We start from the raw sequence: 106,111 nt of genomic DNA on the forward strand, positions 1-106,111 counted from the left end.
ATGGGTAATGAAATGCCCATAATTAGTCATGTAAAGTCAGGTTTATTTATATGACCACATACTGATGGACATGAGTCTGTCAGTGGGTTTTACAGACTTGCAGCAGGACTAGGAGAGGTCAAGATTATTAACAGTCAAGAAATAAGAAAATTTTGACTTTGTAGATGACAGCTTGGACTTACTCATTTTGGGTTAAAATCAAACATAAAGACAAAAATCCCCTTTAACTGCAAGTTAAAAATGTACAACTTATTCCTGTGCATCCCACTACTTTTACTGGATTTTTATCAGTTACATTTCCTGTAAAAGCCCTGCTGTGTTTTTTCATGCCTTGTTCTCTGAGAAGACAGCTTGTCCTTCACACAACTTCAAATGTTTACTACTGCTTGTTGTTGTGGTGTTATACTGATTAATGCTGCCAATCTCAATGATTCAGTCATGCCTGGTGATTTACAGACATGAGCCATGATGGATTTGGGAGGCTGAAACATTGTACCTCTTCTCATTACTGGTTGCATATACATAAACTTGGTAGAAAAATGAATAAAGTTTGTGTTTGGTCACTATGTCTGTGTAAGTTCTCAGTCATCCAGATCATGCTTATATAAGCAGCTTGGAAAGAAAAGCAACCTGACTTTTTAAGTTTCTTGGAGACGTTTAACCTCTCATCTCAGAAGCTTCTTCAATTCTAGGACCAAATGGTGGAAAGTCCCAGATTTTAACCCTAGTGGAAGTTGTCCCTTAATAGGGTCGTTGACCCCATCACGTGCCTCATCACATGAGCCAAGGTGTGGAAAAGGGTGTGGGTCATTATCAGCAGAGGTTTTGGGTGAAACCATTGTGAGACCTTGCCTCACCCTATCATGTGATCCATTGAGATCAACGGATGCAAGATATGAGTGGGCATTAAGGCGCCTGGGAAGGGATCTCAAACCTGGATTGTAAGTGGCAGAGAGTTGGTGTCGTAAGCCACTTACGTCTATTCAAAGATGGTCGTTCACAGTGAACATAGATGGCTTCTTTTACTCTTCTTTCTGTGTTTGTGTTGGTTAATCTGGTAGAAACAGCACGCCCAAGCTGATCCAATCACTGTTCAGCATGGTTAAGGTCATTAACATCCTCCCCACTCCCAAATTCTGGAAGTAGTCTCTGATAAACCCCAGTCTGTGGGGGTGAGCATTTTCATTTTGAAGGATAGAGTTCAGACACAGACTGTGGAGATGTGGGATTACCGCTAGTTGCAGAATCTCATTTTCGATAATTCTCTGGATTTAGATTGCCTCCAATGATTACAAGCCTTGTTTGAGACAAGTCTGCACTCTATCATTGTATCCATCAGAAAAGCATTCTCCACGTCTTCTCCACACTTTGACCCTACGGTTCTAACACCATAGGCAGAATCTGGATTCATCACTGACCCTAATGTCCTTCGAGATCTTCAGGTTCCAGTGCTCATGTTGCTGACACCTGATGGGCCTATGAGACCGGAGATTGTCTGGATAGAGAGCCATATCATCCTGCAAACCTTGGATGCAAATCTATAGACAGCTGCCTAAAATTCCCAAGGGCTGACAGGGTGAGGAAACTTCTTGTGGTGACTTTTTCTTGGGATGCCCACTTTGCAGCCTGTTTCTGTCACCCCCTGTTGGCCTTCAGTTTGAAGATGGCTCTAGGCCAGGTCTCCAATTTCGGTCCTCGAGAGCTACTGTCTGGCAGCTTTCAGATGCATCCTTGTTCCAACAAACCTGAATCAAATGAATGGCTTCTTACCAGGCCTTTACCAAACTTGATGGCACACTGAAGAGGTTATTCAGCCATTTGATTCAGCTGTGTTCGAGTTGGGCTGTAGCTAAAAGCTGCAGGGCAGTAGCTCTCAAGGAGTAGATTTGGAGACCCCTGCTCTAGACCCTATCCTGTGCCACAGGGTACTATCCAGATCAGTTAAACGTGGCACCCACTGACCACTATAGCAGGGTCCATTTTCACAGATGCTGCTAATCAGGCACTAATCAGGCACCTGAAGGTCAGCACCTGGGGTACCAGAACCAGAACTGAGACAGTAGAATAAGCTGTTTGGCATTAGCACAGAAAATATGTTTTATATGGCACAAACCATATATTCAACTCTGCTGCTCAACTCAAATGCATTTTCCTTACAAATCTGCAACCATTTAAGAGGAAATAAACAAGCTTTGCAATGGTATAAGATTTATTGCCAAGAAGCGTTGTTACAACAAAGAAAGAATCAACCAAACAAACACAAGTTTCCTTACTGTTGTGCTAAGTTTATTAACTGTCTATTCTGTGTTCTGGGTGGGAAAGGTCACTCTTGTTCTCTCTTGGTCATGTTCTTTTCTAACCTGTCAATGATCTCAGATTCATCTTGTGTTTCCTGGAGAGGGCCAGGTCACCGGTCTGCAGCAGATAAGCCTCAGACTATGCTTCATTCCCACTGATCAGGTGGGGCCAATCCACTAATGAATTGTCAGCCAAAGAGCCAGCTTCCTTTTTCTCCGCTTTTACATAATGCTAATTACAACACTATATACTCTTTTGGTAAACAACATTTGTCTCTGAATACACGCCTGTTTTAAATGCGCACTCATATTTTCTCATGCCATTTGTTTCTTGTGTTCCTGCATTGTGTCCAGGTTAATGAAAAGAGAACTGAAAATGTGTCTCCTCGAGACAGAAGTATTTTCTCTGCATTCAGTTTCACACACATAGAAAGAGGGAGAGAGCAGTGCAGAGACAGCAAGGAGAGGCGAGAGATGACATAGAGCGGAAGAATGTCTTCATTTAAAGCTTCTTTTGTGTCTTTATTTGTGTACTTAATACTCATCCTGATTCAGGTATTGCTTCCTCTTCAGTATTTCTGTCCTTGACTGTCCACTGAAAGCAGAAAAATGGCATTCATCTCACAGTAGTGATGTCAATTTTCACATTGTTGGAACACCAATCAAACAGATGTAGTGGCACCGCCAAAACCCCAGGGCAACAACCCACTCTCATGGCAGCAGTGGGCACAGATAACTGATCAAGTTACACAGCTGGATGAAAACTGTGAACCTGAACTGCTTTGGCTCTGTGGGAACGAAGAGGCTTAAAAAAAGGAATGGTGCAATCCGGTCAAAATAAAAAGTCAGACATAATCTCGTCTTTGGCTAATGATTAGTTGCAATTCTTATTTAAAGAGCAGAAAGTGTTCCAGAATTCTGCTATCTTACTTTCATATCACTAAATCCTCTAATGTTTGTTTTAAAGTTGCACACACCCTTTGGCTTTTCCTTTCAGTGGAAAGTGAGAACTGGTAGAAGACACACTGTTTCATGGCAGCCGGTGTGGTTGTTTATTTCCTGCTGTTACTATTTATAATATTTCTGTTTAAAATAACCAGAAATTAACATGTGATATTAGTTTTGTAGTGATAAAAATTCCCAGTCATGCAAGAGCTCTGCAAAGCTGTTGTATGTCTTGGTGATGCTTTGAGCTGCATGCTGATGTCAGTATTGCTCACAATGCCCTTGTCAGGCCTTCAGCTGGATTTTTGATGGACGTAGCTTTGGAACTTTCAGAATTCATTAGTCAAAACAAGATTATTCCAGACTTAATTTTGTACTGATTTATTTTTCAATTTATTATTTAGGCGAGTATTTTCACACACAGATCAGTTCAGGCACACAGTTGTTCTCCAGCCAAACAGCATTACAATAAATGAGCAGTTGTCTGATTACCCGAAACAGCCTCCTGGTGCCTCCCTCCCAAAACTCTCTCTGTCTTTGAATTTAAGGCTGTAGTAAAGGGGAACAGAACACTCCATGGAGAGATGGCTTCCTTAATTGTAAATAAAGCTACTGTATAAGACATTAAATAGAAAATGTGAACAAAAAGCTTTGTGTTAATTATTTACAATTGAGATTGTGTGTCTCAAAGTGCCCTTGCCCACATGACTTTGTCATGACTTTTTTATTCCCACCTGTGCCATCCTGTTTAACAAATCCCAGATCAAATCATCAAATCACACATCATACTTCTGGGGCCATGCATATCTTTATGCAATTGAGTGCAAATCCAGCTGGTATGTAGATGTAGTCATGGTAAAAAGAGAATGAATCCTCCATGATTTCAAAGCTTTTACATACAGTGTATCCAGAAAGTATTCACAGCGCTTCACTTGTTCCAAATTCTGTCGTGTTACAGCCTTAATCCAAATTCATTTTCATCTCAAAATTGTACACACAAGTTTAATAAAGAACAAAAATATAACATGCACACAAGTATTCATAGCTTGTGCCATGACAGTCAAACTTGAACTCAGGTGCACTGATCTGAGAGCAGTTTCCACTGAGATCTGGTGAAGAGTACAGAAAAATGTCTGATGCAATGAAGTTCTCAATGAGCCCAGTGGCCTCTATCATCTGTTAATGGAGGAAGTTAGGAGCCACCAGGTCTCTTCCTAGAGCTGGCCGTCGGGCTAATCTGAGTGATTGGGGAGAAGAACCTTCACCAGGGAAGTGACCAAGAACTTGATGGTTTCTCTGACAGAGCTCCATCATTGTTCTGTGGACAGAGGAACACCTTCCAGAAGGACGACCATTTCTGCAGGACTCCACCAACCCGTATCGTACAGTACATAACAGTCCACCTGAGGTTGTCAAAAGGCACCTGAAGGACTCTCAGACCATGAGAAACAAAATTCTCTGATGTAATGAAACTAAGATCAAACTCTTTGACCTTAATGCCAATCCTCGTGTGTGTCGAGGGAACCAAGCACCACTCATCAAATGGCCAATAACATCCCTACAGTGAAGCATGGTGGTGGCAACATCATGCTGTGGGGATGTTATTCATCAGTGGGAATAGTCAGGCTTGAAGGAAAGATCAATGCAGCAATGTACAGAGACATCCTTGATGATAACCTGCTCAAGAGGACTCTGGCAAAGTTTCATCTTCCAATAGGACAACGACCCTAAACACACAGCCAAGATAACCACAGAGTGGCTTCAGGACCAATCTGATTGTCCTTGAATGACCCATCCAGAGCCAGACTTGAACCCTGATTGTACATCTCTGGAGAGATTTAAAAGAAAGGCTGTGCACTTACGCTCCCCGTCTAACCTGATGGAGCTTGAGAGGGTCTGCAAAGAAGAATGAGAGAAACTGCCCGGAGATCGGTGTATTTTGTTTGAGATCTTTGTCATGTTCAATGATCCAATTTCAGCCAAGCTTTAGCTCTTGTGCAGATGTCCTCACATTTGACTCTAGAATACTTTGCTATAGAGATGAGTTGATGGTCAGCTCAAGAACTGCAAGGTTCCCAAAAGGTCAATCATCAACTTTCCACCACTGTGCTATCTTTTTAGAGAGATGAGACTTGTCCTGGCAACCATCCCAAACAAGCCACACTCTTTCAGTCTTTTTGTAATTGTGCTGTCATGAACTTTAACATTTAAGCTACTAACTGAGGCGTAGAGAGTCTGAGATGGAGCTCTTGGGTTTTTTGACATTTCTCTGACCTTGGTGTGAATTTGCTTTGAGGTTCTTGGGTAGATTAACAGCTGTCTGTTTTCACATGTGAATATTCTGTTCACTGTAGAATTAGGGACTTTAGATTGTTTGGAAGTGGCTTTATAATCCTTCCAAGGTTGATAAGCAGCAACAATTGCTTCTCTGGGATCATTGCTAATGTCTTTCTTCCTTGTCACTGCGTTAACATACACCTGAATGCTCCCGATCCACTAACTGCCAAAACTTCTTTCATAGACGTGCTCACACTTTCTGATGATTCATTAATAAAGTTCATTTGATTCATAGCGCACTCATAAACAGATTTACATTGCTTTTAGTTTCCCTGCTGCCAATCATAATTTCAACCTAATGACTCTGGTGTATCTTTATAATTACCATCACTGACTGGGTTAAATATTCAAGGTGTTAACTGACAGCTTAAGTCTGTATCAGTATTAAATGAACCTCACAGGCTGCTTGTGAGGAGTTATGTTTCAGCTTGTGTGTTAAAGCCAGCAGTTTACATAGCAATGATCTGCAATAAGCAATTCCCACTTTAATTTTGAGCAGTTGTTGCTTTCATGGCAGCAAATGAGGATTCTGATTGTCATCATATTTCACCCTGACATCACGTTTAGGTTTTACACAAGATGCTGTTGGACTGCTTGATAGCACAAACCTGTACGATGTCTCTTATTTTACATTGAGCCAACAAAAAGAAACAGATAGCTTATGACAAAAGGTGCTTTTAATTTGCAAGACAATAGCAACAAAAGACTGCTGTCAGCATGTTTAGGAAAGTGGCAAAATGACTGCTCTAATGAAACCACTTGTCACTGCGATGAGAGAGGTATTAATAATTTATCACATTTCTGACAAATGAGCTATCTGAAAAGGTTTCTGTTTAGCAACATGACTGCACACAGCTTCTGACGTAACCCAAACCTGATAAACACCAAAGGCTCAAAATCGAAAAAGCTTTCTATCGTCCCTAAAATTCCACAGGCTTTACCTATCAGAACTCAAAAGCCCCAAAATGTTGCTTTTCTTCCAGAGGAAGGTTATTCTGGCATCAATCAAAGCTTTCATAAGCCTATGTGAGTCACCTCCTGATAGTAAAACCGGACAAGTAAAGGACACACTAAAAAACACAGTGAAGCATGTGGTGGCACTGGAAGAGTCTGCACATTTAAAGTAAGGCCTTGGTCTTGGTTTTGATATCAGCAGTGAGTATTCTTCATGTTTTCACTCTGCACCGTTCATCTGCAATCCTTTGAGGACATTCAGTACAGCATACTGTAATCACATTCACATACATATGAGCTCTATTCTTTGACTGTTTACTGAAGCTGGATCTTATCTAGGAACAGTGTGCCGGTTATGACAGGCTTCATTTCCAGGAACTAACAAAATCATTTTTATGTGTGTAAATAAAGAGGTCATCTGAATGTCTTTATGCTCTTCTGTTTTTTTTTTAAAGAAAACATGGTTCTAGTATGACCTATGATAGACCGGTGATAGTGCAGGATTGCCCCTTCCACTCATCCCACAGGACAAGCTTCAGGCCCCTGAATTGGATAAACAGGAGAAGATGGATGGATGGATGGATGGATGGATGGATGGATGACTCTAGCATGTCCTTAGTTGGGCTACGTCACAATGCAGTGAAACTAGTGACCCATTCTATGACTGTGTCACAGTGTTGTTAGTCACCTTAATGAGAATAATTTTACTATTCATTTTTGATGGACTATCGGTTATTATCCTTTACTTTCTCAAGACTTCCACAACCAAACTCCATCAAGTTAAAAACAAGTTAATGAAAGATGCTGGTTGTGGTTGGAAACCCGCTTTCAAACATGACAACAAAGTATGGAGGCACTGGTTCTGATATGTTAATTTTTGTATTCATGGGAATAATTAATGGTCATTAAAAATTAATGAAGTTACTGTAACCATGCAACATGGGTAATTGCATGCAGCTCTCTTACTTTACTAAAGTCAGAGGAAAGACTTCATGCAACACAATTTTAACTGCTGTTAAGTTTGGTCAGAGTTAGATTACAGGCTGGTGAGTCTTGTTTATTGGTCCTTACAGATCCTTTTGTGCAGCTCTGTCACTGTGACTTGTGCAGTGTGGAAAATATATACGAGTTTCAAAATGCCTGGATTCACCTGCTACAGTAGTTCTACCAGTTCCTTATCTTTGCCATCCCTCTAGCTGGCGATGTCGTAAAGGTCAGGTTAGTTAGTTTATGCTAAAAAAAAAAAAAAAAAAAAAAAATCACAAGAGCAGAAGAAAAACATTCAGTACTATGCAAGCTGCTGTATTTTAAATTATCCATTGATGCAGTTCCTATAGGATCCCCACCTCTGACAAAATCTTCCTGCTAAATAATGACAGCCCCCGACTGCCCCCAATCTGTATGACGTAGTCTAAAATACAAAACAAAAATATAAATAAAACTAAACTACAAGTCTCTCAAAAGTCTACAGTTCTTACGTGGGATAAAGCTCTTTCTGTAAAATCCCGTTTTTACGGCAGCACTGAGAGTTCAGCCACAGTTTAAAAGTACATTTATTGTTTTCTTCATTTGAATCGACAACTACAGTAAGTTTAATCTTTTTTCTTTGTGGGCGCTAGATGTCAACGCCCTCGTGTACTGACGTTCACAGGTGATCTTTCATTGGTTACACTCGTTGGCTGTTCAAGGTAAATCCTGTGTGGGAGGGGGTGGGGGAGCAGGAGGAGGAGGAGGGAGACTTCAGGAGCGGAGCAGTTCACGCCGCTCAGAGCGCAAGACCGCACAAAGTCAGCCGGTGCACTCTCAGTCCTGGGACGGATTATCATTGTACTGTCACCAATTTTTTTTTTCTTCCTAAAACTATTTTTTAATGGTTTATATATTTCATTGGATATGTTGGTGGGATTTTCAAATGGCATTTTCCTCCTGTTCTCCTGCGTGTTGCTGGAACCCGTGAGTACACTCCGCTTAAAAACTTGACTTTTCTCATGACCTGAGCTTGGGCTCGCTGTCAAGAGTACCACAGCTGCTTGCCTGATTTAGCAGCGTAAGCTTGACCACGTAGATCACTGCGATAAGCCAGCAAACGGGCTTAGGGCTGATACGCATGCGGTCCTCCAGAGGTGTGGATGCAGGGCGCACCGCTGTGCCCCCGTGGGCATCTTAATTCCGTTTAGTATGTGTGGATGACGGGACCAATTCGGGTGTTTTTTTTTTTCAAGGGTTTATTTTTTCTTTCTTTTTAAACCTGAATTTATGGAACAAATAATAGTTCAAGTTCAGATAGTTCTTCGCTCCAGTTTTCGCTTTTCAGCAGCAAACAAAACGGTGGTCCTTGACTGGGATCGTTATTCAGTGACATTCATGCGTTTTTATGCGCCCTTCATTGTCCTTTTATGACCAAGGTTAAGATGCATTACCAGGCGAAACAATGAACTTCCCTTCAGGACACCATGGTAACGGCCTCCTTTGTCTGCCTCTGCAGCCTCTCTGGTCCTCACCATGCTTCTCTTCAAACTGTCTAATGTAGAGAAGCATGTATGAATCATACTGGAATTTAGATAAAAACCCGTTAGAATAGAACGCCTGCACATCTTCATCTGTGCAAACTCACAGACTGTTGGGCTCTTTAGCAAATGAGCCTGACAATAAGAACGATGATTAGGCTGGTGAAAGTTTCCCTCCTCTCCAACTTGCTTAAGACTGCACTGATTGGTTAATGACAACCTGTTGTCTGGCCATCACCATGGGTGAAGTGATGCTGCAGAGCCTGCAGGTGCAAGATAAATCATAAACTAAATGAGGAAGTCATCTGCTGTATGGAGAGAAACTGGAGTCCTATGGGTTCATTTCATGGCTAACAATAGCCACAGAATACCGACTGATTAATGCGCATAGAGAGGAGACTCATATATCCAAGTAAGAGCAGTAAATCTTCTGCTCCTGCAGATGGTCTGTATACATCCTAATGGTAAATCCTCATATTTCACACCGAATCACTTCATAATTCCCAGTACATCATGAGGAATGAGAAATATAATGCAAATCTCACGCGTCACAGTTACAGACTCACTTTTTGAAGTTCATGAAAAAAATCTTTGCAAAAACATTTGCTTTAAACATTAGCGATTTGTCAAATGGTGCCCAAGTTTTTTTGCATGCACCTGCACCCTTTCAGTGCTGCTAACACTTTTTAAAAGGCGACCACTGGCCAAAGAGAAGTACGTAAAATACATGCAAATACTCTCTTCACAGGTGTTTGCAGTGGCCACACAGATGTGCGACATGATGAATGAAATCGATAAGGAGAGGATCATATGCGAGGCTAAGATTAAAAACAGAACAACAGGTATGTCAGATGCTTCGTATGTGTTTACCACGAGCTACTTATTCTGTCTCATCTTAATTCCCTAATGATATAAGTGAGCTCTGATTGAAGTGACACAATGAACTCCAAAGACAACAAAAGCTGTCCAAGCCTCCCGTCTGGCTTTAGATTACACCTTGCATGATTGAACACTGTTTTCCACCTAATGTCAGCCCCTTGTCACATATGCAGATTCAGTTACAGAGAAAACTGATCCTGTTTTGCATTTATAAGAAATGCTACTAACAAATGCTTTTACAGTGCAACAGTGAAGCTCACCTGATCTGTAGTTTTTTATGCTTTTGTTTTTTTGCAGCACATTATACACTGTGTACATGAAGATAATTGTGTTTCACAGAGCCTCTGTGAGTGACTGAAACACTGTTGGAGGCATTATGGGACTCTGTTTGTTTCCATGCAATGCAAAAGTAATTAAACTGTCATTATGTTTTTAATTTAAATTTGCATTAGGTTTAAATGTTGTCAGATCCTCAGGGTAATGGTGCAAATGCACCCTAGTTAGGAGATTTTTCATTGTGACAAACTGTTGAGCAGGTGCGCTGTGAAAGTGGCGTGAGCCGATTGTGCATCCCGGGAGGATACACACTGTGGAAAGACACGAAGATCTGTTGAATTCAAATAACAGCGTGTAACGAAGGACACAGAGCTTTTTTATTAGTCATCGTGGCAGCATGTTAACTCGGGTCATCTGCTGTTATGGGCCCAGCATGGCTGTAATGCCAGCTGACCTAAACTCACACGTTTTGGCTGCCATGGGAACGCCAGTGCTCCGCCTTCACCTTAAACAGGCTGCTGTTTCCCACTTGAGGGGATTCATGTGTGAAACACTGTGCAAAATGTGAGCAAAATTAAGTTTCTCTCTATCTTTGGGCATGCGAGTTTAGGTAACATACTTGTTTTTGGTCCCTCTCCTTCTTTGTCTCTCTCTAGGTTGCAGTGGGATTTGGGACAAAATCACCTGCTGGCCCAGTGCTGATGTGGGAGAGGTGGTAACCATCGCTTGCCCCAGATTTCTCTTCTTTCACTCCGAGGATGTTCCTGAACGTAAGAATCAAGCTTGCAATATACGTTACATATAGGTGTGTGTTTTAAAGAGAGTTAGAAGAGAAAAAGCGTTAGTTAGTTAATTTTACTCTCAGAAGGTTACAGTAATAAGTTAGTATTTAGTTATTTGACTAGAAAAAGTGGAAGCACATGGTAGAATCCATACATTTGTGGTGGAAAGTCACTGACACCTATTGGTAAATACATAGAGAAACTATAGAAGGTCTCAAAATACCCATTTTTGCAAAGGTATCAGCATCAGCACTAAATTAAAGGGCAGTTTTGTTATACTTGCTTCACCTCTCCATCAAGCTTCATGGATGAGTAATCTTGCAGACAGACAGACGGACAACACTGAACATGCACCTCAGTGATTTCTTAAATATATGTGTGACTTAAAAAATATTTACAAGTGGAGTTAAAGCTGCTCTAAGTCATCCTTTGATATAAACAACAAATCTAATATCAATTCATAAAAGTAAAAACGTTACCTGTAGCAAATGAAGGCACAGATTTATCATCCATTCAGTCCCCAGTAGCAGAATGTAGAAATAGTCTGAGGAAACTTCCCCCAGAATTGCAGGAGACCAAAATCAAGCTCAGAGGACAGATAATATTGGTTTTACTTTCGTCATGCAAACGGAAACAAAACTCAGTATCTGCAGAATGCAGTGGTTTGCTAACATTCACTAACTTTGTGTATAACGTAGTAATATGTCAATGATCTGTACTGCAGTGGTTGATGTTACAGGGCCACAAACCAGTTGACCAATTTTGAATTTCAAAGCCTGATGTTTTGTATTTCTGGATGTTGTCAGGGTAGCCTCAGGCTAAAGAATAATTTGCCTTCATCTCATCTAGTTTACTCTAAATGTTCTCGATTGTAAACTAGTAATTTAGAATCTCCAACTAAACTACCATGTTTTGGGCTGTGGGAGGAAGCCAGAAAGTGTCCTTGCAGGTACACACAGAAAGGCCCCAAGATGCTAATGGCTTTGAACTTTTGACCTCCTTTCTGTGAGAGAACAGTGCTTTCCACCCCACCACCATGGCACTATTGTTGTAACCAAGGTGTGCATATGAGAATCTCAGTACGCACAAATTACAGCTCTGGAAAGCTGATGGGCTAAAGCCCGGTGCCACTTCTGTCAGCTAAGAACAGGAAACTGAGACTACACTTTGCACAGGCTTGAAAAAATTGGACAACAGAAGATTGGAAAAATGTTGCCTGGTCTGATGAAGCTTTGATTTTTGCTGCAGCATTCAGACGGCAGGGTCAGAATTTGATGTAGACAACATGCAAGTAAACAGTTCAGGCTGGTGATGGTACAGTGGAATGGAGGACTTTTTTTGGCCTGTCACAAACCTCAGATCATCTCAAACTGGTTTCTTGAACACGACAGTGAGTTCACTGTATTAAAATGGCCTCCACAGTTACTACATGTCAATCCAATACAGCTCCTTTGTAATGTAATGAACAGAAGATTCATGTCATGCATGAGCAGCTATGGTGTCAATATGGACCAAAATCTCTGAGGAATGTTTCCAGCATCTTGTTCAGCTTGTGCCACTGACAATTAAGGCAGTTCTGAAGGGAAAAGGGGGTCAGGCCTGGTACTAGCAAGGTGTATCTAATAAAGTGGCCTGTGAATAGTCACTTAGTTGCTAAGATGCCTTAAAGTCTCTAAAAAATAATGAATCAATCTGAGAATTTCAATGTAGTTTGGCAAACATGCCATAGTCAGGATAATAAAAACAATTTCAGTCTTAAACAGCCTATAAATGGTACATCACATGATTACTAAGCCTCGTAATGCCATTTTTCTTTTTTATGTCTGTATCCCCGAGTCTGAGATTAACCTGAAATTAAATGCCTATTCATGGAAACATGAGTTAGGCATGGGATATTAAAATGAATCAGAGAGATGCTGGCGTGCTGCTCATCTCGATCCTTTCTTAACTTCCATTTTGTTGTTATTGTTCCAAATATCCCTGCTATTGAGCCTGTGCCAGTATCATCACACTCCATATCTGAGACCACAAATAGAAATTATGGACTGTCCTAGTGGCTCATACTCATGATGCTATTTTGGCCCTACAATCTGTTATCTTTTCTACCGCCACATCTTGAATATCATAAATAATACAATAAAATTCAAAACAGTAGCAGGAAACAAGATAACCAACTTCCCATGCAGACACCATACACTCATTAAAGAGCCACACTGGTTATTTGTTCTTTACACGGTGAAAGCCTAACAGGGAAGTAGTGCTAATTATCTGCAAGGGAAAACACTATCCTGGGAATTTTCTGGCTGAATTGCAGCATGTCTGTACAGTAGTTCCTGGGAATATAACCCTTCGAGTTTCCTCAACATCTCCATTTGTCAATAATTACCACGTAGCGTCTCCTCAGTTAATTATGAAGTAAGAGTTGATGGAGATGTTTATTTGTAGTCGACTGGCAAAGGGGCTTTAATTTAAAATTGGAGCCTTGAGAAATGTAACAGGAACAAACAGCTATAGCTGTAAAATCCCAGGTGTGGCTCTTTATAAAGCTATGCTAATCATAAAAAAGAAGAAGTTTGCAGTGGCTAAATTGACCACGCTTTGTGTAATATTTTTTGGCGGTGACAACAAAGCTGCATGTTTGAGCTGTTTGTTTTCAAAAATAATATTTTCTTGATTTATTCATGTTTGTAAAGTTGCTATTGGTCCGTTAGCTCAGCTCCTGCTGCTGATGAGACAGTGAAAATATATGAATAAACCTCTCTCTTCTATATTTTGAACATAGTGGTCAAGTTGTAGCACTAAAAGAGTCGCTATACACCGATCAGACATAACATTATGACCACCTGCCTAGTATTGTGTTGGTCCCCCTTCTGCTGCCAAAACAACCCTGAACCATCGACCTTAGCAACAGATCCTTTAAGTCCTGTAAGTTGTGAGGTGGAGCCTCCATGGATCAGACTTGTTTGTCCAGCGCATCCCAAAGATGTTAGTTTGGATTGAGATCTGGCCAAGTCAACACCTCAAACTTGTTGTGCTCCTCAGACCATTGCTGAACCATTTTGATACCGTTTCCATGAAAGGGTGCACATGGTCTCCAACAATGCTTAGGTAGGTAGTACGTGTCAAAGTAACATCCACATGGATGGCAGGACCCAAAGTTTGCCCAAAGCATCATACTGCGTCTGCTGGCTTGCCTTCTTCCCATAGTGCATCCTGGTGCCAGGTGTTCTCCAGGTAAGCGACACACACGTACCAGTCATCCACGTGATGTAAAAGAAAGTTATTCAGTTAAGGTCACCTTGTTCCATCGCTCCATGGTCCAGCTGTGGTGCTCGCGTGGCCATTGTTGGCAGTTTACAGCAGTCAGCTATGCAGACCTACACACAACGAACTGTGATGTCTGTGTATTCTGACACCTTTCTATCATAACCAACATAAACTTTTTTGGCAGTTTGAGCTTCAGTAGGTCATCTGTTGTACCGGGCCCCACGTGCATCACTAACCCTTGGTCATCCATGACCCTGTCGCAGGTTCACCACTGTTTCTTCCTTGGACCACTTGTGAAAGAGACTAACCACTGCAGACCAGGAACACCTCAAAAGAGCTGCACTTTTGCTGCACTTTAGCTGCACCTTTGTCAAACTCACTCAAATCCTTACGATTTGAGGACAAAATGTTCTCTTGCTGCCTAATATAACCCACCTACTAACAGGAGCCATGAAGAATATATGACCAGTGTTATTCACTTTATTTGTCAGTGCTCATAATGTTATGCATGGTCAGTCTACACCAGTATTGGCCATAAACATAATATTTGAAAATCAAAATTTGATATCATGTAAGTAATACCCATAATATCCTGACTCCCCTGCTCTGATTGCACTTCAGTCGTTAATTAAAGATGAATTTGACTAATAGCACTTTTGAATATTTTGTATAGATAGATGAATAGATGTAATAATAATATCATAAAAGTGAATTGTTTTGGTCAACAGGATCAAATAATGAAAATCAAGAGTGAACAACACATATGAATCCACCCATGTATTACCCACTTTCATAGTGGTACATAGAGTTCTGTTCTGTGTGTACTGCTTGTCTTTGGGAATGTACAGGACACTTTTCAGTACAGCGTATTTTCTACGCCCACACTTAACCCCAGGGCTCGGTTCTATAACCGGATAACGTGCGATGTCTTGCTACCATCTCCGGGTTGAACTGCAGGTTTCCTCAAGTGTTGTCCAACAGTCTGGAACAGACGTTGAGGTATGTTTGCTAATATTTGATGGGTGTGCCAAAAGTCTTACCCTGTCAGCAGCTGCATATACTGTAAATATATATATAACCCCTGACATTTAAAAAAGGTGGAGCAAAATAAACGAGCTGCCACAGGTGTAGCGCACCTGCACTCGTACTTGTTAATGAAAACGCTGCTTGTATCATATAGTCAACCTGGAAAGGAGGTCCTATAGCTGTAATAGCCAGTACTTCCGGACTATGCAGGGTACATTAGAACATTTTGTGCCATCGAGTCATTATCAGCTACATGAACAGTGAGGGGAAGAAAGGTTGTGTGGGAAGCTGTGATGTGGCCCAGATGGGAGATAGTATGATATGAGAGAGGATAGCACTCCAGGGAAAAGACAGGGGGCAGATGAAGAATCAGCGGATCTGTGGGGTTGAAGTCAGAGGAGGCATATTTCACTGACATGTCAGGAGGTTTACAGGATCAACAGCCCCCTCTGTGCAGTGTTGTGCTGCATTCATGTAGACCATATCAATTATGCAGTAAATCACCTTATCAGCACAGGTCTCTGATAGTTAAACCTGGTCTACATTCAGGTCATGAAAGAAGGACTAAATGAAGTGGTGATGAGCGGTCCAGGTATCTGTGCAAGAAAGCAGGAAAAAAAATGTTTAAGTCATTGAACCACTGTGTATTTTTCCTGTTATTTAGTTGTCGAAAGCTCTTTAAGGCCTTGGCAGGTTACAGACACACGATGCATACATTCTTCTTTGTGAGCGTGTTTAACAGAATGTCATAAAGTCTAATTTAACCTCACTCCTGGGAATCGTTGCAAAAGACTGAAGGTATTGACACATCCTGGGTTATTCATTTTATAAGCCTCACACACAAAAACAAGCATTACGAAACATGGCGCCATAGAGATTCGGGGTCATAAATTTAGTTGAGACAGAGTTGCCATTCTCATGAACTCTTTACCTAGCAGATCTAACACAAACATGCAGCCATTCATCTCTTTTAATAGCGCTCACCCTCTCTACAGGCTGAGAATGACAGAGTGCCCAGCTGTCAACAGGTTCACCTACATGCTGCAATGTGAATTTGACATGAAGTTGATTTATAATAATACTATGGATCAAACATTTGGATATACTTAGATAGGATAAGGCTTTGACTACACAATACTGGCGGGAAAAGCCAAGAAGTAAAAAGAAAATAAAAATGATTATGGGGTGATGAACTTGAACACTGAAAATCCTTGCAGTCATGTTTTGGGGAATGATGAAAGCATTCTTCTGGCAATCCCTCAAACAGGCTAAATCCAGTGGTGGCATGGGCTGAAACAGCAGGGGCTTAGCTTCGCCTTTGTGTCTTGTCATGTTGTTTGAGGAAGCTAAGCCTCCATCTTCTCTGCGTTACGCTGCTCAGGTATTTGTGAGCGGACCAAATTTTGGTGCCAAATACATTCTAAGACTTGTTGTTGATTGTTGGTCATTTCCCAACTCAGTGCTGATTTGATAGCAGCTGCCGAGTGATACGATTACGCAATGTGCGGAATGTCCTACATTTGGATTTCCACAGCGGCATTCAGGACGTGGATTCATTTGTCACCAGATCACGGAGCTTCCATTCTTTACTGGTAGGAAGGGAGATGAGGAAAGAAGTATGACACAATAAGAGACTGAACAAAAAGCACAGAGCAGTCAATCCATGCTTCAGGATTAGACGCTCATGAAGGGAGGGACATGGGTTTTCAGGTCTAATTAGTACATGGATCCATTTCTAGCTTTCGTCATGCTGTAAAAATCTAAATCCTCTCTGTATCATATGCCATATATTCTGCCCTTCCATTACATATGCAACAAGTGCAGAGGATGTAAATAGGACCTAAAAAGAGGCCTTTTCAATTGTTTTAGCTTTTGTTTTTTTTTTCACAAAACTTTGGAATAGAAACTTTCTGCTGTAATCTGCCTAGCACTGAGGTCTGACCTGTACTGTACAGAGCTCCACTTATCTGTGCAGGGTCCTGCACTCAGCTAAGCAGATCTGGCAAAAGTATAGACATTGTGTACTTACGTCGAAGTACAGATACTAGTGTTAAAAATACTCCAGAAATAATATTAGTAGATGTGAATATAAACTTTATTCCAGTCTAAATTTGAATTCTAATAAAGGTACTCAGCTTGAATCAGGTAAGTAGAACATGAGCAGAGAAAAATAAAAAATAAAACAGCTCTATTTTCTGTTGCTAATTGTAGAGGGTGGCTTTGCCTCTAAACCTTCAGCATGTGGGGAACCCTAAAATCAGTCGGCTCAGTGTGGGGAAACAAATCATAAATCACAATAATTTCTACTGGGAGCTCCAGCAGATTTTCTTAGTGTACAGGCTGTGACCAGCTGACCTGCTGCTCTTTGTGGATGTACACAACTTAATTCAACCAGATGTCAGCAGATGTTTTATGAGTTGTCTTGGCTGATTTCCATCCTCTACACTGACAGTAGCTGCTGTCTTTTTTCTAGAAGGTATAAAGCTGGTATGAAGGTGAAATTCGATGAATGAGTCTCAGCATCATCAGCTTAACTTCAGATTCATCTCTGCTTTACTTTATGTAACCTAACTCTGACCATGAAACCACAGCCACTGTGCACCAGTCACACACTGTTCTTTACTTTAAACCCCTCACAGCAAACTAACCTGTTTATTCTGCAGAGGATTTTCATGCCACCTTTAAATAACACAGCGAGTCTACCTCAGTTTGTTTTGCAGCAGGTTTCACAATATGAAAAAACATAATGTCATGTGTACAGACCAGATATCTGATTTATAATCATGAGAACTTACATGTAAGCTTTAAATTTCCAGTTTATCAAACACCACCGATCAGTCCTTATCTTTAACCCCTCTTCTTCCTTTCCTGTTGTGTCTTTCTTATCTTTCTCCATCTCTGGGTGAAGTTAGCTCTTTCTTTTCTCTCCCTGTAAAATACAGGACCTTTAGCTAGCAACATACCGTGAGACAAACTGCACACAAACAGTTTATGTGTTTGCTGATGTTTGTTGAGCTGATAGAAGCGTCGGATTTGAAATTACCTGAGAATTAAAAAACATCACTTCTGTAGGGCTAACTAGATGCTGAAGTACCGCAAACATAACTTATGGACACCTGCAGTTGTTCCAGTGTTGTGCCAAAAAAGAAAAATAATAATAATAATAATAATGATAAAAAAATCAAAACACAGGCCCACTTTAACCCCTGACTATGGCCCACACGTTTGCCTCTTCATCTGTTTTATACCACATCTCCTGGTGATTAATACACAAGCAGGACTGCCTTTCATGTGTTTCTGTTTAGGCTCAAATCAGTTTGATGTTTGGAGGCTCGCAGTGACGAAATAGTTCCCTTCAAATACTTCAAACCAAAAGTAATGACCTTGTTTTGAAAATGTCAAGAGTAAAAAGTACAGATATTTGTTTAAAAATGTAGGGAGCAAAAGTAAAAAGTCAGAAAACAAGATTACTCAAGTAAACTACAGATGAAAATTCTACTTAAGTACAGTAATGAAGTATTTGCACTTCATTAGCTCCCACCGCTGTAGCTAAGCTCCATTCTCCTGTAGAGCAGGACTCTGCTGAACAGCACTTTACTCAAGATTAAAGACCTACAGATATATCTCATCTTCAGCACTTTCAATAAGAGAAACTCTCTGGCCTGCTGTACGCTACTCCGGACAACTACTGGACTCAGCTTTAACCCAAAAACTTTATCTTGCTGTAATTTCATTTACTTCATTGTTCTCCCAAGTTTGACTCTACACTTAATTTTAAAGAGTTCTATCTTTTGTTACTGCAAATCTGCGACACTGTATTTTGGTCATGCAGTCATGCAATTTCTTAATTGTCAGTCTAAATGCACCTTTCACCTCTGCCCTCTGTGGGCAGAACAGACCAAAATATCTCTGCTTGACTGATGGCCACCTGGTGTTTGTGTGTACAGCCTTCACATAATTAAGAAACAGATGGAAGCAAGTGCACATGGGAATTGCCTCAGCATCTCTGAGCCAGTTGGGCGACTGAGCCCCTTCAGTCATTCATTCTGTTTCCTTTGATTATTTGGGTGTATTCCAGGGAGACATGAGTCTCAGCATGTTTTAATTAAATGCAGTGGTATGTCTGCCCTGCAGCTCTTACAGCTCCCATCTCAACAAGCACTTTATTCTACTGTTAAAGGATAACAGGAAGAGCGGCGTAAAGTAATACGAATAATTTCCAGTGTTGTTCCTCTGTCCCTTTGCTCATTAGGTAACCTGTCAAAGACCTGCACCGCGGATGGTTGGACCTCAGTCAGCATGGACTCCTACATAGCAGACTGTGGATATAATCCCAACACCACCTTGGATAGCCATGAAGTGAGTGTGGCAACTGGAACTTTAAGTTAAATGTCCCATACCCAATGGACTGTATACTGAAACGTATTGTTACAGGAGGTATTCTTCCACGCCATCAAAGTGGGATACACCATCGGTCACAGCATGTCGCTCATCTCTCTGACAGTCGCTATCATCATACTGTGTCTTTTCCGGTAAGGTGATTCATCATAACACTGCTTAATGTTCCCACATAAAGACAATCAAGCACCTATTAAAGCAAGAAAACCCCGTCGATCTCTCATTTTCCACCATGCTTCCTGCATTTTATTGAGGTCTTACAGTCTTTTCACAAAGCAATGTAACTGGATTAAGTGAGAGAAGTCGTCCAAATGTGGGTGGGTGCAAGCAGTCACCAAGTCAAACTGTTAGGTCGGATCACTTAGATGAGCATCTGTTATTGATTTTATGCTCTGTCCTGACCTTAAGGTCTCAAGGTCGTGGAGAAAAACGCATGTAAGTGATTGTTGGCATAGATAGTTGGCGTGGATCTTTAGAACAAGTTTAAGTGGCAAGTGTGTGTAGCGTCTAATAAACATCAGCTGGCTGTGCTTGCATTTCAGGCTGTTTGTGTGTCGCGGGCTAAACAACAAGCGCTGTGTTTACTCATTGGGTTTTTTGACATGCGATCGGGTTTGCATTCTGGAGCGGAGATGCAGGATGTGAGCAGCGCCTGCTGTTTATGTCGGGGTGCAGATGTGGCGTTCATGCAGCTGAGCGATACTTCATCTCAGCTCAACTGTCCTGCTGCGTTTACGCAACTCACCCCAGGTCATCGTGTCTCGGGGAAGGTATTTGTTTGAAAGCAGGCAAAAGAGAGAATTTACATTAGTGACATTTTCTCAGCACCCCCTGCTTCTCTCCCCCTACACACCGATTTGTTCTTGTTTATTTCCTTGCTCGGTGTCCCTGATAAATACAGGGAGTGCAGAATTATTAGGCAAGTTGTATTTTTGAGGAATAATTTTATTATTGAACAACAACCATGTTCTCAATGAACCCAAAAAACTCATTAATATCAAAGCTGAATGTTTTTGGAAGTAGTTTTTAGTTTGTTTTTAGTTTTAGCTATTTTAGGGGGATATCTGTGTGTGCAGGTGACTATTACTGTGCATAATTATTAGACAACTTAACAAAAACAAATATATACCCATTTCAATTATTTATTTTTACCAGTGAAACCAATATAACATCTCCACATTCACAAATATACATTTCTGACATTCAAAAACAAAACAAAAACAAATCAGCGACCAATATAGCCACCTTTCTTTGCAAGGACACTCAAAAGCCTGCCATCCATGGATCCTGTCAGTGTTTTGATCTGTTCACCATCAACATTGCGTGCAGCAGCAACCACAGCCTCCCAGACACTGTTCAGAGAGGTGTACTGTTTTCCCTCCTTGTAAATCTCACATTTGATGATGGACCACAGGTTCTCAATGGGGTTCAGATCAGGTGAACAAGGAGGCCATGTCATTAGTTTTTCTTCTTTTATACCCTTTCTTGCCAGCCACGCTGTGGAGTACTTGGACGCGTGTGATGGAGCATTGTCCTGCATGAAAATCATGTTTTTCTTGAAGGATGCAGACTTCTTCCTGTACCACTGCTTGAAGAAGGTGTCTTCCAGAAACTGGCAGTAGGACTGGGAGTTGAGCTTGACTCCATCCTCAACCCGAAAAGGCCCCACAAGCTCATCTTTGATGATACCAGCCCAAACCAGTACTCCACCTCCACCTTGCTGGCGTCTGAGTCGGACTGGAGCTCTCTGCCCTTTACCAATCCAGCCACGGGCCCATCCATCTGGCCCATCAAGACTCACTCTCATTTCATCAGTCCATAAAACCTTAGAAAAATCAGTCTTGAGATATTTCTTGGCCCAGTCTTGACGTTTCAGCTTGTGTGTCTTGTTCAGTGGTGGTCGTCTTTCAGCCTTTCTTACCTTGGCCATGTCTCTGAGTATTGCACACCTTGTGCTTTTGGGCACTCCAGTGATGTTGCAGCTCTGAAATATGGCCAAACTGGTGGCAAGTGGCATCTTGGCAGCTGCACGCTTGACTTTTCTCAGTTCATGGGCAGTTATTTTGCGCCTTGGTTTTTCCACACGCTTCTTGCGACCCTGTTGACTATTTTGAATGAAACGCTTGATTGTTCGATGATCACGCTTCAGAAGCTTTGCAGTTTTAAGACTGCTGCATCCCTCTGCAAGATATCTCACTATTTTTGACTTTTCTGAGCCTGTCAAGTCCTTCTTTTGACCCAAAGGAAAGGAGGTTGCCTAATAATTATGCACACCTGATATAGGGTGTTGATGTCATTAGACCACACCCCTTCTCATTACAGAGATGCACATCACCTAATATGCTTAATTGGTAGTAGGCTTTCGAGCCTATACAGCTTGGAGTAAGACAACATGCATGAAGAGGATGATGTGGACAAAATACTCAATGGCCTAATAATTCTGCACTCCCTGTATTATGTCACTGAAAAAACTACATCCAAAGTGGGAGACATGCAGAAAGCCTTTCATGACAATTGCAGGGTTTAAATGAATTGTGACATTTAGATAGCAGCACAGCAGAGCACGGTGGTAGGAAATTACAAGGCGATAATCATGTATACTAAGAGCTTAGAATGGCTGCTGTCCTGAGCTGAAAAGCACATCTGTTCTGTGCTCCTCTGAACTAAGTCAGTGAAGTTTCTAGTGCATATTCTCTTGATACACGCTTTTTTTTCTGATGATTTCCGAGACACATGACGAGCTCATTCATTGTAACCAGTCGGGATGCATTAGGAGTACTTTGCCTGTTCATTTTCTGTGTATTTGTATTCTTCTTCAGGAAGCTGCAGTGCACAAGAAACTACATCCACATGCATCTGTTTGTGTCTTTCATACTGAAAGCTGTGACTGTTTTCATCAAGGATGTGGTTCTGTACGAAGTCGGCGAGACAGATTGCCAAGCATCTGTGAGTACGCCGTTCACCGTCCTTTCACTTCGCTGCTGAAAGCTCTGCAGGATGATTTTTCTATTATTCAACTGGTTGCGCGAATTGATTTCCCTCTCTGCCTAACTGAAGTTCGGCATCGTTGCTCAGCAGCCGCTTTCCCACTCTGACTTTAATGCTTTGTCTCAAAGTTTACTCAGCGTTCTGGGTGTAGCAGTGTTTGCCGAGGCACTTCTGCTCTGAAAGTGATGTTTCTTTTTTCATATGTGGACCAGGATGTTGTGAGAGTTCCTGTTTGCCGAACATTAAGCCTGAACTTGAACATTAAGCCTGAACTACAGAGAGCTTTGTCAATAAATCACATTCAGAGTGCTGTATTGACTTTATTACCACAAAATGCCGCAATGTCATAACCGATAAGTTAAGTATTTAGATAAGCTCCTAGATGTGGCATTGCTCCCTGTAATAAGGCTACTTTATGTGATTGATCAAGTCACCAACGTTAGTGCTGTTTTCTTGCCACTTTATTACCAGAGAGGACTGGATCAACTCACTGTAAATCACCCGCTTTACTATATCGCTAAGTGCTGTTGCTTAATGGCTGAGTTTAGACATTTCTCCTTCAGGGTACACAGGCTGTCCCGACCTAAACACAGCTGCTAAATATCTCACAGATTTCTAAACTCCTCAGTGAAAAAGCAAAAACAAAAGGAGGCGGAAAGTATAGTTTTATACCTTAAAATCACTTCTGTTTACTTGGTGTGAGGCACACTACTTAGCTTGTAAAAATACAGTTGGGGTGAAAGTGGAAAACCTCGTGCAAAATAACACAGAGAGTTGCAAGAACACACATTCCTAGTTTTAATCTAGCCCTGGAAACAAATCAAATGTTGTGTCACCAATTCATTTATGTGGGTAACAAAATATCTATAGACAGACCTGATAAAATGAAAATACGCCCTGTTTAAATTATAATGTCATTTCAGGACATTATAAAAATCTGATCTTTAGAAGGTCTTAAAATTATGTAAATACAACCTAAGATGAAATACGAAACATGACATATTAAATACAATTTAAACCCAAATGCAAGAAGCAGTGTGTGAAAAATTAACCACACCCTTACTGTTTTCAATTAAGGAAGGAATTACATGGATAAGTAGACTGTTCAATGCTCAGAGAAACTGCAAGAAATCCAAGGGCTACATTTTAAACTCAATAGACCTCAGTTAGTGTGTTAAATGTTAAAGTTCATGACAGTATATTTAGAAAAGGCCTGAACCAGGGTTTGTAAGTATTGTCAGGAGAAAGCCTCTTTCTTTTAAAAACCAACTGTCAAGCACGGTGGAGGAAGCATTATGATTTCGGCTTGCTTTGCAGCCACAGAACCTGTGAGTCAACCATGAACTCCTCTGTATGCCAAAGTATTCTAGACTCAGATGTGAGGCCAACAGCTGAAGCCTGGCTGAAACTGGGCCATGTAACAGGATGATGATGATCCCAAGCAGAGCAACAAATCTACAACAGAATGGTGGAAAAAGAAAAGGTTTCAATAATTACAGTCCAGATCTCAACCTGACTGAAATGCACTTGTCATGGTTAGTGCTGTGTGGCAGGCAGGAAGGAGGACCCAAATGCAGGACTCACAGACGGAGGGTTAAACTTAAAGCGCAGCTTTATTCCTGGGAAAAATCTTGAATACAGAAAACAAAAAGCGAAGCATAATAACTAGAGCTAACAAACTCAGGACTCAAGGAAGTGGAAAACAAGAAACCTAAACTAGAAATCAGGAGCTACGGAGACTAGGAACACAGAGGAAACGCACAGCACTGAGGAGGTGTATGAAGGTTAACGACGTGACAACAAGCAGGGGAGGACTAAAATACACAGGGGGATCACAAGAGGATGGGAAGCAGGAAAAAAACACCGCTGGGGCAAATCAGACATAATGAGATGAGGGAAGGCGAAACCAGATACACTGACATAGGACACAGACTATGAAAATAAAACAGGAAATACGACACGTACACTCAGACACGGACTCAGAGACATGACTGACTGGGCAACAAGAGAATAAACCAGAGGGCAGAACTAAATCTAAGAACTAGAAATCACAAACCCAGAAGAACTAGAGAGCTAGAAATGCAAAACAGAAACCGAAACACTAGTGGTCATAAAGATTACTAATCCCCATCCTCTCGTGATCCTACCAGTGTATAATAAAAAAAAAAATCAAAACGCTGGGTCACCAACCCAGGACCGTGACAGCAGTGGTGAGACTTTAAGAGAACTGTGCATAAATGAATGCCTGCAAACTTCAAGGAACTGAAACAATGTTGTACAGAAGAGTGGGCCAATAACGTCAACCCAGCAGGACAGAGAGTACCAAGCAATGTTACATTTGATAACAATGAAGAAGATGGAAAAATAATAGAACAACAGTATTGTTTGATAACACTGAAATGCAACTAAGTTGCAAACATATGCATTTAGTGTGTTTCAAGTGTGATTGTTTATCTTAGATAAGCGAGAATGAACCTGATGTTAGTGGAACAAAAGCTCCTTGCCAGCGTCAGAGAGGCTGGTTCTGTGTAATGTCTTACACTGATAATACTCTGTCTGTTAAATATGTTAAATATTCACATCGTTCTGAACAAGAAAACAAATCCTATAATTTTTTAGCTTGGCCCACGGGGACTAAAACTGGCCTGGCTAATTTAAAACATCTAGTCTGTTATGTTGTCCTCATCTTTTTAAAGGTCAATGCATTTCCTCTGGATATACCTTTAAAGTGTGAATGTTTTAGGTAAAAAATACATCTCTGCAGCCTTATTTAACTTGATATGAACGACAAGTTAAGTAAATAATGCCATCAGAATTAAACCATATGTTGCTGTGGTACAATAAGGCAAATTCGACAGTAAAAAGGATTTATTTTAAACTTGATATCTAACACAAGCATCTTAGGACACTTCTGCAAACAACACTTGTTTTGGTTTTGAAACCCTGTTCAAGTGTGCATACAGCAGGTCAAAACTGAGACTTTTGGAAATGATGGTGGGTACTCCCCTCTGCCACCTGCTAAACTATGTGCTTTTAGCAATAGCTGCAATTAACAATCATTAGCTGAAAGTGCTTTATGTTGTGAGGTATGCCAGTCCTCTATGTGCAGCAGTTGGTGAGAGTGAGAAGGAAGAACTCCCTGTTAACAGTTAGACACCTCAAGGCTTCAGGGAGAGGCAGACATCTGAGGGTGAGGAGAAAGAAACAAGAGAAAAAGAGGACCATACACAGATCTTGAACAGCAAATAAAACAAAACAAAGAACTATAAGCGACAATAAACAGAAGTTACTGACACACGACGCTGGAACTTCTTATAATGTTGTAATGTGGAAGTTGCTCATTTTCAAGTTGCTGTTGGTTCAAAGTGCTGAAGTTAGACTTCTGACTGGAACATATAACACAAGCATATTTTGCATATCTCTCTAATTTTGTTGCCTACCAAGTTCTTGACTGCCCCAGTCCCAGTTTATTTGTCAGCCCTGAAACTCTAACCCTAAGTTGCTTGCTTAGCTCAGCTGATTAACAGCTTTAGGCCGTCTTGATAGTGAGAGTGGAATTTTAGGCTTCTTCTAGTTCTGTTTAACTCAGGTTGGCTAATTCAATAACAATATTTGCCTAAAAGCATTTTCCCATTTGGCGTTTTAAGTTATGGAGCAGACATTGCGGGGGGTCAGTGTGGACTATGTTAAACCTACCGATCTATCAGCGGTGGTTTCTCCTAATACTGCAGCAAGGAGCTTTAAACTTGGATTTCAGTTACATTTACTGCAGATTACAGATCTAAATGGTCAAACACTGTCAGTATAATCAGCCCAACTACAAGATAGCACATGTGTATTGACCTTTAATTGTTATTTTTTGTGCCCTTGGGATCAGTATGCTAAAAACGTCCTCAAGTAACCTTTTGAATCATTTAAATGGAAATAGATTTATATATGTATCTACATTCATTTGCACATTTCTGGTAAAGCCAATAACATGTTAATGTTTTTTAGGTGGGCTGCAAGGCAGTGATGGTCTTGTTCCACTACGGGGTCATGGCCAGTTACTTCTGGCTGCTTGTGGAGGGCCTCTATCTTCATGCTTTGTTAGCTGTGTCCTTCTTCTCTGAGAGAAAGTACTTCTGGTGGTACATCCTCATTGGGTGGGGTAAGTGTTAGCTCTCATGCCAGATATTGATGAGTAGGCTTACAGGTCGCGCTCAGAATCTCATTTGCAAGGGGATCAGATGTGTCCATTTGTCTGTAGTGTCAGTGCAGCCATCAGGCAACCCGAATGCCTTCATTAGTCTTTACTACAACCACTGGATCCGTCCATCCATTACTTATATCTGCTTTATCATGGAGAGATGTATGGGGCACTGGAGCCTATTGCAGCTGGCATGAGGCAAGAGGCTGGATACATCCTGGACTGGTGGTTGGGCCTTCAAAGGGCCAAGACAGAAATCATTCACACTTTCATACTTGCAGCCAACTTAGACCCATCAGTTACCCTAACATGCATATCATGGGATTATGGGAGGGAACTGGAGTATATATTATTTTATGTAAAAGAGGTTTAATACATGCAGCTGCTTCAAAAAATACTTAACTTTCAATCTGCATATGAATGAGTTTTTCTTAGATTAGCAGCAGCAGGCGGCTGGCACCCGTCCTCATTGTTATAATTCAGTCAAAGAGTCCTGCAATGCTTTTGGAAGGCAAATAGCTTTATATATGTATGGCAAACGTAACATATAAATAAATTAAATTCTTTGCCAAACTTAGAGATCAAACAAGTAGACCTGAACTGCTATATTTTAATTTCAACAGCAATATGGTCCCTGCTTTCATCAGAATTCATATATTCGTAAAAAAGGTGCTAGGTGGAACCTTTGAGGAGTTTCATCTTAATTTCAGTTAAAATCTGAAAATATTTTACCTTTTGATCCTTCATTTGCCTTTGACGTATATATTCAACAATATTTATTTTCCCTTCACAGTGAAGTAAATCTAGAAATAGGCTTGAAATGTTGTGTCTGCAAGCAGGAAAATGGAAACAAGCCTTTCCCACAGATACCTAGGATGAGTCAGTATTGGCACAGAGCACACATGAGTCGTGTTAAGAATGATAAGCATAGCTAAAAAGCAATATTGCTTCAGCTGTAAACCCATTCATAAGATTAACAGTGTACTCATGCCCAAATGTGGTACCGATAAATAAATAAGTATATAAAATAATCTATAAAATAAATCACAGAGCTGATCATTTCTCTCTGAGAAACAGAGATCATTTTAATGTTGAAATAACTTAGAGGCAATTCTGTTTGTGCTGTAATTTGTCTGCAGGGGCTCCGACCATCTTTATCTCAGCGTGGGCGATAACGAAGGCTTTTTCAGATCAACCTGGGTGAGTTCATCTTTTTAGCCTTGTTTTCTTGTTGATTAAAGTGAAGTTATCATTTGGGATGCACTGATTGTGAAAGTCTTAGCCAATACTGATGCAGATATTAGAATTACAGTTCTGTGCAAAAGTCTTGAGCCATGCCTTAATACTTTAATACTTATTGAAGCGTGCATACATACATGGAAATATAAGAAAAAAACAGAGTCTGTGTCATTGTAATGATTTTTAATATTTGGTATGAACAAACTCTTAGTCAGCTTTCATGTAATTTCTTTAAGTGGTCTTCATGAAAAGTAAAGGGACCTTCAAAGCTCCTCTTCTTTCATCCATTACAAAGATTAACAGCTGGTCTTCGGAGCTTTTTCGCTGCCTCTATTTACAGTCCAGTGATTTTTTTTATGATCTCTTATTAAGAACTTCTTGTTTGCGTTTCCTTTTTCCATGTCAGATGCTGGGAGACAATTGATGACAGCCCTTGGTGGATAATCAAAACCCCTATTTTAATCACCATACTTGTGAGTCAGTGCAGCTCTTTTTGAGTAACATTCCAATCTCAGCTTAATGCAAAATTAACCAGTCTGCTACTTTCGTGGCAGGTGAACTTTTTCCTCTTCATTTGTATCATCCGGATTTTGCGGCAGAAGATGAATTGCCCAGACATTGGAAGAAAGGAGTCCAATCAATACTCGTAGGTATTCAGTGCAAAATGTCAGCATCTTGATCATAGTGTGGGTTGCAGTAATTTCTTATCAGGTGATGCTAATTTAATTAATTTTGCTGCTCTTAGGTTTTGATTTTGACTAAGCTCTCTAACACGGCTGAGCTTTCTCTTTACTTCTTTTTCCTCCCATCTCATGTTTTTAGGAGACTGGCTAAATCAACTCTGTTGTTGATTCCTCTCTTTGGCATAAACTACATTATTTTTGCTTTCATCCCCGATGACATTCACCCACAAGTGAGGATGGTGTTCGATCTTATTCTGGGGTCATTTCAGGTAACGTCCCACAACTGCATTAAGTCTGCAACACTTTCCAAATGGTGCACAGAAGCAGGCAGCACTACTTATAGATGAATGTGTGGATTTTATGCTTGAAATATCGCGTTTTAGACGGACCTGCTGCCACAAGTGGACATCCTTTCATTTGATTGCAAAGTTTTATGAAGATAGTTTGTCGGATGGAGCAAATGAATGGTTGGTTTTGCTGACATGTTTAACTTTGTACGCTTGAATAATGAGTTTGCTCGTTTGCTGAGTATTAAATTGAAAGTAAACTCTGAGAGAAAAGTGCAATGATGGAAGCTGTGCAATGGAAAGTATTCTCAATTTATAACCGTTGTAGTTCAGAGTGATATCCCCTGGGAACATTTCCCAGGGGATCTGGATGATAAACTTGCTGTCTGAGCCTGAAGTTGGTCGTCATTTTACCATCATTATTCATACGCAAGTATTTTGAGTGTTTCCCCAGCTGTGCGATCATACTTGTATTTCTGTGCGACAACAGCTCTTACAGGGCGGTGTGTGTGTGTGTTTTTTCCCATCTCTTCAACAGGGTTTTGTGGTTGCTGTCCTGTACTGCTTTCTAAATGGAGAGGTGGGTAAATACTAACAAAACAAAGCTCTTTAAGATAAATTAGCTAAATCCTGTGTTTCATGGCTGCTTAACGATGCTCCTCATTCTGTTTGTCTACCTCTCTGCTTGTCCTGCAGGTGCAGTCGGAGATTAAGCGTAAGTGGCGCAGGTGGATGCTGCAGAGGTTTCTGGGTGCTGATACTAAGTACCAGCAGCCCTCCATGGGCAGCAACGGCAACAACTTCAGCACCCAGATCACCATGATGACCAAATGCAGCCCCACAACACGCCGGACATCTGCGTGTCAGGAGCGCCTCTCGTCCATCTGATATCCAGTTAAAGTTACTGTCGCTCTTTGATTTAAATCCTTAGGCACTGAATGTGTGGCTCGCATACGCTGCTGCCACAGGATCGATATTGGTTACTGAGTATTTTTAGCGATTGCCTGTCAAAAATTGAGTGAGACTGAATTTTTCTTGCCAGAATTGAAAGGTAAAACCACTGTAATGAGAAGCCTTTGGTTAGGGAGGTCTGCACCAACAGTCAGGTTTCCGATATTTGTATGAAAGCCAATGTCATGTGGAAATATGTACAGATGGGCTCATACTGCATATTAGTGCTTTGTTGATATCTGGAACTGGAAAAGGCTACAGGCAAGTTATGGAAAATCGGTCCTCAGTGTAACAATAACTACAGTAACGTGCAGAGAGAAAGCTCTTCTTAACCCTCATGGACACTGAAGTGAATTCAATGTCCTCTGACCAATAACACCAGCGACAAACTGCAAGATGTTTATCAAAAGGGTGTGTGACAGAAGAGGTCTCCAACCACTAATGGCCCATGTTGCTTAAGGGAACAATGGAAGCAGCTTTAGTGACTGTGTCAGGCTGCTGTGAACCGTCAGAGGAGGAATCTAAAGCACAGGCAGTGCAGTGGAGGTTCCTAATGCTGCCTATGACAGTTTTATTCAGGGGATACTCTGCTGAATTACTGCCGGCTAACATTCCAGAGGAGAGACTGAAGCTCCTGCTTGTGAAATTCAGTTCAGATTACAGAGGCTTTTAGTTTTTGTCTGAGTGCACAGTCAGATAACAGATGGACCAGCTGTATTCCATTAATCCACAACCTACAAGACTGTAAATAAATACGCAGTAACAACAACTTACTTCCATTAACTGGATTGCATGGATAGTTTATTCCGCTGCATTTATTTTAAATGTCTTCATCTATTTTATTCCTCTAGTGAGACAAGCAGGTCAAAGTTTTCATTAGCTGTAAAATATCTTGTTACTTAGAACATGGATTGGCATGCTCACGGATCCCAGACTTTTCCCACTGGTCCCACACAATAGTCTGTATATAAAAGATGGAGGGGGCCACTGTGACATCGCCTGTGGGTTTGTGAACTCCTGTTCTGAAGCCTCAACTTTAACTGTGGCTGTTGCAATGTTGGGTTTTTGAAGCTAGAAGTGACCATATTTACACAAGGATTATTAACTAATGCAAGCAAGCTTTGCTAGCAAGTTGGATTTGTAAAACGTGTGGGTGCATAACACAGAGAGATGCATAAAAATGAATGTTAGTCATACAAATATAATAACAGGATATCATACACCGAAACTTCTTGGACTGTCAGAACTTTATGCAACAGCACAGACACGGTGTAGACGTCCACTTCAGTGACTTGAATCAGCTGAGGTGAGGCCTGGCAGAGAGTTTGTTGGCACCGACCTGCCACTCAGCTAACTATGGTCCCAATAATATATTAATACAGAGATTAGTACAATGTAAATAGAAAAACAAAATCACCTCTTGTACATCAAAATTAGTTGAGACATTCACGTTTCCCTCAGGTTGAAGTGTAGCAACATGATTACTCAGCGTTCTTCATAATCAGGTCAAAGTATTTATTTTGCCATTTAGTTCATTTGTCGCCAAATATAGGCAACACTTATAGCTTCAGCTGCCGTTTGTGTTTAGTGCTAATTGAGAGATGTGAGATTAACACGGTAAACATTTCACCTGCTGTTACGGGGAGCACGTTTACATAAATGCTAGCACCGAGCACCGCCTGCCTGGCTTTGGAGCTCACTGACAATTTATAAAGCTAAAAGACATCACAATTGTTGGCGTCACGTTAACAATGCAGAAAAGAGTTTTGTACGCTCACATGTTCGGCATCAGATTCCGTCAGAGTCATGTTGGTGTTTATTTTAGTTCCAGTTTTGGTTCTTGTGGAGTGTGTGTGCTGTAAACTGAAACTGAAGTGAAGCTAACCTAAAAGTACCTCAGACAGGGAGCTAGTGATGTGGATAAAGAGTTGGTTTCTTGTGAGTTTTACAGTGATGCTCTTTAGTGCTCAGGTGTCAACTGGAAATAAGTGTTTACATTTGAAAGTACTTCCTTACTCGTGATATTTGCTTACTGTCAGTGTAAAGTTGACAATGTCTCTCTTGTGTTGCCATGTAAAGACATTATTGAACAAAATGTTTAATGAAGTTGAATAAACCATTTGCACTGTGGGGACGGCTCCAGCATTGTTCATGCTTTATAAGCGCAGCACTGAAAGCAAGATAACAATCTGATATTTTATTTCTATTAAAATGAAGCATTACAATAAACATCAAGAAATGATATTACAAAAACATGTACAAAGGAACACTTTAGCATTTTAGAAAATACATTTTTGTGCAATGTTCTAACTCGTGTCCTGCTACAGCATGTATCTGTCTCCCCCTACTGCAAAAGAGAGATTAAACTCTTTTGATGCTTATTTCATAACACTTTTTCATCTCCAGGCACCACGTTCACTCCTTACCCTGAAACATTCTCTGACCCTCAGCTAATCAATGCATCCGTTTAACACGGCGCTAAAGTTACGTCATTCACCTCATGGCGCCAACAGTTTGGTACAGTTATAACTTGGTGAGGCGCAGAGTGTTGAGACGCACTGAAAGAATAGTGGATCCCTCCGCATAGCTAATCTCACGCAGTATCCCAGTCCAGCACTTGTCCGACTCATCATATCTGTAGAGAAGATAAATAAGTCAGCTGAGTTCCCCTCATAGCATCTTAGGAAAGCATACAGTAATAACAAATGCAATCTCAATATTTTTCATCTAGACAGAATGATTAGGCCCAAAAGGAATTCTTGACAGCTGTTTATCAAATGAAGCTATTATTAACAGCACCGTAGACAGCAGCCATTATTATACCTGACAACAAATGTTTTGAAAAGATCCTAATCAACGCCTATTAGCAAGTCCAAGTCCATCAGCTTTAGATGCAAATCTTTAAAACGTCAAAATTGTAGTTTAGGTCAAATGTTTTTATTTTAGTTCCACAAGTTCTTTGACTATTGAAAGAACATAAATGAAGGTTACTAATTATTCAGCGATTTTCCTGCTATGACTTGAAAATGGTCCATATGTGATCGTGGCCCAAGAGTTGGCAGTTCGTCTTGTAATCGGAAGGTTGCCAGTTCGAGCCCCGGCTCCGACAGTCTCGGTCATTGTGTCCTTGGGCAAGACACTTCACCCGTTGCCTACTGGTGGTGGTCAGAGGGCCCGGTGGCGCCAGTGTCCGGCAGCCTCGCCTCTGTCAGTGCGCCCCAGGGTGGCTGTGGCTGCAATGTAGCTTGCCATCACCAGTGTGTGAATGTGTGGATGACTGAATGTGTAAAGTGCTTTGGGGTCCTTAGGGACTAGTAAAGCGCTATACAAATACAGGCCATTTACCATATGTTTGGGTAAGAACCTTAACATGATCTCTTTATCTTATTTGATGTGTGGCCTCAGATTGTGCTTTATTGCTGAAACCTTACCTCAAGAAATGTTTAAAAACATATAAAATGGTCCAAATATTGTGATTTTGTAAAAGTAATTTCTTTGCTATAATTTACCAAAGTTACCTGGAAAATAATCCATGAATATGGATTGTGTTTAGATTTCTCCTACATCACTAAAATAATAATCTTCACTGTATCTGAAGTGTTGGTTGAAAATTGCTTTCAATTCAATTTTGTTCATTTAGCACCAAATCAAAACAGTTACCTTAATATTACCTTTATATTATATATATATAAAGCACCTTAAGGGTGCTTTATATAAAGTAAAGACTCTATAATAACACAGAGAAAACCTCATCAATCATGTCGACCCCCTGTGAGCAAGCACTCGGCGACAAGTACCAGTAATTAATCGTCCTAGTAATAAGTACAGATTATAAAAAAGATGAAGAATTTTTGAACAAATACCAGATAAGCTGTAATTGCATAGACATGTATGCTTAAAGACACAAAGAGGTTAATTTAATGAGTTACAGTGAAAGGAAATGCCTGCTAATGGTCAAATAAACTGAGATGTCCATTTTACTATTAACTGAAGTGTCTGTTAATGCTACTGAAAATACAGAAAAACAGGAGCACTGGGACCCTATAACAGCAGCGGGCTTCTCAGACTACCATAAGAATTTAACATAAACCTATTATGCTCATTTACAACTCCAGAATATTATTCTTGTATTTTAACTTTGCATTGTTCAGAATTGTTGTATTTGTATAGGTCTTATTTATCCCATAGTGGACCTTGGTATCGCCTGTCAGTTCATCCACTATGTAAAACAAGCTCCTTCAGTGCCTTTTCCCCTGTCTGACATCAGCTGCCCCTCCTAAGCAGAGGTTTTGATCAGCAGGACAGTGGGGCCTCTGTGCTTACAACCAATCAAGCTGATTGAAACTGATCAGGCCGTGCGTCTCTCGTCATCGTGCAGAGTGAAGAGGAAAAAAACAAAACAACAACAATTGGATTTGAGTGTTTAGAGCAGCCTGAATCCCCAGCTTTGGCTCATAAGGATTGTTTGTACATGACTTCATTATTTATACTTTGGACATGTTTAAAATAAGCCTTTGTAACAGCGGACTTTATAAACTTTAAAGTCAGTCTTTCACTCTGAAGCTTTTACAAGGAGTCTGAATAAAAGTTTACTGTTGGATGAAATAATTTAGTAAAACTCGCTCACTAAAATCCCTTCATCACCAAAATGATCATTTGTTTGTATAAAGTGATTCTCCTCCTTTTTTGTTTTGCCACTGTGGTCACCTTACGTTCAGTTGTTATGTGTAGTAGGCTCTCACCTCCAAATGTCAGTCATCTCTGTTGGGACGGGCTCCTCACTGGTTTCACTGGGCATCATGGCAAAGCCGCCCACAGCGTACAGGAACCCCCCCATTGAGATCAGATTAAGGGAACTGCGCTCCTGAGGGAACTCTGTGAACTCAGACCACCTGGAATAACAGGACAATAAAGACACAAACACACACGGGGACGTGATGGTGTTAAACAAGCTTCAATAATACTGAATGACACCCGTACCAGTACCATGAGTGGAGTTTTATGATCTAATGATCTCTTGTTCGTGCTCAGTGAGTCATTTTACTAATGCGGACAGATGCTTCCCCTTTTTACGAGTAGATAAAGTGGGTTATATATATATAATAAAGCGAGTCATATATATATAATAAAACATTGTCTCACTTGTTGCTGGCAATGTCGTAGACCTCCACAGAGCTGGTGAGGCCTGAGTCTGTGACTCCTGTTACCACAAAGATCTGGTCGTTGTGGACGGCGATACCAAACAGAGAGCGGGCTGTTTTCAGAGGGGCCAGGTCCTTCCATTCAAACTTAGTGGGATTGTAGACACAGACTCTTCTCATGCACTTCCTACACACACACACACACACACACACACACACACACACACACACACGTGCAAACAATCAGACAAAATATGCATTTTTAAATGGATTATTTGAGTTCATGCATAACTTTTATCATATATGTTCTAATCCTGTTCTAATTTGAAAGAAGTGGGCATTTCTGATGTTTTTGAATTTGTAGGAGCCAGGACTGTTTATTTATTTGTTTTTTAAGTTGGTTGGTTTTTGGTCTGAACCCCATTAAAAATAAGAAATGAAAAACTGTGCTCAGCCACCGCAGACTTTAAAAGTTCTGTTTATCCAAAGTTATACCCTGAGTTGCAAAATCAGCAGAACAAAAACTAATTAAATAATAATAAAATAAAAAAAACTATGAGACTGATGAATGAGGTTTAATAATGATTTTCCTTTATTTTTCTACCGACATTATCATAAAAATGTGTGTTTTTAAAGCCTGCAGTGCACTTACCTGCTTTCAGACTTTCCTCCAATGACGTAGATGAGCCCTTTGTGTGATACAGTTCCATGGCCATACACTTCATAAGGCAGGGGATCAGATTCTCCCCATTTGAAAGACCTGTGCAGATGTGCAAATGAAGAAGAACATGTACCATCATGAACAGACTCTGCAGATGATAAAGTGAGTGAGTCATGCAAACTGTGATTCTAAGAAGAAACGAGGCTTGGGAGTTGCTGTTTTGTTCCTTTTATAAGGAAAACACACTTTTCCGGACTTGAGGATTTTGAATTTTAAGGTCAAAGTTTAAACAAATTGTATTTACTATTGTATGCAATTATATTTTCAAGAGAGATGGCCATAATTTAGATACGATTTGCCATTTCCATTGCACTAGAGTATATTAAACTTACTGTCTGTCATAGATCATGACTGAGCTTAGTGCGTGCTCGCCTTCCTTCAGTTCCTTTCCTCCAACAACAAAGATGGAGTTTTCAGCTTCAGTCAGGCCAAACAGACAGCGTGGGTTGGGTTGTGGAGGCATCCCTAACCATTCTGAACTGACTGGGTCAAACTGGGGATAAAAACAGTGACGTGAGAGGAATTAAATACAAAAGAATCCAGAAATATTTTTAAAATAGCTTAAGATTTGAAAAGGAGCCATCGTCTGAGTTCAGGTTGTAAAGAGCTACAAATGGTTTTCATAAATTACACACTACCTGCAGGAAGTAGGAGCTGAATGGTTCATCTTTGTCCTCTTCATTGTAGAGAAGTCCTCCCACAACAAACACTTGGTTCTCTCTTGTCACCAGGCTGCAGTGATTCTTGGGAATTTCAGTGGATTCTGACACAACAAAGCACTCGTTTCCTGCCGGGTCATAGGCCACAGTCCCTGTGTCGCTGATCATAAGTATGAGGTCCATCTCAAACATCCCAAAACGAGGATTGTTGTTGAGTATGCCTGGCAGGTAACCTTCCTCATCATCTTCCTCATCCTCACTGCCTTCACCCTCCTTTGCCCCATCTCTCGCAGGCTTCTTCGGCTTAGGGAGCCGCCCTCTGTGAGCGTCCCTGATGAGATCCAGCTCCTTCTTGATGTCCTGGCTGAACCGGATGTACTGGTGACGCTCCACTTTTTCTTTGAAGTAATCCAAAGGTATGAGTCTGAAGCGAACACAGTGCAACAGCTCGGGGAGATCTTTGACCCGATTGGTCTCGTCATGCTTGACCCAGTCCATCAGGGATTCAAACACCTGCTCCTCCCGCTCAACATTAAGGGCGTCTGAGGTGATGATGATGGCCACCTCGCTGGGGGCTAGCTGCAGAAAGTCTTGGTCCCTGACAACAACCTGGTAGCGCTCGCAGATGAAGTCTCTCGCGGCAAGAGCAAGCTTGGGACAATCCAGAAGCAGCCCCAGTCTGAAGATAGCCAAGCAATTCCCGAGCACCAGCTTTTCTTGGAGATAGGACACACACACAGAGAAGATGGAGGGGATCTGGTACATGTTGGCAACCATGAATATATCTTGGACATTCTGTTCTGTCAGATTAATGTCAGATGTATACAAATACCGCAGGATCATCCCCATAACCCCAGGCTCCACATTTTTGAGGACAACCTCCTTCTTCTTGCTCTCCTCCAAGTCAGACAGGAACATAGCCTTGAAGAAGGGGCTGCTAGCTGCCAGAACCAAGCGGTGGCAGGGAAACTCCTTGTCCTGGATTTTGAGGACACAATCCACAAATCTGTCATTTTCTAAGAGGTCACACAGTCCATCCTGAAGCAGTGTCTGCTGGTACATCCGAGGTTGCTCCACTGGATCTATAGTCATGGCAGCCATTTTGTTCTGTTGCCGTGTCCGGGTTGGGTTTCGTGGGCTCCCTACTTGCTCCCCACAACAGAGCAGGACTGTCAGCGCTCACAGGGTGGCTCAGTTTGCCGTGAATAGTCTCGCGTAGTTGGATGGCTTGTGGCTGCAGCTGTCTGTGGCTGTCAGCCACTACGCAAGTCAGGGGTATTTATAGACAGGACCCTCACAAAGCTGAGGAATCCAACTTGGTGGACAGGGAAGGGGACCTATCCTCTGCTTCACCACACAGACCCCCACAAACAGCTGAATGACGGGGGCTGTTAAATCCAGAAGAACAACTCATCGAGCAGCTTCGCTGGGTCTGATCACAGCGACACTTTCACACACACACGTAATCAAATATTGATTTAATTTGTGATCACACTGGCCTCACACAGAGGCAGTTTATCATATTGTAAGTATATTAATAGAGGTATAGGAGTATATGAACAGTGCCAACTCATATCATAAAACAAATATATATGCAGAGGGAGGAAATATCCTAAGTTTTAATATTTGTTAGTTTAAAAAATTAATATGACTCGCCTGATGAGGCTTTGATGGACTGTGGGTCAGCTGCTTTGTGTTCTCTTTTTTATTGTAATACCTGTACTGTGTTTTCCTAATTCTCCCCTCTGACATATCCCTTCCAGATCATCAGTCTGTAGTTGTTCCTTCATCTTCACAGTTCATGTATAAAAACAGTGTCAGGGTTAGTTCCAGCACATTGTGATTAAAATATTTCTCAACCTGTTCCAGCCACAATTGCAAAAAACAAGCAAAAGTTTTAATATTTCATACATCTGGTATAAATGAGGATTATTATTATCTGATATCCCACATTTTACTTATTCTATATGTATGTATGCATACATGTGCCAACATTAAGTGATTTGCAACAGCGATGTGTACTAAGTGACAAACAGTACTGGCATCTAGTGGTTGAAAGCGAGTCTGAAAAATGTGACCAGTGCATCATATATATATAGAAGGTATGTATAGAACAGGGGTGGGCAATCTCAGTCCACGAGGGCCGGTGTCCCTGCAGGTTTTAGATGTGTCCTCGAACCAACACAGCTGATTTAAATGGCTAAATTAGCTCCTCAACATGTCCTGAAGTTCTCCAGAGGCCTGGTAACGAACTAATCATTTGATTCAGGTGTGTTGACCCAAGGTGAGATCTAAAATCTGCAGGGACACCGGCCCTCGAGGCCCTCGAGGCCTAACCCTGTTATAGAATAAAAAGTCATGATCAGGGATGTCTAACAAAAGCCCCGGGTACCAGAATCAGCCCAGCAAAGACTCCAATCTGAAAGGCTTTGAAAAATGTAAAGGAGGATATAAAACTTTTATCTATAATTTCACAGTTTTTACAGTTTTTCTTATTGTTAAAGACCTCCCACATGACCGTCCATACCATACAAAAACAAGATTCCTGTTTTTCACCACCTACCATACAGATATGCACTGAAACATTTGTCTAGGCAATGATACCTAAACTTTTATGTAATTTAATCCATTTATCATGTTGAAAAACTGAGAAATACTGTTGTAAATGTACTTTTTTCCCTCACATTAATCCTTCCCAGGGAGTAAAAGTGTAATTGAATGATAGAAAGGGGAGTTTCACTGGTCCAAGCTCAAAGTGCGCTCTATGTGGCCCACAAGGTAAAAGAGGTTTGACATCCCCGGGCCATATAAAGGTTTACACCACTATAGCATCAGTGTATGATTTATGAACCTCAAACTCAAAACAGTTCAAAGTTTAAAATCTCTCACATAGCCTTATTCTTTGCCAAGCTTCTTCTTTTTTGTCACTGTACAAATAAACTAAGACGACACATTGTAGCTGCATAGAGCTTCAGCATAGCGGACGTTTTGGGTTGCAGCAGCATTAAAAAAATAACAAAAGTTTAAGTAATCGTGTTAAATAATTCTCTGTGCCAGTAAACCTCAACATGAAGCCAACAATGCTTTTTGGGTGTCACGCTGTATTGGTTACTGATGTCACAAAACTCTAAAAGATTAGAGAAGATAACCCACATCATAATACGGCCTGGCCAAACTGGTTTCATAAAAGGGAGACACTCATCAACAAATACAAGTGAATTACTTAATTTGGCCTGGGCTATTCTAAGAGGGTATGTTTTAACCATCCTGACATGTAGTGTAGCCTGTTGGCAAAGAAGTGGTTTTGTCCCACTTTGGTCATTGTGTTGATGTTTTTTCCTCTGTCCCTTTCTCTCCCTCTTCTTCTGTTAACTTTCTTCCCAACTTCTCTTTCTTTGTTTTCTTTTCTGTTCCCCAGTCTTGTCCGTTGTGATTAAAAAAAATGTAAAATCCTGATAAAATTCTAATGAAACATAACTATCAAGTGGCGCATTATAGCAAATACCATAATGGTGGGAAAGTAAATCTGTTGGGCATTTTTTGGCCTTCAGACAACAATTGCTACACTGCCGGACAGGCCCAAAAAAAAGTTTAGCAAACATTGGATGTTTTTAATCATCCACGCTGTAACCACAAAGGAAACAGCAGAAATCAACTTTGGACACACTGGGCCATCTGGTGGTGATGAATGGCAGTGTCTCACAAATCAGCTGGAAAGCCTTTTTCATCCATTCAAAAAAAATGAATTTGTTCAAATGTTTTAATGCAGACCGTCCTGAGCAGCTCATAGGTGCATACATGTATACACAGCAATCTCACTGCAACCAAATAGCAACCAAACAAACTCACAGCAGGAGTGTCCCTTCTGGACAAAACACGACTTTATTACAAGTCAAACATTTGAAATGAACACCTTTAACGAATACCCGAAAGTGGGAAAAAGCATTGCATTGAGGGTTTTTTTTCTCTCACTCTCTCTGACTGCTGCACTGAAGACACACAGCAGGTTTTGTTGACAGGCAGCATAACACTGACCCATGTCCCCTGCTGGGCTTCTGGCCTTTCAAGTGGGGGTCTTTATTATGTGAGTGAGGGCCAAGGAGAGATGGACCAAAATGCCACACCTACAGTAATCTCCTGTGGACAGTAGTAGAGTAAGGCAGTCATTCTTTGAATGGTTTCCAGTGACTTAGCTACATTCAGTACTCAGTATCACAGGAGATCTGATACATTCAAACTAAAATACCAGTGCTTTACCTTCATATATATTTTTCTTAGTAAGAGTAAAACAATTATACTGTACATTACAATCAGCTGCAAGCTATGTGGAGAACCTCCATAGCACCCTTTTTATTTTCTTTATTGCACTCCATTTATGACACCCTGATTTCAAGTTTTCTTCAAGTTTTACCCTTTTAGCTTGATTACAGATCAATAAGATTGGATCTCAACCATCTCAATAAAATAAAAAACAAAGATGGTGATAAAAAAGGAAGAAGAAATAAAAGTGAAGGCGAACAGAACCACACAGACCAAAAGTAGTTCTTCCCAACTTCTCTTTCTTTGTTTTCTTTTCTGTTCCCCAGTCTTGTCCTTTGTGATTGTAATAACCCCAAATTAAAAATCTTTAATTTGGGGTTATTACAATCACAACGGACACAGACCAAAAGTAATTCTTCCTTTACAATACTATATGTCCTTAAGTACTTTTAAACATAGTTTTAGTTAAAAAAATTTTCTTGAAGTATTTTAAACAATCTTTAGTCCAGATCGATACAAATACTAAATGCACTCTTGGTGGGTTTGTGCCAAAGTACGTGGTGATTATCAACAGCAAGTGCACTTGTGGATTTTTCACAGTTCGAATCATTGCCTCGCTTCCGACAAACAATAGCAAAAACACCGGCTTGTGAACAATATAGGTGCTGAATGGCTGTTAACCAGCATGGTTCTGTTACAGCTTGCAAGGCCGAGGATGGAACCACATGAGCGCCCATTGACCATTAAGTCTGTGAAACTGTTTCTCTGCCAGGTTATTCTGCTTTTTCTTTGCCACCATCCACTGGCTTTGCTGGCTCCGGATCTTCCAGCAAGGCTTGTTGTCTCTCTCGTTCCTTCACCAGCTGCACACCACAGTAGGTCACGAGTAACACAGAGAGGGTTGACAGAGGAAAACCTAACAATAGGACAAAGAAGAATGAGGAAGGAGGGGGGGGCATGAGAAGATTAAAGCACAACTTTAAAGGAAATACTGCAGACAATCCCTTGAACAAGCCCTGTCAGAGTTGTGTCACAGAATGTTTAATGTTGTGAAGAAATCAGAAGCGATGCTGAAGTCAAATGATCTGTGGAGCTTTAAGCCCCTCAAGTTTTTTCTTTTCTTGTTTTTCTGTGCTTTTGGAACTGAGAAAAAACCCAGTTTTAATTCATATAGCATACTGATGTTGTTCCCCACCTTTAAAAATCAGTCTCCTTCCCACCATTTTGGCAAACTCCAAACTGTTCAGGGAGAGAACGTTGTAGAGGACGATAGCCCAGAAGTTGGCCGCATTGAACAAACCGCGGATCCTGCGTGACATGGCTTCACCCATGGCACTCTAACAGAAGACACACAACAGAGCACAAAATTACAACTAACATAGAAAATGAAAAAATGTAATTCTGCTGCCATCCTTTGGACCTGTGATATGTTTGATAGATGCTTAGTCCATCTTTAAATTAGGATCTGTTTTGCTTTTCTCTTGTCTATTATATTTTTGGGGCAAATATAGTAGATCCACTTCTTTTAATAATGGCTTTTTAAATAAATAAAAATAGTTCCACACCTCAAAATCGTGTCGCTCAGCTTACTTTTGATCCTGTTGCTCTCAGGTCAGTACTGTATTAAGGCCCTTCAAACTAAGAAATGGATCTGTGAAGTTGATAACCACCAGTTTTATTTATTAACTGCTAGTTCACTTCCCTTTATAATGTAAGGTACATTATTACAGAGAATTAGATAATAGCCCCTGAGGATCACTTGGCAGCAGTGAGAAGGAAGAACTTCCTTTTGATAGGAAGAGAACTCTGGTAGAGCCAGACTCAGGGAGCAACAGCAATCTGCCGTGACCAGTTGGGGTGTTGGGGGAAAGAGGGGAGAAACAAGAAGGGCACAGGGAGAGAAGGACCAAATACACACTATTCTGTCTCAGTCCATTTGGCAGCTTCCACAAAGTGTGATAGGGTGACTTAAAATCAGTGCTCTTAAATACCAAGAATAGACTTTCAGTGATGAAGAAGAGATTCTGTATCCAGTGACTAAATGTGATGACAAAATGTTTATAGATTCCTGTGTGTTTATGTGTCAAGATTCTACAGAATTTTTTTACCGAGTAATTTAATTTTTTCTTTAAATGTATCAGACACAAATTGTTATTCAAGGCAAGAATGTTCATCCATGTTCAAACATGCCTAGGGGCCTTACGATTTGCCTTATCGTTTCTCACCTCTATGGTAGAAAGTGGTGGAAGGGAGAAGAACTTGGCCACCCACAGCTCAAAGTTGAGACCAAAGCAGTTGAAAAAGGACCAGATATAAACCAGTTCACATGGGCCCAGCCACAGGGTGGTGATGCCAAAAGTGCAGATGGTTGCAAGAAGTTCTTTGAAGATTTGATCGTGATTTCCACCAATGTAGTCGTAAACATACCTGCACACGACACAAGGATGAGTCAAAATCATCTTGTCTATGCCGTGTTCGGTTCTTTATGCCCATGAATTTAAATCATCCATGCACTCACTTGCACAGCCAGTCATTGATGCCTCTGTCAAAGTGCCTACAAAAGACACAAAGTTTCATGAATACTTTCACACATTTTACGGTTTGGCAGAGCGAACCAGGAAACTACACTGTGGTTTCACACTGCTGATGCAAGTCACACGTACGTCTCAGCGAAGACGTAAAGCATGGTGATACACTTGGGAGGCTGAGGAGGGTCCAGGTGATCCAGCATTGCCACGGTGTTGATGACGCCGAACATTACAGCCGATTTCACCCAGTCATACACCAAGTTGGAATAAGCCAGTCCAGCTGTGAATCACATAAAAACAAATCAAAGTCATTCCTAATTAGAATATATCCCACAGTTCTTTTCAGGCATTTATTTAAAGTCCTCCCTCTGAGAAAACCTCCAGTAGCAGATTAACTTGAAATGATGTCTCATTACAATTTTAGAGTATTCATTTTTTCACTGATTTTCCTTGGAAATAGTATGATTTTAGGGAATCCCAATGTTATTTCGAACCACAAAAAAGCAAATGACTGAAGCAAGAAAACTCTAAGTGTGAAAGAAAGGAAAAAGCTTTAGATTTAAATACTCACCCAGAGACCAGTCAGATAGCTTAGCGACCAGCTTCATGTCACTGGGTATCGTCAGAATGTAAAGGTAGTGGAAGAAGACATCCACCACGAGAATACCTCCCAGGTGCAACAAGGCCTTGGTGGTGATGTTCCACATCTCCCTCTCTTTACGGATCAGCTGAGTGTTGTTTGCCTGCAGAACAAAAGCTTCCACTAAACCCACATATCACATGCTGTTGTTGGAATTATATTCCATAGAAACTTGAATATTTGATGATTACACCATTGAGAATAGCAGAGTTACAGATTTGTAACTATTTGTATGAATGTGTATGAGTGTATGAATGTGTGTGTGAATGGGTGAATGACTGGATATGTAAAGCGCTTTGGGGTCCTTAGGGACCATAAATGCGCTATATAAATACAGGCCATTTACCATTTACCATTTATTTTTGGACCAATTAATTATTCACATTAATAAAATATTTAATTAAAGAATAGATGCACCTACTGTTGATTAAAAGAAAGATTGGGGTTTCTTGTTTTAAAAACACCAGTTTATCTTTATATTCCGTTTGATTTTCAATCCTCACCTGGGCATGAAACCGGTCGAATGTCATTATCGGTCCAAAGAAGAAGAATGGGAGGTAGAAGTTGTATTTCACCAGGTCTGAGAACGTGTAGTTGCCTTCCTTCTTCTCGCAGTTCTCTAAAGCAAAACTCATACAGCGCATGATGCTGAAGCCACAACCTCCATAGAACAGGATGTCTTGGAGGCTGAAGGAACCAGTTACCAAGGCTTCCTGTTGTGGGGCAGTGTGGGGATAAAAGTTATTCTGAGCCTCAAACACCAGTCTGCATAAGGACGACAATAACAATCTGGCAGAAGCTGTATGCTATCAGTACTGTAATCATGTGCCCATACATTACATATTAGACCAAATACTTAATGTAATTTGTAATGTTATCGATAGTGTATCGGGATCGTTCTCCGGTTTGGTATCGCTTATAAGATCACCCACAGCTGGAACCTTTCACAGGGGTGTGGATAAAGGGGGGCCAACAACAACTGTGTGTAGCAATGTGGACACTATGATGCTACAGGGCAGTCACGTTTGCTAGTGCATGTTTAGGGAGGCTGGAGGTCTGTCTGCATTTAAATTCAACCAATTTTCAAATGGTTTTATTGGTTGTTTCTTTCTAATAAACCTCACTTATTTCCAGTGGGCTTCAATAACTGCTTCTGAGTCTGAACCACCACATTTTGGAAAATCCTGGGAACACCCCTACACACTCAGCTAAACTCCAGAAAATTTGCAGTTCAGTTTTATTTATATAGCATCAAATCACAGCTGAAGTTGTCTTAAGGCGCTTTATATTGTAAGGTAAAGACCCTACAATAATACAGAGACAACCCTAACAATCAAATGAGCCCTTATGAGCAAGCACTGAGAGAAAGTGGGAAAGAAAAACTCCCTTTTAACAGGAAGCAACCTCCAGCAGAACCAGGCTCAGGGACGGGCAGAAAGAACTTCCATTACGATCATTAGTAAGAAATTTGGTGGTCGAGCACAAATGTTGTAGTATTTATTACATGCGTCGCTGGACTTTGGAAGTAGGCGAAGTTGTTAAACTCCTACTTTGCTACCATTCCCTCACCTGCCAGGAGTTAAAGGGCTCCAGCTTGATGGAGGCCAGCGTACACAAGCCTGCAGCGAAGCACATCCATTTACTTTTGAATATAGCCACGCTGTATAGTATGATGCAATGAGACAGAACCAGAGCCAAGAAAGTCCAGCCCATCGTTACCAGGACTGCCAAACCTCCATACACCCCAAAGACCAAGGATCTGTGCTGTGGATAAGAAGGAGCCGGAATTAGTCAAGATATCAGGATATAGTTCAGAATTCAGGAACACACATGAAGAGTGGTGTTAGTATAATAAGACTCATGAAACTGCAAAAAATGAAAATACCTAAGGATGGGAAGATTAAATTACAGGGCAATGAAAACAAATCTACAGTCCACATATGCACAATTTAAATGAAATGCATGGCAAATGTTGTGAAATTCAAAGATCTTTTAATGTTACCTTACATCCATTTATAACAATCTTCATTGTAAACATGAAACAAGACAGAAAACATGTTTAAAACATGATGAACTGTTTTAAATATGTCCAAATATTCACAGCAGAGACTCAACAGATGGGAACTTGGTATCAAAGAAAGCAGCTCATGCTGTGTTGAGTCAATCTGTCAGGCCTCGAGGTTCAAATATAAGCCACCAGAAACATTTTTGTTCTGGAACAGAAAAACATCTCATTGAATAAAAATGGAACAAAACTACATTTAATTAATCACCTCAAGGCCTTCTGTTCACATCAGCAGAATGCAGCTTTGCATTTACTGTAATATCTTTCTTCACACTTGAGCACACACGCACACACAAATATGTATTTCATACATATTTACAGAGAAAAGCACCATGAGCCTGTACGTGTATTTATTCAAAACCCAGGAGCATTCACACCCACGCACCTTTGGAGCCACCAGGGAAAATATCTTGGCAAAGATCACATGACCAACGAGAGCAAAAAGGATATGATTGCGGAATGTCGTGAACCACATCACCCATTCGAAGTCCGCAGCATCCTGCAACAAGGAAAAATGCATTAGGATCAAATAACAACCGCTCGCTTAACATGGCGCTGTGCAGCCGTATAGAGAATACATGAAGAAGAGGGACTTACCATTTTCCTGCCAAAATAATGCCATCCTGGTTTGACGCTTTCTTTGAAGGACTTTCTGTTTGCATTCTCTGAAAAAACGAACAAACAAAAAACCCGATAATCTCCATTTGTGCATGCTGAGGTGTTTTATCAATAATGCAAAACAGCTTTAAGTAATGGCAGGACACTGTAAAGCCTCTGTGTTGGGGAATCCAGGCTTTGAGCAGCTTTGTTTTGGGCATTTGTACATGAGCTGGTTATTCCTCTGTAAGAAAACAGTCGTGCAGGTAGTCACAGATTGAACAGCTTTGGTGTGTTCATTGGATTATTGCAAATTTAAGGGCCTGAGAGCACTTCTGGTCTATTTTATAACACCAAATATTACATAATACACTCACTGCGGTGCTTTCTATTCTGAGGTTGACATCTAGTCTCATGTAGACATAATCTTGTTGCAGGAGATTAGTTTTCTATATAACCTGAACAAAGCGCTAACACATAAATGACAAACAGAACACCAAAAACAATCGCAGTGGTGACCAAAGTTGAAGCAATCAGTGTAGCCCCCCCCACCCCCCACCCCACCCCACCCCACCCCCACCACCACCACCCCCCACCACCACCACAGTGTGGTGTAGGTTTTTCCAGCCAAAACTGGAGAAGCCTCAAAATGTAAAGGTCTCAAAATGTAAGGGTCATTCGGGGAAAGCCTCTTACTTCTGGGAACACAGCCAAACTACTATTGCCAGTATACAGCGCTCCTGTAGCATGCAGACCTGAGTATTACAAATGACCATTTTAAGAGACAGAGACTGAAGGAAAAAAAAATATCTGGACTAAAATGATGATTGACAGCTAGACTGTATGACAGCACAGACGGTGACAGACAACACCAGTCACCCGATTACACTCAGTCCACTCAGATCAGTGTGTGAAGAGGCTGGTTGAAGCACGTCATAGTCTGAATACATGCAAACATTTGGTGTTATTTCAGGATGAAGGGTTTGGAATTAGTTGGCTCAGTGTAACTTAGTCAGAAATATCTCCATCAGGGAAATAATTAGAGAGTAAGTGGACCATTTTTTTCAAATTGTCTTCACATAATAAGAACACGCAGGAGTTCCTTGGGGGGAAGCAGTCTCTTTTCATGTACTAAATGAACTTTGTTCTGCACTGTTTTAGGTTAAATGGAGCACTGTTGTAGGATGTAGGACGGTGCTTTTTGAGGCTGTTTTTAAATTGCATTGGATTTGAATTGCATTGTCACTTGGCTTTCAGTGACATTTATCAGATTATGAGTGAAAATTGTGCTCTTAAAGCTGATAGTAGTCAATTAACCTCTATAAACGTTAAAGCACTGTGATATTGATTTTTTTGGACTTCCTCAGTTACAGCAACAGCCTGTGTGTGTGTGTGTGTGTGTGTGTGTGTGTGTGTGTGTGTGTGTGTGTGTGTGTGTGCGTGCGTGCGCGCGCACGCGCGCATGCATGCATGCACTCCGGACATCTCTTGACACGTTGTGCACTCACCACTTGAAGCTTCAAATATCCAACTGCCTGCCCATATCAAGGCCACAGCAAGTACAGCTGTGTAGAGATACAGCTCATATCTAGGGAGGGCAGTCTTGATCCCCATGGTGAATCTGTACACTTGAAGCCTAATGGGTTGAAAAGCAATCAGCCACATTATGTTAGACCTAAGTGAAGGGAAGCAGTATAAATGAACAGAAAACAAAACAAAAAAAAGGAAAAGTCTGAGAGAAATAAGATAGCAGGGTTAAAAAGTTTATTTTACTGAACCAGGTTATTCTTTGGAAATTGTTACATTGTAGTTTGCTGTGACATGTCATTATGAAAGCATGCACTTTGACAGGTTCCTCGATAAAATGCTCGGCAGGATTAACCGGACAAAACATGAGGAGAAGCCCAGTACAACTTATTTTTATGGTAGATGCCCTTGGCAGTGTTACCCAGTGGAAATCAGCCTGTGCCTATAGAAACTATACACCCACAAAAACGCTTCAAGTTGTTTGCAATATTTCATGGGTCAGCACAGTAATAACACAAGTTCCTGACTGGTCTGAGACAGACCAGGGTGTTTCACTGAGGTGGTATTTTACTAATAAGCTTCCAGGATCGACAGCCCAGTGACTTAAATAGGACTTCAGAGCTCTGGCTCCTCGGAATCAGCACCGTCAGCTGCGCAACCCTACCTCTCCTTCCTATTATAGTACTGTCTTGCAGTTGGTTTGCTGTACAGCAGGGCAGCTGCAGTGCTATGTGATCTGAGAGGCGCTGGGGACTCACTTCACAGAATAATTAGCCCTAACTGGAATGGCCAAGAATGGCGCACTGGAGTGGGAAAACCGTTAGTTTTCAGGTGGACAGCCCGGGTTCCTGGCTGTGTTAGTGCGTGTGCTTCATGCTCATGTGGCGCACTTTGAGTTGAACTTAAAGGAGTTGGACGAACAAGTGTGGCATGCCAGTGCCAAGATGTAACCATGGCTATGCAGATCCCCCGCAAAGCGCCATGCATACAAATTGAGGCTTACTTTTTCAATGCTCCGTGCGCACAGAGTCGATAACACACCGGCTGTTTGTTCTGATTGTTTCCCTCCCTGGTGGTTTCCGTCATATTTATCACTTTGCATTAATAAAAGACTTGTTTTACTAACCTTATATCCGCTTTATACTGTCAGGATGAGGGCAGCAGTGTTTACAGCCAGTTCTTCAATAGACCAAAGAAATTGGGGGAAAGCAGGTGGCGGCAAAAGCAGATTTCATTTCATTCGTCTTGCGGGGGCTTTGCCGCTGCCGCTGCCTCTGATCACCAGCCTCTGGCAGTCAGGATGTTGCGGACTCAACGAAAGGAGGAGGAAGAGGAGGAGGAGGAGGGGGGATATATTTATCCACCACTACTGCACCGCAATGAGGGGTGGTCCACACCGTGTCCATCGGATCTTACTCACAAACATGGTTTATAACGACTAGAAAAGAAAGTCAATCAGTAGCAATTAGCCTAATTGAGAGCCAATCAAAGATAGAATGGATCTGACTTGATAAATCATATGCGGATGTTAAAAGTGGAATGATTGCACGTACTGTTACAGACCAAAGTCTTTCACGTTTTCCGGCTGGATGCAACAAAGGCAGTGTTTCTACAATTTGAAATAAATTGGGTTTTTTCTGTTTTTAAAAATAATGATCTGTACTCTGTGATATATATATTATAAAACGCATTAAATGCCTACGGAATTTGGGGAATTTTCATATATTAGTCAGTGCTTTCCCGTTTCAGCATCACATCTGCGTCTTTCTATTTTTAATCACTCACAACATAAAATGTCATTTGTCAAGAAACCACCCACTCCAAATCACACAGCCCACTGCGACTGATGGGATTGAATGCATGCAGGCGCTGTTTCATAGTTAGCATTGTTGTCATTTAGACACTAGGTGTCGCTCCCGGTTTATTAAAAATAACAAGGGTGCCTGAATACCAGGGGTTTTGGATCAACGTCAAGTATTTGCTCGGTTTGTTGTTTGCCTGGGAGCGGTGTTAAATCTATAGATTAGTGTCACCATAAACGGTTCCATTAAGCATGTTCTGTTTGGGAGAGTTTTTTCCCCCAATGCTAATAGTAAAGAGCCACAGTCCGTTGCCTGCGGACAGCAGTAATTACAGCCCAAGAAAGCCGCGTCCAGCCAGCTGCATGGTTTGAGCAATGTAGTGCGGCGAGTTTGTGCTGCCTGCCTGAGAGAATCCATCACAGAAACAAACCGCCCCCTCCCACTCACGGTGCCCCCGCTTCAGATGCAACTCAAAATACATAAAGCCTCCATGTTGCACAGGGAATGTAGGGCCAGCACACATGAACCGACTGCCTAAAAGTGTCTGGTAACTTTAACGCCGAACAACCTGCGGTCGTTGCATGTTTTTTTTGGACTAGAACAACCATCTGGGCTTCCAAGTGTTTTCAGCGGTGCTCCAGACACGGCCTCGCATTTTGGATAATCGGAGCTTTGCGGCTAACTCGCTAACCCTAAGCTACTTGCTAACTTCAGTTAGTTAGCAATTTCAGCGTCTTTTCTATTTATTTGTTTTTTTATAGTCACGCACGCTCCTCGTGTTGCCCACAAACATAGTTGTTTGTAGCGATGGTAGTTTTCGGAAAGCCATAAATGACAGCCATTATCTGGCTTCCATTCACCACTGTGCTAGCTGGCTGGCTACCACCGCTGCCACAACCCCTTCGCCTCGGACGCTTTCCTGGCTTCGTGGGCTAGCTGGTTACCTTCATCTTAAACAGCTAGCTAACAGTAGCTAGCAAAGGAAGCAAGCGCGCTTGTACTATTGACATTGTGGGAACTAAAACAGGAATAACCAATCGTCTAAATGGACCACATGTCCATAATAACCCAAGTTTCCAACCCCAAGGAGGAGGAAATAATATCATTTAACCAGGAAAAAGGTAAGGAAAAAGTCAATTTACGGTACATAACTAATGCTAGCGGGCTCACTACTTTTCTCTGTTGACGTTAGCTTTTATTCGCACTTGCTAGCTGTTGTAGTACTTAAAGACCTCAGTTGCCTTTGTGTGAAAAGATGGAAACACGTCTTTTGTTGAAAAAGGGAAAAAAAAAACTAAACTACGCAACAAGTTTATCAGAGGGGCCTTGCCCGGGTAAGTTCTCCAACTAGGATAACGTTTGTTCATTGCGTTTTCAAAATGAAGAGCGCTCCAGCGCGTTTTGTTTTTCTTTAACATTTACAAAAATTCAGTCTACATCAAATTAACGCATATTATGCAAAAGTGTTTGCAATAAAACATCTGGATAGTACACTTCTCTTTATGCGTTTGGGCTACATAACTAGACCATATGATCTGACAGCTCTGACAGTTGATTCATGTATGGATCGAGTTCTTGGTGGTTTGGGTTGAGGTTAGCAAGAAGTTCCTAAGGACGAAGCTAATACGCGGACTAAAGAGAACTGTGCTGCTCGTGTTGTGCATCGATTCAGTTTTACTTCATGCACGTAGCAAACCTATCTGTGCAGCTTACGGGAAACTTATTTGGTTTGTCTGAGATGTGAACAGTTGAAACTGTTTTATCCGCGCTTATTGTTTCTCGTGAGGTTTGTGTTATGCAGTGAAATTAACCTCCAGTTTTGGGTCTTGGTATCACTTGTATCACTATGTATTACAAAAATATTCTCTCCTCTGTAATAGATGGGGGTTTTTTTGTTTTTGTTTTTTAAGTTTGTAGTGCTCCAGTGCTGCTTCAACGTGAATGACTCTTCCACAAGCCCATAGCTCCTAATATCCAGTGATTCTCATTCCTGACGCCCTTTGACACTTGCCCTATGCACCGGGTCACCCTGGTGTAGGGTGTGTATCAATATCACATCTCAAACTTCTCTTCTCAGACCATCAGTAATGTGAGAACTTGAGTCTTTGAAGCACAACAATGCATTTGCCTGTAAGCTATAAAAGTGACCCAGAGTAACTGCTGTGGATTCTGTGTCACTGGAATATACGTGGGTGTCTTGGGAGGTTATTCTTGCATGTATGCTGGAGTTTAACTCTTAAGGTGGAGTTATATGGGTGTATGGCAATTAAACTAATCATATGCCACTACAGTGATATAACAGTGTTAAGACAGCTTGCTGGATCGGTAAGCATATAACGTGTTTAGCAAGCCTGTTACAGATAGTTGGTCTTCTTCTGAAGACATGCACTTTACTGCACCCAGGTAGTATTTTAGTATGATTTCAGTGTGTTTGCCAACAGAGGCGTTTGAGTGCAAGCATTCACTCTGCTAGAATTCATTGTTTTGCGTGTTGGGTTGCTGCATGAAATAACATAAGACTGAGTGCGAGAGTGTGCGTGTAACAAGACACAGTTGAGTTACAGGATGAAATAGAGCAGTGACAAGGATGCTCACTTCTCACAATAAATAATATAATCAATATAAGGATTGTATAAGTCTTTGTCCTTTCTCCTCTTTGTTCTTAATCTGGAAAAATGGCAATTCAATTTCAGAATCTGCCAAAAAATAGGGTGCAGGTGGGTCTTCACAAGATACACGTGGGGCAAAACAGATGGCAGGACAGAAGGACTGTGCATATAAATTACAACAAACATGTGGTAACAGCAGTTGTTTTTTTGTTTTTTTATTTCAGTCTCTCTTCTTTTTTCTTTCCTAATTAGCAGCCAGTTTTGTGAATAGAATTCAGAGATTTACTTTGCGAAACAAAACTGTCCACATTTGGCACTTGGTCGAAGTTTATAATCACATAATTTAAAAAGTCTATAAATATTTAACAGCGTTATTTCTATACACTCTTACAGCCAGAGTTGACAGCAGGCTTCTTGGCTGCATTTTCTGATGTAAATACAAAGTCAGCCAATGATTTGATTGTCATCTATCTATTGGAGATCACCTAACATGTAACCCATGCACCCATCTGTCCTAAAGGAATTAAATAGGTAGTCTTCCAATTGCCTGAGCAGGCGCCAAACTGTCTGGGCAAAAACTGACCACCTTTGCTCTTAATGTTCCTCTGTTGGCGGTCTTACAACATGTGCCTGCCTCTCACACTGGTTTGGCTCCCAAGCAGCAGCAGCCTATATATAGACCTACAGTCTTGCTGGGAAGGGCACTAACCCCAGAGCCAAGTGTAACTACTTGTAAGATGACAATGATCATTTTCTGTGTTGTCACAGACATACTTTGAAAGGAAAAAAACAAAACAGCTCTTCATTTCCAAAAAGAGGCCATCAGAGCAGTGATTTCTGTGGGTCTTTTTCTTGAATTTGGAGTCTTGTTGATTTCAACAATTTAAACTCGCCACTCTGCTGAGATTGTTGCAATGAGACCTTATTATTTAATACGTCTGTGAGATGGATGGAGTGTCACACATGATCCATTTACTGTTATGATAAATTCCTTGCTAATAGTGTTGGAAGATGTCTAAGAAGATTATTCATATGGGGTGACCTTGACTGAGCCCTCTTCTACTATTAAGTTCTGGGGTTTCCTGGCTATATTTGTTTAATCTCATGAACACATTGAATTTAAATGAGAAGAAGGAAGCACTCAATTCAAATATGCTACAGATTTAGCTTTAATTAAGTCCTCGATTAGCAAAATGGGATATAAATATTTCCCAAGCATTAAATTTCTCAAGATTAATATTCGTTTTTTAGAAAAGCACCAAAATATATGTATCTATTGGAAATTATTTATTTTTTGTACTATCTATTCAACGTTTAATAAGTTTTGGTTTCTTGTGGTTACTAATGGAATTAAAATTTAGTGGAAAAATTGCAGGAATACATTTTTTGGTTGTAGTTTAAAATACTGTCTTAATTCTTTTGGTCCCGTTTAGTTCTCAGCCAGTTCCACATTTTCCAATCCATGGGATTTATAAGCCTACAAGCTTATCGGTTGCCAATGCCAGGATGTTTTTGTTTGCTTTAAAGTGGGCTGCACATTAGAAAACAGTGATAGCAAACTCACGGCAGTGGAGTATCCACATATACTCACTTAAGCTACTAAAAGACTTCATTTAGGGAATCTACTAAAAGAAGACTCGTTTCCACACTAAGAAAACTTCAATAAAGGAAAAAAAAAAAAAGCAACAACAAAAAAAGACAGCACAGGACTGGGGTTGGCTATCAATAAAGTCTTAATGGCACTATCAGTTCTGGTCAGAGGTCTGACTATCGGTTCTCTCATGGATTACTGATCAGTTTTCTGCCTGGCCAAAAGAACAGTTCTGCATAGCAATGCAACAGTTTTATTACTTGAATCTAAACACAGGCTAAAAACACAGAGACAGAGCAGAAAAAAAGGTATCCACGCTACTCAGTACTGCCAGTTTGAAATTAGTCCACTGAAAGAGTTGAAAGGTGTTGTTTAGAAAAACGTCTCTTGCCGTGGAAACTTGGAGATTGCACTGCTTACAGGAGGTGGTGTGGAATTGGTTGAGCTTCTCTCTGACTAATCCTTAGTCAAATGTGTAGACTGTGTCAACAGTCACAAACCCACCCAGGAGTCGGTAGATTTTGTCACATGTGCGTTGGAAGCCTGAACTTTTTTTCATCACTCAGCTGAGAGATGCATGTAAGAAAGCAAATTATCACATTAGTCAGATCGGACATTAGGCAGTCTTTAACCTGCAGCCCCCTAGTATAATGTCCATGTGATGTCACATTGCGTCAGTGTGGGGAATAACGCAGGTAATAATTTGGAGCATTCAGTGCATGGTGCTGTCTCCTGAATATTGTATACATGCACCCATGCAGCTGTCTCGCTTATACCACACAGTATTTCCAGTACTGTCAATGTGTTTGAAGCGGACTACTGTTATGAAATGACAATTGTGTAAAATGTCCACATGGGATTCTTCTGATTTAGGGTGATCAGATGGAAACAGTTTAGGAAACAACAAAAGAATCATCAGGTAGAAAGAGAGGTCATGTCCCTTGGTCTGACCCTTACCTGAGCTTAGAGAAAAGTCAAACAAGACTGGGAATATTTTTGCTGTTTCCAAAATGTGTTTGGTTTTTGTTTTTCTGGAATGTGTTGTAAATAAAGGTACTTGTACTTGTGAAGTTCACCACCTCATTAGTGAACTACAGCTCTGCTTTTGCAGGTGAGTGATGTATTTGAGACACAGTTGTGCTCTGTGCCTGACTCAGTAGTCCTGTGAATTTGCTAAGGGTCTTTGTGCAGGAATCAATACCATGGCTGGTTGTAGTGATGAGTCACAGGGAGCTGACAACTGCCTCTCTGTCCCAGTTTTACAGAGCTGAAATGAAAACATAAAGCCCTGTTTAAGCAAAAAAAAATAAAAGTTTTGTGCTGCTGATTATGGCCAGATAAAAACTGAGCTCAGTGTAGCCATTTTGAGTATTTTTAACTTAAGCCTGTAAAACACAGAGAACAATGCGGGCAATGTTGATTCAGAGTAATTTGAAAACTTCTGAAGAAAACATTCTTCATTTTCAAGCTGGTAATTTTCCAAACAAATTTCTAAATGTGTTTGCTGCCTTGGTATTTCGTGGTTGTTACAATGTTGTTTTCGCTGGTTTGGGTCTCTCTGGATTGAAGCATTGGGTTGTAGCAAGAAACCCACACGCTTCAGCTTTCTTAGAAGATGCAATAAATGTTTTGTTGTTGTTGTTGTTTCTTTTCCTTGTCGATGGCTGTAGATTATAGTCTGCTCGACTTGGAAGAGCTTATGGCCCTGATAAGATACAACCTAGATACCCAGCAAAACATGCCCTTGCTTGAAAGGCTGTAATTAACATTACTGGAAGACAGTGATAGAGGGAAATGACAGAGAAGCTAGGGAGTGCAGAAAGTGTTTTAATGTATCTGTGACATGCTGTTAGTCAGTCAGCTTCTGATAGCTTTACTGTAAGAGCGAGCTATTAATCTGTTGTAATGCATTATGTGCTTGCTCCACATCCTCCTACATAACATGTTAAGAGATTGTTGTTGTTTTTGTGGCCTCAAGATCCTGTGATGCACAAAACTGTTTTATAGTAAAGCACTAGACAGAGATGGCAGGTTGCAGAAATATTTTGCTCCGAATGTGTACAAGCTTTAGTCAGAGGGGTTTTTTTGTTTTGTTTTATTTTTTAGATATTTACACATTTGTTTAAGGTCCGTAGTACAAAGTGGCACAATATCAAGAAGCCAAAAGACATGACATAATGCTATTCACTCTTCACCGGTCTTCAGTTGCAAAAGCATTCTGGTGGGCTGGGCAGGGGGAATGGGTGGAGAGGAATGCAGCCTTGTATAGGCTCTGAGGGGTCTGAGGGCCTCCCACCTCCTCCTTCTCTGCTTCTCTTGTGCATGATCAGGCTGCTTCAGTCACTCACCTGCCAGTTGAAATGTTGCAGGGAATCAAAGGCAAGTTTTCAAAATGGCGGTAGCCACAAAAGCAAATATTAAAAAATAAAGGAGAGAGAGAAAAAAAGAGGGAAGCGTGTACACCCTCCGACTTGTCACTATTAATAAAAGCTCAGTGTCTGATTTAGGCCGCGCTTCGTGGTTCAGGAATGAGAGGCGATTTGGAATCGGAGCAGAGCATGCTCTGAACTGTCACTGAGTGTGACTGATGAGGTCACCCGGCCAGCTAAGTTATTTTCTGATCAGTGGTTCAGCCAGGCCGAGTGCACAAAACAAAACCTAATGCCATTTAATCACACTGTAAAGGTCTCGCCTATTGTTGTCATTCAGCATGGCTCACACCACTGTGGCCACTTAGGAAAATTTGTGGCAAACACATGGCTGTTTTATTAAAACAGGATCTACACCCCGGCATGCAAATATTCAGATGTAAAGGGTGCACAGTTTCATCCTGCTGCGTTTTTATCATAGAATGTCAGTTTGCATATCTTCTTGTTCAGCCTCTATTCTTCCACCCCCTTCCTGTTATTTTTGCCAGCGTCCCAGTCAAACAGCAGCCTAAAGAAGCAGAGGAGCCGAGGCATCTTCAGCACGTTTTTCTGCTGCTTCCGCAACTACAATGTGGACTCTCCAGCCACCAACACCAATGCCAGCTGCCCGCCTCCACCTGTTGAGGAGAACGGATCGCCTCCCAAGGTGAGCTGTTCCACCTCTAAACTGTTGCTTGTTGTCCTTTTGAGGACTCTAGAAATATCAGTTTGCAGGTCTTTTCCATCTGTTGTAAACTGTCTGTTTTTGTGAGTAGTATTTTCTCTTTGTGCTATCTCTGTCAATGTGTCGTTGTTTTTGGGGGGGGGTTTCTCCTTTGTTTTACTTCCTACCCCTCACCCTGTTTTTGTATGTGTTGTAGTGTGACCAGGTCGAGGTCATCCCTGTCCCTAGTGTATGTATTGCCTTTTTTTTTTCTTTTCCTTTGCATGCAGGGTGAGTGGGCTGGTGGCACATCCTGTCTGTGTGGGCTCCACTGCTCCTCAGAGAGCTCTAGCTCTGCTACCGTACCGCAGTTCACTCTCAGCCGATCGTAGCACTGTCTGGCTGTGTAGAAGGTGTACGTGCACCTTTGGGTTTTAATGTCTCAGTGCTTCATCTGCATTAGTGACACTTTGTGGTTTGTATGCTTTCAGAAACACTGTAACACTAACCAGCTAACATTTTTAAGTGCAAACCTGTTTCTGTTAATTGCCTCAGGAGCTTCTACGCAAGGCATTAAACCATTTATTGTGCTACTTACCTATGCAGTTTAGTAATATTGAGAGTGAGAATTAACATTAGCTCATAGTCTTTCAGTTTGGCTACTCAACTATAGACTTAAAGTAATTAATTCTGTCACTCAAGGAAGGACTGAGATGTGATTCGGTGATCTGCGACCCATCCAAGGAAAAGTTGGTGAGAATAACCAACAGTGATTTGATATAATTTCATTCTAAAAGAGCATCCAGTCAATTCCAGCACTGAGCCATAGTTCTCACTTCACTTCACACTCTCATATAGTGTTTTCCAAACATTTCCAAACTTAACATAGTTAAGTTTGATTGATCCCAGCAAAATTAGGATGGCTTTACAGCAGCAGCCAGCTTTATGCATGATACAGATTTGTGAAATTTAACTTGACCTAATAAAGATGTAAAGAGACGAAAGGGGTTTGTTTGTTTGTTTGTTTGTTTGTTTGTTTTGGCTTGAATTCTGTAGTGTCACTGATCTCAGTTGGTTTTTCAAAAAACTACCTCCTCTAACATGGTTTTGGCTTTTTGTTGGCTTAAACCTTACTTAATGCAAAGTGTACAGCATTCATTTTCTCTCTTTGGCTCTGCCTGTCCTTCTCTCTCATGTACTGCTCTCTGACATTATCTGACTTGTCCTCCCTATAGCCGCCAGCCAAATACCTCCTACCAGAGATGAAAATATCTGATTATGGCAAAAAGTGTGTGGTGATTGACTTGGATGAAACACTTGTCCACAGTTCATTTAAGGTAAGGAGGGGCTAAAACTTAGTTTATGGTTTACTGTTGAAATTCTGCACAGTATAACTACTTTTACTACCAGGTTTAACTAAAAGCCAATATTAGGTTTGCCTATATTTCTGCAAACCATTGTTTAGTTTATGTCTTGCAGTGAGAGAAGTATACATTGTCATTATTTCCAAAGTTCAGCTAATGATACACAGGAAGTTGAAGCTGTCTGAATCCATGACATCACTGTGTACACAAAAGAACGAGATGAGCAGGTGGCAGGGGATGTGAGCGAGCATAATATTACAGTACTGATTGTTGCTTATAATGGGTACATGATTGTAGCAGGAAAATACAGACAACCAGGCTGTGTTGGCAACCATCTCCATTCGATACAACATATTTTTGTTGCACTGAAGAATAACTTCTGTGCACTTTATTCTTTTTTTTTTAATCTCCAAAATGTCCACTTCTGTATGAGGTCAAATGTCTTCTTCTGTCTTAAATTACTACAGAGGCTAAAGGAGGGCAGTGATGATAGAGGTTGTTTTAGCAAAACATACTTCTTTTTTTTTTTTTTTTTTTTGCCCTCAGAGATTAGACAGTCTGCAAATTGAGTTTGTGTTAACAGTATGACCTCTGGGGGTCAGTTGGGGTAGTACAACATAAGTAATTGTATTTTCTTCCCACAGCCTATCAGCAACGCTGATTTCATTGTCCCAGTAGAGATCGATGGTACAGTTCATCAGGTATTGTAGATTTCTTTAAAAACTAATGAATTGTATTGAAGTTTGTCTCTTTAATAGGGTGGATTCCATTTGGTTCTGATGTGAAGATCCTGAAGAAAAGGCTGTTATCCAGTTCAAGTAATCCAGGATAGGCTGTGTGTATCCTGGATGGCCTATTCGTGATTACTTGCACTGGGTGGCAGCCACTGTGCGAAGGGGATGTGGGGGGCATCTAAAGTTATGTGACATAGTAAACAGTCTGATCATTTGAATAATTCCAGAAATGAGTAGCAGGAAGTATTTTGTAGCAATCCTGAAGTTTTCTCATATATTTTCTTATAAATGGCACTGTTCACCTAAATTGTCCTCAGTACAGATAATGTATTTGTAGTGTTTAACACTCCTGTCACACCATGGTTTGTTTTGTTGTTGTTGTTGTTGTTGTTGTTGTTGTTGTGTTGTTTTGTTTTTAAACCTGGTCTTAAAAGCGATGATCTATCTTACAGGTGTATGTGCTGAAAAGACCACACGTGGATGAGTTTCTTCAAAAGATGGGAGAACTATTTGAATGTGTGCTCTTCACAGCCAGTCTTGCCAAGGTATGTTCAAATGTGGACGTGTTTTCTGTTTTGATGTGTTTTGGTTACAAGCCAGTGGTACCTGTGGAACTGTGAACATCGTTAATTTTCTGCTTTCTGAATTTTACATCTCCGTTATTATGCTCTGCATCTGTCCCTTCGTGATGTTAGCCAGTAATGCATGGGTAAGTGTAATGAATGAGGCAAAAGAAACTGTGCTGTGGGAATAATTCCTCTCTAGAAACAGATATTCCTTAAAAGCTAGAGTGCGCTTTTCTGTGTCATAGCATAGTGGCACCTTCCCTGTTAATCAAGTGCTGTTATGAGGGACACCATGCTTTGCTTCCTTTTGGAAACCTAGTGTAGCATTTGGCTTTTGTGGGTTGTTTTTGTTTCTAGTTGAAACGTGATTATAAAGATGTGATGTATATTGTCCCAACATTCACAAGTCATATTAGTTTTATTTTATTCCTTGTTTTAATAACAGTTTCCTTTTCCTCTGTTTGTTTTGCTTGGACAGTATGCAGACCCTGTGGCAGACCTGCTAGACCAGTGGGGCGTGTTTCGAGCGCGGCTCTTCAGAGAATCCTGTGTTTTTCACCGAGGCAACTACGTCAAAGATCTCAGCCGGCTGGGGCGAGAGCTCCGCAATGTTATCATTGTTGATAATTCACCCGCTTCTTACATTTTCCATCCAGAAAATGCTGTAAGTTCCCAATCCTCCAATATATTTGTTACATTCAGTGCTACATCTGTTAGACTCTGAATTTTTCTTGCCACAAAGCAGCCTTCTGTTGCATGCTGAATATGATGATGGGAAACAACAGAAGTTAGAAAGAGGAGAAAAAAAAAAGGCAGATTCCTTCAGCTGCAGAAGCTGAGTTGCTCTGCGGTTCTTGAAAATATCCCAGCAGTGATCTTTTGGATTTAAATAAGCCTCATACTTGTCCAGGACAGTTTTTTCTTTTTTGTTCTTTAGAATCTCGTGTAATTTTAGCAGTGTGCTTTGAAACACCACCGTGCTGGAATAATCCTCTTCTGTCAAGCTTCTGCATTTTGTATTTGGTGTAGCCTCAGGCATTCGCAGTGCCGCCTATTAAATGTCATTTGTGTCTTTGTCTGCCCAACACCTTTTGCCCTCATGCTGCTTCTCATCATCACACTCCCACCTCTGGTTTTCACTGTCTCTGGTGATCCTGGCCATTTTTACACCAGATACATTTCACTGAGCCAGACGTGACCGTCTTAAGCCTTTTGGTTTTATTTTCTTCCCGAAGCCCTTTCATAGAGGCTGACATTATGCAATGCTCTTTACACTGTCTGAGCTGTCAATCTGCCACAGACATTCTAATTTCTGTAGATGACCTCTGTGCCAAGTGTGAAGCATTTCCTCTTCTGTTCTTCTGAGCTGTATCTGTAGGTATTTCACTGCCTGTGGCATCATTTTAGGAGGATGCCTCTGCAGCCTTTCTTAACAGCACTATGGCTGCTATGTCCACACATACACGGGTATTTTTGAAAACGGAGATTTTCCGTTTTCGTTTGTTTTTTTGTTTTTTTTTAAATCCCGTCCACAAGCAAAAACCAAAAACGAAGGAAAACGCTGCCAGGAACATGCCAAAGCAGCAGGTGGCGATATATTCCTAACCGTGTAGAAATGTTGGCCAATCAGAAGTCTAGAAGCCTGGGTGGGAAAGAGTAAACAAAGATGGCGCATAGAAGCAGAACTGAGACCGAAAACGTCGTTTACGTGTGGACAAAATGTGCAAACGCACAGAAAAATCTGTGTTTTCAAAAAATACCCAGGCACGTGGACGTAGCCTATGACTCTTTGTGTTCCTCCTGATTTCTGCAGCAGCTGTGTTTTGGACTCATGCTGAGTTGGTCACTGATCTTCCCCACCAGTTTCCAGCTTTGTCTCACCATCACATTTCCCCTGGCTGTGAGGCAGGGCAGAAACTAAGAAAGTTCTTGTGCTCTTAGATCATTTTATAACAATGTTCATACAGTGTTTTTTGTTTGTTTGTTTGTTTGTTTGTTTGTTTGTTTTTAATTATCTCAACTTAGTTTTGTGTTTCTGACTTCTGTGTCAGTGATTAGTTTCTGTTTTAAAATACTTGCTTCTCGTCTTTAAAATGATCATGTTATTGAGCGGTGACATAATTTCTTTGGTTTCTTGTGGTATTTATCAATCAAGATCAGAATAATTTATTAAGAGCACTAGAGTTCATTTTCTCCAGTAGTGTACTTTTCCTAATTTGGACAAACGTGTCTGCATTTTTATGCTGTAATTGTAGTTTTTTAGTTTTCCTGTTGATCTGATGTCATGTTTGAGCACAGTAGTCATTCAGCTCTACATCTGAAGGCTAACTTTCAGTGGTTTGTGCCTCTCCTCAGGTCCCAGTTCAGTCCTGGTTTGATGATATGAATGACACAGAACTCCTGGACCTGCTGCCTTTCTTTGAGGGACTCAGCAAAGAAGAAGAGGTTTATGGAGTCCTGCAGAATCTAAGGAGCAGGTAGCAGGACAGCCCACACTACCGCCTGTGCCCACCAGTCTCCTGTATTGATCTCTGTCCCTTTCTACGACCGTATCTCTCAGACTCAGGCAGATCCTCCCACATGCCCCCTAAGGGGACGCCTTGGAGTCTCACTGTGGAAAACTTCATCATAACCCTGTCTCTGATCTCATCTCCTGGCGACCGGCTGCCTTCTGAGTGCCATCAGAAAAACAAAAACATTCAATATCCCAGGAGCACTGTGTCTCACAAAAATAATAAAAACCACACCAGAAAGTATGTAGAGTGTCCTAAGCTGATAATATCAGGGACAAAATACTAAGAGGAACGAACTTTAATCTTTATTTTCAAATCAACCAAGTTTTACTATTTGGTGAAGTGCTTATTTTAAACGCAAGGAAAAAAGAAGAAAAAAAAAAAAGCCCACACAAAAAACAACTTTTTGTCTGAGACTTCTTTTGTGGTACCACACAAAAGTCTGAAAAGATTTTGTCCTCATATTGTTGCTATGCAGGCAATTTCTGGTAGTAGAAAGGACTGTGATTCTCTTTTCTTACTGAATGAAGTGCCTTGTGTGACTGTTGTTTATATGGGGAGATATTTTGTACATGGCATATTTCCAGAGTACTCTGGTCTTTTCACATACAGATATGCTTTAAAGTGGACACACAAATATCTTTATATGAAAGTTTGAATTCACTATTTTGTTTTTTTGGTCATCAAACGCTGGGCAGTTGTCTCATAGTATTCTTCTGTTTTCCCAGTACGCTTGTGCCATTATATAGATGTGACTTTGTTTCTTTCGGCTTTCATTATAAGTAGAAGTAGTTGATTTTGTTTTAGGAAACGGAGGATGTATGCAGATGCGACACTCACGCCCCACCTGCAGCAAGTCCAGTAGTTCTTTGCGTTTGATAATTTGATCTGAAAGCTCGGGTAAAAATGTGCCATTTCCTTGTCCTTTTTTTTTTTTTTTTTTAATAATTTGCCAAATAAGAAACTTTTCCTTTTTCTTTTCTTTTTTTTTTTTTAAACAGGCTTCATATCCGTACCAGGGTTGAGCTACAACTGTTAGTCTATTAGTTGTAAGAATAACATGATAGGTTTTATTGTTTTGACAAATAGATGTCAAATTTGTTTATGTTTTAATATTACAAGATCAGATGGCTAGCTTTTAATCACTTAAAAAAAAAAAAAAAAATCTTTGTGTGTGTGCATGCACACAAGTGGTGCAGCTTCACCCTTAGAGGGCGGAACTTCCTCTGAAATTGTACACATTTGCAAAGGTGTTCTTTAAGTTGTTTAAACTGGTCCAGGATCTTACAGCAAATGGGTCGAGTGCCATGTTTTCAGTTTTTCCATGTCATCAGTGTCTTTACAGAATAGAGTTGAGTGTCAGAGTCTGGACAGTGTTTAAATCACACCATTCCCCTCATGTACAGTGGTGGCCTGCCCTTGTCCAGCCCTGATAATTTAAAAAAAAAAAAAATCAAGTGGAAATGCCACCTGTGGTGTTTATTTTCCCAGATTCCTTTTTATCCCTTCCTTTTTTAAACTGCTCTTCACCTCAGTGCCTACATTTGAGAGGAGCCCAGCAAACCGAATGCTGCAACATTAGCTTCCATGGCAATAACCGCTTTTATTTTGGAGGGGGAGGGTGGTTTGGGCACTTGGGTTAGAGCACTTGAATAAATTATCTAGTGAGGGTTTGTTAAAGTAAGAGCACTCTAACATTCATTGTCCACATGAGTGGATCCAGAAACTGGACATCCATGTAATATTTAGATCTATTAGTTTTTTGTTTTGGTCTGGTGACATTCATGTGTTGCAGTGCTGAAAGAACTTGAATTTTGATTGGTTTATCTCAGAAACAGTAGCCAAACATTATGTTAACTGTGTTGCTATAGTAAGCAACTCCTGTTGTGGAGCAAAAGGATGCCTTCTAAGCCTGCAGATGGGTGCTCAGTCCGGGCCAGTCCAGACAGCCCCCTCCTCCAAAAACAATGTTTGGGTCCAGCTCTAAATGAAACACTACTGGGGCACTGCATTAGGACTGTGAAGAACCTCATCATGGCATTAATGCCTTACTGCCTGTGGAGGCACAAAGCAATGTTTCTTCATGAATTCCAAGGTTACACCTCCATGTTTTAGCATCATCTCTCTAGTATTTTCTTATGGAGTGCAAAAACTGATCAGCCATATATGTAGAGCATATTTGGCTCTGGTGGGTTGTGTAACAGTAAAATGGAGCATGTGAAAAGCTCTATGGTGCCATCTAGGGATTGTTTGCCTCCAACAAACCTTTACTGCTTGGTTTGTGGGTCATGGGGTTTATATTTAAGAGACACTAATAATTTCCAACTTTTTTCCCCACCCCCAGTTAAAAGGCTGCTGCTCCTTCAGACATTTTCATTCTTTTCGCATAAGCATTTGTGTTGCGAGTGTGCAGCTCACGATGGTTTCAGTGCAATGTTTTTGTTTTTAAATAAGGAGCGTTTGGTCGACTCTTCTCAACCTCTCAATGATGACCTTTCTCTGAAAATGTTGTTTGTATCATTGTGATATATTTTTCTACCTACATGTTGTCAGTATTTGGGTTTGAAAAGTTGCATATTACCCATTATATCCAGCTTTTTGTTCCTATATCCTTTCAGATTGGTATTGTCCCGCTCTCTTGCCTTTTGGTAAAAAAAAAAAAAAAAATAAGTCAGGTCTCGTCCCACCTATTGGGACGATTGTGAGCGTGTGTGTGTGTGTGTGTGTGTGTTCGTTCATGTGCGCTGCCTTTCACTTTTCCTTTTGTCACTTCACTCATAATCACACATTCTTCACTTTGTATTAAGTTAACACCAAAGTTCTAAAACACTTGAGTTTATTTTATTTTTTTTAATCAATTTCCTCACTTTGCTTTTTTTTTTCCTACTTTGGCAGCATGTCATTCTGAGCATCACTTTCTCCCCCTTTATTTTCTTTAATAAATGGCTTCATTGAAACAAATTTGTCATGTCTTCTTTTTTTTTTCTTCCCCTGCCCCCATCACACATCTGATGTGGTTCATGAATTAAGGCCAAAGATCTTCACTTCAGTCTGGCGTGACTGCAGTTTCCACCGTCTCTGATGTACCTGATATGGTATGTTTACTGAAAGTTGAGAGAGAATGTCACCATTTTCTGTCTTTTACAGTCAACCTGATTTATTTTTACCGTTCCTTTCAGACATGTCACAATAAAAGCACATTTTTGGAGGATTGTTGCCTGTCTTCTGTCATCAGACTAAACAGAAACAGATGGTGTTAGTGAGCTGGCAGCGGTGGGTTCATGTTTTCTTATAACAAGGTGAAAAATGGCAACGACGCGATTAACCTTTGGGCTCTGCTAACCTTGTTTAGGTACTACATGGTTAACTCTGTTAGTTTGGTAGTGTAGGGTGGATATTTAGAGCTTTGTGACTAACAAAACGCTCCTGTGAAGCTGATCACGGTGGAAAGGATAGCTGTCTGTTGGAAGAAGTCCTGCAATGCATTTTTGTACAAACTATTTTTGAGCAACTTTACATAATTAAGATGTAAAATAACTCCTAAAGGTTTTCATTCAACAGGAGCTCTTCATTTGTGTGCATCGTTGCTGTGACTGTTTACATAGGGTGTATCCAAAGTTCACAAGGTAATTTCATTCTAGGGAAAGGCAGATGTGGCTCACTGCAAACTGGTTTCTAGTATTGTTTGTATAAAATCAAGTAGTTCATAAAGATATTTCAGCCGGAGACAGGTATATACAGGTATCGTCGCTGTCGCACATTCGAGGGATTGGGCAGATTTATAAGCACTATAATGCTGCATCATTCATTGTGGCTCTGCTGGCTGAGGACCATTAAGTCATGGATGAATGCAGTGCTTGATGATGATTGTGTTTAACATTTTTATGTGTTCATATTGATTTACAAAAAGAAGTAGAGTCAAGATGTTACATGAGAAATAATCATACTGGATGACTAAAATTACTGATGAAAACAAAGCACATCACTTTCACATCAGCCTGTGCTTCTCTAAAAGTCATAAAATTGTCATTTGGATGAAAAGTTAAAAAAAAAAAACATTAAACAGACTAAAAATACGGGACAAAAGCAGTCTAAAAAGTTTCATCCTATTGCAAACTGAAGTCGGTATGTAGTGAGTGCTGCTTGTACAAATTCAATTTGTAAAAGTGAAGTGTCATATATATGGAGTGTTATAAAGTCTAGGAAGCCCTAGTATGTGTGTGTGTGTACCCACCTCCCAATACAACCAACATCCAGCTGCAAATCAGAATCTCTAGACTGAAGAGAGGAAAAAAGTCGCAATTCGACTTTGACTAGAATTAAAGCAATAAGTTAATTATGAGCTAAAACTGTGAAGCAGAAAAGGAAAAATAAAATTTTAAAACATGGCTGTAGAAAGGGGGTCCTAAAGTTGGAGACTTCTTATTCGGCATCCATGACCATAATGTGTACAAAAAGTCCGGCTGAGGGGAGGAGGTTTCCGTTCTTATTGAACAGCGGCACGTGTCTGTATCCTGTGTGGGAGCACAAAGGGGCTGCGGTCAGTGATGGCACGGGACAACATGAAGTGCTCTTTGTGGAGCGGATGAATTGGGTTCTCTATGTCACACCACAGAGAAGGGACACTTCCCCATCTCTGTTTTCACACTTCATAAATGAATAACTGACTGACTATCAGTGGTTTCACAACACTGGCTTATAGTAAGGAGAAAAAAAAGGACTTGACAAATACAGTAAAAATCCTCTGACAGCTGCTGAACTCACCCATTTTCAAGCTGTTGAAGGGAAGCGTGTACTGCCCGACAAAGTCATTATCAGAAATGGAGTCATAGTCTTCAATGCTGAAGCGGACCAATGCTAGTTCCGGCACATACACGTCAAACTGGAAGTTCTCATTCCAGGAAGGGTTCAAGCCTTCAAAACAGAAAATTTTATATTGTCTTGATTCATTGCGGACACATTAAAATAAAACAAAGGACGTGAACGTGAGGTACCGTTGTTATCAAAAGGTTTGGTCTCTTTCTCTGCGACGTCAGCTGGCACTCCATAGACTTCCACTTTAACCAGCGGGTCTACTATGGAGGACTTCTTCTGGCTCACTTTGGGAAGCTGCTGGGCTGATATGACCTATTGGCAGGTGAAGAATGATCTCGACTTTAAACGGGACTCAAAGGAAATCAAATAACTCCAGTGTGTGTCTGCACAATGAAGACCTCACCATGACATGCAGGGTCTTGTGCTTCAGCCAGTCTCCTCGGGTCAGGGTGATGGGGTCAAACTCTGTGGCTACGTCCCTCATGAAGGCTGGTTTCAGGACGTAGCCGCTTTTGCCATTAACCAGGAATCTGCCCTGGTTCACATCCATGTCTGTACAGGGAGTCTGGAAGTTTAAGGCCACTTAAAAAAAACAAAACAAAAAGAGAATAAAGTGAACATGAGCTCTTGGCCACTGCTGTATAATTATCAGTGTTTGTTATTTCCTCTTTTAGCCATTACCAATTTGGCAGCCAGCGTTCCACAGAGGCACTGGGTTGTAGTTTGAGGAGTCGGTCCTGGAGCCGGCTGGATAGATGCGACTAAACTTTTCCACATTGTGGCGCACGTAGGCGTTCGCTGTGAGAGGAGGGAACACAAGATTTATTGACAGTGCTTAATCAAAGTTTGTGAGTTCCTGATAGTTTCTCTTCCTTTACCCGACTCCTCTGCCAGCTTTATGGCCTTCCCCTCCTTGAAGGATGCCATTTCATAGAAGCTCAGGTTTTTTTGGGCATCTTCGAAGCTGTTGAAGTGGACGCTCTTAAAGTAGATGACCATGTCGGACAGCTCCTTCGCTAGCTTCAGCTTTTTCTTTCAAATATTGTGCAGAATTTAAGGGTGAGTAAACATCACGTGTGTGGTAATGTGCTTATTTTCATGGGCTCGACTACCTTTGTACTCTTCTCCTTTTGCGCATCCTCATCATTCGACTCTTCCTCCTCCGTCACATCGTTGTCATCTGCAGCTGCCTCAGCGAAAGTGTCTTCCAGTTTGTTTAAACGTTTCCCTTTGATCAGGAACTTCCCCTTTAGCTCCTGAGGGACGGTACATGCACACACACACACACACACACACACACACCATTTATCTCCTATGATCGGTTCAGCCTTGACAATCCTGATGAAACTAGTGAAACGGATACTAACCTCAGGAGATGGGAAATTTGTGGGCATGCCATCACTCAGAGGAGAGGTGATGAGTGCACTGCCAAGGATGGAGCTCATGTGGCGGGCCATGACTTCCTGCTGTTCCACGCTGCAGTGGTTCTCCAAGGAGAGAATCACTGGATATTGGGATGTCTGAGGAAAAGCAGGCAACCCCCCCCAAAACAAACACATATACAAATAAGTGTGTTGCTGGATGTTGAGTGGAGACATGCTGGATACCAACAGATGCTAAACATACCTTGAAGGCATGCTCACTGATGGCTTTGATCACATCTTTAAAGAGGATCTTGGAGGTGAGAGTGTAGCCGTGGTAGATCACGGGCTCATTATCCGGTCCGTCCCAGCAGTCCAGCTCCACACAGCGGCAGCCTTTCTGCAGAGCCCTGAGAGTGTTGGAGTGAGCATTAGTGACCAAATATGTTGTTTAAACTAACAGTTCAATCAGTGAAACGGCGCAACGTGGCGAGAGATGGTTACAAGAAACTATTTAAAAATCCAAGTTGTAATGAATTGGTCTCAGTGATTCAAGAACTGACAGATTATATGGCACATAAACACATACTACCCTCACTGCCCGCTTAGCACAATTAACCAAGATGTTAAAGGACATCATCATTTTTAGTCTTTGACTCTAGCAGAGTAACTTTGCATGACTTGCAGTTCAAAATGAGCTTTTTTTGTCTTAAATGAAACAAGCCATTTTAGTTCCCTTCCCCTTCCGTTTAAGGTAACTTTCCTCTGATTGGCTGCCCCTCACAAATGCAGGACTTGAACAGAAGGTGGGTGGGGCATTTGGAAGACCCCCTCTCTAAGACAGAAATATATCAACAGATCAGATCTTTGTTCTCGTTATTTTAAGTGTTGGCCATGTTTAATGCTGAGCTTCCACCATTGTAATAACAACTATAGAACTAAAAAACAAGAACAAGTATGAAAGGTCCCATTTAAAGTCAGTAAAAGTGACAGACTTCCTACTGACAAAAACAGTGCTGCTGTCTTTTCATCCCTATTTCATGTTAGTGACTGCACGGTGAGTTAATGTTTTGGGTTGTTTGTTTTGATGGTGCAGCTGAGTGCTCCCACCAGTTATTTTTTTAACTGATCTGGGGTTGAATAATGAGATTACATCTCTGTGGTTCCTTTGCACACAGATAGGAAGATGACCAAAGATCCAAGTTTGGATAAATAACTAGCCAAAAACTTTCATCAAGGACAAATTACTGAATCTCAGGATGGAAAGTGTTACCTAATGTACGCCTCTGTGCTGCTGGGGCCTTTGAGCTGATCCTCCATGAGGTAGGTGTTGTGAGAGGAGGAGATGAAGTAGTGGTTGAGGGGCTGGCTCATATCCTGGTACACGTCCTTGTGGTCTGGATTCAGAATCATGGCATCTGGGTGATTCAGGTACATGAGGAAGCCATCTTTGGACAGCAGCTTCTTCTCTTTGGCTGAAAAGACAAATACACACAAAATGCAGCAGATCAGTCTACAGTGCATTAAAAAAACAACAACAACAAGAGTTCAGTCATTTATCTGTGGACAAAGTCCATGAGACTCTCTTAATCCCCGAGACATCTTGGACAGAAAGAAGTGCAATTTCAATAATAGATCTGAGTTTTTCTACATGATAAAGAAATGCTGTTGTAAAAAAAGAAACACATTTGTCAGCAGGACTCTTAAACTGTAAGAAATAACTGTAAAATTAAAAAATAAGTTCTGGTAGCACATCGGCCGGATTGTTCTACAGTGGAGTCAAAAAAACAACAAGATTTCTGTTGCTTCATTGTTTGTGGATTAGTTAATTAATTTACTCCAGTATGAATGGCTGAGGTCTCTATCATTAGGAGAAACTATACTAACAACAAAATACAGTTCACATTTTCCAAAGCCATCCACTGGGCTGTCATTGGTGTCTTTACTGGGCCAATTCAGGCTCTCGGACCTTATGTTTGGCACACTTGTTTTAGGATGTTCCTGCAGGTGTGAGACCAGCCTGAGAAAATTATATTTCCCTTGTAAATATTTCATACTGAGGTCGAAGGTAAGACTACCTTATTGAGAAGGATGCAGACTCAACTGAATGAAGGTTACTTCTGCTTATATAGTGGCTACAATCCAGGTTTGACATTACATGAAACTGTTGCTTAGATGCATATTCACACTTCCTGTTCCTAAACCAGCTTTGAAGAAGAACACTTCTGGAAATCCAAAATCTGTACAATTACTACGTAGTAGTAGTCATGTGACCCAAGTCTGAAATTTATGATTGCAATCTCACAGCATGATTGCTGCTATATCTACATCTACTGGGAATGCAGATATGAAGGTATGAAGCAGTGATACACTGACACTCATGAAAAAGACAAAACAAACCCAGATAGCAAAAATGAAATGTTTGAAATTCCAACAAAGAAGAAAATCTAGTCCTCCAGCTGTGGGGAACATACCAAGGAAGACAAAGCTTTGAAAGAAGCAGAGGAACATACATCGTAGCATCTCTTTCAACAGCCACTATCCATGTTCAGTCTTTATCCATCAAAGTTTGTGCATATTCCAAGTTTATTATATTGGAAGCCCCATGGACTTGGGGTGGCTGTAGCTCAGGTGGTAGAGCAGGCAGGTAACCGGAAGGTTGGCGGTTCAATCCCAGGCTCCAACAGTCTGCATGCCTTGGGCAAGATACTAACCCCATGTTGCCCCCATGAGCGCAACCCCATCGGCGTGTGAACGTGTATGAATGTTAGACAGTAAGCACTAAACAGTTCAGAAAAAGTGCTTGTGTGAATGGGTGTGATTGGGTTAATGAATTAGTTGTATAAAGCGCTTTGAGTGCTCAGATAGAGTAGAAAAGTGCTATATAAGAACCAGTCCATTTACCACGGACTAACTTAAAAGATCACGAAAAGGTCGCAGTGTGCTGGAGCCTTAGACTCGGGCTGCCATAGACTGCAATTCCAGAGGAACACAGCTGGAAACCACGAGCTTGAAAACACAGTGGTTTTTAACCCTGGTAACCATTAGGCCATTCACGGGATACAGCTCACTGATTTTTAAAAGACGAAAACCAGCAGAGCTGCAGTCCTGAAAAGACCTGAAAGAGGGCCATGTACTGACCGTTTTCATCTGGCTCATACATCTCGATGATTCTGTGCGCATCAGCCAGCGTTGCTTTCTCCCTCTGTTCTTTCATCAGGAAATCCACCAGGTTCTGAGCGCTCATAAAGCCAGTGGTTTTGGCGTACTCCCCATAGATAACATCAATTTCGTCCCGTTGGGTCAAGAGATCATAAAAGTGTTTGATCTCCTCTCCTGTCAGGGTTCCAGACTTTGACTTGTCACATTTCTGCATTGGGGGAAAGTAACACAAAGATTAGTCAACATTTTAAGTTGAAAATAATGCACTATAAAACTATTAAAAGCTGGATTTGCTATTAATGATAAAGAAAAAAAATATGTGGGCTAAAATATCAAGTTAGCACTGATTTCCTCTTGGAGCACTTCATTAGAGCTTCAATGGGTTACTACAGCTTAGCTGGGAAGGCTCCAAGAATATGCATTAAAACATTTTCTGCCATTAGGAAACGTTAAGAAGTTCTGAGGAAATAACCTTGAAAAGCATTTCCATGTATTCATCATCCACTTCGATGTTGATCAGATGCAGGAAACTCTTGACCTCTGACGGGCTCAGGTTATCGTCTTTGTTCTTGTCTGCTTTCCTCAAGCAGCTTAAGATCCAGCTGGAAGGTTTGTGATTTAAGGTGGAGATAAACAGGTACCTGTCACTCAGCGCTGTCCAACTGAATGTGACTTATTTACTTATACCACCTTTGTTTAGCTAAGCTCAGGATAGATTAAAGAGGACCTGGAGTGCTTTTGTCCTGTTTTCTGTCATATATGCTGTTATAGTGGTGGATGAGATGCTCATATTACACATGGCCACAGTTTTAAATAATGAATCAGAATATGTGAAATAATCTCTGAGCACTCTAAACACTCAGTTTCTGAAAATTTGTTTTCCCACGGCTCTGTTGGACAGCCAAACAAGAAGAAAAAAGACGGCAAACATGGAAGGTGGCCTTAAAGGGAGCGGCGCTAAAACGGCTTCAAACTTACACGCACCACGGCCCAGCACAAAATAAATAAGGGTTATATTAAACTATCAATAAGGCAAAGTCATTCTAGTGGAGCCAAAAGGTGAAAATAAGGTGCAGGAAATGAGTACAAGAGATTCCTTTTAAATCTTATTCGATAGGTGATGACCAATGAAGTCTTAATAACAGGTTATTAACAAACAGCCACCTGTTTGAGCTCCATTTACTTCAGCTTGCTCACAGTACAGCTTCTACTGTCGTGTAAAAGGATACTGCTCTGTCTTCTGCTTTTGACTCAGGTTGTTTAGGTTGGAGACCACTTTCTGCATGCTTTTAACCCACTGCTTTGCCTCCTCCTCCGAGCTGGCGATGAGGTCCAGGTTCTTGCGGCGGCTCTTGAAAATGATGAAGAAGCAGCGGTCCTCCACCTGCTCCTCCGTGTTCTTCTTCAAGCCCTCCGACTGACGGCCCATTTGCACCGCCGAGATGTCATCAAGCGAAACTGAAGACAGAACGAATGTTATTCAACATTCATTTATTTAAAAAAATCCACTTCCTGTCATTCAAATATGTAGCATGTGGCACAATGCTGAAAAGCAACACATTATCTTCAAGCACACGCACAAGCCTGATGTTTGCAATTTCCCCTGCCTCCCACTGAAGTCAGTAATGAGCGGAGACGTTGGATGTACATGACTACATGACAGCAGTTTCTGGGTGTCATACAAGCAGAAAATACAATAAGAGCCATTTCTAACCACTCCCAATACTCAACTATCACTATCTGCCTATAAAACAAATCACTATCTCTACAAACACACCCACATTGCTATCAGGAGCAACCCAGATGTGTATGATAATACCAAGGACTTTGTGTAGCTTTGTGATCAATCCAATCCTTATATAATCCACAAAGTTTTGGTTGTGGTGGGAGTGGAACCCCAAAGGTGTTTGCTAATGCAAAGTAATAAAAAGTGTAAAGTAAAGAGACGGCGTGAGATTAGACAGATGTGTGCCAAGGGTTTGCCCGTCTCACACACATTCTGCTGGGAAGCTAGGGCGGCACTCACAGGTATCGTTTTTCTTGAAGGTCTTCTTGGATTCGCGCCACATGGTCTTGCAGTCCTCCTGGAGCCTGAAGTAACGCGTCTTCTTCCAGCTTGGGGAGAGGACCTTCAGGAGGTCTCCCCCCTTCAGGAGAAACTGGAGGTCGGGATCACCCTCCAAACCTGAGGAAGGAGGGAACAGAAGACCACTTTAGAGAAACTGCAGGAAAAGTGCAAACGCTCAGAAATCCCAAGCAGGCCATCATTAGAAAGTCATAAAAGTTCATGGCTTTGCAAACACACGCGCACACAAAAGATTTTACGCTGTGACAACAACGTAGTAGCAGTCTGACCCTGGATAACATTTTGGTTTCGTCCGTTTGGCAGCGCAGCCTACCTAGGAGCTTTACGTTCGTTTGTATCACTTTCTGGCCCCTGGCATACTGGAGTAACTCCTCAGACCTGCTTTTCTCGGGTTCTTTTCGTATGCACGACATGGTGCTGCCCGGAGCTGCCAACACTGTCTGTGTTCACAAGGGACTGTGTGGAGAAGGGCGTGTACCATCCCCACTCAAAGTTCACTCAGCTCCGTCACGTCCCCTTGAGTTTACAGTCAGCTGACAGCTTGCCCGTGCAGGAACACTGCCGCGGAAAAGGAAGCGACTCCAGACTCGTCTGTTTGAACATTGCTCCTGTGTTCATTTTTCAGGATTTGATCAGCATTCCCATACTCACTGTTAACTTCAGATGTTTTAGTTAGCGTAAATTACCTGCTAGCAGATAATAGTAGTGCTAGCAAATAAAAGCAGCCACAAGGCATAATTAGCGTCAAATGCCTCGCATACGTTAGTTTGGAAAAGATTTGACGTGGAGCCAAGAGGGTGGAAATTCCATCAAAATATGGCGATTGGAATCTAAGTTAACTGGTGAGTTTAAAAACTGGGACTTTGAGCAGAGGAGTGATGTCAAACATGCGGCTCCGGGACAAAAAAAGGCATCATTAATGACTGATGTATTTCAATAATACACACTGCCTTTCATTTTATGGTGTTGTTGGAGGGTTTAAAGTACTTCCATACAATTAAAAGGAAAATTTTGATTGGTGTTGGTCAGAACCACCCGAGGCTCAAACGGGACTGTATGTGATGCATATTTCTTGTGAAATTGCAGCGCTTCTATTGCTTCTCCCTGAGGTGGTCTGTGGCTTGCTGCTAGGAAGCTGTAAATAGGCTGAGATTTTTTATTTTTTTTTTTTTTTTTTTTTTTAAGCTGAACTAATAGGAGGCTTATAATATCAGAGTCCAAGAATATAACATCATCATTATTATTACTACAAACAAAGTTTGATACCTGCGCTGGAGCCTGGCTACAGTTGACTTCTGCATTAGTTATCTTATGGGCTCCATCTAGTGGTGACAAGACGGTACTGCTAAGCGCCGTGATTTAACTCCACATTACTAAACTTCTCATTATTAAAAATACAATAAAATCAGCAAACAGGCCTGCGATTACAGGACAACAAGCGGAGTGAGTCATGCGATAAGATTAATATTTCCTCGTCCCTAGCCTCTATAGTGGGATGTGGAAGGCTGATTTGACTCTACAAGCAGTACGTGCACCGCCTTAGTTTGGTAACATTTGAGCTTGCAGCAAGGTGAAACCGAGCTGAATGAAAGGTGCCACACCTTTTTGAGTGTTTAAATGCACACAGGTGATTGTCTTGGAATTTTTCACTCGATTAAGCGGCAAAAAAACAAATAAAAATAAGAGTAAAATAAATATACATAGGACCGATATATTTTAACGCAGAAAATTAGATTTTTAAATGTAAGGAATAAAAACCACTTTCCTTTGCTGACATGTAATCTTTGCCTTAGGGGTTATCGGATTTGGAAAACAGTGGAAGTTGGCCAAATCCAAGAAAGGCACAGTATATTTTAACTTGGTGACTTTATCCGAGATGCATCCTACCTTTAAGTTTATTTTCGATCCCGTTCGTTTCCATCTCGTCTTGAGTTCACTCCGCTTTACGCAGCCCGATCTTCCCCTCACTTCATGCAGCTTCTCGTGAAAAGTTGCCGCTTCTTTCTTCCATATGCACAAGACACAAACCTGTTTTTGTTGCTGTTGTTGGTTTGTTTTTGTTTTTTATAAGGAGGCTTCTGACAAGTTTGGGTACAAGGCGAGCGAACGCGGGCACACGCGTGGGTTTCTCCTGGCAGTCTGAACGGTGTCAGTGACTCCCGCAGGCTTCAACACCGGTTTGACGAGCCTGCCATTCAAGCCGCTGTGCTGATGTCACAGCAGGTTACACCTTTAGGTGAGCTTCTGCCATCCTGGATCGATGGGACTGGGTAGCGTAACCTTGTAGCCAGCATGCAGAGCATACGTCGTTATTACCTGAAAGTTTTCCGCGCACCTGCAGCCAAAAATGGGGGAAACAATCCCGCATACTTTTCTAATTCTGTTGTATGTACACAAGACTCAAGCTACCACTCCCTGAGCCTCAGAGTCTATTCCTCACCAAAAGATAATTCTGCATGTGAATAAACAGGGAGGGGTCGTTCATTTGAGAAGCATGCAAGCTTAGATAACCCATGGAAACATAATCAACTTCTGCTAAAGCCTTTTGCAGTGTTTTTTTTCTTTTTTTATGGACACCTGTTCCTCTTTTGAAACTCCACCAAGGGGCTGAATAGCAAATTTGGCTAACTGCCACTACATAGCCTAGTTTTCTTTTCTTTTTTTCCCTTTTTTTTTTTTTTTTTTAACTGTGACTTTAAGCATATTCGTTGCACTGAATGGGGCAGATAAAGTTTTCACCCTTTTCTCTTCATGCACAGCTTTCCTTTGGAGAGATAAAAGCCCTGCAACCACTGGTGTGCTGGGGCTCTTGTGGCTCTCAGCACTTCCCTTTCAGGCCTGGCTTAGACTCAACGCACTGTCAGCATTAGAATGAGTGAGCTTTCATGCACCATCACAAGGGGAGGGGATGACCACCTCCAAAATCTACGCAGGGAGCGGGGGTCGGGAAAACAGACAGTGTGGGGAGGGGGGACAAGACTAAAAATAAAAATTAAATAAATAAATAACCTTGACTAGATTTGTAGAGGTCAAGATTTATGGTTACTAATGAACTCCACACTGCTATTACTGTAAAAGACAAGACAGTGAGTTCTTTAGCTCAGCATTTACTTTAATATTTAACTTAAGTCATTGCATCAAAGGTGGGCGAAAAAGTACCAAGTGTAAAACCAAGCAAAATGAAACTTTCCAAGAAAATCACTTTAACCAGATAATGAAAATCAACAAAAAAACAAAACCCAACGAAAACAAACTAAGCAGATATCATGAGGCTTCTTTCATTGGTACAAGCTGTCTCTGCTTAGTGTCTGTGCTTGCAAAACAAGCAGGAACAGGCCCAGCTGTTTCCTCACATACCATTGATACCATCCAAAGTTTTGCTTTTCCCCAAAACACCCCCGTGCAGTACGGGTGCTGCTTTACTCACAGACCGTGCAATGCCCAGTGTTACCAGAGGACATAGTCAGCAGCAGGACTCCAGACAGGAAACAATTTGTAAGAAAGAAAGAATGACAGAACTACAGAAAGAGATGTTTGTCTAATGTTTTACCTGCAGTGCATAGTTTAAAAGTCACCTTTATCTGTTTACAGTTCCACAGCACAGCACACAGTACACCTGGTTCTCATTATCGCTGCAGTGTTTCAACATATGAATGTTATAAACGACTAAATACCTCAAACAGGTTGTCTTTTAAACCCTGTCTATGGTATGTTTGGGGTTCAGTATTGGCCATTAGATTATACAGCTACATAAGAACTGTAATTAATTTAAAATATTTTACTTCATCTTTATTCCAAGAAGGTTTTAGACCAAAATTATACATTGTTGAATCAACATTTAACATGTGGAATTTTACAAAGATAACCCATTGATGTCAACTGAACAACCCTGCTTTTTGCAAATCACTTTAACTGAATGCCACCTGGCCACTCATTACATCATTATTTAATTGTGGCATTTACAAAAACATGCCTCTGGAATGTCGCTGAAACCCAACGCATGATAAAATATCTAAAATGCCTGCATCCTTTTTCTAATCACTTTGACGTGAGCTTGGTGGAAAACATCACAAGGTCAAGGAAAGGTGTGAAGGGGAATTAATAAGGACTTAGAAAAGGAGACCTCTGTAAGAGAAAATCTGACTCTGAATGTCAAACAGTCTTCCCTCATTTATAAAATTCTCTTCTTTGGAAACCTTCAACTCAAATTTGAAAACCAACCTATTTTCAAAGGCCTTTGGATCTCTTTGAAACCACGTTTATTCAGTCTTAGTTATTTTGGTCTTTTATCTAACTTGATGACATATGCATGTGTGTATATATATACATGTATTCATGTCCTGTGTGTGTGTGTGTATATACATATATGCATGTATATATATGTACATATATACTTGTATATAAGAGTTTGCTTGTGTGTATACATATGGATGTTTTGTAATGTTTTTTACCTCATGTAGCTTAATTCTTTCTTTTATTTGATTACATTGTGCCTCTGTAAACGTGCCATACAAATAAAGCTGACTTGACTTGACTTGAATGTGAGCTATGTTTAAACTACAATATCGAGACAATGGACTACAAAATGTGCGTCTTACTTCAACCTAGTGTGCTTTTACTGTTTTGTTCAAAGCAGGTCAAATTACACTGCAAAAACCCACCTCCTTAATACTAGAAAAATACACTTATTTTTGGTGAAGATTTGCTTAAAACAAATGAAATTATCTGCCCATGGGGTAAGTGTTTTTTTCTCAATAAGATTTCTTGAAATAAGAACAATATCTAGATTTAAATAAAGCTAAAAATAAGCCTTTTACACTCATTCCAGGCAACAAATCAGAACATTGAAACTTAAAATAAGCTTTAACCACTTATTGTAGGCCACAAATAAAAATAATAAAGCTAAAAAATAAGTCTTTTACACTTATTCCAGGCAACAAATCAGAACAATTGAAACTTAAAATAAGCTTTAACCACTTATTGTAGGCCACAAATAAAAATAATAAAGCTAAAAAATAAGTCTTTTACACTTATTCCAGGCAACAAATCAGAACAATTGAAACTTAAAATAAGCTTTAACCACTTATTGTAGGCCACAAATAAAGATAATAAAGCTAAAAAATAAGTCTTTTACACTTATTCCAGGCAACCAATCATGGCTTGAAACCTAAAAATAAGCTTTAACCACTTGTTCTAAGTAAAATGTTGAAGAAATTAAATCTGAAAATAGGCATAAAACACTTATTCTAACGAACAAATCAAGGCAAATAATCTAAAAACTGGTACATTAAATCATTTTAAAGATATTTCTTCTTTTTAAATTAAGCTAAACACTACTTTAAGATTATATTGCTGATTAAGGACAAAACAAAACTGAAACAGAGCTAAGTGTCCATCTTTATTTGTCCACTTTAACAATAACCTGCAGATAATAAAGATACAATTGAACAGTACAGGTCCAACATTATGAGTTTGTTTAAGTGGTTTCAACATTTCAACAGCCTTAGAGGTTTCGCCATTGCCCCATTAAAACTGACGAGTGACATAGGAAGACCACAAAGATTCAAATTTCTTCCGAATGACACCAAATACCACAAAACTTGTCTGGGTGAGTAAATGAACATTTTCCATTTTAGAAATAAGACCCAGATTGAAAAAACAAAAAACAAAACAGAAGTTTTTGCCATTCTTATTGTACAGTGTTGTAGAGAAAAATCCCTTTATCCAGTTTATTTTGGATTTAATTGAAATTGTTAAAATACTTTTTGCCCCAGTTGTGTCTTTACAAACTGTGTCCAAACTAAAAAAAATGATAGAAGATCATCTTAAACAATTCAGGCAACTGTTCCCAGAAAAAAATGTAATCCCAAAGCAAAATTACATGCTGCATCTTCCCTCTCAAATTATTGCCCTGGGACCTGTAATACGTCATATGTGCATGAGATTCGAGTCTAAACACAGTTTTTTTAAACAATGGTCATCCAAATTAAACTTTAAGAATGTGTGCAAGTCTCTTGTAAACCACAATCAGCTGCTGGAGTGTTGTCAAAGTGAAGCAGGAACTGAGCATCCGATATTTGTAAATGAGAAAGAACTAGGTCCTATATCAGAGGTTTCTAATATGGACCATTTGCAATCAAAGGTTGTAGATTTTTGGGGGATTGAAGATGCTATACATCATGCCGTTAGAGTAAAGTGGCTTATTTTACATGGAAACAAATACATCTGTGACAGGTCTCTTATACTCATTTCAGCAAATGGTTTAAACCCTATCTTTGGACTTGTAAAAAACATTTTTATTGTTAATAGTGTATTTTATTGTTTTGAATACCAGGTGTATGAAACCTTGGGTTTCAACAAAGACTTTCTTGCCTATGAAATTGCAATTCCCAACCTTGCCCAAGCAACTGAACTGACTGATGTTGAAAACCTACTTGATTTTACGTCATATTACCCAGTCAATTTCAGAAACAGTGTCTATGTTATGACAAAATATAACCTTGAAGATGTCCTTTCTTTAAAAACCTGAAATAAATACCTTCCAATGAGTGACTTTCTTATTTCAAGGAAAAAGGTGAATGTTTCTTATTTTGAGATAATTTTTGTTTTACACTCTATCTAAAAGCTATTTTTGCTTGAAATAAATGTAAAATGGTTCATTTTTAGATATACAGACTAAATAAGAAAAAAAAAGTAATATATACTTGAAACAAGTTTAATCATCTAACACATGAGACTGGAAACTAGCTTGTAATGTTCAAAACAAGATGGACAAGATAATCTGGCTAAATTTAAGACAATAAATCTTGTCAAGCTACAAGGAATTTGCAGTGTAAGAACAAAGATGCAGTCAATAAAATGGAATAAATCCTATTATTATTAATTTACTGCTAGAGAGATGAGCAAGAGGAACTCATTGTCTCCTCCCTATTTAGGATATCTATGAACTGAAGTTAAAAGAGGCATTATAATCCTATAAGGTTGGCAATACACCAATAGACATTCGTAAAACGTTAATACAATAATAATCTGAATTTACATGGCTTATATAAATCATTTTTCCCCCTCCAGTTGTGTAATACTTTACCTGTGAGCTGTTATTGAAAATTAAAAATATAGCAGGTTATAGAAATGGAAACAGCACATACAGTTAACTGTTGTCATTAACAGAATGGTGCTTCTGTTTAAATTATGAGATGGGATTATCTTCTCACCAAGGTTCAGTGGTATGCTAAACACTTTTTTGGTGTTGTTTTTAAATTACTTAAAGAAGATATGTAAAGTCGTTCTACAAGTAACAGCTTAAATTTATTTGAGTCATTTGTGATATTATTGTGTTTTGGCAGGTTTATTCAATGGCTTTTTGCTGAGTCAGTTCGGCGTTTTAGAAAAAAACACGGTCAGTTTCTTAGGAGTTATTAGCACAGTTGGGTGGAACAACTTGATACAACTTTTTAAAGCAAAAAAAACTATTTTTACTGCACTGTATTTCATTGAAGTAACATAAATTACTCAAATAACCTAAAAAAAAAACCAAAACAAAACAAAATACACCCTATGTCCTGCTATTTATCACGACCTAATCACGACAATGGGAGTGAGTTATCTTCACTATAATTAATTAAACATCCCCTCATTAGCACCCCCTGCCGCCCATACCTGAAAACTATTCTAAATGTGCGGGTAAAATTGAAAGAAAGAAATATAATATCCGTAAGCATACTAAACCCATTTTCATTTAAAATCTTTTTAAGAAAACTATACCCTTTGCCTTTGTTTAACTTAAAGTCCTTAAAGTTTTATAGCTTGACCCACTCAAGATGGCGCCTTCTTCGTCCCTCCTCTCTCTTCATACGTCACGCCATTCGTCAGTCGCGCGTAAAGTTGTGTTGACAGGAGCGGCGGCAGGAGTTGTCAGCGGAGCAGTAGCAAGCTTCATCGAACCCGAATGGAGTAATCACAAAGCTAACAGGCGTCTCTTTTTTTAATTCAGAAGCTCTGTTTATACCATTTAGATCACGACCATGGCAGATGACCAGTCCTCTCAGCCCTGGTCCATCGACAAGGATGACTATGAACTCAATGAGGTGATAGGTGAGAAGCTTAGCTTGCTAATGTTAGCATTGTAGCGTTCCCTGGCTTACACCGTCGTCGGCTGTCAGCTGCTATTAGCCAAGTAGCATTGAATGTCTGCAGCTAGCAGAAGTCCAATTACGACCCATAGCTACAATGCGGCAACGCTAACAGCTCAGAAGTTTTCCCGTAGAAGGGCAAACTGATTAACTGTCCCTGCTAGCAGGAGGCATAAAGTAAGGTTGCATTCCTGCCATACGGCACGAAGCTAAACGGCTAGCTAAAGCAGTTTAGCTTTAAGTACGTCCAGATTCGTCCGTTGTTAGAATGGGTGGTGCTCTTTTGCCCAAGGTGTGAGGCATGTAGTGAACCAGTCATACTTTACACAAGTTCAAATAACTGGAACATGACTTTGATCAGAAGACTTGGGCTCATTTTCACAACGCTGCTGAATTTGGGTTGATCCTGCTTCTTATAGTTAATGACTTTATTCAAGGGTTTTATTGGCATGCCAATGCATGTATTCACATGAGGTGAAACTAAATTTGAACTCAGGTCCCGGTTAAGAACAAGAATAAGAACACACAAAGATTAAGAACATATTTACAGTGTGACTTAAGTATAAATAAGAAAATGATTAAAAAAATTCCAAAAAAGTGTGCAGTGGTGGAGCTTTCTTATGTCTGTTAGAGAGCAGCAAAGACTACAGTCTACAGAGAGAGACTAGTCTCCAGTGTGAGAAACATGTCTTTACTTTGTACTTGTAAGACCCAGTACAGCGGTCATATGCTAAATGAGTATCAGAGACCGCTCCACAATGGGATAGCTGAACTATTTTATTATTGGTCTCTTCAGGAAGTGGAGCCACTGCAGTTGTCCAGGCAGCTTACTGCAAGCCGAGAAAGGAGAAGGTGGCCATCAAACGCATCAACCTGGAAAAGTGTCAGACTAGCATGGATGAGCTTCTGGTAAGAAACTACAGCGGAAGGTAGTGCAGAAATTCATGTTTGTGTTTTGCTGAGAGTGTTTCTGATCAAGGCCAGATGAAATACTTCACACAGAAGTTATTAAATGCTTGAGTTTGTGGGGGGGAAAACCCCCCAAAATAAATGACATTAAGACAGACTAAGTGTGGATAAGTATGTTCCTCTGCAACAGTGTTTTCTCTAGTATGCACTTACACATATTTTCTGTTGATGGAGATGCTCAGATGAGATTAGTTTCCTACACACAAGTTATAACTTTCCCGATGACATGATATTTAACATGAACTATGGAAAATAAACATTAAGAGTAAAACGTTACATAGTTATACTCTATCGTGCGCCCTCTGTGAGATGTGTGTGTGTGTGTGTGTTTGGTTTTTACTTTTATACACTCTTCTCACCCACTGGTTTACCAAAAAAGAGATTGATTAAGCAGTTAGCTGAAAAAAGGTTGGAAAACAGGTAATAATGTGTGTGTGTGTGTGTGTGTGTGTGTGTGTAAATATGTGTATATATATATGAAATAAAATTCTTTTTAAACATAAATGGCCTTTACATTTTCTTTGAGAGGAGGAATAATAGACAAAAATAATCAGTGAAAGTTAGCTTTAGTTTAATCCTGTGAATTCAATACCTCATAAGTCAATATACTTAATAACAATAGTGCAAACTCCAGTAAAAGCCATTATTGCCATGTAACAGGTTTGCTTTTTGGATTAATCACTTACCTGAAAGTAAGAATTCATCCAGGATCTTAAATAGACTCTAAACATGTTATCAGCTGGATCTGTCACACATGATACATCTAAGGAGCTTTTCCAACCACTTTAAAGTATTTTAGAGTGTTTATTTTGTTGAACTTAAAGATCATAATCATGAGATATCCCCAGTCGATTAATTCTTCTTAAGGATCATCATAGCAGTGTATGCTCTCTGCTGTAAATATTTCATTTCATTTCACTATCTTCAAGAACTTCCTACTCCGTTCTTATATAATGCCAAGCTCCTGAATCCTCTTATTTCTAAATGCTGTGTTAAAAATGTCTTTGCTTGGTGGCTTTGTAATAATGTTGAAGCTGAAGTTTTCAGGTTTTGCTTTTTTTAATAGGGGAGTTTTTGTCTTTGAGGAAGAGCACACATTAAGCTGTTGCATTTCGATCTTACTTGGAGCCAGCTCTTATTAAATATTCAAAAAGATCAAATCCTGTGACTGAGATCGAGTTTGTCTTTTTAAGTTCAACATAAAGCTTCAGTTAGTGCTTGGCTTGATAGGCCACAGTCGATGCTTCCTGGGTGACCTTTTATCCCACATTTTTCTTCTGTGTGCAGAAAGAGATTCAGGCTATGAGCCAGTGCCACCATCCAAACATTGTGTCTTATTATACCTCCTTTGTGGTGAAGGATGAGCTGTGGCTGGTGATGAAGCTGCTCAGTGGTGGTAAGTGCTGTTACGCTGATGAAACCTGTTTCTAATTTGACCTGCTCTTGGCTAACCTGTCTTCTTGTATTACTAAGAAGCTCAAGTTTGAACTTGGAATGAATGTTGAGATTAACTTCCCACAAAACCAGTTCTTGAGCTTTATATTATGGGCTTCTTTAATTTCACTATAATTTCTGTGAGAACACACTTCACACTGTGATATATCCACTACTGATTGCCTGTATAATAATTAAGTAGTCTGGATTTTTGCATTTACTGATTTAACACTCGCTGTTTAAACCTTATAATGTGTTCTGCATCTTTTCTGCAGAACACATGCTCCATCATTTAGCATAGAGAGGGAGATTGTAGCTATGTTATACCACACTGTGTTGATAGTAATGGTGAGTCAGTCTTTGTGCAGACCGGCTGTCGGTCTTATTTTGCTCATACGATCATTTTCTAAAATATGTGCTTCTGTGTGGAGTCTAAAACCAGCTTTAACCGACTGATTGATGGTTTCCCCATCGAGGTTACGCCCTCTTTTGTACAAGTTCATAATTTCATATTGCACTATGTTGTCAGGGAATTTACTGTCTACAGTTTTTGCCACTGCTGTCTTTTGCATATGTAAATGTTTGCACATCTATTCCACCAAGTGGCAACAAATGTGCCACTACTTCATTCCACTGGTTGTTGTGCATGTTGCTGCTGTACTCTGCGGGGTTCTGGCAGGTTGTATTTTGTTTAGTTTGGGAACAGGGCACAGCTGCGGGGTTTGTTTACAGTATAAGCCTTCGGTTGAATTCCACTTGATGTTCTTTTAACCAACTGCCATCTTGGAAACTCTCTCCATGTGCTGCGAGCATGTCTTGTGACAAGCCTCTGCCTGTCTTTCTCTCTTCCTTACGCTCACTCACTCTTTCTCAGGCTCGGTGCTGGACATCATCAAGCACATCATCTCTCGCGGTGAGCATAAGACCGGTGTGTTGGATGAGGCCTGTATCGCCACCATTCTGAAAGAAGTCTTGGAGGGGCTCGAGTACCTCCACAAAAACGGGCAGATTCATCGGTAGGTTGTGCTGATTTATCGCGCAGCAGCTTTGTGATTACTGTACACAGTGTTTGCACTCTCTGTAGCTCACATGTCCCATCGTACACTGCCGTCTCAACTCAGTCAGGCTCTGGGCCTTTCATCTCTGCATATGAGTGTGCGGTTTGAACTAGACCTCACTCCTTCAATATTTAATACAGTGAAGCTGCATAATTGAGGAGGTTTGTTTTACATAAAAGTTCCTCCCTGGAACACTGTGGATCACCAGTGAAAAGAAAGGGCTCTATATCCTCTATGCCTGGTTGTGTGACAACTGTACTTGTTGTAAATTAACAGTCCCATTTACAAAAAAATAATGTCAAAGGAGCATTCACAGCAATCTATTATGTATTTAATTAGATAAATCTAATAATAATAATGAGAGATTAGATTTTCTGATATTTTAAGAGTGAATGATTATTCAGTCACATTAGATCTTTAATGTGACTGAACCGTATCTGAGTAGACAAAAGAATGGCAGCGGAGAGGCTGGGCTCAGGGTGACCCATTCAAGTTGTTTGCGCATATTTCCACTCGGTGTAAAGCATACAAACAGAAATCAGGTGGATTAAAATGAAACTGATCAAAGGTGAAGCTTTATCATGTTTCTGTGGAATAGTAAAATATATTCGGAGTGTTATTTATTCCTGGAGCCGAGCCACATCTGTGTCGGAGGAGAGCCACTCTTTGTGGCCTTCTAATTGTAGTCTGTGATTTAATCCTCCTTTGCTTCATGCACAGTGATCTAAAGGCTGGAAATATTCTTCTCGGGGATGATGGCTCTGTGCAGATAGCTGGTAAAGTGTTTCTGCTTTGTCTGCATTTACTGTGGTTTGTGGCACTTGAGGCAGTTTTTCATCATCTCCTATTTGTTGTGTTTCATGCACTCAAAACACCAGACTTTGGTGTGAGTTCCTTTCTAGCAACAGGTGGAGACATGACGAGGAACAAGGTTCGGAAGACGTTTGTGGGGACGCCGTGCTGGATGGCCCCAGAAGTCATGGAGCAGGTATAAGCCTCGCTTGCTTTATCCCTGTTCTTCCTCTCTCTCTCCAGTTTCTCTGTAGTGCTTCAAGCTTGGATATAAAAGGACAACTCGAGCACTTTGATCACTCGGCTCTGTTTTCGATCTGCAGGTCCGTGGCTATGACTTCAAAGCTGACATCTGGAGTTTTGGGATAACTGCTATTGAACTGGCGACTGGGGCAGCACCATATCACAAATACCCACCAATGAAGGTAAATATGTGCACGAGTTTAAAGTGATCCAAACAGCTTCTTTGTTCCACGTAAAAAGCTCAAAGCTCAGACCATTTATAGTGTGGAGAGGTTTGATTCTGTGTAAACTGCAGGACTGTATTTGTGATTTAGCAACGTTTAACATCACCATTGTAAGGATATCTTCACTTTTTAGTCTGTCCACCAGCTCAGGCTGATCTCTGCCTGTCTGTAGGTGCTGATGCTGACTTTGCAAAACGACCCTCCCTGCCTGGAGACGGGTATTACAGATAAGGAAATGGTGAAGAAGTACGGAAAATCGTTCAGGAAGATGCTCTCTCTGTGTTTACAGAAAGATCCTGAAAAAAGGTTACTCTGCAAAACCTTCTTTCTTTTCTTTTTTCTTTTTCTTTTTTTTTTTTGAGCAAAGTTCCAGACCCAATTTGTGCTGATTTTTCTGCTTATTAGATTCCCCTGTTGCTGAACAAATATAATGAAGAGCCTTGTGTTTCTTTCCTATTTAGGCCAACTGCTGCCGAGTTGCTGAAGCACAAATTCTTCACAAAAGCCAAGGTGAGCCATGCATCACTGATATAAAAATAAGCTGAAAATATTGCTGCAGGTTTCAAAGAGAGTATTTATAGATCCTGTAAGAAATGGTTGCCTTTGTGTTCCAGAACAATGAGTTCCTACATGAGAAGCTCCTGTATAAGGGTCCAACAATAACAGAGCGATCTAAAAAGGTACATAATTTACTCATGCACTGAATCCATGCTCACCAGTATTTCTGTGCATTGCTCTTATCAAGACAAGGTGTGCTGTCTCGTCCAGGGTGTGTCCCAGTTTTCCTAACGCTCTGCCTAATGATTGCTGGGAAATTCCTAGAGAGGACGAATGAGTCACTGTTACTTGTCTTCACTGCGCTGTGTAGGTGCGTCGTGTGCCTGGCTCAAGCGGGCGTCTCCACAAAACGGAGGATGGTGGCTGGGAGTGGAGCGATGACGAGCTGGATGAGGAGAGCGAGGAGGGCAAAGCTGCTGTAGCAGCTCTGCGGGTAAGACCCTGCATGCCTGCGCCATCTGATAGTCCAGGTTATTTTATATGGTTGCTATTTCTCAGTGCACAGCGTCCTTTGGCCAGCAGATGGTGCTGCTCTACTGTTAGTTTGAGCATATGTTTAGCCCAGCAGGAGTGCAGTGCTAGTGAGCCCCTCTGCTTATTGTCACTTTAATTCATGTTTAGGTTAGACCTCAGAAACTCTGGATTTCAGAACTTTGTCCGACCTAAGAATAGCGGGGGTTTTCTTAGCCCATAGTGTTCCAACTTCCAGCAAGTAAAGATGCAGTTAGTGTATAGAACTGTAGTTTGTGTTGGGGTTCATGTTTTTTAATCTGAGTGATTGTGATTTTTACCCCCCAAAAATGACAAATTAAAAAAAATAAAATAAAAGAGGAGCTGGAATTATAATTGGCATGTCACAATTCATGCTGAATATATCCGTGGGTCATTTTTGGATTCAAGGAATTTCATCTCTTCTCATCTGTGGACATTTGAAGCTACCTGACATTATCATGATAGATGATGGAGAGGTCATTCTTATGGCCTCCCACAACTGTTGAAACACTGAGCTGCACCTGATTGGGCCAGCACTTCTATATTTCATTACAATGTTCTTGTATTCAAAACTAAGTAGTAAGCCACTCATGCAGTCTGTCTTCATTTTAGATCAACAGCAGTTAGTTAAAAAGCTTTTTGAGACTTTCCATTCATGCTGAGTTGGGTCAGATTTCTGTTATTTGCATAACATAATGTCAACTTTAACTTTTTGCAGTTGAAGCAGTTCAGCTCTCAATGTGACACACTCAGACATTAAAACACTAGCACCTGCTCAGATCACCTGTTTAAATTATTTTCCACTATACTGTTGTCTGGGTGTGGGATTCAATTGGTGCATACATCGGGGGGCTTAAGGGAGAATTGCATGTGTTTAATCCTGATAATCTGTCATGTCCATTCTGCAGTCACCAAGAGTGAAGGACGGGCCCCAGAATATGGAGGTAAGTCCTCTGGTAGTGGACACGACCTGCAAATCTTGATTTATTGTAATCCTTTTATAGAGCAATCTGTATGACTGTCTTATGCCCCCCCCAATATTTGATTTGCATTTATGTAAAAGTGACTACTGATTAATTTTGTTGGTATCTCGTAGCTTTTCCCACCAGCAGATGGCTCCAGTGCACATCTGCAGCCGCCTGGCGTGGCACATGAGAGATCTGCGAATACAGGTCCAACAGGAGAAGACGTGGCACCACAGGCTCCCGCTCAGACAGCGAGCCCTTCACACGTTCCTGCTGTTCAGGTAACAGTCACCTAAAAAGTTACACTCAGAGCTTTTGGGAAATGACAAATGAATTTTTGGTGGCGTATTTGTGGGGAAGGCATCCACAACAGTACTCGTTCATGAAGTAATTACACTTAAATTCTCAAGAATAAGTTCCCTGTTAGAAGCATAGTTTGTTTTGTTTCCCTCACCCCTGCTGTTTTTGATATTTTCACTGGTATATTGCTTTGTGACTGTAAATCCCATTTTGTTTGGCATTACATGCGTTTTAAAGATACACAGTGGAGTTTTCTCCAGACCAACGCATTTTAAGCGGAGTTTTGGATGGGGAATTGTGGTCACCCTGCTGTGCGAGTGATGTGGACACCCAAGCTTGTGAATGCGATAACTCGAGAACAAAGACATGTGTTCCCAAACATAAGTCCTTTACTATTTTCCTTCGATAGGATCCAGCTGCCTTGTCCAGCGTTCCCATCAGTCTCGTCCTGAGACTGAGGAATTCCAAGAAGGAGCTCAATGACATCAGATTTGAGTTCATGCCTGGCAGAGGTAGAAATGTTCACAAAGCTCTTTCTTCTCTCTCATGCTATTCCACTCCAGTCTCTTAACTCTGTTTGTGGTTTATCTTTTCACTCGTGTCCTCAGACTCTGCTGATGGAGTTTCTCAGGAGTTGGTCTCAGCTGGTCTGGTTGATGGAAGGGACTTAGTCATTGGTGAGTACGACAGAGAGCCCTACATGTTGTGATGTTATTGCTGTTGCTAAAATAATATTTCAATAATTCTGATTGTTTTGCATTTAATTCCTTAAATTCTTTCTTTAAACACGGTATCAAGTCTTGCAATTGACCTAAGTGCTTTAATGCTCATCAGTATTGTAAAGCTTCTTGCAGCCTCAGTGTTGAGTTCTCAGTTTAGATGTTGGGCATCGCAGCAGCTGGATGCAAAGTTCACAGTGCAGAATGTAAATCTGTTGAGTTTTTTCATGTTGTTCCAGATCGGTTGCTCACATAGTTTTAGATCTTTTCAATAAAATCAACATTTAGGAAACAATCTAACTACTTCCATTATTCACAAACGCCGTTAACATTTATAGGGTGTCTGTCTTTATGCTTGTCATCGTTGTCATCTGCTCACAACTTCATAGGCTTCTATTACACATCCAAATTAAATTGTGAATGCTGGTTCCGGTGACCCACGTGTGTTTCCTTCGATGCAGCAGAATGATGTGTATGTCTTTGCTGTTCCTTTGCACACGTGGGTAAAAGACATTAGCCACATCCTTAAGGAAAATCTGAGCTGAGCAATAAATCAGAATTGAGCACTGAGGTCTGCAGTGTGAATGTAGCCTTAGTCTGCTCACAGCTTTCTAACTTTCCTGTCTTTACAGTTGCTGCCAATTTGCAAAAGATTGTTGATGATCCACACAGTAACAAAAATGTGACCTTTAAACTGGTGAGCACACAAACTGAGTTATTTATGAAGTAATGCTGTGACTTTCTGGTACAAATGTGTCGCATATTCATTGATTATCACAGTTTTTATGGGGTCAGTGTTTCTTCTCAAATATTTACTAACAACAGTTAGTGATTTTTTTATTTTTATTTTTCCAGGCGTCTGGAGTGGAAGAGTCTGAAATTCCCGATGATATTAAACTCATTGGATTTGCGCAGCTCAGTATCAGTTAAGTCTAACCAGAGCCAGATACAAAGGACAGAAATAAATGGTATGGCACAGCTGCATTGTAGTCAATTCCAAAAACCACTTCTGCCAAAGGGAGGAGGGGGAGGAAATGATGAAGAGAAGGAGGCATAAGCCTGGTAGGAGTGTAACACTACTGCAGCATGCATGAGGACCACATTGAGGGGGTTCAGTTCATCACAGGAGTCAAACTTGAAAAGTTTACAGTGCGCTTATACGAGGGGGAAGAGATGCAATCAGATATCAGTTCCTAATTTCTTTGTTTCCATTCTTTGTCTTCATACACAAGCACAATCCAAGCCGTCTCCTGCCAGTACTGGAAACGATTGCCTTTTATTGTTTTATAAAAACAAACAAACAATTAACTGTGCCACAAAACTCTGAAGTGTCGTGCCACCTTTGTGTGGCACTTTATGATACATTGAAATTAAAAATCAAGTTCAGCCTTAGTTACTTTAGACTTTACCAGTGTAACTGGTGGAAGTTTGTGTACTCTGTGTATTTCACATGTACGCCTAAGAAAATCCCCGTAATATCGATACAGATATCTGTCGTAGCATAGGGTTTTTTTTTTGTTGTTGTTTTTTTTAAAGTCCATAAATTCCGATGAACTTTTACCTGTTATGTCAAAAAGGGTCCAGCAGTGTGATCAGTTCTCTCCTCCGCAGTATCTGTGGTGGTTTTGTCAAAACGTAACCAAGGATTTTAAGCTCTAACTGCACTGCTTAAATCAGCTGTAGCCCCTCTGTCCCACACCACCTCTCACAGTACCACACTTGGTCAGTTGGCATTTATCCCAGGGTATTAAAGACACATTATTTTCACAGGTTGAGGGAATGCCTGATGTTCTTGTACTATGCAATAGCTGTTTTCTTTTTTCACGGTATGTGGTCACTGGTTACTAATCATTTCATTTATGTTGGATACATTTTCGTTCTTTTTTTCGTACCTCATAAGGAGTTCATAACGAGTCAACCAGCCAAACTGACATCGCTAAGAGCCCATTGTAAGATTTAACATATCCACAGACACGGGTAATGACTGCTTCGTTTTTTTTATTTCCCTTTAAGATATCATCGAATCTCACAATAGCTGATTTAACAGCTCTTACAAATCCCAGATGCTGGTTTTGAGTGCTGATGAACTTCTGTAAAGGTGCGCATACTCAAAAAGTGAACATCTTCCAAAGTGAAATACAGCTTAGAAGGGGAAGAAAGCTAGCCATTCAGATAGCTATTGGCTTATTTGCCTCCACCCCAGTACAATGGAGATGAATGGGATTCTGCTTTCAAGCACTGATTGATGGCATTGCTGCTTCATCAGTGGCTGGCATGAAATTTACTACATGTATATTCTTATATATTCTGTACACACTCGTGGTCCTCAAAGTTTTTATTTTCTTATTTCTTGGTCAAATGTTTTGGCATCATCTCGATTGGCACGCGAGTTTACAAAGCAGCTGCTTGGCATTCTTGTTTTGTTTAAATGATCTCAGACCACTATTACATTGGATTGTCACTAAATTTGGCACAGGTATTAAGGACTCCTTGGCCGCTCTGCTCCTGGTCCTTTCCTCTTGTTTCATTATCTGGTCCAAGTTTCAGTTTGTCTGGTACTTAATGTTTTAACACGAACACTCATCACAAACACACTGAGAAGGTGAGCATGGTTGATACACTTGTTAAAAACATGTTAGAATGTGCGATAAAGGTGTCACCATAATACTGGTAATGTTTTAATAATACACAATTGTGATGTAAATAATTGCAGCTTTGCTCAGTTATTTTGCAGATTCTTTATACTTCCCTACACTCGTATTTTGAGTCTTACTCATTTGCCAAAACACAATAAATCAATGACAGCATTATCTTGGTTTGTTTTTGGTTTTTTCCCCAAAATTCTTTGGCCAGCGTGTTTATTGTTACAGCCTTGCTAGCTGTGAGCATGACTTGAATTGAACAAACTTCACTAAGTCACTCGTGTTTAGGGGCAGCAGGAATACGGACAAATTTTATCAAAAGCTCTACAAAAAAACCAAAAAACAAACCAAAAAACCTGACCGCCACCAAAAATATTCCCAACACTGGATATAGCAACCTTTTAAAAATCATTGGAAACTTTTGTCGTCACTGGGCAAGTTGTTTCAGTACTGTAGTGTCTTTGCTTTATGAACACCAAGTCACTCATCACTCCCAGTGTAGCTCTGTGGTGGTTTTGTACCATGTGCAGAGGGCTGTGACACAGCTCTTAGTGCAAGGACTGATGTAAATGGTGTATGTTAACATTTTGTAACTGTACATATGATGGCAACTCCACGCACTGTCGCACAAACATGAGGTTTGTATGTAATGATGTCGTTGCATTGATTGTTGAAGTGTATATGTCAGATTAAAGGAACATATTACTTGTAAATATTGATTAAAGGCAAACAGATTGAGACTCATCATGTTCAGTACGCAGAATTCAGTTTGTTTTGTAGTGTTTTCCACTGTTGGCCTTTGCCGGAGCATCACTAATCATGTGTGGATTATTCCATTGGTTCATATGTTAACATGCAGATTTTTTTAAAATTACATTGGGCTTGAAATCACACTCTGCTTTGATGTCATGATATGTAGTGTTTCCTCACGGAAGCCAGTTACAGGCTGATTGATAGATAATTTTAACTAGACGATGAGTGGCACAGGTTACCCTTCCCTCTGTGTGTATGTGTGATTTGGTCATTAAATGGTTGCTTATCAAAGACTTTCTAAACATCTTCCTTATAGTTTACTTTAAAAAAAGTCATTCTGCCTCTTATGAGGCCACTTGATGATTAGTATTATTTTTAATCAATTGATTGGTAAGTACGTATGAACTTTTTGTTTTACAGATCAATACCTATATTTTTAAAAAAATATACGCTTAATCATAAAATGTGTACATCCACCCATGCTTAGTTTGAAGAGTATTTGTGATGAGATGCAATGGTGATTTACCAGTTTGATACATTGTCAGTAAAATTTCAGCACATGCAAGCTGATTGGTTTTTTTTTTTGTTGTTGTTGTTTTTGTTTTTTATTTTATTTTAGTTGTTGAATAAAGTCACATGATGGTATTCAATGAGCGTTAATGCTTTTATTTAAAGTGTCCTGCCTTTTAGTAGCACTAGGTTTTCATGCAGTCACACCCACCAAAATAGAACTGTTAACAATGAGTGGGGGGAGGGGATGAGTTCCTACACCCCTGTTTCACACACCAACTTAGACATTGCCATGTTATGCCATGTTTCATATAATGTTTCATATAATGTAATGACTGAAACAATACTAATAAAATGATTGAGTAAACATAAACCAATGAACGAGAGGAGCCTAGAGAGAATATATAGAGCACATCTTGGAAAAGCAAAATGTGATTGGCACAAGATCAGATTGCCATCAGATCATGATTCTGATTGGAAAAGCTCCCAGCATTTTATTATTATTATTATTATTTTAAGTAAAATGAAATGTTCTTTCTTTCCAGCTTTGATCTTTTTGCTTGTTTGTTTTGTTCAATTCTTTGAATGTGAAAGCTGGTCTCCTCCAAAGCTTACTCCTTTTGGTTACATGAAGTTTCGTATTGTAGTTTTCATTTTATCCAGTCAGCTCCAGAGTCACTGCAGCACAGACTGGATCTTGAGTGCGGGTCGTAACCTGACCACAGAGGAGCAGCTCAACGTGTTCCTCAATGTGAGGATGGGACCTTCAGCAGGTGTTCTATCTTTTTCACATTTTATTATCTCTTCGGTGCATTTCCCACATGCAGCAGCTTGTCACCAGTTCAAAACCTTTAGACACGATAAATGGAAGTAGAAATGAAACAAAAATGTTAAACAGTGCTAAATTTAATTTTAAAAATATCTGTAGAAAGTAATTATTAGTTGATCCATATTCACACAAAACAAAGAATGAGTTAAGTGTGTTTTTCTGATTCCCTTATCAATGCAAAACATCATGATGGTTTCAGGATTTTGTGTTCCCATGTTTTAATCATATAAAGAGACCAGTAGTGAATAAAAAGAAAAAATATAATAATGGTACACTTTTGTCATAGGAGTATGACTGAAAACAGCCAAAAAAACCAACTAGTTAAAATTCTGTTTTGTTGTTTTTGTTTGTTTTTAGGTGTTTTTGTCGTTTCTAACTTGGAACTGGAAAAATTTGAACACTTAAGAGTTTAATAAATAATTTTTGAATGATTGATTAATGACTGCAGCTGTTTGTAGAAACTGGTCCCATGAAGAAATGAATAAAAATCATTCATTACCCAGAGAAACTACAATCGGTACCAGTGTCCCACTGTCCTGAGGTAGCAGCCGTTTCCTAATAGTAAAAAGAGCGTTGGTAGATAAGTGGCTCAGAGGGATGCCAGTCGAAGACAGATAAATGTGCTCAGTAGGTGTTATCCCACCTTTTTTTTATCAATTAATTTCTTTATACGAAAGTTTGATACCCAAAGCAAGTGCAAATCAAATGTTCATTTAAAAATCATCAAAAATGTCTGCATGTAATGGGTTTTCCTACTTAAAATATTTTCAGTTTTAGAAATGTGAGTTACCTCCAGGAGCCCTTTGACAGCTTCTTATCAGGTGGTAAACAAGCCAATAATACTTTAAATGGGCTGTCACTGCTATATTTATCATGGAAGTTACACATTTACATGTGGACTGACGTGATCTGCTGAGTTTTATATTCAGCAGTTTTCTCTGTATTTTAAATGTGCTGTTAGCTGCGTGGGGGGGTTCCTTCTTTCTATAAAAGAAGTGTATCCTAGATTCTTCCCGGGGTTTGGAACAATGGCTGAAGTTTGATTTATTTCAACTGATCCATCTGAGTGTTCCTCAAACAGCACTTCAAAGGAAGGATAAAACTCAAGGAAGTGTGATCTGTTGTATAGATTAATGCCCCTAAAATGTGTTTGCATTTAATTGCTAGCAACAGTGCAAGGTCCTCCTTTTTTGAACATGTCATAACTTTTTAAATAGTTTTAGGTCCTCAGATTGATTTTTTACAGGTTCACATAAAAATGCCAGGTTTTTGATTTACTGTACGTATATGTACCCTAGAATAAAAACCAGACAGTCACATATATATACTGTAGTCATGCATGCATTGATCTGTTATCTATATGACTGGTCTCTTATCTTTTACGTCTGTGTTGTGTGCCTTGGTATTCCTTGACCCATGTTTAGACTCGATCTGTTTCTGTATCTTTAGCTTCTTCTGTTTTCTACATCAAATTAAAAGGAAGGACAGTCAAAAGAGATGGAGATACGACTGAAAAAGACAAAAAAATGCATTTTAAAAAGAAGAAAGGGAAGCATATAGAAACTTTTACTGATCAATGTGGTCTTTTGAATGTTTCTGCAGACCATGGCATGATAAGACCATTTTATTATCGAGTGTACAATAACTTTTACAGCATCTCCACCTTACATAACACATCTGCTTGTTTTGTTATGTAAGAGCACTGGGTCAGATTTTATAAGAAGGAATATTATAAAACTTAGAGGATGATCTATTAAGCTATCTACAAGGTGTCTTACTGTAAGTTATATACTGCACTGTCACTTATGTTTCTAACATCGTAGGGTCTTTCCCTACAATATACAGCACCTTGAAGCGACTATTGTTGTGAATTGGCTCTATATACATAAATTTGAATGGAATTGAATTGGATTGTTGGAAATAGCAAATTAAACTGAATTAAGGCGTCGGGATTAGGTCTGTTATTGAAATTTGCCACATTGCTGAAGCTCTTGTAATTGCTGAAGGTTTTTGGTGAGCACACACTGAGGTAACTAATTAAACAAAGTAAAATGAACAAAAGGCTCATGTCAGGTTAAACTATCATCTCCATCAGTGAGAGGAGTTTTCTCTATAAAATGAAATGTCTGGTGAAATGCTGTCTCATCCTTCCTGAAATACATGATCCGGGGTTTAAACATTAATAGGCACCGTTTAAAGGGCGGCGGCGGCCAGCATTTCTAAAGTGAAAGAAGGTGCCCTTAAAATGGCTGATTTCGGGGAGATTCTGCGGAGTATCGGGGAGTTTGGGTTATTTCAGAAGATCACCCTTTTTGCTCTCAGCTTCCCTAATATTATTCTGCCTTTCCACTTTGCCAGTGTACTTTTTATCCAGCCAGATCCAGACAGACGCTGCAACACAGACTGGATACTCAATGCTGCTCCTAACCTGACCATAGAGGAGCAGCTCAACCTGACCGTGCCTCGGGAAGACGATGGGACCTTCAGCAGATGTCGGATGTTCGTCCCAGTGGACTGGGACATCGGTGCCATCAGGGAGTACGGGCTCAATGAGACTACAAGGTGCCAGAGTGGATGGGTGTATGGGAACATGCTGTATGAAGCCACCATAGTCACTGATGTAGGTCTTGGTCTTTTATAATGTAAATAATGTGAACTTTTATGAATGAATGTCAGTAATATGGGTTATTTTTCTCCCCCAGTTTGATCTAGTCTGTGACCGGGCTAGTTTGTTGGAGACAGCACAAACTGCCCTAATGGCCGGTATCCTTGTTGGCTGTCTCTTATTTGGACCTTTTGCAGAATCGTAAGTCAATACTTGTAGTGTTAACATTTGGATTTTTTTTTTTCTTAAGTTTGGTGCATTTGTTATATTTTCGTCACTTAATGTGAAACATCAACTAAATATTTAATTTGTCCAGAGGAACCAAAGTGACTTAAGGGATCTTATCTGTTCCAGGTTTGGTCGAAAAAGAGCGTCTCAAATCCCAGCTGTTGTAATGGTGATATTTACTGTCACAACTGGATTATCTCCTAACTTCTACTTTTATCTGGCATCCCAGTTCGTGGCGGGGATTTGCTATGGGGGATATCGACTTAATGGTGTTATCCTGGGTAAAGTATTATCCCTTCTTATCGTACAAACAGGTATATAAGTCTGAATTTATATTGAAACTCACAGACTTATATCTTAGCTGTTGTTTGATAGCAATACATGTTTAAGAAAAAAAAACATTTATAATGCTTATATTCAGTATGAAAAGGTTATGTCATAACAGGTAGTTGAGAAGCTCCCTGGTTGCAAAGCACCAGGTTTGGAAGCAATTTGAGTTGGTAATTGTCTTAAATATGTGTAAATTAAACGTTGTTATCAGTGCATATTATAAAAGTAGTATACGATAACAGATAAAAACATTTTTCCTCGCTAAAAATTGAAACACAAAATTTGCTGACTTCTGATTAATTTTGGGGAGGTCTTCATTGTTACTGCGCACGGTGAAAGTTGAAACCTTAAAAGAAAAGAAAAGAAACCATATTGAGTAATAGATCATATGAAAGGGCATAGAGAGAGTTGTACACCACTCTTTTTATTTTTTCAATATAGCACCCAACAATGTCACAATGATGCCAGTTTACAAAAATCCCATACTGCAGGAATATGTATTAAAATCTCAAGTTTTTACAGCCTGTAAAAACCATATGTTTCAGTCAGTTCTGCTCCAATAATATTGATAAAGATAATAAAATACACTTCAAGGTCATAGGTCAAAGGTCAGGGTCATACAAATTAGGAAGAAGCTTCAGCTTCCATTTGATCATCTCCAAACTTTCAAGTAATATATTAGTCATTGGGGGACATAGGTGCAGTCAACATTTCTCTTGTGCAATAACTGAATGTTTTTTATCTTTTTATTTAAAAAAAAAGTATCACTGACTTTATATTTATTAATTTATTATACCTCCCTCTTTTTAAACTGTACTGATGTTTTTTATACATCTTTATGTGAGCTTGCAATGTAATTTCGTTCTGCATTGCTTCTTTGAGGTAGTGCTGAATGACAACAGGTAAATCTTGAATCTTGATAAGTACTTTTTTTTAGCCCTTTAAAACATCATTAAATGACTTATATATATAAATATATATATGTATATATGTATATATATGTATGTATATATGTATATATATATGTGTATATGTATATATACAGTGTTGGGGAGTAACGGAATACATGTACCGCCGTTACGTATTTAGAATACAAAATATGAGTAACTGTATTCCGTTACAGTTACCGTTTAAAAAGGTGGTATTCAGAATACAGTTACTTTGGTGAAATAAATGGATTACACGGCGGTATTTTCCTGTTTCATATTCTCGCGAGTCAGGACTGTTTGGGTTTGTTTGACAGCTATGTTCTGTTGTTCCAGGCGGCAGCGTTACGGTTGCCATGGTTGCAGGGTGACGCTCTCTCTCTGCGTGTTTCCTGGGTGAGAGAGCGCTTTTTTGTTGTTGTTGTTGTGCTAAGCTAAAAGGCAGAATGCTACAGGCATGGCCCTAAAGAATGTAGCCTCATGGGCAGTGTAGTCCGTGCTGTAGCGAGAATGGACTGCCATACACGTTATGTGTCTGTGAGCGAGGGAGGGAGAGAAAGGAAAAGTCCGAGCTGTCACGGAGCAAAAACGGGAGCTGGAAGCATGTAAATATAATAATAACCACTGCAGCCAAGAAGAGTGCCTGACGAGCCCAGCTGTAAGTAAGCTATTAAGACTCAACTGTACACTGTGTTTGTGTTTTCCTCCGGAAAAAATAAGTTCCGTTGGAGCAGCCTTTCAACGCCTCTCTCTGTCTCTGGCAAGCAAAGTTGACCCAGACAACAAAGTAAAGCTAGTTTTCGGCTACCAGCCCGACACGGAACCCACCGTATTAGCCAGAGGTCCCTTTACTACGGTTCGGAGCCGCGGACCTTCAGTAACAGTAATAAATCACAGCAATAGTACATTCACGCAGTTGTAAACAGCATGATAATATATTAAGTAATCCAAAGTATTCAGAATACGTTACTCTCATTGAGTAACGTAACGGAATACGTTACAGAATACATTTTGGGGCATGTATTCAGTATTCTGTAATGGAATACATTTTAAAAGTAACCTTCCCAACACTGTATATATATATATAGATATATATGTATATATATATGTATGTATATATATGTATGTATGTATATATATATATGTATAGATATATCTATATGCAGATTGGACACGGCTGGGGAACACAGCTGAACAAAATCTGACTGACGAGACAGGGGAAGCAAAACTGAACATAACACACATGAGATGGGAGACTATTATAATAAAACAGGAAGTAAGACCTAGACACACAGCTAGATTCAGACTAAGACGTGAACTTGACATTAGGACTGGAGATGAGCAGACATGACAGACTGGGGAGACAAAGGCACAGGAAGAGAGAAAACATAAGGAACATAAGGCTACAAATGTATAACTACACATTACAGGGAACACAGCCAGCTATGGAGACAGAACACACAGAAACCAGACAGACACGGGTGCATGACCAGGGACACTGGAAGGATAGCAAAACAAAGGGCCGACAAGAACAGAACTATAAATAACAAACTGAGAGGCATTGGAAAATAACATAGGTAGGAATTAGAACCTAATTATCTTATACTTTTAAAGAAATAAATACATCTATAAGAAAACTCAAAAACAGGGTCAAAGACCAAGTAACATGACAACTGCAGTAGATTTCCATCTCACCAATGCTAACATCAGCATAAAACATCAAAGTTTTAGTATAGCCCTTAACCTTCGGATGGAGTAGTGTTGTTTATCATCTATAGCATTTAAGCATCAAGCAAATGGTTGTAAGGCTTACACAATCAGCTGTATGTTTCTTCCTGTTTTATCGGTTTGAAAGTTGTTTTCTGACTTAAGTTCTATAGTACTGGTAATAATTTTTTATTCATTCTTTTTTCAATTAATGATTTTTTAAAAACATTGTTTGACAGCATTGTACCCTTTGTCAGTATTCAGGGCTTTGTAATTCCTGTCAGCATTGTCTTTTGACCTTTTAAAAAAATGTTATAGCCACTGAATGGATCGGGGTGTCCAATCGATCATGGGGGGCATGTGTGACTCAGCTATGTGGTGCAGTTGGACAGTGCATACTCGCTGGAATGATCTACTTTGTACGAAACTGGAGACTGGCTCAGCTGATCATGGCAGCTCCACTTGCATTGGTTGCTATTTACATATGGTGTGCATTAACTCTCTCTATTACGCCATCCCTTATGACTGGTACATTTGAATTTATTAAGTGCCACTGGCCTGTTTTGGACAGGTTTATCCCGGAGTCAGCCAGGTGGTTGCTGGGCACTGGAAGAACAACGGAGGCTAAACAGCTAATGAAAAAAGCTGCAGCCATCAACAAGCGCATGGTTCCAAACTATCTGCTGGACCAGGTACCCTTCACAACATTCACTTCCCTTTGTATCGAGGCTTGAAAGGAATATTACATGTAGCAATAATAAAAGCTGCTATGTAATAAAATATTAGCAGTATAATGAGCAAATGATGGGTAATGGACTCTAATAAAGTAAGCCTACTAGAACCACAAGGACACCGTGTCAACTTCTGAGGCCAAAGTTGCATTAGAAAGATTATAATTTAATGGACTGTGATGCAGTAAGTCAGACTTACATTTGTAAGGCTGTAGGATTAAATGATTGCTAACATGAGCAATGTTAGCATGATGTTGTGTTCACCCCTGTGCATTACAGATTATTGTGAAAGACCCTGAGAAAAAGGGAGGCATAATAACTCTTATCCAATCAGCTGTGCTTAGGAAATATTTCTTTACCATAATATTGGCATGGTAAGTTATATTTTACAATACACCTATCTTCTCTACTGAGCCTTTAAGTGTAAGATCAAGATGTGCAATTTGTATTTGAAATCCATCTCTGTCTTTCCCCAGGTTCTCACTGAATGTTGCCTACTTCTGCCTTTCATTCAGTGTGGGAAAACTTGGCTTGAACATTTTCGTGACGCAGGCAATATTTGGCCTGTCTGAAATACCAGCTCATATTCTGAGCATCTGGCTGCTGGAAGCAGTGGGAAGAAAACCATCTCTCATGGCAACACTTCTAATTGGAGGATTGTTGTGTCTCTTAATGCTAGCGGTTCCTCAAGGTAGAGCTCCTCAGATGTATTCACTCAGGACTGTTATTTTGTTGGTTTGTTTGGTCTGTCCCGACTCCGCTCAGATCAGCTGGCTGTTGTGTTTGCTGCTTACAAAGCACCTGAATTGCCAAAAAGGAAGTTGCAGGTTGCTCTCTGGTGGACAGTCTATGAAATGTCGATATTCCCTGCAAATACCCCTAAACCACAACATGGCAGAAGGGTGTTTCTTGTGTCTTTTCTTTACTTGTTTAATTTTCACTCACTGGCTGTGTTTAAATGCTGAAATCTATAAATCAGCTCATAGCTAATAATACTGGCCCATCAATACATAGGCCAAGCTATATGTATTTGTTTTCCTCTGATATTGTCTGTTTTTAGATGGCAATCCCATTCAGTCAACTCACAATACTAAACACTAAAGGGCTTCTAGCTGTCATAACAAAATACAGGTGTAACTTTGCAAGTAACAAAAGTCATCTGTTAAACCATAAGTGGGTCTCTGTAGTAAAGCCTAAACTAAAATCTGCTAAGGGAGGTGAAACTCCTGCACCAACACACAGACCTGATAAAATGGAAATAATGAAACAGCTATCGTGGAGATCCAGTCTAGAATCTTTGGAAGATCCCTGAGTGCAAACTTACAGCTGTGGAAACCCAATACAGTTACAAAACTGAAAGAGATGGGGGACAAGTGAATTTCTAAGTCACAGATTCCAAGAAATGGGCCTGGACCCTTTCTGCTGATTTACAGACAAGCCTGTGGGTTCTTAAATTTCTCTAAAATTATTATGTGAATGATGAAGGAAATATTAATTAGCTGCTCCTGAAAGCAGTAAAAACTTAATGGCGTGTCAATCTGTTTCAGGTAATGCTGTTGCTGTTACTGCGTTAGCAACCTGTGGACGTTTTCTCACTAACTGGGCAGGCTCCGTATGCAATGTGTATGTTCAGGAGCTGTTTCCAACATCTTTTCGGTGAGCTGAGTCTCTCTCTCTCTCTCTCTCTCCATGCCATTGCAGCCATAATGTTAGTGTGGATCTCAAACTCTGTAGTCCTTAAAATATACATTCTTGTTTCAGACAAACAGCTTCTGGTTTGGGTTCCATTGTGAGCCGAGCTGGTGGTCTGATGTCTCCACCAGTCAACATGTTGGCCGTCTACCACTGGTCCATACCAATCATAGTCTACAGCAGCCTTACACTAATCAGTGGAGCTCTTGCCTTCTTGCTTCCTGAGACCAGAAGAAAAGAGCTTCCCGATTCAACCGATGAAGCTGAAGCCAATGGGTAATTAAGCTGCAAGCGAGGCGGCAAAATCTTCGAACAATTTCTATAGTTTTAACCTCTCTGTTTTCCTTTTCCCTGCAGGAAGAAGACTATGGAGAGGAGCCAAAGTGGATCAAACTTACCTCCACAAAGCAAATCAACTAAGCTGTAATCTGAATATTTCAGTTGCTTCCTGTTTTGTTGCAGCATACAACAAACACAAGCTGGCAAACACTTGATTGAAAACTTGATTTTAAGAGGGTAAAGTTTTAGTCTCTCTTGATAGTGTTACGGTTTTTCTCATATACCTTAGCAGCAATAACTTGAAGTAATCATTTTCTGTATGGCTTTATTATGTTTGCCCACTCTTCTTAACATCATTGCTTCATAGGCCAGAGCAGCATTTCTGTCAAGTTCAAGTCTAAACTTTGACTTGACTGTGAGACGCAACTTTAGACAATGTTTTGCTGCAGACAGATGGCCTCACATTTGACTCTAGAATATTTTGGTATAGAGAAGACTCAAGGCTTGCAAGGTGCCTGCAAGTTCCTACAAATCTGCAGATCAAGCCCAAATCATCACCCCTCCACCAACGTGGCTGAAAATTGTGCTGATATGCTTTTTTTGGTTTTCACAAAACATGGTGCTGAGCATTACGGTCAAACATCTCCACTTTGGTCTCACCTGTCCAAAGGAGATTGTTTTAGAAGTTTTGTGGTTTGTTCAGATGTCTTTTGTTTTTACTTAATTATTAATTGAATAAGCAATTAAGCAATGACTTTATATCTTCTACTTTAGACTGAATTCTTTATTTCATTCTCAAATCCTTTTATGTTGAACAGTAACAACTTGATTAAATAAAGAGACAAACAGATATAGAAATAAATGTATAAAATACATTTCAGTATTCATTTTTTCTCAAGTTTCATCTAGTCCTTTTACTGAATTAAAAAAAAAAAAAATTCTAGCACAACTACAACCCATACTCATAAAAATACTTTTAGTAATGATACTTTACTGGCCCAAGTGCCCCTTCTAACATAAGGCTGGATGGAAAGGAAGTGTCTGGATTTCATTAAGTTTAATGACGATGCTTCACCTCTCATCCAGGAGGCTTCTTCAGTTCAAAAACAAAATTAAGAGGTTTGTTCTCCCGTGTTAATGTCAGAGGTCTGAGGAGAATGGTCAAACTGCTTTGAGCTGGCAGGAAGCGAACAATAAATCGAATATCCATTTATTACAAACAAGGTATACAGAAGAGCATCTCTGAATATATAACACATTACATCTTCAAGAAGATCACCCAGTACAGTACAGAGTACAATTTGAATTGAAAATGACTGGAAAATGATGTCTACATTGTTGAGACATGCAGACATTCAGATAATAGGATCAGAATTTAATGTAAACAGTATTAAGGCATGGATCCATCCTGTGTGTACCACATATGTGTACCACATAAAATCAGTAGACTTCAAGTCACACTCTCCAGCCACTTTATGAGGAACAGGTTACTAGTACCAGGTTGGACCACCTTGCCTTCAGACACTTTTAATTCTTGATGGCGTTGATTCAACAAGGACACATTCCACTGATATATATAACAGCATATATTTCAGTTTTGTGACATGGCACATTATCTTGCTGGAAGCTGCTATCAGAAACTGGGTACACTATGGTCATAAAGGGATGGACCAACCTCTATGCTGAAAATATAGTCACTTACTTCTCCTCACCATTCTAATTCTGATTTGAACTTTAGCAGCTCGTCTTTGCCATGGTTACATGTCTAAATGTATTGAGTTGTTGCCATGTGATTGGCTGATTTGACATTTGTGTTTACAATCAGCTGGGTAGGTGTACCTACTCTACACGTAGAAGACTGCAAATAGAGATCTGTCATTTCTTGGGAGTAATAGCCATACATACTATCAAAAACTACAATTTGAATACAGCCATTACACATTTAAATGTAGGTTTTGCAGATGTATTCCTGTATAAATTGGCTGTAGTAACAGCTGCAGTGGAGCAGTGTGTACAACTTGAGTATACCTTAAGTGTGCTAACACGGCATAAAGTGAACAATCCTTTAGTTTCACCTTAATTACAGTTTTATTCACTGACCTCTTCAGTGTTCACACATACGTTATAAACTGTATGATCATTCCTGATTACATGCAAACGCTCTTTATTACATTACAAACAACACCTCTTCAAAATCACTTTCTGAACCAGAGCATTACTCTTTCTCTGCTTTTTGGGGTCAGCTTTTTTACAGGAGTGAGGAGAAAGAGCAGAGCTTCCCCAGATTAAAGACCAGCACCCAGTGAATGCTTAAGCCTTTATTTACTTTATAATTTTTGCCTTCCTTCACTGTTTTACTGTGTTCTCAGTCTTTTGCAGCTAGTACGGTGTCTCCTATAACACAGACAAAGTAATTGTGATACATGTTATACATTAATTATGTCAAGCAGTCATCATATATTTTTTATTGAGTTTATTCCCTCTAAAGATGCACATTGGGATTCGTTCCCTTGATCACACTGCACTAAATTCTCATTACAGACACAAACACGTCTGTGTGAGGAGGCTGAGGGGGGCTGTGTCTTTTGTAGCTAATGCATGAACGTAGATTTCCTAAAATAAAACTAGAAAATGCACATTAGGCCCTGAACACATATAAGAAGTAAAGGGGGAAAAGCATGTTTTCACCTCTAGTTAGGTATGTTGACAGAGGTCAGCTTCAGTGTTTTGGATAGATTTAAGCAGAAAGGTCTGACTCTTGTGGTTCAAACTTTGTACTGCTGGTTTAAGTGAAACTTCGATCTGTTAACTTAAAAAATTTAAATAAACTGCAAATGAGGGAACCACTTTATCACTCCGCTCTGTTCAATGCTTACTACTAACTCAGAGATGCTCCAACGCTTACCACCCATCCGATGTGGACACCGGATCAGCTGGAGGCGCAATCACAGATTGCAGCGGTCCCAGATCAGATGTACACACTGGAACACTTTCCCATGTTGCTTGTCTTGTGTTTATTGTGCTATGGTGTGTTGATATCTGTGCATTCCTGTATTATCCTTTTGTGTTACACATTTCGATGTTTTTTTTCCTTGCTACCTAGCCTGACCTGTCTCCCCAATGTGATGTTTGTGTATTGTATGTACCGTCGGCAAGGTCTATCATCTCGGTTGTG

At 40.3% G+C, this 106,111-nt stretch overlaps 7 protein-coding genes across 13 annotated transcripts; 4 read left to right on the plus strand and 3 right to left on the minus strand.

Moving 5' to 3' along the window:
• The first annotated feature begins 8,263 nt into the window (after positions 1–8,263).
• Positions 8,264–32,135, plus strand: LOC100697561 (vasoactive intestinal polypeptide receptor). The gene is made up of 13 exons (XM_013265523.3): positions 8,264–8,486; positions 9,789–9,882; positions 10,852–10,965; positions 19,523–19,629; positions 19,705–19,802; positions 22,488–22,614; positions 26,653–26,806; positions 27,985–28,045; positions 28,491–28,557; positions 28,639–28,730; positions 28,907–29,036; positions 29,593–29,634; positions 29,751–32,135. The coding sequence occupies exons 1-13, from the start codon at positions 8,427–8,429 to the stop codon at positions 29,940–29,942; spliced, it is 1,338 nt and encodes a 445-aa protein (XP_013120977.1). The 5' UTR covers positions 8,264–8,426; the 3' UTR covers positions 29,943–32,135.
• Positions 32,136–32,187: 52 nt separating this feature from the next.
• On the minus strand, positions 32,188–37,761 carry LOC100690777 (kelch-like protein 40a). The gene is made up of 6 exons (XM_003457416.4): positions 36,506–37,761; positions 36,200–36,360; positions 35,799–35,906; positions 35,148–35,333; positions 34,748–34,897; positions 32,188–32,640 (listed from the first exon to the last, which is right to left on the minus strand). Exons 1-6 carry the CDS (start codon positions 37,625–37,627, stop codon positions 32,529–32,531), a joined length of 1,839 nt encoding a protein of 612 aa, XP_003457464.1. The 5' UTR covers positions 37,628–37,761; the 3' UTR covers positions 32,188–32,528.
• Positions 37,762–40,389: 2,628 nt separating this feature from the next.
• On the minus strand, positions 40,390–49,539 carry hhatla (hedgehog acyltransferase like, a). Of its 2 annotated transcripts, XM_013265492.3 has the most exons (13): positions 49,270–49,539; positions 48,125–48,252; positions 46,617–46,684; positions 46,405–46,518; positions 45,957–45,977; positions 45,524–45,718; positions 44,458–44,667; positions 43,886–44,057; positions 43,450–43,594; positions 43,305–43,340; positions 43,012–43,213; positions 41,982–42,123; positions 40,390–41,702 (listed from the first exon to the last, which is right to left on the minus strand). In XM_013265492.3, exons 2-13 carry the CDS (start codon positions 48,228–48,230, stop codon positions 41,560–41,562), a joined length of 1,554 nt encoding a protein of 517 aa, XP_013120946.1. In that variant the 5' UTR covers positions 48,231–48,252; positions 49,270–49,539; the 3' UTR covers positions 40,390–41,559. The 2 variants fall into 2 exon arrangements, with proteins under 2 accessions (XP_013120946.1, XP_003457465.1); XM_003457417.5 differs by lacking the exon at positions 45,957–45,977 and having other exon boundaries at positions 49,270–49,536.
• Positions 49,540–50,065: 526 nt separating this feature from the next.
• Positions 50,066–66,438, plus strand: ctdsplb (CTD (carboxy-terminal domain, RNA polymerase II, polypeptide A) small phosphatase-like b). Of its 5 annotated transcripts, XM_005475944.4 has the most exons (10): positions 50,066–51,066; positions 57,063–57,220; positions 57,435–57,467; positions 58,453–58,554; positions 59,226–59,282; positions 59,768–59,860; positions 60,360–60,545; positions 62,237–62,358; positions 65,425–65,489; positions 65,574–66,438. In XM_005475944.4, the coding sequence occupies exons 1-9, from the start codon at positions 50,991–50,993 to the stop codon at positions 65,474–65,476; spliced, it is 879 nt and encodes a 292-aa protein (XP_005476001.1). In that variant the 5' UTR covers positions 50,066–50,990; the 3' UTR covers positions 65,477–65,489; positions 65,574–66,438. The 5 variants fall into 5 exon arrangements, with proteins under 5 accessions (XP_005476001.1, XP_003457467.2, XP_005476002.1 ...); XM_005475945.4 differs by lacking the exons at positions 65,425–65,489; positions 65,574–66,438 and adding an exon at positions 62,442–65,355 and having other exon boundaries at positions 50,072–51,066; XM_003457419.5 differs by lacking the exon at positions 57,435–57,467 and having other exon boundaries at positions 50,069–51,066; positions 65,425–66,438.
• LOC100691757 (1-phosphatidylinositol 4,5-bisphosphate phosphodiesterase delta-1) lies at positions 66,262–76,264 on the minus strand. 2 transcript variants are annotated; one of them, XM_005475947.4, is made up of 15 exons: positions 75,706–76,264; positions 73,759–73,917; positions 72,962–73,190; positions 72,205–72,334; positions 71,712–71,940; positions 69,844–70,045; positions 68,836–68,980; positions 68,577–68,729; positions 68,322–68,465; positions 68,088–68,241; positions 67,891–68,007; positions 67,613–67,791; positions 67,389–67,521; positions 67,159–67,308; positions 66,262–66,908 (listed from the first exon to the last, which is right to left on the minus strand). In XM_005475947.4, exons 1-15 carry the CDS (start codon positions 75,737–75,739, stop codon positions 66,817–66,819), a joined length of 2,250 nt encoding a protein of 749 aa, XP_005476004.1. In that variant the 5' UTR covers positions 75,740–76,264; the 3' UTR covers positions 66,262–66,816. The 2 variants fall into 2 exon arrangements, with proteins under 2 accessions (XP_005476004.1, XP_003457468.1); XM_003457420.5 differs by lacking the exon at positions 75,706–76,264 and adding an exon at positions 74,132–74,328.
• Positions 76,265–81,682: 5,418 nt separating this feature from the next.
• On the plus strand, positions 81,683–93,749 carry LOC100697833 (serine/threonine-protein kinase OSR1). Its single transcript, XM_003457443.5, has 17 exons — positions 81,683–81,912; positions 82,747–82,859; positions 84,207–84,315; positions 85,228–85,369; positions 86,132–86,187; positions 86,290–86,399; positions 86,527–86,628; positions 86,843–86,976; positions 87,132–87,180; positions 87,285–87,350; positions 87,539–87,661; positions 88,629–88,664; positions 88,817–88,966; positions 89,395–89,497; positions 89,594–89,662; positions 90,337–90,401; positions 90,560–93,749. The coding sequence occupies exons 1-17, from the start codon at positions 81,843–81,845 to the stop codon at positions 90,632–90,634; spliced, it is 1,572 nt and encodes a 523-aa protein (XP_003457491.1). The 5' UTR covers positions 81,683–81,842; the 3' UTR covers positions 90,635–93,749.
• Positions 93,750–96,644: 2,895 nt separating this feature from the next.
• slc22a13a (solute carrier family 22 member 13a) lies at positions 96,645–103,789 on the plus strand. The gene is made up of 10 exons (XM_003457444.4): positions 96,645–97,058; positions 97,141–97,244; positions 97,398–97,552; positions 100,553–100,721; positions 100,806–100,926; positions 101,245–101,339; positions 101,442–101,656; positions 102,513–102,621; positions 102,727–102,933; positions 103,015–103,789. The coding sequence occupies exons 1-10, from the start codon at positions 96,684–96,686 to the stop codon at positions 103,082–103,084; spliced, it is 1,620 nt and encodes a 539-aa protein (XP_003457492.1). The 5' UTR covers positions 96,645–96,683; the 3' UTR covers positions 103,085–103,789.
• Positions 103,790–106,111: the final 2,322 nt, after the last annotated feature.

The sequence above is a fragment of the Oreochromis niloticus genome, linkage group LG18, assembly GCF_001858045.2.
Source record: "Oreochromis niloticus isolate F11D_XX linkage group LG18, O_niloticus_UMD_NMBU, whole genome shotgun sequence".
Lineage (NCBI taxonomy): Eukaryota > Metazoa > Chordata > Actinopteri > Cichliformes > Cichlidae > Oreochromis > Oreochromis niloticus.

Coding starts and splice junctions, on each gene's coding strand:
- LOC100697561 (XM_013265523.3), top strand. CDS start 8,427: ATGTTGGTGGGATTTTCAAATGGCATTTTCCTCCTGTTCTCCTGCGTG. Junction 8,487..9,788: donor CCTGCGTGTTGCTGGAACCC/GTGAGTACACTC, acceptor CTCTCTTCACAG/GTGTTTGCAGTGGCCACACA. Junction 28,558..28,638: donor CTATTTTAATCACCATACTT/GTGAGTCAGTGC, acceptor CTTTCGTGGCAG/GTGAACTTTTTCCTCTTCAT.
- LOC100690777 (XM_003457416.4), bottom strand. CDS start 37,627: ATGGCTGCCATGACTATAGATCCAGTGGAGCAACCTCGGATGTACCAG. Junction 34,898..35,147: donor TACGACATTGCCAGCAACAA/GTGAGACAATGT, acceptor CTGTTATTCCAG/GTGGTCTGAGTTCACAGAGT. Junction 32,641..34,747: donor GAGATGACTGACATTTGGAG/GTGAGAGCCTAC, acceptor TCTTCTCTACAG/ATATGATGAGTCGGACAAGT.
- hhatla (XM_013265492.3), bottom strand. CDS start 48,230: ATGGGGATCAAGACTGCCCTCCCTAGATATGAGCTGTATCTCTACACA. Junction 46,685..48,124: donor GATATTTGAAGCTTCAAGTG/GTGAGTGCACAA, acceptor TCGTTTTTTCAG/AGAATGCAAACAGAAAGTCC. Junction 43,214..43,304: donor ATCAATGACTGGCTGTGCAA/GTGAGTGCATGG, acceptor TGTCGTGTGCAG/GTATGTTTACGACTACATTG.
- ctdsplb (XM_005475944.4), top strand. CDS start 50,991: ATGGACCACATGTCCATAATAACCCAAGTTTCCAACCCCAAGGAGGAG. Junction 51,067..57,062: donor ATCATTTAACCAGGAAAAAG/GTAAGGAAAAAG, acceptor TATTTTTGCCAG/CGTCCCAGTCAAACAGCAGC. Junction 59,861..60,359: donor TCACAGCCAGTCTTGCCAAG/GTATGTTCAAAT, acceptor TTGCTTGGACAG/TATGCAGACCCTGTGGCAGA.
- LOC100691757 (XM_003457420.5), bottom strand. CDS start 74,231: ATGTCGTGCATACGAAAAGAACCCGAGAAAAGCAGGTCTGAGGAGTTA. Junction 68,730..68,835: donor TCAGTGAGCATGCCTTCAAG/GTATGTTTAGCA, acceptor GCTTTTCCTCAG/ACATCCCAATATCCAGTGAT. Junction 67,309..67,388: donor CAAACCTTTTGATAACAACG/GTACCTCACGTT, acceptor TCTGTTTTGAAG/GCTTGAACCCTTCCTGGAAT.
- LOC100697833 (XM_003457443.5), top strand. CDS start 81,843: ATGGCAGATGACCAGTCCTCTCAGCCCTGGTCCATCGACAAGGATGAC. Junction 86,629..86,842: donor ACAAATACCCACCAATGAAG/GTAAATATGTGC, acceptor GCCTGTCTGTAG/GTGCTGATGCTGACTTTGCA. Junction 90,402..90,559: donor AAAATGTGACCTTTAAACTG/GTGAGCACACAA, acceptor TTATTTTTCCAG/GCGTCTGGAGTGGAAGAGTC.
- slc22a13a (XM_003457444.4), top strand. CDS start 96,684: ATGGCTGATTTCGGGGAGATTCTGCGGAGTATCGGGGAGTTTGGGTTA. Junction 100,722..100,805: donor TTGGTTGCTATTTACATATG/GTGTGCATTAAC, acceptor TGTTTTGGACAG/GTTTATCCCGGAGTCAGCCA. Junction 100,927..101,244: donor CAAACTATCTGCTGGACCAG/GTACCCTTCACA, acceptor TGTGCATTACAG/ATTATTGTGAAAGACCCTGA.